The 124,942-nt window shown below is 44.7% G+C and overlaps 1 protein-coding gene across 1 annotated transcript; it reads right to left on the reverse strand.

The window, feature by feature from the left end:
• Positions 1–35,634: 35,634 nt before the first annotated feature.
• On the reverse strand, positions 35,635–120,646 carry GRK6 (G protein-coupled receptor kinase 6). The gene is made up of 16 exons (XM_040405523.1): positions 120,525–120,646; positions 119,078–119,173; positions 108,581–108,693; positions 108,424–108,501; positions 78,967–79,067; positions 78,703–78,795; positions 78,176–78,239; positions 71,239–71,379; positions 67,812–68,002; positions 64,189–64,226; positions 63,742–63,831; positions 63,457–63,665; positions 55,087–55,224; positions 52,373–52,510; positions 52,156–52,290; positions 35,635–37,158 (listed from the first exon to the last, which is right to left on the reverse strand). Exons 1-16 carry the CDS (start codon positions 120,574–120,576, stop codon positions 37,108–37,110), a joined length of 1,728 nt encoding a protein of 575 aa, XP_040261457.1. The 5' UTR covers positions 120,577–120,646; the 3' UTR covers positions 35,635–37,107.
• Positions 120,647–124,942: the final 4,296 nt, after the last annotated feature.

The following is a 124,942-nucleotide window of genomic DNA, read 5'->3' on the forward strand; positions in this document are numbered from 1 at the left end:
AAAACAAGTTAAAAAGTATGCTTTACACAGCGTATAAGGGTGTTGTCACAGCAGAACGGGAATCTAAAAGGGGAAGAGGTGAAAGTAATCCTCCGCCTACCACGACCACGCCGCAAGGACAGGACGCTTTACAGACGTGTTGTTGATGGAGGACATGCAGAGCTTTTTATGTCCTACGCATCGCCACAGCCCTTCGGGGTCCACCCTCATAGAACGACCGACAGGTAGCAGACTACCTCGCCTTAACTGCAGATATCTACACTCTGAGGAGCGATGAACCCCTTGACTACTGGGTGTGCAGGCTTGACCTGTGGCCTGAGCTATCCCAATTTGCGATAGAACTTCTGGCCTGCCCCGCTTCAAGTGTACTGTCAGAAAGGACCTTTAGCGCAGCAGAAGGTATTGTCACTCAGAAGAGAAGTCGCCTAGGTCAAAAAAGTCTAGATTACCTCACCTTTATTAAGATGAATGAGGCATGGATCCTGAAGGGACTGACAGTGGGGGATGCATTTGAGTAAAAAAGGCCTGATGAGATGCCTTGGGCTATAAAATGGTCCACACGCTGCTGTATTTAATCTCTGCATGCCGGATGACTTGCGTGACTTCTCAGCCACCAACTAGGTTTCAAGCCGCAATGTTTTAGTGCACTTTCTGCCTGGAAAACATCAATTTTTTTGGCCGCTGCTGCTGCACTGTGGCTGAGAAAACAAAACAAAAAAAAAGGCACATACATGTGTCAATTCCCCTTCGTGATCGTTACCTTGTGGTGAAGGGGCTTGCGTATCACAATGAAGCGAATACCTCTATGAGTGTGTTGGCAATGGCAATGTTGGAACACCCCAGATGAGATAAGGTCGTTGCTTCATTGTGAACAGACCAAAAGCGATCGGCTGGATAATTTTGCATAGAAAAAACATTCATTTTCTTTGTGATCATCTAAGGTGATCATTAAAGCCTACTAGGCCAACAATGGGCCCACACTGCAGAATCATTGTTTTCTGGGTCACTTAACTGTCACTGAACTACCTCAGCACGACCATAGGCTTTGAAAAACCACCATCGACTGAAATCTCTCAAACGTGCGCACGAGCACAGTCATCACTACACCAAGATTGACGCATAGAGGAATAAAATTTATGTCATGAGTGTGTCAACTATTGACAACTCTTTGCGGTTGTCTAAAATCTATTCCATACACGTCCCCTGATAGGGGACGTAACAGGGATTAAACTGATAGGAATAGTACTACTTAACATACTACTCATATCTGGTAGCACAGTAAATTGCAAGGCGCACGCGCAGTGCCCCAGATTGGAAGCAAGAGGACCAACCAAGCATTTTTTTCCATCTCCCGGTTCCTAAAATCTATTCCATACACCACACCGGCCCCTGATAGGGGACAAAACAGAGATTAAACTGGTAAGAACAGATTTTTTGTTATAAAAAAAAAAAAGAGGACAGCCTCTGCGGAGCTGGGTATTTTTTGGCCGCGTTACTGAACGCTCATGCACAATGGCTGTAGGCTCATGCGTCCTTTTGCGGAGGTGACAAACCTGGTCAGTCAAACCCAATGCAACATCATCGACCTCATCCCATATGCGTTGTGGTCACCATCACCACCAGAAGCAGCCTTGTTGTCGTCGATTGCTAGACCTGTGGCAACGCAGAAAGAGGAGTCTGAAGAAGAGGAATCAGAGGAGGAAGGTGGCTTTGAGGAGGTGGAAGACCAACCACAGCAGGCGTCCCAGGGGGCTTGTTGTCACCTTTCGGGGACCCTTGGTGTTGTATGTGGCTGGGTGGAGGAAGAGACCTTCAATGACGTCAGTGAGGACAAGGAACGGGACATGGCTAGCTTGGTATCCAACCTTGTGCAAATGGGGAGTTTGCGGTTGTGCAAATGGACTGTTTGCGGTGCGTTAAACGGGGAGTTTGGTCTGTCACTGTGAAGCGGGCGTAACCTGATGTTTTAAAGCACGTTTCTCCAAAAATTTAGGAATGTTAGGTGATTTATGCCCTTTATGGATTAAAACCCGACTGCGTCAACTACGTAATTTTCCATGGGAGTTTTGCCATGGATCCCCCTCCGGCATGCCACAGTCCAGGTGTTAGTCCCCTTGAAACAACTTTTCCATCGCTATTGTGGCCAGAAAGAGTCCCTGTGGGTTTTAAAATTCACCTGCCTATTGAAGTCTATGGCGGTTTGCCCGTTCGCTAACATTTGCGAAAATTCGCATTCGCCGTTCACGAACGGAAAATTTTATGTTAGCGACATCTCTACCCATCATTTTCTGGGGTTTGAAAAACACACTTTTTTGACAAAAAACAATAGTTTCAGGCCTTGCAGCATCAGCATGTGTGAAATTACAGGCTTATATACTGCTGTCAAATTCAGTTGTTAAACAAACACTCGTTTAGGCACAAAAAATGTAGTTGGCAGCCTTTGCAGATGTCATTGTGAGACACACCCTTAATACATTTGGGTTACATTCAGAGATTTTAAATACCGCCATTTGGTGCACCAATATTGAATTCAGGCCTACACTGGTTCAGGCCGTGTGAGATACCCCCTCTACATACAGGGGTTTGAATCAGGGATTTGAAATACAGCCATTTTGTGCAAAGATATATTTACTTCAGGCCTACACTGGTTCAGATACCCCCTCTACATACAGGAGTTTGAATCAGGGATTTAAAATATAGCCATTTTGTGCAAAGATATATTTACTTCAGGCCTACACTGGTTCCGACCGTGTGAGATACCCCCTCTACATACAGGGGTTTGAATCAGGGGTTTGAATCAGGCATTTGAAATACAGCCATTTTGGGCAAAGAAATATTTACTTCTGGCCTACACTGGTTTAGGCCCTGTGAGATACCCCCTCTACATACAGGAGTTTGAATCAGGGATCTGAAATACATCCATTTGAAATACAGCCATTTAGGGCAAATAAATATTTACTTCAGGCCTACACTGGTTCAGGCCCTGTGAGATACTCCCTATACATACAGGGGTTTGATTCAGAGATTTGAAATACAGCCATTTGAAATACAGCCATTTAGGGCAAATAAATATTTACTTCCGGCCTACACTGGTTCAGGCCCTGTGAGATACTCCCTATACAAACAGGGGTTTGATTCAGGGATTTGAAATACAGCCATTTGAAATACCGCCATTTTGGGCAAAGAAATATTTACTTCAGGCCTACACTGGTTCAGGCCCTGTGAGATACCCCCTCTACATACAGGGGTTTGAATCAGGCATTTGAAATACAGCCATTTTGTGCAAAGAAATATTTAATTTAGGCCTACACTGGTTCAGACCGTGTGAGATACACCCTTTACATACTGTTCTTCTATTCTACTATTAATTAAACACCCATTTAGGGCAACATCCTAAATTCGAAAAATATGAGGAGAGCGTCAAATAAGGGACGTGGCCCAGGTCGTGGTGCTGCTGGTGGAGCTCTTGTTGCAGGGAGAGGACGTGGTCGATCTGTGCCAGCTACACGCACAAGTGAAACCCCTTCCTCAGGTGCGAGTAGGCGACAAAGCCTGCAGCGGTATTTGGTCGGGCCTAATGCTGCTCTACGAGTGGTGAGGCTTGAACAAGTACAGGCGATAGTAGATTGGGTTGCTGACAGTGGATCCAGTTCCTTCACTTTGTCTCCCACCCAGTCTCCTGCTGAAAGACCACAGTTGGCACCTGCAGCCGATGTCCATCAGTCTTTCACCTCACCCCCTTGCAAATCAGCCAAGCAGTCTGAGCCCCAAGTCATGCAGCAGTCTCTTCTGCTTTTTGATGACTCTGTTAGCAGGGTTTCCCAGGGCCATCCACCTAGCCCTGCCCCAGAAGTGGAAGAGATTGAGTGCACCGATGCCCAACCACTTATCTTTCAAGATGAGTACATGGGAGGACCATCGCAGCACGTCTCGGATGATGACAAAACACAGGTGCCAACTGCTGGGGCTTTTGAAAGTGTGCAGACCGACAAGGAAGGCAGGGGTGAATGCGCTACGCAGGCCTACAGGGTATAGCGATGTGAGGTCATGGTTACTTAGGCAAACGAGGGTTGCTATGGGTTGACCCTGGGCAGCGTACAGCAGTGATGGAGAGGCTGGCACAGTAGTCCTCTGGGGCACTCTCTTTATATAGGGACCAGGCCTGATGGTGGATGAGGTGCCCTTGATGTTGCAGATGTTTAATGTGCCTAGGGCAAGGTCCCTTTAAGGTTCGTGATGCCAGTGCCTGTAACGGTGGCACACCGATATATAGTTGTAATAAGTGACACAGTGTTGTGGTGAACCAAACTTTTCTTTACTGGAAACAGTTCAAATTTTATACAATTTTTAGGTTCAGTTCCACTTTGCAGCAGTAATCAATAGCAGGCTCTTACAACAATGTCAGGTAATGTTCTTTGCAAGATACTCAGAGGGTAAAATCAACACTCACAGACCAGGCTGCACTATTTCCTCAGATATCCTGGCTGTCTGTATCCCAAGGCCCGTATGCCCTAATGCTGGCTTTTATCCTTGGTAGCAATCCTCCTCGGGTATATATCCCTTGCTTTAGGTTAATGATCCTTCTGCCCTTCAGCTTACTTGACTAGCTGGAACACTGGCTCTGCTCTGCTCTGGTTAGGGAACTGCAGGTTTCTCCCAGGAGGCAAACTCTTCTCTTGGGGTGAATCTTCTGAGCTAACAGAGGCTCAGGAACTTCAGGCAGGCTAGACTGCACTTACCAGCCTCCTGGACTGCACTACCCTTCCCTGTCTGGGCCTAACTATATATACTAAGTGCTCACTAGCTCCCTCTAGTGCCTAGGATGCTGAACTACACCCTAACAGGCCTGATACCCAGATAAACAGGAAAATATGCATAAAACATCATATTAACACAAATGTCATGTTAACCCTTGTGTAGTGCCCACATTTACCTAGTGGGACACTACATAACCCGTTGCTATGACGTTGCCCGTCCTCGGCGCAATATAAGGGGCCCGCCCAGCAGGAAACCGCAGCCTGAAAGACAAAACAAAAAACAGGCATATACAACCTTCTCCATTGTTACAGTGCAAATATCAAGCAGTTCCTCTGGCAAGTGCGGTGAAAAGGGGAGTCGTTCTCTTCTCTCAGGATAGTATAAGGGAACAGGGGGCGCTGACCTGGTACAGCGTATCAAGTATAACCAGGATAGTCCATAAAGATAGTCTATAATGATGATGATAGAAAATGAAAACATGAGGTAAGTTCCTGGAGGCTCAAAGGACAAAAATGAGTCCGTACCCAGGTCTTATAAACAGTTAAACAGGGGTTTCCCGGGAGGGGCTACTTGGGCCCACAATGTAGTCCCCGAATCTCACAGGTGGGTGCCCCTTAGTAGACCGTGTGGATCTTCTTACTGGCGGAGATTCTTCCTGGCTTAGTTCAGGAGGGTAGGAGGAGTCCACAGGCTCTGGAACTCTTTCAGGTACACTCTGGGACAGTTCATCCTGAGGTGGAGGAATAGCAGTAGCTGAAGTGTGTTCATCCTGGGATTGAGAACCAGCAGGAACTGGAGCTGGTACTACCAAGTTTAACCAGGGCGTGAGGAACCAATCAAGTGGCTCTTTATCATGTATCAGGTTCTCAACAGCCTGCATAGGATCAGCAGGCTGGGCCGGCAACTTGGGTTCAGGAGACTCCGGCTCAATGTCCTCTGCTGCAATTTCTCCTTCTATGCAGGGTTTTAAACGATTCCTGTGTACAATTTGGGAGCCTTTATCGTCTCTGGAAATTTGATAAATATGGGCCTCAGCATTAGGGATGGCAGAAATGACATAGGGAGTCCTTTCCCACTTACTGTCCAATTTACTGGTTCGGTGGTTATTTTTTAACCACACCATGTCTCCTGTAGCTAGAGGCCCTGCATGAGCAGCCAGGTCATAGTCTCTCTGCTGTCGCTCCCGGGCATTTTCCATGCGCTCCTGGACAATCTCCTTAGCATTGAGGAGACGCCTTTGATGCTCCACTACCCAATCGGTTTTTGGTAGTGGATTGATGACATCAGGCACCTGTACATCCAGGGAGTGGTCAGCAGGTAACCTCCCTTGACGGCCGAACATCAGATAGAAGGGCGTGTACCTGGTGGAGCAGTGAATTGTATTGTTGTAAGTATACATGAGTTGTGGCAGCAGAGTAGGCCAATTACCCCTGGTCTCAGGGGATACTGCTCTCAGCATTTCAATGAGAGTTTGATCCACCTTTTCACAGAGTCCGTTACCTTGTGGATGATAGGCGGTTGTCCGGACTTTCTGGCAATTATGTAGCAGGCACATCTCTTGGAACAGCTGTGATTCAAACGCAGGCCCCTGGTCGGTGAGGATCCTCTCTGGGCAGCCGTAGGGCAGGAGGAAATGCTTCCAGAACGCCTCCGCCGCAGTCTTGGCTGTCAGGTCCTTCACAGGCACTGCTACGACAAACTTAGTGAAGTGATCAATAATAGTCATGGCATAAGTATACCCTGAGCGACTTGGCTCCAGCTTCACATGATCAATGGCAACAAGTTCTAAGGGAGTTTTACTTACGATCGGATGGAGAGGCGCTGTGGCGAAAGCCACTTCGCCACAGTGTTTTGGAGGGGGCTGTTTGCCCGCCTCCTGCTCCAGGATTATGGCCCATACTAACTTTGAAGGAGAAGACAGACCGGAATTTGACTTCCATGAAATTCGGGAACCCCTGCTCGGATCTGGGTGATTTTTGGATATGTTGTTCACCCAGATCAGATTTCCATGGATGTATACATTATGAGGATATGTGGGGTTTTGGGGGGTTTTCTGTGTTTGGGGGAAAAATGTGTGTTTTCTGTCTGTGAGTGATTAAGTTAGCCCATTACGTTTGGTAATTGTATTTTGTGGATTGCGTCTCAGACAATGCCAGTGTGTTAGTTAATTGCGTCACAGACAATGCTCATTGTATTTTGTTGATTGCGTTACAGACAGAGGGAAGGGGATTTTGTGTACAATTGCTGGTAAGGTTTCCATACTGTAAATGCATGTGATTGGCTAAAATATAAACTGTCACAGTCTTTTACAAGGGCCCCAGGGGGAGTGTCCCTTGCTAGGAGACCTGCATAAAAGGTTGAAAAATAACCCATTAAAGAGTTCTTCTTAACCCTCAAGCGAAATGTCGTCTCGTTATTGGGGGAATTGGATTGTATGCTGATTGCCAGGAGTGTAAGCCGATTGTATGCTTTTCCTGTTCAGCTGTTTCCAGTGTTCGTGTAGTTTGCAGTTCGGCAGACTGGTGCTTGCAGTAGCTGCCTGTGCATTGGAAAGGGGAATATCGTCTGAACGGAGTTGTGTGCTGAACGGTCCGTTACCGGCGCTCTCTGGTCATGGCGTTCACTTCTCCCCACGGCACAGGCAGTGCACTCCCGGCACCATTTCTCAATATCTTCTCTCATCCCGATCCAATAGAACCTCCTGCGAATAGTGGCCTCAGTTTTCTGCACGCTGAAGTGTCCGGACTGGTTATGATACATCTCCAGCACCAGACTGGCATCTCGACGTGGTATGAGGATATGGTATATTCTATCGCAGGACACTGGATCCAGGCTCCTTCTAAGCAACAGGCCTTTTTGAAGGAAGAGTTGGTGGCGATGTCTCCACAGTCTCAATAGTTCTGGGTCTGCACTCTTCCTGCGGACTCTCTCAGGAGTTCTCCCACTAGTAAGGAAGTCGAGCAGTTCACCGAGGACTCTACTTTCGGACTGGAGCTTAATCCACCTTTCTTGTTCGCCCCTGGACTCAGGAATATTTGATGAGGAAGAATCGGCAGCTGAGCAATTTTCAGTGCAAACATTATCTTGCTGAGCAAATTTGTTGTAAAACGCCGGCATCTCCACTTCTTCCCAGGCATCTTTTGGTTCCTCTTGGGCTTCTGTAGTAGGAAGCCGGGACAGGGCATCAGCATTATCATTGGAGTGGCCTGCTCGGTATTTCACAGTGAAGTTATAGTTGGCAAGGCGGGAGGCCCATCTTTGCTCCAGATGCGCCAGGGGGTTGTTGTCCGTGAAGGCGACAAACGGAGTGGCAGCAAGATAGTCTTTGAACTTTTCAGTTACAGCCCACACTAAAGCGAGGAACTCCAGCTTGACTTGAAGGAACTATAATTCTGATCGTTTTTCTCAGCTCCCCTCAGGGATCTGCTGGCGTAGGCAATCACCCTCTCTTTGTTGTCCTGCACCTGGGCCAACACAGCTCCCAGGCCTCTTTTACTGGCATCCGTGTAGAGGTGGAACGGCTTCTGATAATCCGGGTAACAAAAAACAGGGGGTTCAGTCAGCTTCTTCTTTAGGAGCTGGAAGGCAATCTCCCGTTCCTCATTCCATTCAACAGGGATAGAAGTCTTTGGACTCTTCTTGGGATGCCCCCTTAGGAGTTCCTGGATCGGATCCGCAATTTGAGCAAAATGCGGGATGAAGCGTCTATAGTATCCTGCAAAGCTGAGGAAACTCCTCACCTCTTTCACGGTGGTTGGAGTAGGCCAATTTCGGACAGCAGCAAGTTTATCAGGATCAGGCTGGACTCCTTCGGCACTAACAACTACTTCACGGCTGGTTTCAGTAGGTGGCACTTGGACGGCTTAATTTTAAGGCCATATTTAACAAGGACTTGAAACACTTCAGTCAGATGTTTTAAATGGTCCTCATACGTCTTTGAGTAGATAATGACGTCATCCAGGTATAGTAGTACAGTCTCAAAATTCCTATGGCCTAAACAACGCACCATCAGCCGCTGGAATGTCCCTGGAGCGTTGCACAATCCAAACGGCATATAATTAAAACATCTGACTGAAGTGTTTCAAGCTGCCCTTCAGCTTACTTGACTAGCTGGAACACTGGCTCTGCTCTGGGTAGGGAACTGCAGGTTTCTCCCAGGAGGCAAACTCTTCTCTTGGGGTGAATCTTCTGAGCTAACAGAGGCTCAGGAACTTCAGGTAGGCTAGACTGCACTTACTAGCCTCCTGGACTGCACTGCCCTTCCCTGTCTGGGCCTAACTATATATACTAAGTGCTCACTAGCTCCCTCTAGTGCCTAGGAGGCTGAACTACACCCTAACAGGCCTGATACCCAGATAAACAGGAAAATATGCATAAAACATCATATTAACACAAATGTCATGTTAACCCTTGTGTAGTGCCCACATTTACCTAGTGGGACACTACATGAAGACTGGGTGGAAGATGATGTGGAGGACGTTGAGGTCCTTGACCCCACATGGAATCAAGGTCATGCGAGTGACCGATGTAGTTCGGAGGAAGAGGCGGTGGTCGCACAGAGCCACCAGCACAGCAGAAGAGGGAGCAGGGTGCAAAAGCGGAGCGGCCGTCCTCTAGACAGTACGCCTCCTACTGCCCACCGCAGCAAGGGACCGAGCACACCAAAGCGAGCTCCAAGGAGTTCCCTGGCGTGGCAGTTCTTCAGACAATGTGCTGACGACAAGACACGAGTGGTTTGCACGCTGTGAAATCAGAGCCTGAAGCGAGGCATAAGCGTTCTCAACCTGAGCACAATCTGCATGACCAGGCATTTAAGTGCAAAGCACGAGCTGCAGTGGAGTAGACACCTCAAAAACCAAGAAAGGTCTCTGGCTCCTCCTGTTTCCTCTTCTGCTGCAGTTGCGGCCTCTTCATCCACCCCTGGAGTGACTGTGCCACCTGGCACCCCGCAAACAGAGGATCTGCCAGCAACACCAACATCTGGGTCACCAAGCATCTCCACAATGTCCCACTGAAGCATTCAGCTCTCCATATCCCAAACGCTGGAGAGGAAGAGGAAGTACCCCCCTACCCACCAGCGATCCCTAGCCCTGAATGCCAGCATTTCTAAATTACTGGCCTTTGAAATGCTGTCATTCCGTCTGTTGGAGACAGATAGTTTTAAAGGCCTTATGGCAGTGGCTGTCCCACAGTACGTCGTGCCCAGCCGCCACTACTTTTCAAGGCGAGCCATCCCTTCCCTGCACAACCAAGTAGGGGACAAAATCATGTGTGCACTGCGCAACGCCATCTGTGGCAAGGTGCACCTGACTACAGATACGTGGACCAGTAATCACGGTCAGGGCCATTATATCTCCATAACAGGACACTGGGTAAATGCAGTGGCGGCTGGGCCTGAGGCGGATGTCACGGATGGTGTTACAGAAAACTAGAAGACACAAATGAAGATCCGACTGACTTGATCCAAAACTAAGGAACAAAAGGGTAAGCCCTGTAACAACCCTATCTCTCTCCCTTACTGCTCAGCCTATGCAAAAATCTCAATGGTAGAAAATTGCATACCCTCGTTCCTCGACTGTATGACACCTGAACACCCTATAATAGTGAGGGGACACGACCACCGGCTCCCTACACTTAATACGGAGGGAGTCAGGGTCACCTAGGATCAAGCCCACAGGAAAACAGGAATAAAGAAACAGACTTATCTTGTGGATGCAGCAGTAACAGCTTCTAGCATCAGTACACTCCAGGAAGTTGGATAAACCGCAAAGTGATGCAGTATGGGAGGGGATTTAAAGGGATGCAATCAGTGCAACTAGATGACAGCTGAGAGAGGGAAACGAGATGACAAAACAAAAAAACCTCAAGCAGGAGGTTCTGAAGAACGTCTGTCAGAGCTTCTCAGATGTCTGGCGGTGACAGTACCCCTCCTTCTACGAGTGGACTCCGGACACTCAGAGCCCACCTTCTCAGGATGGGACCTATGGAAAGCCCTGATGAGACGAGTGGCCTTAATGTCCGTCACTGGGACCCACATCCTCTCCTCAGGACCATAACCCTCCCAATGAACGAGGTACTGGAGAGAACCGTGGACAACACGAGAATCCACAATCCTAGAGACCTGAAATTCAAGATTACCATCAACCACAATCGGAGGGGGAGGCAAAGAGGAGGGTACAATGGGTTGGACATAAGGTTTTAATAGGGACTTATGAAAAACATTATGGATCTTCCAAGTCTGAGGAAGATCAAGACGGTAGGCAACAGGATTGATGACAGACAAGATTTTGTAAGGCCCAATAAACTTAGGACCCAACTTCCAGGAGGGAACCTTCAATTTGATATTCTTAGTAGACAACCACACCAGATCACCAACATTCAGGTCCGGACCAGGCACACGTCTCTTATCCGCCACACGCTTATATCGCTCACTCATGCTCTTCAGATTATCCTGAATCTTTTGCCAAATAGATGACAAAGACGAGGAGAATCTCTCCTCATCAGGTAAACCAGAAGACCCCTCTCCAGAGAATTTCCCAAACTACAGATGAAACCCATATGCACCAAAAAATGGTGACTTATCAGAGGACTCCTGACGACAGTTATTTAAAGCAAACTCAGCAAGGGAGAGAAAACAACACCAATCCTCCTGATTCTCCGCCACAAAACAGCGCAGATATGTCTCCAGATTCTGATTGACGCGCTCCGTCTGGCCATTCGACTGTGAGTGGAAAGCAGAAGAGAATGACAACCGAACCCCCAAGCGAGAAGAGAGAGCCTTCCAGAATCTGGAAACAAACTGCGTGCCCCTATCAGAGACTATGTCTGAAGGAATACCATGCAATTTGACAATGTGATCAATAAATGCCTGCGCCAGCATCTTAGCATTGGGCAACCCAGAAAAAGGAATGAAATGCGCCATTTTGCTAAAACGGTTCACCACCACCAGAATCACAGTCTTTTCCCCGAGGAACGAGGCAGGTCCATAGTGAAGTCCAAGGACAGATGTGTCCAAGGACGGGAAGGAATGGGTAACGGGAGAAGAGGACCTGATGGACGTGAATGAGGGACTTTGGCACGAGCGCAGGTCTCGCAGGCTGTCACAAAAGCCTCAACAGACTTACGAAGCGCCGGCCACCAGAATCTCCGAGCGATGAGATCCACTGTGGCTCTACCTCCCGGGTGCCCAGCAAGAAGAGTATCGTGGTGCTCCTTAAAAACCTTGTGTCTTAAAGCGAGAGGCACAAACAACCTCCCAGGAGGACAAAGATCAGGAGCCGCTGCCTGAACCTCTGCCTCCAATTCAGGATAAAGAGCAGAGACCACCACACCTTCAGCCAAAATGGGACCCGGGTCTTCAAAATTCCTACCTCCCGGAAAACAACGTGACAGGGCATCCGCCTTCACATTCTTAACCCCAGGGCAGAACGTGACAACAAAATTAAACCTTGAAAAGAACAAAGAGCATCTGGCCTGTCTCGGGTTCAGACGCTTGGCTGACTCCAAGTAGGCGAGATTCTTATGGTCGGTAAACACGGTAATAGGGTGTCTGGCTCCCTCTAGCCAATGGCGCCATTCCTCAAAAGCTAACTTGATGGCCAACAACTCCCTATCTCCCACATCGTAATTTCTCTCTGCGGAGGAGAGTTTCTTCGAGAAAAATGCACACGGTCGCCATTTGGCAGGAGAGGGACCCTGAGACAAGACTGCACCCACACCCACCTCAGAAGCGTCCACCTCAACTATGAAGGGCAGAGAGATATTAGATTGTACTAAGATGGGAGCAGAAGCAAAACTCTCCTTGATACTAGAAAAGGCCTTACGCGCTTCTACCGACCAGGAGGAAAAATCAACCCCCTTTCTAGTCATATCAGTGAGTGGTTTAACAACAGAGGAATAATTCAAAATAAACTTCCTGTAATAATTGGCAAAACCCAAAAAACGCATCAGCGCCTTCTAATTCTCAGGAAGCTCCCACTCAAGCACAGTGCAGACCTTCTCGGGGTCCATGCGAAAACCAGAATCGGAGAGAAGAAACCCCAGAAATTGAATTTCTGGAACCGCAAACACACATTTTTCCAGTTTAGCGTACAATTTATTCTCCCGCAGGATGAGCAAGACCTGACATAGGTGGTCCTTATGAGTTTTGAAATCAGGAGAAAAAATCAAAATGTCATCTAGATACACTAGTACAAATTTCACTATTAAATTATAAAAAATGCTGTTCACAAAATGCTGAAAGACGGCTGGAGCATTCATCAAACCAAAAGGCATAACCAAATTCTCAAAATGGCCCTCAGGGGTATTGAAGGCCGTCTTCCATTCGTCTCCTTCTCTGACCCTGACCAGGTTGTATGCCCCTCTTAGATCCAACTTGGAAAAAACTTTAGCCCCAACAATCTGATTAAACAGGTCCAGGATCAGAGGAAGCGGATAAGGGTCACGAATAGTGATACTGTTCAGCTCCCTGAAATCCAGACATGGTCTTAAAGAACCATCTTTTTTCTTAACAAAGAAAAAACCAGCGGCAACAGGTGACTTCGAGGGTCGTATGTGTCCCTTTCTCAGGCTCTCAGAGATATAAGCACGCATAGCGACCCTTTCAGGTTGGGAGAGATTGTATAAACGAGATTTAGGCAGCTTGGCGCCTGGGATGAGATTAATAGGGCAATCGTACTCCCTGTGAGGGGGCAGCTCCTGAACACCACTCTCAGAAAACACATCCGAAAATTCAGAGAGAAAAGATGGTACAGTCTTAGTAGAAACCTCTGAAACAGATGTCGTGAGGCAATTCTCTCTGCAAAAGTCACTCCAACCATTTATTTGCCTCGCTTGCCAATCAATGGTGGGGTTATGTTTAGTGAGCCAGGGTAGCCCCAACACTAGAGGAGTAGGCAACCCGCTTAGGAGGAAACATGACACATCCTAAACATGAGTATCACTCACAATCAAACGGATATTGTGAACTATGCCCTTTAACGATTTCTGAGAAAGTGGAGCGGAATCAATAGAAAAAACAGGTATATCCTTTCCCAAAGTGCAAACCTGGAAACCATGTGTTATAGCAAATTGATTATCAATGAGATTGACAGCTGCTCCACTATCTACAAAAATCTCACAAAAAAATTTCTTGCTCTCTAGCGCCACCCTGGCAGGTAGGACAAAACGGGAACTACAAGCAAACGGAAAACCTTCAATTTCCGCATCAACCTTGCCAATAGTAACAGATGGAACTTTTTTTAGAGGATTTTTTCTTTTTGTTTCTTTATTACTCTCAAAAAACTGCCTGAATCTCCTAGAGGGACAAACATTTGCCAAATGATTTATACCTCCACAACAGAAACAAACCCTCCTCTGAGAGCTGAATCTTCTATTGTCAGAGGGAAGCAAACCCAACTGCATGGGCTTCTGCTCAGAGAGGATTGAGAGAGACTGAGACCCCAGCAAACTGAAAGAGACCGCAGCACTGTCCTTGGAGTGAGTATGACAGGAAGGAGTGATCTCTCCTCTCTCTCTAAGACGCCTGTCAATACAAACGGCCCGAGACATGGCAGAGTCCAAGGAGGTAGGTCTCTCATGAAAGGCAAATGCATCTTTCAATCCCTCTGAAAGACCATGGCAAAATTGACTTCGGAGTGCAGCATCATTCCAACCAGTATCAGCTGCCCATCTCCGAAATTCTGAACAGTATATCTCTGCGGACTGTTTACCCTGGCATAAAAGACGTAGACTCAGCCAGAGCAATACAATCCGGATCATTATATATCCGACCCAGGGCTAAAAAAAATTCATCCACTGAACGGAGGGGCCAAGATGGGAGCGGAAGCAAAACTCTCCTTGATACTAGAAAAGGCCTTACGCTCTTCTACCGACCAGGAGGCCAATCTCCGAAATTCTGAACAGTATATCTCTGCAGACTGTTTACCCTGGCATAAAAGACGTAGTCTAGACTCAGCCAGAGCAATACGATCCAGATCATCATATATCCGACCCAGGGCTAAAAAAAATTCATCCACTGAACGGATGGGCCGTGCCCCCACCGGCAGCGAAAAGGCCTGAAAGACTGAGCGTTATCCCTGAGCAGCGAGATGATGATCCCCATCCTCCGCTCCTCATCACCAGAGGAATGGGGAAGTAGGCGAAAATGGAGTTTGCAAGCCTCTCTGAAACGAACAAAATTCTCACTACCCCCGGAGAACGTATCCGGAAGCGAGATTTTAGGCTCAGAACAAATTCCATGAACGCAAGCAGAAACGGTCACCTCAAACTGAGAGACAGTTTTCCGGAGATCTGCTACCTCCAGTGAAAGACCCTGCATGCGGTCAATCAAGGTTGAAACCGGATTCATGCTTAAGACGGTTTTGGCGGTTTATAATGTCACGGATGGTGTTACAGAAAACTAGAAGATACAAATGAAGATCCAACTGACTTGATCCAAAACTAAGGAACAAAAGGGTAAGCCCTGTAACAACCCTAGCTCTCTCCCTTACTGCTCAGCCTATGCAAAAATCTCAATGGTAGAAAATTGCATACCCTCGTTCCTCGACTGTATGACACCTGAACACCCTATAATAGTGAGGGAACACGACCACCGGCTCCCTACACTTAATACGGAGGGAGTCAGGGTCACCTAGGATCAAGCCCACAGGAAAACAGGAATAAAGAAACAGACTTATCTTGTGGATGCAGCAGTAACAGCTTCTAGCATCAGCACACTCCAGGAAGTTGTATAAACCGCAAAGTGATGCAGTATGGGAGGGGATTTAAAGGGATGCAATCAGTGCAACTAGATGACAGCTGAGAGAGGGAAACGAGATGACAAAACGAAAGCAAAACAAAAATACCTCAAGCAGGAGGTCCCGAAGAACGTCTGTCAGAGCTTCTCAGATGTCTGGCGGTGACAGCGGATAGCAGTTTGGCGCATGTCCTTCTACCACCGAGGATTGCAGTTTGCCTCCTCCTCCTACTCTGCTTCCTCATCCGGTCAGCGTAACACCTTACCCCTGGCTGTGCTGAAGTTGGTGGTGAAACGACAGCAGGCAGTTTTAAAACGTATCTGTTTGGGGGACAAACCCCACACCGCGCAGGAGCTGTGGACAGGCCTTGAACAATAGACTGATGAGTGGTTTGTGCCAGTCAGCCTCAAGCCCGGCCTGGTGGTGTGCGATAATGGGCAAAATCTCGTAGCAGCTCTGGGACTAGCCGGTTTAACCCACATCCCTTGCCTGGCGCATGTGCTGAATTTGGTGGTGCAGAGATTTTTTTTAAATTAGCCCGATATGTCAGAGCTGCTGCATAAAGTGCGGGCCGTCTGTGCGCGCTTTCGGTGTTCTCACCCTGCTGCTGCTCGCCTGTCAGCGCTGCAGAGGTAACTTCGGCCTTCCCGCTCACTGCCTCATATGCAACGTGCCCACAAGGTGGAACTCCATCTTGCACATGCTGGCCAGACTATGCGAGCAGCAGCAGGCGATAGTGGAGTTTCAGCTGCAGCACGCACAGGTGAGTCGCTCGGCGGAACAGCACCACTTCACCACCAATGACTGGGCCTCCATGCGAGACCTGTGGTCCTTGTTTCGAGTACTCCACCAACATGGCTAGTGCCAATAACGCCATTCTCAGCGTTACTATCCCACTTCTATGCCTCCTTGAAAAAACGCTCCTGGTGATGATGGAAGAGGATGTGGCACAGGAGGAGGAGGAAGAGGGATCATTTCGTAGGGTTTCCGGCCAGTCATTACCAAGTGGCTCCGAGGGTGGGTTCCTGCACCCACAAACCCAAGGTACACAATTGTCCAGCCAGGGCACAGTTCAGGAGGATGACGTGGTGGAGGATGAGATGGAGGAGGAGGAACCATGTTCACAGCAGGGTGGCACCCAGACCAGCTCATGGCCATCACTGGTGCGTGGATGGGGGGATACCGACAATACACCTCCCACAGAGGACAGCTTTTCGTTGCCTCTGGGCAGCCTGGCACACATGAGTGATTACATGCTGCACTGTCTCCGCAACGACCGCCGAGTTGCCCACATTCTAACTTGTGCTGATTACTGGGTGGCCACGCTGCTGGATCCCCGTTACAAGGACAACGTACCGTCCTTAATTCCGTCACTGGAGCGTGATCATAAGATGCGCAAGTACAAGTGAACGCTGGTAGACGTGCTGCTGGTGGCATTCCCACCTGACAGCGGGGGCACAGTGGAAGCACAAGGCGAAGGCAGAGGATGTGGAAGAGGTCGCCAACGCAGCTGGGGCACCGCCAGCACCTCAGAAGGCAGGGTTAGCATGGCCGAAATGTGGAAAAGCTTTTTCAGCACGCCACAACAACCAGCACCACCAGCTGATATGGAACGTCTTAGCAGGAGGCAGCATTTCACCAACATGGTGGAGCAGTATGTGTGCACACGCCTACACGTACTGAATGACGGGTCTGCCCCCTTCAACTTCTGGGTTTTCAAATTAGGCACATGGCCTGAGCTTGCCCTTTATGCCTTGGAGGTGCTGGCCTGCCCTGCAGCCAGTGTATTATCTGAACGTGTGTTTAGCATGGCAGGGGGCGTCATCACAGACAAGCGCAGCCGCCTGTCCACAGCCAATGTGGACAAGCTCACGTTCATTAAAATGAACTAGGCATGGATCCCTCAGGACTTGTCCATACCTTGTGCAGAATAGACATGTGTACCGGCACTAAGCAGCCATTGCTATACTGCAGCGCAATTGCTCATGTTTGTATTTTGGATATTTCACACTCTTTTGGAGTGTACCTTAATTTTACAAAATTAAATTAAAACCAAAAACTTGTGTTGGCTATCTCGTCCTCCTCCACCGCCGCTTCCACCTACTCCGCTACGTCCACCGCCTCCTCAAACTCCTACTCCATATGGACCTGGTCCTCCTAGATCAAGATTATTATTTTTTATTTTTACATATTTTATGTTATTTAAAGTAATTTCCCTGGGTGCGTGGCCTGCTACCGCATGGAGTAAGACGCGCCGTTCACTGCTCCTGCTGATATCCTGTTTAAATCTCTGGGTAGCGCAACCTTGGTTCACCATACGAACTTACCTGGTGTAGGAATAGTGCTTGGAAGCTGCTGTGCCGATTTGGGGTGCATGACAATGCCGAAGAAGGCGAGTAAAACTGCGAGGCAAGACAGAGCGGAGGCTGGCCAACATGGCGCTGATGGTGGAGAGGTGATGGCGCAGCAGGAGGTGGTGAGTCAGAGCGCGGCAGCCAGGCTCAGCAAGTTTGCTCGTGTGGACAGCGAAGTGGGCGACTGGTCTAAAGACAAGGGGACTGATATACTTACCTCCTCTGACCAGGAGGATGGTTCCATCGATGGTGACGGCCCGGTAACGGCTAGTCAGCCTGTGTCTGCTCCTGCAAGCCCTGGAAAGGGTACAGAGGGCCTTCGGGCCGCGTCTACAGAGGAGCCCACTCTGAAAGATATCATGGCGGCTGTGGCGAGCTGTAACAGCACCCTCAAGGTACTCACAGTACAGGTTGGCAGTTTGCGATCTGAAGTTTCCATAATCAGGCACGATCTGCATAAAATTTCAGAGCGCACCTCTGAACTTGAGAAAAAGGTGTCATCGCTGGTGGATGGTGTGCTGCCTTTGCAAATGGCGTCTAAGACGACTACGAAAGACATAGCTGCCCTATATGCCAAAACGGATGATCTAGAAAACAGATCACATAGGAATAATTTGCGCATTGTGGGAGTGCCGGAGAAGACGGAGGGAGCAAATGCCACTGAATTTACGGAGAAATGGTTGTACCAGTTATTTCATGATAAAGGCCTGTCTTCCTTATATGCGATGGAGCGGGCGCACAGAGTGCCCATGCGGCCGCTTCCACCAGGCAGACCTCCCCGACCTATACTTGCGAAGATTCTGCACTTCAAAGATCGGGACACTATTCTTCATCAGTCCAGAGATAATAAAGAGTTGGTCCTGAATGGGGTTAAAGTCTCCATCTTCCCGGATTACTCGAACGAGGTGCAACGGAGGAGTCGTTTTATGGATGTTAAGAGGAGGCTCAGAGGGCTACAGGTTCCATATGCCATGCTATTTCCTGCCAAATTGCGAGTGGTGGCATTGGGATCCACAAGATTTTTCGAGGATCCAGATGAAGCGGCGCAGTGGCTGGACGTCCACGAACGGCAACTGAGAAATGGGGCCCTGGACACTTGAAGGCGGCAGATATGCAATTTGGTTTAGCCTATATCTATGTTTGCATTTGAATGCCATTTCATGTTACACCAGTTAAGATGTGTACTTTATAATGGTACCACATGGTAGATTCTGAGGTGGGAGTGGGTGGTTCGGGGGTTACAATGTGTTTCCCTGTAGTGGAGAGGAATCTCTCTTGGAGGGAGTGTGTTTTTATGTTCAGTGATGTTTACTGTTCATTGGCGGGCAAGTTGCTATGGGATTGCCCCGTTTATGGGTTCACTGTATGGGATGTAGGGAATATGGGTTTCCTTTTTGGTAACCTGGTTAGGGGGGGTGGGAAGGGGGGGTAGCAGGGTGTAGGTCGGTAGGCGCGAACTCTGAATGACTGTGGATTGAATGGGGGGTGCGATGCGGTTATGTAACAGCGTTTTACCATGACACACTTGATTGAAGTTCTGAGCTGGAATGTGAGAGGTATGGCTGATGCACGGAAACAACATTGTATTTTTTCACTACTTGAGGCGTTTTCAGCCTGCCATTTGTTGCCTGCAAGAAACGCATTTGACTAGTGATACTGTACAGTGGCTAAGCAAAACTTGGGTGGGCCATGCGGTACATGCTATCTTTTCCTCACATTCCAGGGGAGTATGTGTGTTAGTGCATAAGAGTATTAGGTATGAACATGTCCAGCAGTGTGTGGATGCTGAAGGCAGGTTTGTATGTATTGTGTGTAAGATTGATGGGATTCAGGTGGTGTTGGTGACGGTGTATGTGCCTCCACCGTTTGCTTCTCCTTTGGTGTGGTCAATTATGACCTTTGTGGCGGACTTCCCTGGATTACCATGGCTACTAGTAGGGGACTTTAATTGCACACCAGACGATTCCCTGGATAGATGACGGGTGGTGGGGTCAGGTGGATCACCAGGGAGCGTAGCTCTAAAGTATATTATGACTGAAACTGCTTTGCTGGATGTGTGGAGAGTACGCAACCCTGATAGGCGCGAATATTCGTGTAGATCTGCTACGCATCATTCATTATCACGCATAGATCTGGCTCTTGTCAATGACGTTATGTTGCCATTGGTTCAGGATGTTGCCTACCATCCCCGCTGTCTGATCATTCCTTGTTGCAGGTGGACTTGTATCTGGGGGCACTCAGGCAGGGACCGAGGTTATGGAAATGTAACCCGCATTGGTTAAATATACTGGGAGACCTGTCCGAGGTTTCTCTGGCGGTCAGGGAATACGTTGCTATTAACGAGGGGACGGCTTCAATACACGGAATCTGGGATGCTATGAAAGCGTTCTTAAGGGGTGTATTGATAAAAGAGATTAGTAAGCATAAATCCAAGTCTAGAGAGGCGGATGTGAAAGAGCACGTACAGGTGGTGGAAGCTGAACGGGTTTTTGGTAGATCCCCTTCCCTAGTTAACAGTGAAGCTCTGGCGGTAGCTCAGGAGCAGTTGAGGTGTCATCTAATGCAAGCAGTAGAGCGTAAGTGTAGTTTTTATAAACAACGGTCTTTTGAGGAGGGTGAAAGGGTAGGTCATCTCAGGGGTCGAGTCGAGGGGGAACGCGTGGGAACGGCGTTCCTGCACTTTTTTCATGGCAGGAACACCGTTCCCTTTCAGGGCAAAAGGACCAGGAGGAAGCGGTGACGGCTTTGTACTCACCGCCGCCTTCCTGGTCCTCGGCTGTCGGCTGTGAGGGCTGCGCACAGGAGCCGAGTGAGTCGCTCTGTGACGTCACTCCTTGCGCAGCCTACAGCAGTAGAAGAGGAGCATCTGCGTCCAGGAGCAGGAGAGGTAAGTGTAAGTGTTTTTTTTTTCCATATTTTATTTATACTATAGGCGCTGATGAGAGGCACTGACGGGGGGCTGATCTGATGAGAGGCACTGACGTGGGGGGGGGGGGCTGATGAGAGGCACTGATGGGGGGGGCTGATCTGATGAGAGGCACTGACGTGGGGGGGGCTGATGAGAGGCACTGACGTGGGGGGGGCTGATGAGAGGCACTGACGTGGGGGGGGGGCTGATGAGAGGCACTGACGGGGGGGGGGGCTGATGAGAGGCACTGACGAGGGGGCTGATGAGAGGCACTGACGGGGGGCTGATGAAGAGGCACTGACGGGGGGGCTGATGAAGAGGCACTGACGGGGGGGCTGATGAAGAGGCACTGACGGGGGGGCTGATGAAGAGGCACTGACGGGGGGGCTGATGAAGAGGCACTGACGGGGGGGCTGATGAAGAGGCACTGACGGGGGGGGGGGGGGCTGATGAGAGGCACTGATGGGGGGGGCTGATCTGATGAGAGGCACTGACGTGGGGGGGGCTGATGAGAGGCACTGACGTGGGGGGGGCTGATGAGAGGCACTGACGTGGGGGGGGGGCTGATGAGAGGCACTGACGGGGGGGGGCTGATGAGAGGCACTGACGAGGGGGCTGATGAGAGGCACTGACGGGGGGCTGATGAAGAGGCACTGACGGGGGGCTGATGAAGAGGCACTGACGGGGGGGCTGATGAAGAGGCACTGACGGGGGGGCTGATGAAGAGGCACTGACGGGGGGGCTGATGAAGAGGCACTGACGGGGGGGCTGATGAAGAGGCACTGACGGGGGGCTGATGAAGAGGCACTGACAGGGGGCTGATGAAGAGGCACTGACGTGGGGGGCTGATGAAGAGGCGCTGATGAGAGGCACAGACGGGGGGGGGGGGGTGTGCAGTGGATCTTGGGTGAGTTCCCACACTTTTTTTCCCAGGACTTGACCCCTGGGTCATCTACTGTCAGTTGTTTCTCAGGCTCAACGGGGATCCTCATGTATACAGGAACTGAGAGATGGGATGGGACTGGGGCTATTAGGCAGAATACAAAGGGAATACTAGATATACTCAAAGATTTCTATGTGTCTTTGTACGCATCCACTGTATCCAACTCTGAGGAAGCTTTGACTGCCTTTTTGGCGGAGGCGCAGTTATCGGTGTTGTCCGATGAGGATAGGGAGAGATTGGAAGAGCCGCTTTCACTTGAGGAATTGGAGGCAGCGCTTGGGGACATGGCGAAAGGTAAGGCTCCGGGGACCGACGGTGGAAGTATATAAAAAGTTTCAGGGGGTTTTGTTTCCGGAACTGCTTAAGGTGCTCGAACATTCACTAGAGACGGGTTCGCTACCGCACTCTATGCAGGAGGCTATAATTGTACTCATACCAAAGGCTGGAAAAGATCCTAAATTGCCAGACTCATATAGACCGATCTCGCTTTTAACAGCGGATGTGAAGCTCCTAGCAAAGGAGTTGACGAACAGGTTGTCTAGGTTGATTTTGACCATTGTGCACCCGGATCAGACAGGCTTCATGCCTGGGAAGTCAACTGCTATAAATATCCGTAGATTGTACGCCAGTTTGAATCTTCCAGCAGATAAATGTGGAGACAGGGCTTTACTAACGCTTGACGCCGCTAAGGCGTTTGATAGTGTAGAGTGGAGTTATCTGTGGGGGATTCTGAGGTCCATGGACTTCGGCACATGTTTTATCCAATGGGTACAGGTGTTATACTCGAACTCTAAGGCACGCATTAGAGCTAACGGGGGGCTGTCGGATAGTTTTACTCTGGCAAGAGGCACCAGGCAGGGATGCCCACTGTCGCCTTTGCTATTTGCCTTAGCTATTGAGCCATTAGCGGCTTTAGTTCGCCTGTCGCCTCATATTGTGGGGTTCAGGTTCGGCATGTTGCAGAACAAAGTGGCTATGTACGCAGACGACACCTTGCTGTTCCTGGGCGATACTGGGGCATCCCTGGCTGCGGTCATGTCTCTAATTGATCGGTTCGGGAAATACTCTGGACTTACTATTAATTGGCAAAAGTCTGCTCTGATGCCGGTGGATGGCCAGGCTACGTCGGTCGTGCCGGCAGGCAATATGATACCCTGGGTGGATAAATTTAAATATTTGGGGCTGTATATAACACCTAGATTGTCGGATTTTGAAGAGTTGAATTTGACTCCTTTACTAGCTACCTTTAGACTTGAGGTGAGGACTTGGTGTAGGCTCTTTCTGTCTGTAGTGGGTAGAGTGAATCTCTTGAAGATGGTAATGATGCCTCAGCTACTTTATGTACTCAACAATGCCCCTGTATGGATACCCTTGGATAGGTTTCGGAGGATACATTCTATGTTCAGGGACCTTATTTGGAAATGTGGTCGAGCAAGGATTAAAGGGCTTCTGTCACCCCACTAAACCTTTTTTTTTTTTTTGCTTACTTATAATCCCCACACTGCGATTTATGCCTACATAATCAAATGAATCATTTTGGTCCTGTAGATTTTGTTTAAAACATGCTTTTAAAATATGCAAATTACATTGCTACCAGCAAGTAGGGCGGCTACTTGCTGGTAGCAGCAGCATCCTCCGATCCTAAAGACGCCCCCTCCGCATTGTGATTGACAGGGCCAGGGAACGGAATCGTTCTCTGCTGGCCCTGCCTGTTAGCATTCAAAATGTGGCGCCTGCGCCGCGGCCGTACCTGTCTTCAATCGGCGAAGGCGCACTGAGAGGCGGCCCTCGCTCGGCCGCTCCATCCTCAATGCGCCTGTGCCGATGACGTCACATCTACACCCGGCGCAGGCGCATTGAGGATGGAGCGGCCGCCTCTCAGTGCGCCTGCGCCGATTGAAGACAGGTACGGCCGTGGCGCAGGCGCCAGATTTTGAATGCTTACAGGCAGGGCCAGCAGAGAACGATTCCGTTCCCTGGCCCTGTCAATCACAATGCGGAGGGGGCGTCTTTAGGATCGGAGGATGCGGCTGCTACCAGCAAGTAGCCGCCGTACTTGCTGGTAGCAAGGTAATTTGCATATTTTAAAAGCATGTTTTAAACAAAATCTACAAGACCAAAATGATTAATTTGATTATGTAGGCATAAATCGCAGTGTGGGGATTATAAGTAAGCAAAAAAAAAAAAGGTTTAGTGGGGTGACAGAAGCCCTTTAAGTTGGAAACGTTGCAGTACCCTAAGACAGAAGGAGCCTTGGCTGTTCCCAACGCATGGATTTATTTTTTGGCCTCTCAGTGCCAGCACTTTAAGGGCTGGATGGATTGTCAGCTTCCGGATATGACAGGTAGGATATTGCAGCACTGGTTGGGCAGTCGGGACCTTATGTGTATACTGGAGGGGGCGGGCATGCTTGTGGGAGGGAGAAAGCCCTGCTTATTGAGCTTATGAAGAAAGTATGGGCGAAAGTTAAACAGCTTAGAGGTGTGGGAGGAGTTGGAGAGCTTTCCCCAATATGGAACAACAGTTTATTGCCAGAGTTTGTCTCTAAAAAATGAGTAAAATTAGACTCCAGCACTCACTTTTTTTCGAAGTATCAAGTTCTCCATTTATTCAAGTTACACACGGATAGTACAGGGCTCAAGATCTCTCTTGGTACAGGCTGTTTTTGACGCGTTTCGAAAAGTCTTATTCGTAAAAGTGGAGTGCACTTGGCGCTCTCAGGTTTAAATAAGACTTTTCGAAACGCGTCAAAAACAGCCTGTACCAAGAGAGATCTTGAGCCCTGTACTATCCGTGTGTAACTTGAATAAATGGAGAACTTGATACTTCGAAAAAAAGTGAGTGCTGGAGTCTAATTTTACTCATTTTTTATGTACCTGAACAAGGAGGTTGAAAAACCAGGACACCGAGCACGCGGATACATTCCTACCGCAGATATAGTGAGCTGGTATCCCACAGTATACATTTAACCTTAAAAAAGAGTTTGTCTCTGTCAGGACTTCGGAATCTCATGAGGTGCGGAGGATAGGTCAACTGTTGGATGGCAACGTGTATATCATTTCAGGGACTGCAGCAAGAATTTAATGTTCCCAAGGTTTGGTTCTATCAATATCTGCAACTAAGATATGCCTATGATGTCACGGTGAGGAAAGGATGTGTTATAGCCAAGATGGATGTGGTACATAAGCTCATTCTGCCGAAAGGGGGAAAGAGAGGATTGATATCTCAGGTGTATACTCTTTTGCTGGACAAGTTTTTAGCTGGGTTCCCGCTGACACAGATGATGAAATGGGAGGGCGATTTAGGAGCCATTTCCAAAGATCAGTGGGAGGATATATTAGAGGCAGTTCCTAAAGTGTCCTTAAGTGAGCAGGGCAAATTGTCACAACTCTTTATCATTCACAGTTTACAAAATGCCGGTATTTTTGCGGATGGTTGGTGTTAGGTCTGAAGACAAGTGTCCGAAGTGTTCGGAGGAGGGAGCGGACCTGTTACATATGCTTTGGTCTTGTCCAGTGATAGGTAGATACTGGGATGAGGTGCTGAACCTGATTAATAACAACTTGGCGATTGGGTTGCAAAAGGACCCCAAGGTCTGTGTGTTGGGCTATGTATCAGAGATTGGTGGGAATGAGCTTGTCAAGGTGGCGGTGGGGAGACTGCTATACGTGGCAGGAAGTTGGTTGCTCAGCTTTGGATCCAGGGGAGTCTGCCAACAGTTGGCGAATTTGTGCGGAAAGTGCATGACATGTTGACTATGGAGAGAAGTGTGTTTGTGAAGAGAGACTGTCCTCAGAAATTTGAGAAATTGTGGAATGAATGGTTGTCGTATACTCATATTGTGATATAAGATAGGGTAGAGGTGTTTGCGCTCCTGTTTACAGTGGGGAGAGGGGTGTGGGGGGTTTGGACTTATGATATATTTCTGCACTATATATTATTTGCTCTTGAATGTGTACACTGTATCTTGATGGGTCGCTCTGTCATTGGATGATGTTGTCTTCTGATAGCTTATTTTTCTGTACTCAGTCTGATTATTGAAGAGACAATGTACCTTCTGATAAGTTTATTATAATTGATCAATAAAAACGATTTGATTTTAAAAAAAAAGTAATTTCCCTATCCACATTTGTTTGCAGAGCACGTGCCATGCTCTTAACCATTTTGACGGGTCCCGAACTTTTTTCCGAAGTTCGGCCGAACCCGTCCATCCAGGTGTCTGCTCAACTGTAATGACAACTGATGTCTGACCCCTAAGAGTTGACAGCTGATGGAGTTTGGGCTGAGGGCTGATGGAGGAGGTATTTTTTGACTGACGTCTGAGGGACGAGGGAGTTTTTAGTTAGGGGGAGGGAGTTTTCAATGAGGTGGTTTTGGCTGACGTCTGAGGTTGGAGGGAGTTTGGGCTGACTGAGGAAGGAGTTTAGCCTGACGGAGGAGGGAGTTGTGGATGATGTCCTAATATGTATGCCGTAAACCTGACAACTTGCTGTGTCCGTCCAAAAAAATACAACAAATAATCTCATGCAGCAGAGGACCTTGTTACAGCTGTAAGGTTCCAGAACTTGAATTTGTTTTGTGTTTAATTGCTATGCTTAGCAGAACATGCAAGTGGAAAGATTTCAGCTTCCTTTTTCTGTTTAATTAGGCAATTATTTATGTATTAGGCAAAACATCATCACACATGGTCCTGCCAAAATGCAGAGAGCACAGCAGTTGCAGAGTGATCTGAGCCTCCAGGTGTATGGCAATGCCCCTGTTGCTCCTAGAGCCTAATTTACATATAGTAAAACCAAATTTTTCTCAGCAATGCAGGCACATATGAACATGGGACCAACACAGATGCCTCCAGCTGCCAAATGCACATGTAACAGGTCAGCCAGCTTCATAGGTACAAATCTGCTGACAGATGCCTTTTAAGAGCTGTTGGACAAATATTTAATTCCCAATTTGGTCATACATAAGGATTTTAAATTGGGAGAAGGAATGAGCCAATGCCAACATTTTGGAAGTCATCTCCCATTGGGCATGCTGAACTTCACTGTCGGAGGACCCTCATGTAGGTTAGATAATTAGCAAATCCCATTGAAATCTGTGGGTTCAACTGACATGTTTATGGCCCCTTTAGGCCTGACACAAATAACTATACATCAGATTAAGATACCCCCATTTTTATGAAAGCAGCAGGTCCTTAGAGGTTATCACATAATGGAAACTATTTTTAAATAGAAGTCTACTCATGTACTGTAAAATGAACATAGTTTAAAGTAGCTTGCCAAATTAGGTTAGCAAAATGGCAGAATTCTTTTTCAGAAGATGTATTGATTAAATTCATTCATGATAAATATCCAAATACATTATTTTAATATTCCCAATGTCTTTCTCTAAGCATATTGGGGCTATAATACAATATAGTTTGAGTATTATTCATTATGTACAAGACAAAGGATTTTATGAAGGTTTTAAAGAAAGAACAGATTTGCAGTTGATTGCTTTTAAGATCCAACCAATGCCACCAACTTCCTGCCGAAATTGAAAATGTCTGAGAAATATCCAACATTAACATTTTAGGATGACCGTGTTCTGTATATAATATCTGCCTTCCCTAGATAAGGTGCTTACTGAACTGAGCACTGCTGCATATAAACGCTGAAATTAGAGATGAGCGAATTTCGGATTATGGTCACTGGTAAAAGGTGAATTGCGTTATGGATTCAGTTATCACGGACCATAACGCAATTCTATGACGGCATGCAGGACCCTGCATAACGGAAACGGGACGGATCAGTTTTGTAGCCCATAGACTCCTATTATGACGGAATGAATGACGGAATGCCTCTAAAGGCATTCAGTTATTTATTCCGTCATAGAATTGTGTTATGGTCCGTGGTAACTGAATCCATAAAGCAATTCTCCTTTTACCAGTAAACGAAGCCTGAACGAATATCAAAATATGAAATTCGCTCATCTCTAGCTGCAATGATGTCCAAGTACAAGTCCACTTTTTCGTTCAATGCACATACTGACAGTTTGTGAAACGGCTGCAGTTAGGAAATCCTTCATGTGCAACAGCTTTATGTGCAATAATTCTAACGCTACCTATACAAATGGTAAACATAATAGTAACATTTCATGATGAGTTGCCATTAAAACAAGCTGAGAAGATTGATATATAGTTTTATGGGAAAAGATTTGGTAAAACGGGTCATTTATAAAGTAAAATCTCAGGTTTTTCTGTGCTCAGCTGTACACAGGGGAAGGGTTATCTGTGATTCATAGAATTGTGTGTGTGTGTATACAGAGATAACTGACAGTCACTAATAGCTGTACACAGGGCGGTCTTAAGTTCAGAAAGAGCAGAGATATAAATGTATACATTACAGGTTTTCTTGAATATCTTCCCATAAAACGATATATCAGTCTGCTACTCCTGCTCTATAACATGCTGTCTGCAGATTGCACTGCATTTTGCAGTGACAGGTTCTCTTACATGTGTTTCACTATAGAATATAGTATACATGCAGTGTAATATAGTGTGGGAGCACCCTTAAACAGCTTTTTCTGCCAACCACGCCTACGTGCATGTGCTAATGGGGACAGCCACAACCAGACACCTCTGGCAGTTGTTTATCTCCCCGAGAACAAATGGAACGATTACGGGCAGTGAGTTTGGACCTATTGTGCCAATCAGCAAGTTTAACTTTGGGCTAGTCCTGAAGGTGTTATCCTGGCACTCCCCTGGTTTTCACCCTTTAACCCCTATACAGGGATCTGGACTTCACCACAGGGGAGCCTCCACGCTGCCAACTCTTGGAATAGTTCTATATGGTTGACTGCTGACCCACTAGGGTCAGAGACACTGGTGGCAAGCACCAGGGGTTCAGGCAGTACATTAGGGTCAGTACCAGTTCGGTTAGGATGCAGAAAGTCAGGATCCAGGCAGAAGTTGGAACATAAACTGTGCTTTTGCAGGGCATAGCAAGCCTACTGCTAGGAGGGCTAATGAGCTCAATAGTCAAACAGCTGAACACAGATCAAAAAATCTCCCTTTGAAAAAAAAAAAAGCTGTGTCTGAGACTTACTGCATGCTAGCGAAAAACTAGAAAATTAGGTTACAATTTTTTTTCCCCCTCACAAAATCCATTGGCCATAAGTTCTTAATAATAATTTGCAGCTAAAATATATGAGAGGGTAGCTGGTAAGAATTCTTCCCAGTTTAGTAAATTTGGTGTGACTGGAAATGTTGGAATATCTTTTTGTACCTTTACACCATCCACTAATTTGCAATTTTTTAACCTTGCCTTTGATAACTAAGGGTACTTTCACACTAGCGTTTTTCTTTTCCGGCATAGAGTTCCGTCACAGGGGCTCTATACCGGAAAAGAACTGATCAGTTTTATCCCCATGCATTCTGAATGGAGAGTAATCCGTTCAGGATGCATCAGGATGTCTTCAGTTCAGTCATTTTGACTGATGAGGCAAAAGAGAAAACCGTAGCATGCTACGGTTTTATCTCCAGCAAAAAAAAATGAAGACTTGCCTGAATGCCGGATCCAGCATTTTTTCCCATAGGAATGTATTAGTGCCGGATACGGCATTCAGAATACCGGAATGCCGGATCCGTCCTTCCGGTCTGCGCATGCTCAGACTGAAAAAAAGGTGAAAAAAATAAATGCCGGATCAGTTTTTCCCGGATGACACCGGAAAGACTGATCCGGCATTTCAATGCATTTTTTCGACTGATCAGGCATTTTTAAGACTGATAAGGATCCTGATCAGTCTTACTAATGCCATCAGTTGGCATACGTTTTGCCTGATCCGGCAGGCAGTTCCGGCGACGGAACTGCTTGCCGGATCTCTCTGCCGCAAGTGTGAAAGTACCCTAAGTCTAAGCTTCTAAGATTCAGACGAATCCTGGCACTAATGCCGGAAACAGGCCCGGATCCCCACCGAGTCACATTATATACAATAGGGCCTGGCGGTGCCTTGACCTATATGAAGCCTGCCGACAGGCTGTTCATCTGCTGGAGCAGCCTACTAGAAGAATTTACAGCTTGAGAATGCACATTTTTCTCACCCACGAGAAGACAAATGTAGAAAATTTGGCACAATTTTAAATGCAAATTTCTTAACCTATGCAGAATCAGACAATCTGATTATTTAATTATAAATGTTGGCCAATTTTAATGCAGCTGGGTCATTACCGAATGAGGTTTTAAGGAATTCATGCTAGGCTCTGTGCAGATTGCATTCAAGCCCTACAATATGGCATATAGGCCAGGAAAAGCTCCCAACATATACATAATATTGTATCAGGGGCGGACTGACCGGTCGGGCACTTCGGACATGGTCCGAGGGCCCGGCTGGAATGGGGGCCCGCCGCAGAATAACATAACACCGGGCCCCGCTCACTGTAATTGTGAAATCCCCTGCGATCCTCTCCCTCTCTGTACTCACAACCTCAGTAGCATAGAGGCAGCAGCAGGCAGTGTAATAGGAGCAGACAGTGGAAGCTAGCCCCGCCCCTCCCCGCCCTCCAACCAATCAGAGGCAACCAGCACTGACTCACAGCACAGGGGGAGTCGCAGGGACTCAGAGAATCGTCGGAGTTTATTAGTTAAAAGAATCGAATGAGTCAGAGACGTGTCACCGAGTCCCTGCCAGGCTTCCTGCTCTGCGGCTCCCTGTCTCCTGACAAGTCCGTTCCGGGGGGTGGTATAGTATTGCATGTAGCAGAGCTGTGTGTGTACAGGGTGCTTGCAGCAATGTAGCAGAGCTGTGTGTGTACAGGGTGCTTGCAGCAATGTAGCAGAGCTGTGTGTGTACAGGGTGCTTGCAGCAATGTAGCAGAGCTGTGTGTGTACAGGGTGCTTGCAGCAATGTAGCAGAGCAGGAAGCCTGGCAGGGACTCGGTGACACAGTCTCTGACTCATTTGATTCTTTTAACTAATAAACTCTTAGACCATTATCTAAATCCCTGCAATAACTATACAGTGTAATTACATAACAGTCTTCTCCACTGCATTCACTGCAGCAGAGCTGTGTTTGCCAGGAGCGAGTCCCTCCAGACCTTCGGTTCACTTGAGAGCCGACTCAGCAAGTGAACCGAAGATTCAATGAGCTGAGCATGCGCATTGATCTTCAGTTCACTTGCTTCTGCCGGCTCAGGAAGTGAACCGAAGATCCGATTCATGAAAAAGATCCGAACTTCCCATCTCTAAAACTCAGTAGTAGGCCGGGCGGCAGCGCAACTCACTGACATCACGCGCCTGCTTCATTCATACAGTGGGAGGAGCAGGCGCGTGAAGTCAGTGAGTTGCGCTGCCGCCCGGCCTGCTACTGAATTTGTGAGTACAGAGAGGGAGAGGATCGCAGAGGATTTCAAGTTGTTCACATCGGAATATTAGTATTACAGTGAGCGGGGCCCGGTGTAATAGAATACAGTGACTGCACTGGGCCCCGCTGCCATTACAGCACCAGATGCCTGTGTTCCGTTTACTTGACACTATTATGTCTATATCGTGGGAGATAGTTTTGCATTACGTCTAGCTTGAACTGCTGACTAATATAACATTTTAAATCTTTATTTCATTTCCTTAAAACTATTTTCCACGATATAGACATAATACTGTCAATTAAACGTCACAGAGGTGCTGAAGAGGTCTAGATATTTGCATTTTGTTAACCTTTATTTTTGTTTGCATTTTGTTAACCTCTACTGCGCCTGCGCCAAGTCGTCTTTTTCGCGCATGCGCAGTGTATTGGGGATCATTCACTCACAGGGACACTGTTATGGGGGATCTGTGTCATCCACAGAGCCCCCCACAACAGTGTGTCATCCACAGATCCCCCCCCCCCCACAACAGTGTGTCATCCACAGATCCCCCCCCCCACAACAGTGTGTCATCCACAGAGCCCCCCCCACAACAGTGTGTCATCCACAGAGCCCCCCCACAACAGTGTGTCATCCACAGAGCCCCCATAACAGTGTGTCATCCACAGACCCCCCCCACAACAGTGTGTCATCCACAGAGCCCCCATAACAGTGTGTCATCCACAGACCCCCCCACAACAGTGTGTCATCCACAGAGCCCCCCCAACAGTGTGTCATCCACAGAGCCCCCCCCACAAGTGTGTCATCCACAGAGCCCCCATAACAGTGCCATCCACAGAGCCCCCCCCCCACAACAGTGTGTCATCCACAGAGCCCCCCCCCCCACAACAGTGTGTCATCCACAGAGCCCCCCCCCCACAACAGTGTGTCATCCACAGAGCCCCCATAACAGTGTCATCCACAGAGCCCCCATAACAGTGCCATCCACAAAGGCCCCCCCCCCCCCCCCACAACAGTGCCATCCACAGATCCCCCATAACACCTTTTGGTTCAAAATATTTTTTTATTTGGCTATTCCCCACCCCTCTTGTAATTGTTCCGCTACTTGTGGGCTGTGCGGGAATGAGTTCAGTCACTTCGGTGGCCAATCCCGTCCTGCAGCGCGTGATCCCGCAAGACCTGCCGCTGAAGGTCACGGGTCTCACGGGCCTCAGGATGGGATTGCGCACCGAAGTGACTGAACTCATGCCCATGTAGTCCGCAAGTAGCAGATCAGTGGAACAAGTACAAGGTGGGTGGGGGGATGATCTGTGGGGTTGCCCAGTAGTTATTAACCCCTTTCAGCAGTCCCCCATTCACTGAAGGGGAGACTGCTGAAAGGGATTAATAACTACTGTGAAGGGCCCCCCCCCCCCCTTTCACAGTAATGCCCAGATATGTGCCCCTCACAGTAGTTATGCCCAGATATGTGCCCTCTTCACAGTAGTTATGCCCACACTGCTTCTAACAGAGGCTCACTAATGGACGCTGAGATTAGATCACCCCATATGAGAGCATTGAATCAATGCTTTCCTATGGGGAAAAATCTGACCCTGGAGGTCATCCTGCAGAGTGTGAGGACGTCCAGCCTCAGATACCAGACCAAAGGTCTGTTTTACTCCAGGAAGCCCTCAGGTGGCTGCCAGCGACTAGAGGCCGACTTATTGCTGGAACATTGCAGCTCGATTTGCAAAAGGGACACTGTACCCAGACCACATCAATGAGCTGAAGTGGTCTGGGTGCCTTCTGTGTCACTTTAACTTTGAAATCTTATTAAAGATTGTGTAGGGTGTGGCTGGAGGCGGGGCATGGAGGCGGGACAAGGGTGCGGCTTGCAGCAGAACATGGGTGGGGCCTGTAAGGGGGCCCTTGATTTATTTTGCCCGGGGGCCCTGAGGGTTCTCAGTCCGCCCCTGTATTGTATCCATAGTGCTCCAGTTACCCAACAGAGGCCAGAAGAGTGTCCTTTTAGTCTTCGTCGGGTTGGTATGTCAGTGTACTTTTTTAATTTCAACTCCTGCTGCTTCATTTAATGTACAGGCATCCTGCAAATAAAAAAAACTTTTAATATGGGAGCCTATGATCAATGTATACCACTGTATACTTATAAGTGGCATACGGAGACTTTGGTCGGAGAAATATATTGGGAAATCTTCTTGATGCATACCTCCAAAAAAAAGGCTCAGATGCAGTGTGCAAAGAGCCTTAGAATCATTTTAAAGGGTTATTACCATCTGTACATTTATGGCATAGACAGGTGTGGGTCCCACCTATTTCGGAAATGGGACCCTGTCTTGTAGCAGATGTGAATGGAGCGGTATACTAAGCATGTGTGGTTGTCTCCATTAAGATTTATCGAAATTCTGAAAATAGTAAAGCGCGCTTACTTGGCTATGTTGGGAATTCCCACTGAAGTAATTGGAGAAAGTCCAGGAGACAGGGACCAATTCTCTAGATAGGTGGGGCAGCACCTCTCAGACCTTTGTGGCACAAGGTGTGGCTATACCATGAAAGTCCAGATGGGAAAACACTTTGATATGAATTGTTAGGGATTGAAAATGGATTGAAGCATATTGTACAATCTTTTGTCCACTGACACAATGATTACTTTATTTATTTTTGCTCTTTAAAAAAAAAAAAAAAACACTGAAAAATGTATTTATGGAATTGATGCAGGGTGATGCATTTGCTCTTGAATTTGAGATGAGAACGAGGTTTGCTTGTTTGACAGTGTAGAACCAACCTATGAGGGCCACACTTATTAGGAAAACTATAACAAAAGGAGTGTATATGCAAAAATCATTCATAATCCAAAGCTGCCTTAAATTATATATTCTTTATTTAATCACCGTATTGAAAACATATTAAAAAAAAATCCACACAACATTGGTGAAACAAACGAGTGACGGACCACTGGAAGAAGGCTGACAACTATTATATACCACATGAAGAAAGACAAAGCATGAGCCAAAGCATTCCCCTGACGAAGCCTATTTGCGAAACCTGTTGGGTGAGTGAGGGACACTGGTATGATAGATATACTTTTTTGGCTCATGCTTAAGACTTATCTGTAGTTGTGGCTATTTTTCTGGTAATAAGCAGATCTTACTATAATATTATTTACTGCTGACCAGCAGTGAAGGGCAAACCCGCTCCCCAGTCTGCCAACCTTCATGTAACACGAATAAATAAAAGCATTGAAGTTTTTCACATGACTGTGGTGAGTGCCGCAATCTTTTCTACCTACCTATAATATTATTTGGTGTCAGCCTTTCTTCATGTGGTATATAATTGTTGCTTGCCTTCTTCCAGTGGCCCCTTACTTGTTTGTTTCGCCAATGTTGTGTGGACTCTTTTTTTATGTTTTTTAATACGGTGATTAATTAAAGAATATATTATTTTACGACAACTTTGGATTATGAATGATTTTTGGGTATACACACACCTTTGTTATAGGACTTGTGTAGTTTGACAGTAGAGATGAGTGAATTTCATGTGATGAAATTCGTTCACGCTTCGTTTGGTGGTAAAAGCAGAATTGCGTTATCAATTCCGTTACCACGGACCATAACGCAATTCATTGACGGAATGCATAACGGAAACGGGACGGATCCATTTTGCAGGCCATAGACTTCTGTTATATCGGAATGAATAACGGAAAGCCTCTAAAGGCATTCCGTCATAGAATTGCGTTATGGTCCGTGGTAACTGAATCCATAACTCAATTCTGCTTTTAACACCAAACGAAGCGTGATCGAATTTCTAAATATTAAATTCGCTCATCTCTATTTGACAGTTTAGTTAATAAATCATAGAAGATTGCATTTGTTAAAAAAAAAGTTGTATTCAAGAAATTCACCACTAGATGGCATAATGCTAGCACACATAGAATGTTCTGAAGATCTCCGACAAGGAAAGCATATAGTAAAAATCAAAGATCTCTCATTCTGCATTTACAAAGTAGTACAGCAATATTCATGGTTGAGCATTGTGCTATTGTTCAGTCGCAAATAGACACAGACCACAAGACAATTTTTGTAAGAAAACAAAAATATATAAAATCAACAAAGTTATAAAAGAAACAATAAAATAATTCAGGCATTTGGTGACATTGCAGCAGTGCTGCGGTAATAAGTGCTGTGGTAAAAGATTACACATACAGAAACACAGCCAGACCAGGAACAAGAGACTAAACAGCCCTAGCCACTTACGAGCCTGGTCCTTCTTCCAGCCTGCTGGAAGGACAAGTAACCAAGAAGCGTTAGGCACTCAAGTTCTTCCAGATCATGCAACCCTCCAGTCACTTGGAGAGGTGACTTTTAAAGGGAACCTGTCACCAGGATTTTGGGTATAGAGCTGAGGACATGGGTTGCTAGATGGCCGCTAGCACATCCGCAATACCCAGTCCCCATAGCTGTGTGTGCTTTTGTTGTGTACAAAAAACGATTTGATACATATGCAAATTCCCCTGAGATGAGTCCTGTCCCTGACTCATCTCATGTACAGGATGCATGAAAGGTTAATTTGCATATGTACCAAATAGTTTTTTTTACACAATAAAAGCACACAGAGCTACGTGGACTGGGTATTGCGGATGTGCTAGCGGTGATCTAGCAACCCATGTTCCTCAGCTCTATACCCCAAATCCCGGTGACAGGTTTCCTTTAACGGTGTGTGACTATAGGTAAGACATGACTACAAATGCTTTGTGCTTCACAACTATACATACAATAAGAGGTGTGGTGGGTTTCATTGATTACCGGTATATATCATAGGTATTGTATATAAATGGGATTCTTAATAAATAAATCTCACTTCCTGAACAGAAATGCACAATGCATTGACTACAATTCTCATGTCTTCCCCAATATGTGGAGAAATATCTGGCTCCCATAATTCCCAGTGTGACCCTAAACAGCAATAAATTATTGACATTAAAATGACCCTTTACACTGCTTGAAGAGTGCATATCATATACTGGAGTACAAAGGTCTCAACCTTTCATCTGCAATTTACATAGCACTAAAAAAAACTAAACTGTATTGAAAGGGGTTTTTAGGAAAGCATTTTTTTAAAGGCTCATAATAATAAATCATACTCACCTTTACCAATCCCCTGCTGCTCCTGTTGCAAAGCCTTCCGCTCTCCCATCAGTCTCTGCTTCCAGGTCCCTCTCAACATACAGGAAATGACAGATCAGCCAATCACTGGCTGCGTTGGATCACTGCTGCAGTCACTTTGGTGGTGGAGAGGAAAGCATTGTAACAAGAGCAATGGGGATTGGTTTGGCATGACTTATTATTTTACATTGTTCTGAGCCTTTAAAAAAAATTACTTACACCTTTAAGAAAGACCCTTTATCACATTTAAAAATGCACAGTGTAGAGACCCAACACCTTCATCAAGTCTACAACATCTCCTGTTCTTCTGGTCCACTGTTGTTAATATCGTTTTAAATGGAGACCATAGTCATGGAGATGACATGTGGATTAGTATCTACATATGAAAATGCTGACCCAGGAGTACTGTACTGATGCCGGAGTAGGGGCTCTGCAGGCATCGGGCCAGTATTTTCAACCAGTATATAACTTTTTCACATTTTTCAAATCATATACCGCTTCTGCAAGTGTGTAAAGGAAAAATTTTGCATTCAGTAACCTACATATCCCGCTCTACATAGTTATATATGTAAAAAAAAAAATAATAATACACTTTCTTGTACAAAATAAAAGCAATTGACATTGTGGGATTTCCATTAGCCAGTCCATCCTGAGAGACCTGAACAGTCCTTTGGCCTATGGCAGCAAAGAAAGGAGTTATCGAAGGTGGGGACAGCAAAAAACATTGAAAATATACATTCCTATATTTATAGAGCTTAATTTATACATTACAATAATATATTTAACAGTTTCTTTAGCAGATGATTGAGGAACAATAGAGGGCACCGTGTTGTAATGTCACTCTGCAGGGAAAGTGGGGGCCAATAAATGTGCAAAAAAAGTGTAAACTCGTTCATTTATGCTGTCCCATCAGGGCTATAGGCGAGTTGGCTCCTCATCACTGTCACTGCAATTGCCACAACAGTCCTGAAAAAGAAAAGCAAAGAGAGGTATGATGGTTTGGGAAGGAAAGTCACACATATGATGCTTTATTTATGAAATGTCATAAGAAAACTTACCTTAAAGGGGTATTCTGATTGTTAAAAGTTATCCCCCATCCTGTGGGTTGTAGATTGGTAAGGGTATTGGTGCCCCCTTGGTAACACTGGTACCCACACTGATCACAAGAATGGGTTCCATGTAGCCCCACCGAAATGAATGGAGTGCCAGGTTGAGCATATGCACTGCCAATCCATTTATCTGTATGAGAGGTCTGGAGACATCGGAGTATGGTGCTTTGCTATTTCCGGAACTCCCATAGAGATGAATGAAGCAGCTCTGTTTATTTTGGGGGACTCCAAGGGGTTACAGGGTAACTGTTTTTGTCATCTGTGGGGGTTCCAGAGGTAGGACCCCACCCATGTAATAGTTATCCCCTATCCACAGTATGGGGGCTAACTTTTAACAACCAGAATACTCCTTTAAAGTGAATCTCCACCTTTAATAACATGCTATTGTTAGATCGAACATTTTGTGCTCATTAATTACTTAACCCATGTTTATAGTGCTAAAAGCTCTGATTCCCCTGCACAAACATAAAAGGGTTTTTCAAGATTATAAAAATTACAGAAAAGTACCCAAATCGTAAAGATGACACCCCCATAGCTCATTTTTAATTTTCATTATCTTGCCCAAGTCTATGGGGTAAAGTTGTTTTCATACTTCCAGGGATTGCTGTGGGTGGGATTACCAACATAAAAGACTTTGTTTCCCTTGATTCTTGTCCCTGCTCACAAACAATGGGGGAGATTTATCAAAACCGGTGTAAACTAGAACTGGCTTAGTTGCCCATAGCAACCAATCCGATTCCACCTTTCATTTCCCAAACAAGCTGCGAAAAATGATAGGTGGAATTTTGATCGGTTGCTATGGGCAACTAAGCCCATTCTACTTTGCACCAGTTTGATAAATCTCCCCTAATATCTTTATTCACAGTTGTCTGCATGCTCCTCTATTACAAAGCGTAAGGTAGCGCTATTGTTTCTTCCTGTCCTGAGATACTGCTTTACTACTGAGACACTGTATAATCTACTGCAGAGCTAGGGAGGGAGGAGAGCCAGAGGGTGCAATGGAGATAGCAGACAGAGAAGAGGACAGGATGCGTGATGTCCTGTACTTCAGGGAGTGAATGAGAGGATATAACCGTAGCGCACCACATCGCAGCTAAAACTAAACTAAAATGGAGGGATGGGCCCAAGTTCAGTAGACAGCCCCGGGCCTATCATGCACTTAATCAGCCCATGGATGTCCCACAATCAGGAGAGAAAACAACAGGAGCATGGTTATGTGACTGTACGTGCATGTCTATGTAAGTGATTTGTGGCACTGTATCAGAAAGACAGAGGGTTGAGCACTTGAGAAGAATATTTCAGTGCATTCTGTGGCAGAGTAAACCCATAACATGCTTTTAAGTCCTCCGAACTCCCGAATGCTCATCCATTATCTATGTACCACAGTGCAGCAGTTGCTGTTTCCATTGCAATTAAAGAAAAAACAAGACCATGTCTAATGCTGCTGCATCCTTTTCTGAGCAGATGCTTAATCAGTTGCTGGTCAGCTCCAGCGCAGAAAAACGTGCAGCACCCTTAGGCAACAAAGTAAGAGGTCATGTGAATAAATCAGATGACCACTGCCATTTTGCTTACCAGGGCCTTGGCGCCACAATGTTTACATAGGCAACGAACAGGCAGTCAAAGGACTTCCTAAATGGAGTTCAGGTGACAAAAGCTTACTGCGTGTTTTATTCTGCCACAGTATACACTGTACACTGCAATTTCAGAAATTAATGCCTTTAAAAGGGCATCTGTCAGCAGATTTATATCCATGAAATTAAGGCATCTGTGTTGGTCTCATGTTCATATGTTTTAATATATGTAATTGAGCCTCTAAGAGCAATGGGGGGTTGCCATTACACCTAGGGGCTCTGCTCTCTCGGCAACTGACGATCTTTCTCCATTATGATTGACAGGACCAGGCAGGTGTGATCACGTTTATACTGCCTGGCACATATCAACATGGACCAACACAGATGCCTCCAGCTACTAAGTGCACGTGTAAGCCACTAAGTGCCAGCCAGTTTCATAGGTACAAATCTGCTGACAGCCTTTACGCAATCTGGACTGATATAGAGCTAGAAAGATTGTGGTCACGAGTGGAGATTCACTTTAGGTCCATCATAAAGACTGCAGCAAAACAGCTTTTAAAAAGGATTCTGTCAGCATTTTTGACCATGTTAAACTGTTGACAGCACTACTGTAGGTAGGGGCTATAGAGTACAAAAATACCTTTTGTGGGGCTTTTATTATCAGGACTAAAATGAATCTGGACTTTTATTCTGCTGGGCACTACTCCTTAACCCCTTCAGTATACAGTCATTTTCACCTTCCTGACACAGATTTTGCAAATCTGACGTGTCACTTTATGTGGTAATAACTTTGGAATGCTTTTAATTATCCAAGCCATTCTGAGATTGTTTTCTTGTGACACATCATACCGTACTTCATGTTAGTTGTAAATTTAAGTCGATATGTTTTACCTTTATTTATAAAAAAAAAATCCAACATTTACAGAAAATTCTGATTTTTTTTTATTTTCTAAATTAGAATTTCTTCGATTTTAAGACAGATAGTGATACCTCATAAAATAGTCATTAACATTCACCATGAGTCTACTTTATGTTGACATAATTTTGTAAATGTCTTTTTTTTTTAGCACGTTAGAAGGCTTAGAAATTTAGAAGCAATTTTTTAACATTTTTGAGAACATTTTAACAACACTATTTATTACCCCGAGTCTGCAGTTTACAAAAACACCCCATATGTGGTCATAAACTGTTGTATGGGCACACGGCAAGTCTCAGAAGGAAATAAGTGCCATATGGTTTTCGGAGATCAGATTTTGCTGGATTGTTTTTTTGGCGCCATGTCACATTTGAAGAGACCCTAAGGTACCCCCTACAGTGGAAACTAGGGCTGCAGCTAACTATTATTTTAGCAATCGAGAATTCTACCGATTATTTTTACGATTAATCGAGTACGGATTAATCAAGTACTCTAATAAGATTTTTTTTTTATTAATAGACTGTTTTCCTTTATAAAAACTCATCAGACCCCTGCCATCAGTCCCCAACACCCTTCGTTCCCCCCTGTGCGATCAGCCCAAGTGCATCAGTTCCCCCCAGTGCCATCAGCAACGTTCCACCCAGTGCCATCAGTTCCACTATCCCCCAGTGCCATCAGCTTCCCCCCTGTGCCATCAGCTCCGTTCCCCCAGTGCCTTCAGCTCTCCCCCACCCCAGTGCCATCAGCTCTCTCCCACCCCAGTGCCATCAGCTCTGCCCCACCCCAGTGCCATCAGCTCTCCCCCACCCCAGTGCCATCAGCTCCACTCCCCCTTGTGCCATTGTCTCTCCCCCTTGTGCCATCAGCTCTCTCCCTCTTGTGTCATATCTACCCTAAGGCCGGGCCACACTTCAGTTAATCCACGGATGCACGGTCCGTGAAAGCCCAGCCTGCTCTCCTCCTGACACCCGGAGTGCCCAGCATCATTGGTTATGTTTCCAGCACTCCATCGTTCCGCGCTGCTCTGGGTGCATCAGGTCACGGCGTGCGTACGTCAGGAGGTCAGTGCAGCGCGGGACCATGGACGTGCTGTGGATTGTCCGGAGGGCCCCTGCTGGAAAGGTGAGTATTCTGAGTGCATTGCGGCCCAGCGGGAGACCACGGAGTGGGAGTAATAGCAAGAGCTTCACTCCCGCTCCGTTGTCACGTGACAGAAACGATTCCTCGATGAAAAAAATTTGCATCGAGGAATTTTGTGTCAAATTATGAGTACTCGCTGCAGCCCTAGTGGAAACACCTTATAAGTGACCCCATTTTGGAAATTACACCCCTCAGGGAATTTATTGAAGGGTGTAGTAAGTGTTTTGACCCCACAGACCTTTCATAGAATTTAGAAACACTTGGCTGTAAAAAAATTATATATGACATTGTATGCAAAAAAATATCACTTTCGGCCCACATTTTCTAATTTTTTCATGGGGTTACAGGAGGAAAAAAAAAAACACCCTACAATTTGTTGCTCATTGCTTCCTGAATTTGGCAACCCACCCATATGTGGTTGTAAACTGCCATTTGGGCACACTGCAGGGTTCAGAAGAGAAAGAGCACCACTGGCCGACAACTGCAGAGGCTCCGAGGTAAAATAAGAAAAAGAAACCCCCCCATTTTAGAGACTACACCCATCACATAATTTACCAAGCGGTGTAGTGAGCATTTTGCAAAAATTAATTCACAGCAGATGGTGCAAAGTGAAAATTTCTATTTTTACACACATATGCCATTTCAGTGGCCAATCTGTTGCTCCCAGCGTATACCCGCGTGAAAAGCAAGCCCTCTTATTATTATGCCATACTTCCTGGTTTTAGAAACACCCTACATGTGGCCCTAATGTTTTGCCTGTACATATAAACAGGGCTCAGGACGAAATGAACATGATGTGTATTTCTCCATTTTGGGCCAGAAATGCGCATCTTGTGCTGACTGTAGAGGCTGTAGGTTGAAATAATAAATTAAACCCCTGAGAAGTAACCCTGTTTTGGCAGCTACACCCCTCAAGATATTTATTGAGGAGTGAAGTGAGCATTTTGACTCTACAGATATTTTGCAGAAATGAATGTGCATCGGATCATGCAATGTGAAAAATTTAAATTTTTCCAAGGATATGGAATTTCAGTGCCCAATATGCTATGTCCAGTTTGTGCCATCTGAGACACACCACACCCTTTAATTGGTTAAGTGGGTTCTACTGGGTACTGAAATGCCATAAATGTACATGTAAACTGCTGTTTGGGTACACTGCAGGGTTCAGTAGGGAAACGCAACCTTTTGGCTTTTGCAGCACAAATTTTGATGGATTGGTTTACGGGCGACATGTTGCTTTTGAACAGCCTATGACATACTAGTACAGACATTTTCTGACTTTTTTTAAATTTGCTCTCGACTGAGCAGATTTTTTGCGCGGTGATTAGCTATTATTATTTTTATACTATTTTGGGGTACATACAACTTTTTGATCAATTTTGATTTAGCATTTTGGGAAGCAGGATAAAGAAAAGGCAGCAATTCTGCCATTGAGGTTTGGGTTTTATTGCAGCGTACGCTGTGTGGGAAAAATGACATGTTATCTTTATTCTGCTGGTTAGTGCAATTACAGAAATACCAATCTTATATACTGTATTTTTCAGACTAGAAGACACACTTTTCCCCCCAGTTTTGGGGGGAAAGTGGCAATACATCTTATAGTCTGAATGCTAATGACGGCTTCATCAGATCTGGGTCTGATTTGAAGCTGATGGAGTCTGGGGGGTTTGATGGGGTGCTGATTGAGGTTGGAGGGTCTGATCTGAGACTGATGGAGCTTGGTGATATGATTTTGGAGTCTGATCGGAGGTCTGGAGGAAATTTTATTTTTAGATATTCCTCCTCCATATCCTAGGTGCATCTTATAGTCTGAAAAATACTGTAGTTTTTTTTAAACATTTTACCACTTTAAAAAAAAATGTTTTTGCCTCGCCATTTTCTGAAATCCTATTTTTTTATATCGATGGTCTTGTGTGGGAGTTTGTTTTTTGCGCACTGTGTGCAGTGAAGCTCCGCATCCAGTGCACTTGCAAAAGAAGAACCTGGCACAATACAAGTTCATATTCACATTACTCCTGAACATAAAAGCTTCATGGCCCCTATCTAGTGCCATCAGCTGTATAGAATGGTCAAAAATGCTGACAGACTCCCTTTAATTATTAATAAATGGTATAGCTTTCTCATCTACCATTTTACTTAAGACTAACTTTTCTCCTCGTCTTTTCTGAGTGACAGTTGCTGATAGCTTATAGTTTATGCAAGCATATACAGTATATTAATCCAAATGTGAGTACAAAGATCTCCATAGAGTCTTGATGGATCTTAACCTTGCAGACCTTGCCATCTCCAACTGGGAGGAATACAGTGAACTGACTTTCTTACCTACTATTGCTCTGCAGATCCCTGGAAAGTTTTTAGACCTTCTCTACAAGCCATGTTGCGCAAGAAATCTGGTAATTTGACCCCCAAAAGAATTGACATGGACTATACCTGATTTTCTTAGTATCCCTTCTTTGACATGTGTCTATCACTAACATCTGATCTTCTGGGCGTATCACGCTGAAGATAGACAAATTTGATTTATACATTTGTTGCTAGCATTGCTGCCTACATTGCTACTTACATTGTTTGTTACACTATTCAATATTGTTTGCTGTTCAGTATCAGGTTTCTCTATTTCATAAAGAAATTGGGATGCATTGTCCAGACTGTATCTTGCATACATGTCTCTCCCCTATGCCCTGGGAGAGCCATACATATCCTTTTTGGTCACCATGCGTAGAAATCAAATCCTTGGTCATGATCTGAATACTGACCTGGGGATTCAGTACATGAAGAGAATACTCCAGAAAAAAATCACAGGGCTCCATAGGAACTTAGTGTAATTCTAAAACACTCCAATGCTAATGCATTTGAGTCTATGAGAAAAGCAATCTAATGATTGCTTACTATAGTTCCATAGGGGAACTATTAAAACGTGTAAAAAATAAAATAAAAAATTATATAAGTTTAAATCACCCCCTTTCTTCAATAAATAAATAAATAAATATATATATATATATATATATACACACACACATACATATACACATATATTAATAAAATAAAAAAAAACTGTAATAAAAAAAATTACCATCATGGTTATCACCAGGTGTGAAAATTCCCGTACTATTATAATACTAAAATATTTATCCCATACGGCAAACCGCAAAACAGAAAAAGAAGTAAAAATTGCTAATTTGCCATTTTTTGGCTGCATAACCCCCACAAAAAATTAATAAAAAGTGATCAAAAAGTCAGATACACCGCAAAATGGTATCAATAAAAAGTACAGATCGCCCCGCAAAAAATTAGCCCACAATTAGCTCCGTACACATAAGAATATAAGTTATGGGGGTCAGAATATGGCAATGCAATGGAAATTTTTTTATTTATTTTTCAAAAGTTTTAATTTTTTTTTCACTATTAAAGCGTAAGAAAAACTCTACATATGTGGTATCGTAATTGTAAGTACCCGGACAATAAAAGTAAGTTTTTCCACATAAGAAACATTGTAAAAAAAAAGTCCTCATAAGGCCTCATGCACACGACCGTTGTTTGGGTCCGCATCCGAGCCGCCGTTTCGGCGGCTCGAATGCGGACCCATTCACTTCAATGGGGCCGCAAAAGATGCGGACAGCACTCAGTGTGCTGTCCACATCCGTGGCTCCGTTCCGCGGCCCCGCTAAAAAAATATAACATGCCCTATTCTTGTCCGCGCTTTGCGGACAAGAATAGGCATTTATATGCCCGGCGCCCATTCCGTTCCGCAAATTGCGGAAGGCAACACGGGCGGCTTCCGTTTTTTTGCGAATCCGCGGTTTGTGCATGAGGCCGCGGACCACAAAAAAGGGCACGGTCGTGTGCACGAGGCCTAAAACTGTGGCAGAATGGGGTTATTTTTCTAATTTCCACTTCCCAACACATTGTATGCAACCCTAAATAGTGCCATTAAAAAGTACATCTTGCTCTGCAAAAAACAAGCCCTCATATGGCTATGTGAATGAAAAAATAAAAAAGTTATGGCTTTGGGAGTAAAAAATGAAGAAAACGAAAAAAAAATAAAAAATAATCACTCGGTCTTGAAAGGGTTAAAGAAACCCATTTCCCTTTGAACCACATTCCTACTCTATCTCCCAAAATATTCCCATTTTGGTTCCAAAGCACATTGCATTACATGAATAAGTATAGCTATGCTACGAATAAAACGAATAGAAGTCCAGTATATTCTTTCTAATCAGATAATATGTACACTACATAGTTTATTGTGCAGTGTGGCATAATAGTTTAGTGGATATTGCATGCTACCATTTATTAAAAGGTAACCTGTTGGCAGTTTGAAAGGCAAATAAACATAGAACGGTCAACTAAATTGACTAATCAATTCAAGTTAGTGCCCCAGCATTCTGATAAGGATATCAGTCACAAGTTTATGCTGCCCTCACAGTATAAAACTAGTGACAGGTGCCCATTAGAATGCAGCATATTTTAGAGGTTTTTGCTTTTTCTGCCTCCCACCCTTCCAAGAGCCATAAAACCTTTATTTTTCGGTTGACATATCGAATGATATAGCGGAAACCCCCCACCAAAAAAAAACCATAACATAGTTGACATATGAGGGGCTGTTTTTTGCTGGATGATTTATTTTTTCTACCTGTAACATTTAAAAGGGTTTTACGAGATTAGGACCTATCCAGAGGTCATTAGTATTAAAGTCTCAAAAAAAAACAACATTTAATGTTCCATACAATTTATTGCAAAACTATAAAATTATTATTGGTTGTTTGGAATGGAAAAAAAAAGCAATTCAACCATTGCTTTGTGGGTTTTGTTTTTATGGACTTTATTATATGGCTAAATATTAAAACTTTTTAAAATTGCTGCGTGCCACCATGTTTTTATTTCACTGTTGATGGAGCTGTGTGAACACTTGTTTTTTTGCAGGGCGAGCTGTATATTTATTGGTTCTGTTATGGAGCACATAAGTTTTAATAATTTTTTATACCATTTTATTTTTAGAGGTAAAATGAGCAAAGAAAAAAAAAAGCAATTTAGGAATTTTTGGGGGACTATTTAGACATGGCGATGCCAGTTATTGCTTTATTGTTATTTTTATTTATTTGAAGCTTTTAATATTTTTGGTGTTTTTAAGATTTTATTAACTTTATTAACCTTTTTTTAAACCATTTTTAGTCCTCCTACAATACTTCAACATGCAATATTTCTATATTGCAATGTACTGCAATTTTACCTGCATCCTATTACACCATGCCAGAGGCCTCAGCTGCATGTATGTTCGGTTTGGCAGAAAGTGTATGTGTTTTTGGTGGGGAGAAAGGAGCTGCCAGACACTTTTTCAAATTTTCATTTTGCTTGAGCCTTCTTTTCCCCAACTTTGAGTCTGAGAGTCTTAAAGAGAACCTGTTACCACAAAATGCATTGTAATCTGCAGGCAGCAGGTTATAAATCTGAAAGAGCTGAGCAGATCGATGTATAGTTGTGTGGGAAAACATTCAGTAAAACTTGCAATTTATGCATTTATATATCTCCTCTTTCTGAGTTAAATTGTACATGGGAGGTGTTATCAATGATTGACACCATTAACTATGTAAAGTGCCCTTTACACAGGCTGAGAATCGAGAAGATAATCGCTAACGAGCAGAGGCGGACTGGGAACTTAAAGGGAACCTATCACCAGGATTTTGTGTATAGAGTTGAGGACAGGGGTTGCTAGATCGCCGCTAGCACATCCGCAATACCCAGTCCCCATAGCTCTGTGTGCTTTTATTGTGTAAAAAAAAAGAAACTATCTGATACATATGCAAATTAACCTGAGATGAGTCCTGTACGTGAGATGATGAGTCAGGGAAAGGACTCATCTCAGGTTAATTTACATATGTATCAAATCGGTTTTTATACACAATAAAAGCACACAGAGCTATGGGGACTGGGTATTGCGGATGTGCTACCGGCCATCTAGCAACCCATGTCCTCAGCTCTATACACAAAATCCCGGTGACAGGTTCCCTTTAAAGTGGCCCTGGAAAAAAATACTAAAAGTGGCCCCATTTTGTAGTTGGGTCCAAAATGATGGAAGGCAGGGCTAGCAATACTATATTGTGGCACATTATACCGCCCAACAGTGCCATATACCACAGTCCATTACAAAATAGATCCCCAAAAACTTCCACTGGCTGGCCATGAGGAGGGCTCAGGCGGCACCCTGGGCATCGGTCCACCGGGAATTACCCTGTAAGGTCTATGGCCAATCCACCCCTGCTAACGCTCATTAGCGATTATACGGCTGTGTAAATGCTGACAAACACTGATTCAGTGTGGGGACGAGCGATCACTAATGCCATACTGTAGAGCAGATGCCTGCATGTAAATGCAGCGATCTCCTCCACCAAAGAGCAGGCGATTGTCGGGAAAGAATGCTTACTTCCCGACAATCTGCTGCTGTATTGTCCAGTGTAAAGGGACCTTAAGTGTGTGTGTGTATATATAGAGATGGCTGTCAGTCACTGATGGTACTATCTGTATATACACACTTAGGCTACTTTTACATCTGCGCTTTCCCTTTCCGCTATTGGGATCCGTCATAGGATCCCAATAGCGGGGGAAAATGCTTCCGTTTTGTCCCCATTCATTGTTAATGGGGACAAAACTGAACTGAATGAAACGGAATGCACCAGAATGCATTTCGTTCCGTTTGGTTGCGTCCCCATTGCGGACAGAATAGCGCTGCAAGTGTTTAATTTAAAATGTATACACTACAAGTTAATCTTTTCCCATAAAACTATGTATTAATCTGCTCAAGTCCTCCTGCTCTATAACATGATGCCTGCAGACTGCACTGCATTTTGTGCTGACGGATTCTCTTTAACTATGTGGTGAGAAGTCAGTATGCTGCATGTTACTTTGTTTACTATGACAGCATCTTAGACTAGCAACACTTAACTAGGTTGTCCCACAAAAAATATTCTACAGTTTTCAAACCAGGACCTGGATCTGAATAGTTTTGTAATTGCATGTAATAAAAATTTTTGCATAGCCAGTGAGTTATTCAATAAAATTTATCTGTATAGCACCACCTGCATTTTGGTTTTTTCCTTATTTCTTTGTCCTGCTTACTGAGAAGGCCACACATGCTCAGTTTCATCCATCAACTGCCTCCTGAGCTGTGATAGGGAGAGCTGAGACACGCCCCCTGAGCTGCAGCAGAAAAGACACTCCTCTTGAGCTGTCAGCTTGATATACAGTCAGGTCCATAAATATTGGGACATGGACACAATTCTAACATTTTTGGCTCTATACACCACCACAATGGATTTGAAATGAAACGAACAAGATGTGCTTTAGGCCTCATGCACACGACAGTGTTGTTTTTTTGCGGTCTGCAAACCGCGGATCCACAAAAAACGGAAGCCGCCCATGTTGCCTTCCGCAATTTGCGGAACGGAATGGGCGCCGAAAATATAAATGCCTATTCTTGTCCGCAAATCGCGGACAAGAAAAGGACATGTTATATTTTTTTAGTGGGACCGCAGAACGGAGCCACGGATGCGGACAGCACACAGAGTGCTGTCCGCATCTTTTGCGGCCCCATTGAAGTGAATGGGTCCGCATCTGAGCCGCCAAAACGGCTGCTCGGATGCGGACCCAAACAACGGTCGTGTGCATGAGGCCTTAACTGCAGACTGTCAGCTTTAATTTGAGGGTATTTACATCCAAATCAGGTGAACGGTGTAGGAATTACAACAGTTTGCATATGTGCCTCCCACTTGTTACTGGATCAAAAGTAATGGAACAATTGGCTGCTCAGCTGTTCCATGGCCAGGTGTGTGTTATTGCCTCATTATCCCAATTACAATTAGCAGATAAAAAGTCCAGAGTTCATTTCAAGTGTGCTATTTGCATTTGGAATCTGTTGCGGTCAACTCTCAAGATGAGATCCAAAGAGCTGTCACTATCAGTGAGGCAAGCCATCATTAGGCTGAAAAAACACAACAAACCCATCAGAGAGATAGCAAAAACAATAGGCGTGGCCAAAACAACTGTTTGGAACATTCTTAAAAAGAAGGAATGCACCGGTGAGCTCAGCAACACCAAAATACCCGGAAGACCACGGAAAACAACTGGCGGATGACCAAACAATTGGCTTCTCAGCTGTTCCATGGCCAGTTGTGTGTTATTCCCTCATTATCCCAATTACAATGATAAAAGGTCCAGTATTCATTTCAAGTGTGCTATTTGCATTTGGAATCTGTTGCGGTCAACTCTCAAGATGAGATCCAAAGAGCTGTCACTATCAGTAAATAAATAGATAGAGTCTCTGTTCAGAAATACTAGTCCCCTCAAGCGCTGCAGATCTGAAGACAATGTGGGAAAAGTCTATAACTTGAAGAAAATATGTAAAAAAAGATTGCGCTGCAAGAGAGGAATCTTCTTTGTGTATAAAAGTTCACTTATAAAATCTTCAACTAGTGGGATCACTTGCCAACCTTATAATCCAACGTGTGTATGGAAACCTGTAGGTAATGGAAAAAACGCACTATGGTGTAGCAGGTTCCAAGTATCAGACGCACCATGTGAATAGGTTATACTCACAAGATTCCTGATTTGTCAAAGCGTGTAGAAATATTATTCGTATCACAGTAGAACTCTGCTGGAAAAGTAGAACTAGAGCTTCACTTGTCAGGTGCGTGTATTAGATCTTGTGGAATTTTTCATAGATAGCTCAAAAACCTGGATAGCAGCCAACATCGATGTTAAAAGCTCTCAAGGATGAAGTCGCAAGAGAAGTAGGTGCGCACCAAAGGTCAGGTAAAAACTATTTAATACTAGCAGAAAGTACAACTATAAGACATATAAAATATCTGGAGTAATGCCCGACCCGGGTTTCGCGGTGATGCTTCGTCTGGGGCGTTGATATCAACGCCCCAGACGAAGCATCACCGCGAAACCCGGGTCGGGCATTACTCCAGATATTTTATATGTCTTATAGTTGTACTTTCTGCTAGTATTAAATAGTTTTTACCTGACCTTTGGTGCGCACCTACTTCTCTTGCGACTTCATCCTTGAGAGCTTTTAACATCGATGTTGGCTGCTATCCAGGTTTTTGAGCTATCTATGAAAAATTCCACAAGATCTAATACACGCACCTGACAAGTGAAGCTCTAGTTCTACTTTTCCAGCAGAGTTCTACTGTGATACGAATAATATTTCTACACGCTTTGACAAATCAGGAATCTTGTGAGTATAACCTATTCACATGGTGCGTCTGATACTTGGAACCTGCTACACCATAGTGCGTTTTTTCCATTACCTACAGGTTTCCATACACACGTTGGATTATAAGGTTGGCAAGTGATCCCACTAGTTGAAGATTTTATAAGTGAACTTTTATACACAAAGAAGATTCCTCTCTTGCAGCGCAATCTTTTTTTACATATTTTCTGTCACTATCAGTGAAGCAAGCCATCATTAGTCTGAAAAAATAAAACAAACCCATCAGAGAGGTAGCAAAAACATTAGGCGTGGCCAAAACAACTGTTTTGAACATTCTTAAAAAGAAGGAACGCACCGGTGAGCTCAGCAACACCAAAAGACCCGGAAGACCACGGAAAACAACTGTGGTGGATGACTGAAGAATTCTTTCCCTGGTGAAGAAAACACCCTTCACAACAGTTGGCCAGATCAAGAACACTCTCCAGGAGGTAGGTGTATGTGTGTCAAAGTCAACAATCAAGAGAAGGCTTCACCAGAATGAATACAGAGGGTTCACCACAAGATGTAAACCATTGGTGAGCCTCAAAAACAGGAAGGACAGATTAGAGTTTGCCAAACGACATCTAAAAAAGCCTTTACAGTTCTGGGACAACATCCTATGGATAGATGATACCAAGATCATCTTGTACCAGAGTGATGGGAAGAGAAGAGTATGGAGAAGCAAAGGAACTGTAATCAATCGGGGTACTCCCATGTGTTTTCTACTTCTGGCTGACTTAGAGTCTCACTTTGACATCAAGTGCGACGTTTCGGGGGTCACGCTCCCTTACTCATGCGCATGAGTAAGTGACGTGACCCCCGAAACGTCGCGCTTGACTGTGGTTTACAACTCGGCAAACTCTGAACAAGTGGGCCTGAGAGCCATGCAACACTTTTTAATTATGAAAAATAAAGTAAAGAAAGTACCATAAGGTCTTCTGAAGCGTGAGTAGTATCCTTCTCATCTAACAACAAATATTCAAAATGTTATATGGCTGAATTGTATATGAAGAAGGAAAGGAACTGCTCATGATCCTAAGCATACCACCTCATCAGTGAAGCATGGTGGTGGTAGTATCATGGCGTGGGCATGTATGGCTGCCAATGGAACTGGTTCTCTTGTATTTATTGATGATGTGACTGCTGACAAAATCAGCAGGATGAATTCTGAAGTGTTTCGGGCAATATTATCTGCTCAGATTCAGCCAAATGTTTCAGAACTCATTGGACAGCGCTTCACAGTGCAGATGGACAATTACCCAAAGCATAATGCAAAAGCAACCAAAGAGTTTAAGGAAAAGAAGTGGAATGTTATGCAATGGCCAAGTCAATCACCTGACCTGAATCAGATTGAGCATGCATTTCACTTGCTAAAGACAAAACTGAAGGGAAAATGGCCCAGGAACAAGCAGGAACTGAAGACAGTTGCAGTAGAGGCCTGGCAGAGCATCACCAGGGATAAAACCCAGCGTCTGGTGATGTTTATGCGTTCCAGACTTCAGGCTGTAATTGACTGAAAAGCATTTGCAACCAAGTATTAAAAGGTGAAAGTTTGATTTATGATTATTATTCTGTCCCATTACTTTTGGTCCCTTAACAAGTGGGAGGCACATATGCAAACTGTTGTAATTCCTACACCGTTCACCTTATTTGGGTGTAAATACCCTCAAATTCAAGCTTACAGTCTGCAGTTAAAGCACATATTGTTAGATTCATTTCAAATCCATTGTGGTGGTGTATAGAGCCAAAAATGTTAGAATTGTGTCAATGTCCCAATATTTATGGACCTGACTGTAAATCTAGCAGAGCAATGAATGGCGAGATCTCTGGATCCATGTGAGATGCGGGGTCGGTTCTAGCTTTGTTAGAGATTGTCATGTCTGATTTTAATTTTTTACATTAGTCATGGGGAAAACCCTTTAAGTAACATGGTCACCAACCTAATGCAAATTACAACCCTCCTTTCCAAATTACCTGTCTGCTGAAGAATCGTTGCAGTAGCCCCTTTTTTGGTTGCGGGGACGGAAGGCCCCTCCAGTCCAGATCCGGTGGGACAGATCCATCTATTGGAATGTTACTTAGTTCCCTAAAGCAGTCTGTCTCAATCATCTAAAACATGGGATACATAAACAAGTATTTAGCTTTTTCTTGTAGCTTTGAACTCCTCATATCACACGTGCTAACAACCTACCTCATTCTGCCAGGGTATAGGCACACATCCTGTGGCAAACTTGTGATAAAAGTCACTGTCTGTCTGCTCAAGCTCCACACCTTTTACTGTTGAGAACTGCTCTATATCTAGAACATCTTTGCAGTAGATTGCCTGAGGCTGAAAGACATAAAAGTTATATATTAATGTATAATTTTTTATATATTTATAGAAATTACAAAATATCTAGCTACTAACATGACTACTAGCCGAATCACTGCCTTTAAGACCAGTCAAAAAAGGAAACTGTATGATTGTTCACAGCCACTGCAGTGTAAACATGCCCGGAGATTGAATAATTAGCTTTTCTGTTGTTTCATTGTTGGTTGGCAGCACATTGCCACATGTGAACACACCGAAATATACAGTATGGGGGATTGGGCAACCAAACAATCACACCACTTGTCTATTATTGTCACATAGAAATGCAAGTTAAAGGGGCTGTCTCACTTCAGCAAGTGGCATTTATCATGTAGACAAAGTAAATACAAGACACTGTATAATGTATAGTGATTGTGCATATTGCTTCAAGTGGTGGCCGCGCTTACACACTATAGGAAAAAGCACCAGCCTCTCCTTGCACACTATAGGAAAAAGCACCAGCCTCTCCTTGCACACTATAGGAAAAAGCACCAGCCTCTCCTTGCACACTATAGGAAAAAACACCAGCCTCTCCTTGCACACTATAGGAAAAAGCACCAGCCTCTCCTTGCACACTATAGGAAAAAGCACCAGCCTCTCCTTGCACACTATAGGAAAAAGCACCAGCCTCTCCTTGCACACTATAGGAAAAAACACCAGCCTCTCCTTGCACACTATAGGAAAAAGCACCAGCCTCTCCTTGCACACTATAGGAAAAAGCACCAGCCTCTCCTTGCACACTATAGGAAAAAGCACCAGCCTCTCCTTGCACACTATAGGAAAAAGCGCCAGACTCTCCAGTTGCTGGCACTGTGGTAGCACATGTAAGCTAGTGCTTTTTCCTATCGTGTGCAAGCACGCCCACTGCTGCTGGATTGCAGGGTGATCATAACCATGGAAACGAGCAGTGTATAATGTGATGGAAAAATGAATCCAGCCAGCAAAGGAGGCAATATGGAGAATCACAATACATTAGTAAGTGCCTTGTATTAACTTTCTCTACATGATAAGGGTCCAGTCACACGTCCGCAAAATGGGTCTGCATCCTTTTCGCAATTTTGCAGAACAAATGCATACCCATTAATTTTCAAGGGGGCCACAAAAGATGCGGACAGCACACAGTGTGCTGTCCGCATCCGCACTTCCGTTGCGCGACCCACAGACAAAAAAAGGCATTTCTATTATAGTGCTGGCCATGTGCGGTCCGCATACTGTGGAACGCACATGGCCGGTGTCCGTGTTTTGCAGATCCGCAATTTGCGGACGTGTGAATGGACCCTAAATGCCATTTCCTAAAGTGACAGAACCCCTTTAAGGAGTGTGAATCGACTTGCTATTTCATTAGTTGACGCTCACTATATGTGTAAATGGACCCTTAGAGTCATTGATCTTCCTGCCCTTAGAATACTGGTGTTATTTACAGTGCCTGGATCCACGGGTGTAGGTAGGAGTCTTTGCGAGAGGGATTTATCGTATAGACTTGCCTGATTTAAAGGACCTGTCCGGTTTTCAGATACTGATGACCTATCTTCAGGAAATGTCATCCTGGAACCCTAACTGATCAGCGGTTTGAAGGGGTTATGCATGCGCTGCATCCTCTTCACTTTTTACCTGCATGCTGTCCACATTGTAGCAGTGGTGCTTTGTAATTACAACTTCCATTCAAGCGAAAGGCAGTGGAAGATGTTATTACACTGCACCGCCACTATGACCTAGACAGCATGTAGGTAAACATTAAAGAGAACCCCTGGACAGCAACCCTCCAATCAAGTGTTTGCCAGCGGTGTCAGGAGTCAAACACCTGCCAATCTGATATTGATGAGCCATCTTGAAGAGATGGAAATCCATCAACAACCCCTTTAACAAAGCTGCAGAAAGGCAAGCATTGATGTCACATATAGGCATTGAATGGTAGCATGTACTGTATTGTGTTAAATACAATTGCTGGTTTGTGATGGTGGCGTTGTGCAACTTTATTACATCATGTAGGGTCGCTGTGTTCCTGACTTTTTTCATAGACAACAATGAGGGATGGTTATACGTACCATATGTTACTTTGTACTACAGTGCATTTGTGTGATGATTCTTTTACACAATCTTTCTGCCACCAATGCCAGTCATCATGCCTCCTTTGATAAGCTTTGATTTTACAACTGATGACCTATCGTCAGGATAGGTCATCAGTATCTGATGGGTGGGGGTCCAACACCTGGGAACCCCGTTTAGAAGGCACCGGTGCTCCAGTAAGCGCCATGGCCTTCTCCGTACATTGTATAGCAGCTGTGCTTGCTATCGCAGCTCAGCCGATGAACGTTATGTCACACAGCTAGCGAAAGCAGCGAGAGGGCCATGGTGCTAGTGCCGCTGCTTTCTCAAACAGCGGATCAGCGGGGGTCCTGGGTGTCAGAGCCCCACCGATCAGATACTGATGATGTATCCAGAGGATAGGTCATCAGGATTACTGTAACCTCTCGGTAAAATCCTTTAAAAGGAACTCAACAGCCCACATCCATTAGAGTTTCCATGCTGGTCCCAAAACAGAATGACAATCTTACATCTGGTTTGAAAGGTGGTTCTAGAATTCCTGCTTCAAGTCTTTTGAAATTTATATGCTTGAAGAGCTCATGGTCTTTCACCTCATGTGCACCGCCACCACGACTCCCTAACCGTTGCTCAGGGTCTTTACATAATAACTGTGGAAAGAGAGAAAAATACAAAAGCTTTCAGTACAATACATGCTTGGTTCGCCTATACGAGGCATGCTCAACCTGCGGCCCTCCAGCTGTTGCAAAACTACAACTCCCAGCATGCCCAAACAGCCTACAGCAGGGCATTGTGGGAGTTGTAGTTTTACAACAGCTAGAGGGCCACAGGTTGAGCATGCCTGGCCTATAACTTTAATGTACTGTACCTACAAAAGCCTAACCTTACTAAGGACATCATGCTCTTCTGACCTTGCTCATTTCTGTGTAACATCTAAAGTTAACTATTAAAGGGGTTGTGCAGGGATTTATACTGATGACCTATCCTCAGTGTAGGTCATCAATATGTGATCTGCGGGTGTCCAACATCCTGGACCTGTCAATGAACGGTTTGTCGAGTAAGAAGAGCTCCATGGGAGCGCCACTTCCTGGTCATTGTGTCAACACTACTTGCAGGACTATGTAAGAAAAAGCTGCACATGTAATATATAAAACCAGCAGTCTTTTTTTAACACCATAAAATATTTTAAAAACATTGTATACAACCTTATGTAGGACTGAATATGTCCATACATAAACAAGAGAGTACTGGTCCAACAATACGGACTATCTTGTATGCCCAGATCACTAAAGAAATCAGGGAAAATATAAAATTATTAGATAACAATACCCATGGTATAAGATGGAGTGCCCATATATGCACAACTGCCTAGCCCCACGCGTATGGAATAATCAGATTCCTCAGGGGTCCCACCCTGGTACGCACTTGTTGATGTATGGACATATTCAGTCCTACATAAGGTTTCTATTCTATACAATGTTCTAAAAAAAAAATTGTGGTGTTAAATAAAGGCTAATCTTTTTATACATTGGATGTGCAGTTTTTTTCTTATACAGGTGAAACTCCAAAAATTAGAATATGGTGCAAAGTTCATTTATTTCAGTAATGCAGCTTAAAAGGTGATACTAACATATGAGACAGGCTCATTACATGCAAAGCGAGATATTTCAAGCCTTTATTTGTTATAATTTGGATGATTGGGGTTTCATAAGCTGTAAGCCATAAAGTCACAATTTTGAGGCACCCTTTGCTCAGGGGATATGTATTAATTAGCTGACTAGAGGGTGACACTTTGAGCCTAGAATATTGAACCTTTTCACAAAATTCTAATTTTAAGCTGCATTAATGCAATTCCTTTTAATTTGCATTACTGAAATAAATGGACTTTTGCACAATATTCTAATTTTTCGAGTTTCACCTGTATATCCCTGCTAGTAGTGTTGACATTGTATTGATTTTGGGTACTATTAGCTAGCACTCCAGCATATTATTAGTGTTCCCCTGTCCACTACCGTTGTGCTTCCTGGTCATTACACTATGCAATGTCTCCTCTGCAGCAGCGCCATCATAAAATTACAAGTACTCGCTCCATTCACGTGAATGGAGCGAGTACTCGTCATTACACTCCATTTCCAAGACAAAGTGCAGTGTAATGAAGAGGAAGCGGTGCTTACATGGAGCGCCACTTTCTCATCAAAAAGCTGATCAGGGGGATGTCGGACCCCTGCAGATCAGAAATTGATGACCTATCTTGAGGATAGGTAATTAATATAAAATCGCTGCACAACCCCTTTAAGTGTACAGCAGGAATTATACCAGGAACATCATGTAACATCACAGATTATCCATTTCACCATTGCCTTTCCATTTCCTATCCCATTTATCTCAACCACAGGTATGTTTCTGCTTTGTCCGGCACCACTGACACCAGCAATTCTGTCTCAAAACTGATTAGATCCACGTTCGCAGCTCTTTGTTTTTGGTATGTTTTTTTTTTAAATCCCTGCTGTGTATAGAGGTAAACTGTTATAGATCTGTATTTCATGGCATCAGAGTCTGTCCTTATTATGCTTTACGCTTCTCTCAGCTTTTGTTCACACCTGCTATCATTCATTAGCATTTCTTAGTTGCATTTCTGTGCAACATCTAAGTGCAACGAAAAAATGTACAGCAGGAATTATACCAGGAATTGACCCAGAGGTGTACAGAAATTAACACCAATACTCCTACACATTCTGTCATCTTTTTCCTCTACATCTTAAACAACTAAATGTTTTCTTTTGCCGTCACCACTGTTGCCTGCATATCCCTAAGGGTCCATTCATTTTCTATGGGGACGGAATGGATGCGTGTGCAGTGTGCTGTCCGCAGGCGCATAGCGCGGCCCTGATCTTCGGGTCCGCAGCACCACAAAAGATAGAACATGTCCTATTCTTGTCCACAGCTGCGGACACGAATAGGCATTTCTATAGGGGTGCCGGGCGGGTGTGTTGCGGATCCGCAACACACCACGGACCTGTGAATGGAGCCTAAAACTATTTCATTATCTCACTTTCCTTATACAAAGCAAGGAACTATTTATTTCACAATCCTTTCTCTATCCTCTTGCCTGGCTACCTCCACTGACCTCCTCCTAAACACATTCAGCCACCCCATGCACTATTCTACTCACACCCAGAGGTCGCACTACATTTTTTCCGGAAGGGTAAAAATACTGCTCTTACAATTTTTGAGGAGTATTTTTACCCGAGGAGGAGTATGAAAGTTGCAGGAATTCAAATAAATAATATGTAGGCCTACACTTGTTCACATCTGCATTGGAAGCTACGTTCGGGGCCTCTGTTGCAGATTCTCTCAAGACTCTGTCATTGCCTGCAAGACTTTTTTGTCTGGTTAAAAAAAATGAAAATCAGACAGGATCCCAAACGGAAACTGAACGAACTCAGTCATAGTCAATGGAGAATATTTAGCTCCGTTCGGGTCAGTTATGTGCCCGATACAGCACTTCCATTATTTTCGTTGTTCTGCTCATTGAACAGAGCAGGACAACAGAAATAAATAGCAGTGGTGTGAACATGCTCTCCCGTCAGCTTCTTCATCATCATACAGTCCCATGTAAATAACCAGCCCCTCCCTTTAGTCCTCCAACATACAGTCCCATGTAAATAACAAAATCCCCCCCACACCATGATAGGGTTAATAAGCCCCTAGGAAGGGTCTGGAGTGAATGCACAGCAGGCTATTATAGCCAAGTGATAAAGTACAGTCAAACATAGTTCATCTTCCCTATACGTTATCGCTTGAGTATAAGACTCTGCCTGCATTCCTTCCAGACCACCCCAGGGCTGAGAAACCCCAGACAGGCCTCCTGCCCAATATTAAAAAGTAACTACACTTTATTGAAACTTTTGATATGTCATAGGGACATATAAAAAGTGTTAACCGGCAGGAATCCCAGCGCGGAGATCCCCTCTGGGCGTGATACTGAAGACAGTCTCAATAGAATGTCTGTGGGACCGTCTTCAGTACCGCGCTCAGCAATGAGGAGAAACAGCGCTTCAAACTTCTTACTCTAGGGATCAGCAGGGATCTCAGCACTGGGCCCCCCATCTATCAACACCTTTGATATGTCCCTATGACATATCAAAAGTTTCTAAAACTAAGGCACACTGAAAACAAGGAGGCCGCTTACTCCACCAGGCACCCCCCGAAGCCGATGCACGAGCCTCCCTCCACAGTTTCAGGTCCTTGCTGTAGGGGGGTTTGTTGTTGTTTATTTCAGGCACCAGTCGGACTGCTGTGTTGCCTGTGCCATTCACAGCCCGCCCTGCGTTGATGAAAGGCAGGGAAAAGTCTAAGGCGTATTGGCTTTTTAAAGAGTAAAATTGCCTTAACAGGTACAGTAGGCGTCTATGACGCTTGTACAGGCGTTATTGTGACCTCTGCTCACACCTGCTATCCCTCGCTCTACTTCTTCATACTGCTGGAGACATATCTCAACTTATCAACACTATTCTTTCTATCGCCGAGTCCCTACCACAAACTTCTTTCACCTCAAATGTCATACCCATTTACCTGACCCCTGCTCCCCCAGTTTCTCTATCCAGAACATTATGGAACTCATGTTTCATTTGCAATAAGCTTTTCTACATCCACGACTTCTTCATTTCCCAAAAACACCTTCCTTGATCTCTGAAACATGGTTGACAGCCACCGACACAGCCTCCCCTGATTCACTCTGCTATGAATAACCTCAATTTACCCACATTCCCCATCCATACAGACATGGTGGTGGTGGTGTTGGCCTCCTCCAAACAGGTAACTGCTCCTTCTACCCATCTCCACCTCAATCTGCCTTCTTTCAAAGTTTATTCTGTTCGCATCTACTCTCCCTCCAAATACCGTCCACCAGGCCCTGCTACTGCCCTTTTTGATCACTTCAATACCTGGCTTCTACACTTCCACTCTGTCGACATCCCTATTATCACAGGAAACTTCAACATGCCTACTGACACATGCAACTCAACTGCCTTCAAACTCCGGTGTCTTACTTCCTACTTTGGCCTCACACAATGGTGCTCCACAGCCACCCTGTCTCTGCTCCCTAATCTCTCAAACTCTCCTCTACCCCTATCTGACCACAATCTTCTTGCATTCTCAACCACTCTTTCTTCAACTGCCCCTTCCAGTCCATACACTAGTACACCCTCGTAGGAACCTCACACATCTACTCACACACTCTCTAACGCTCTCACCGCTGTCCACCATATCTTTCCTGTATGACGCTGACACCTCAATTACTTCAGCTCTCCACTCAGTTGTCCCTCGAATACACTCCAGAACCCGTCAGAATAATCAACAACCCTGACACTCTCACCAGACAAAAAAACTGAGACAAGCTTGCAGAGTTGCAGAACAACATTGGAAAAAAAACAACTTCAAGGAAGACTTCATTAAACACAAACAATCTGTTCTTAACTTCAAGTTTGCATTCACGTCTTCTAAACAAGGCTACTTCACTACTTATATCATTATTTTGCTGTAACCCCAAACAATTGATATCTTTAAAGGGGTTATCCAATGTCTCGCCATCATCACACCCATACTCAAGAAGCCTTTCCTGGACCCATTCTCTTTCTCTAGCTATAGTTCCTTCTCACTACTCCCATTCACATCAAAACTCCTAGAACAACATGCCTGCCTTGAACTGTCTTCTTACCTCTCATCCCACTCACTCTTTGAATCTTTACAATTCAGCTTCCGACCCAATCACTCCACTGAAACTTCCCTAACACAAGTCACCATGATCTGCTAGATGCCAGAACTATATGCCATTACTCTGTGCTCCTCCTTCTTGACCTGTCCTAAGCCTTTTACACAGTTGATTCTCTTTCCAGTTGCAAACAAACAAACAAACAAACAAACAAACAATCTCTTCTCTCTGAATCAGAGAACTGATCCTCTCCTGGAGCTCCTCGTACCTCAACACCAAAACTTTCCGCCTTACCCATTCCTATACATCTCCCTACCATGTCAGTGTTCCTCAAGGTTCTGCCCTGGGTCCCCTACTTTTCTCCATTTATACATTTGGCCTGGGACAGCTCAGAGCTGGCCCAGATGTCTTTTCCCTTCTAACAGGTATATCTTCTTTCTTCTCCTCCTGATTCTTCAAACTCAACATGGAAAAAACTTAATTCATTATCTCCCCCCCCTTTCCTCCCCACCCTCCAAGTCACTAAGCCCCCTACCAGATCTATCCATTACAGTTAACAGCACCATGCATTTCTCCAGTCTCACAGGTCAGCTGCCTGAGCAGAGATCACACAACTTTTTTTCTGGAAGAGTAAAAATACTTCTCTTAGCATTTTTGAGGAGTATTTTTAGCTCAGGAGGAGTACGAAAGTTGCAAATACATAATACATAGGCCTACACTTGTTCACAAGTGCATTGGAGGCTCAGTTCGGGCCCTCTGTTCCAGATTCAGTCATAAAGACAGGACAAAAAAGCCTTGCATGCAGGATTTTTTTGTCTGGTAAAAAGACAGGATCCTGAACAGAAACGGAATCATAGTTAATGGAGTCTCATCAGCTCTGTTCCTGTCAGTTAGGCTGGGTCCACATCTCATTTTTGTCCTACATTTAACATACACAAAAAATATATATTTATACGTTAACGGATGCCAGGGGAACCATTACTAGTCTAAATAACATTAGGCAATTATAGCCAAGTGATAAAGTAGAGTCCAATATAGTGGATCTTCCATGAACTTTATCACTTGGCTATAATAGCCTGCTGTGTATTCACTACACACTGCACCACATCCATCACACACTGCACCACATCCATTTCACACATCGCACTACATACATTCCACACATCAATACATTAAACAATGCGCTGTCACCTTATACTGCACGTCAAACTAGATGTCCGGGCTGTAGTGGTCCGTCACTTCGGAAGTCCACTCCTCGTCATCTCCACTGACACCATGTTCACCAGTGTCCTCGGGCACAGTGCACCGCTCCAACTACTCTCCGGAGTACAACAACTCCCGGGAGCTAGACCCTCCTCTTTACAGCTCCCGCCAACTGCCTCCTGCTGCCAGACACAATATCGCTCCGGCAGCCCGCCCAAACCAACCTATAACAAAGCTTCTTGCTGAATGGAGCTTTGTATTGGTTATTTCAGGTACCAGCAGCATCTCTGCGCTGCCTGTGCCAGCACTCATGCATGGTAGGGAAAACTTATCCAAACCCACACCCACCTGCCACTTTCAACTCGTATTCGCTCCTTCCTCACCCCTGAGTGAACTAAAATGCTAGTACACACTATTGTCATCTCCCACCTGGACTACTGCAACAACCTCCTTTGAGGTCTCTCATTTAGCATTCTCTCATCCCTTCAATCAATTCTCAACTCTGCTGAACGGTTAGTCCACCTCTCCCCATTCCTTCACTGGTTCTCCACTGCCCAGCAAATTCAGTTTATAATACTAGCAACTACATATAAGGCCATCCACAACCTGTCCCATCCTTACATCCCTGACCTGCTATCCTGATACATCCCCAAACATAATCTCCGATCCTCACATGTACTCCTATTGTCTGTTTTCCAATTGCCTACAAGTTTTCTCACATGTATCCTCCATATTCTGGAACTCATTACCCCAACACATCAGACTCTCCTCCAACATCCAAACCTTCAAAAGTAACCTGAAAAAAAACTCTCCCGGAAAGTTTAGCACCAGAGGAAACATTTTGCTACCACACAGCCAGATGAGCAGCTTTTACCCCCACGTAATGTTTCTCCTCTCTCCCTCATAGATTGTAACCTTTTGTGGGCAGGGTCCTCTCCCCCTCTGTATTAGTTAGTTACGAAGTTAATTTACATTGTACTTGTGTTGTTTTATATTATGTATGTATCCTCCTCTTAGAACTACAGCGTCGTGGAATTAATGGCACCTTCATATAAATAATAATAATCATAATATAAAATGAACTAAACAGCTGTCAGTGAAATGAGGGCTGTCACCTCTCCTGACTTCGTAAACAATTGTAATCCCCATAAAAAAACAAGCCTGAAGCATCTTTTCTTATAACTATGTTGTGCCATTCCTTTGTTATTCCACCTAGAAATTAAGAAATAGATTAACAGCTAGGTGTTACAAGTTGGGATTGTGTCCCTACACTGTACTGACCTGACTAGACACTGTTAGGCGACCCCAACTAGTAACACCCAGTTGTACATTTAGTCATAAATTTGTAGGAGGAATGACACAGCATAGTCAAAAGAACAGATGCTGCAGAATGACGGGTCCTCTTCAATTAAATGCTGGGCCCTGTTTCATTCCACATAATTCAGAGATACAGTAATATGCATGCAAAAGGAAAAATTGGGTGGCTTTAGAAATAAGTATAAGATCATTCAAAGATTCAGTTTGAGAATGTATAAAAGTATTACTCTTACAATTTCTACTCCCCCCTTCGTTTTACATAGCGGTCTCTGTTTGTAACTTCATTCAAGCCTCCTTTCGCGTGGCAGACAGTATTCAAATAATCTTATACTGGATACTGCTGCCGCCCAACAAATCGCACTTACTATACTGGGGTCAGCTGGGTTTCTGGCACGAGTACTGGCGTTATGCCGGACAAAATATTACAGCATACAGCGAGTTGAATTTTTCCAGCTGAGTGCTAGTACTTATGCCAGAGAGCTAGCACAGTGTGCGGTCAGCATTTTTTTGCGGTCCCATTGAAATCAATGGGTCCAAAAATACGGTCATGTGAATGGGGCCTAACAGTCGTAGAATCATATAGAGGAGTGTACTCAAGAGGCAGAGAAACGATAGGCAACAAGGTAATTTCTGACTAGTATCTACCCACCATAGTACATAGACACCTTGCTTCTGGAGAAAACTTGGTAGAATATTCTTCTTGACCCTCCTTAACAAGTCGCTCCACCTCCTCCCTCTTTATCTTTCTCTTCCTCTGCTGGAATGGAGACTGTCCTTCAATCATCTCATACAGCAGACAACCGAGTGCCCACCAGTCTGGGCTGAACGTGTAGCGCTCGTTCCTCACTACTTCTGGTGCTAATAGAGAAGGAAGCATGATATAGCAATTCTGTATAAATCATCCTGCCCACACTGCTGCAGGATCTTTACTCACCCATATATCCTACAGTGCCTACTCTTCCTTTAATGGTTTGGCCCTCTGGAATGTGCACTGCAAGTCCAAGATCTGAGATCCGTATGTGCCCTCCAGAAGAAGAAGACAAAGCGAGGCTAGTCAGGTAGTTACCTGGTACACCAACGGCCTGTTAATGTACACACTAGAAGGGCAAATCTACTATATCCAGAACTGATCTTTTGACATGTCATAGATATGGGTCAGAATAGAACATTAGTGTAGTCCATTAATCACCACTGATTCCCAGAACATTCAGTACTACAAAGCAATGTTAGATATCTTTGACAAAACTGTAGGCAAGTACCCATTCACATTAATGTCAGTTTGCTCAGATTCTCTGCTTACATATCTGTATGGTATGTAAAGCCAAACATTTTGGGTGGATTTCCCCTTGAAACTATAGTGTTATAGTATAATATTTCTTACCATGATCATCCAACAAAATATTTTCTGGTTTCAAATCCCTGTAAAAAATAAATTTCTGTTATTTGATTGACAAAGCAACAAGCAAGCACCAACAAAGAAAATAATCGTTTACGGGATTATGCAAAGTTTTTCACCATTATAAGCTTTCTGCTCTGTGTTTTAGTCATTACCGGCAATTAATGGGAACCTATCAGCAGACTTTTATCAAAAGGATTTTCTGGGACTAAGATAATGAGAGCCTATCCTCAGGATAGGTCATCAATATCAAAATCGGTAGGGGTCCAGCACCCCCATGATCAGCTGTTACCTGCAGCCGTGGTCCAGGAAGTAAACAGTGCACCACAGCTCTGTACACTGTGTAGTGACCATTCTCATACTGCAGCTCAGCCTATTTTGACTTGAAATCAGGTAACATGGGGCCCATGAGACCCCTAGGGATCACGCACTTTTCCCCTATCCTTTGGTTAAAGGGGGTTGTCCCACGAAAAACATTTTCTACAGTTTTCAAACCAGCACCTTGGATCTGAATACTTTTGTAAATTGCATGTAATTAAAAATTTAGGATAGCTACTGAGTTATTCAATAAAATGTATCTGTATAGCGCCACCTGCTGTTTGTCATTTTATTTCTTTGTCCGGCTCACTGGCATGGCTGCAGATGCTCAGTTTCATCCTTCACCTGCCTCCTGAGCTGTGATAAGGAGTGAGCCAAAGAAGGGACACTTGATATAAATCTAGCAGAGCAATTGGGTCAATGAATGGATCCATGTGAGGTACATGGCTGGTGCGAGCTTTTTAGAAAGAGCTTGTCATGTACTATATGAGGTCCGAATTTCATTTTTTACATGAATCTACATTAATTATGGGCAGCACGGTGGCTCAGTGGTTTGCACTGGTACCTTGCAGCAATGGGGTCCTAGGTTTGAATCCGACCAAGAACAACAAAATGCATGGACTTTGTATGTTCTACATGTTTTTGCGTGGGTTTCCTCTGGGTACTCCGGTTTTCTGCCACACTCCAAAGACATACTGATAGGGACCTTAGATTGTGAGCTTGATGCTAATGTCTCTAAAGCGCTGCGGAACATAGTAGTGCTATATAAATGCATAAAATAAATAAAAATAAATTAATCATGGGCTAACCCTTTTAAAGATAAGTATTCGCAATCAGGCAACGCTTTAACCGCTTGCCGCACACGTAACGCCGATAGGCGTCCAGGCGGCGGCAGTCTCAGGCTCAGCGACGCCTATTGGCGTCATCTCGCGTGAGCAGAGATTTCCTGTGAACGCGCGCTCACAGGAGCGTGCATTCACAGGATCGCAAAGTTAACAAGTTGATCTACAGCCTGCCAGTAGCGATCATTCGCTGGCAGAAGCGATTTTTTTAACCCCAGAAAGGTATATTAGACGCTGTTTTGTTAACAGCGTCTGATATACCTGCTACCTGGTCCTCTGGTGGTCCCTTTTGCTTGGATCGACCACCAGAGGACACAGGCAGCTCTGTAAGTAGCATCAAGCACCACACTACACTACACCCCCCCCCTGTCACTTATTAACCCCTGATCACCCCATATAGACTCCCTGATCACCCCCCTGTCATTGATCACCACCCTGTAAGGCTCCATTCAGACGTCCGTATGTGTTTTGCGGATCGGCAAAACACGGACACCGGCAATGTGCTTTCTGCATTTTGCGGATCCGCACATTGCCAGAACTATATAGAAAATGCCTTTTCTTGTCCGCAATTGCGGACAAGAATAGAATAGGACATGTTCTATATTTTTGCGGAACAGAAGTGCGGACCCGGAAGTGCAGATCCGCATTTCCGGATCCGAGCGGGACAGTCTGTCCCCATAGAAATGAATGGGTCCGCAATTCCGTTTCGCAAAATGCGGAACAGAATTGCGGACGTGTGAATGGGGCCTAAGGGTCCCTTATCACCGCCAGTTAGTTAGCTACTTGTTAGGTAGTTAGCGCCCAGCCCACCGCAGTCACTGATTAGTCGCTGATTAGAGTCATCGCTGTCGCTAATCAGCCCTAGTACTATATAGTATCTGTAAATGATCAAGACTGATCGCAATCAGATCTATAGCAGTACATTAGGGTCACCTTAGGCTCTACAAAAAACGCAGTGTTCGCCCGATCAGGCCTGATCTTGTGCGCACACTTGTGTTAAGTCCGCCCCACTGCAGTGACAGAATTATTTTTTTCTGATCACTGCAAAAACACCGTAAAATCGCTGCGGCGCTATAAAGATCACGTTTGAGCTTTTTGGATCTTTTTTGTTTGTGAGAAATATCTCTGTAAATGACAACTTTTTCAATTTTTTTATACAAAGTTGTCAATTTACAGAGATATTTCTCTCACCCAGCATAGGTATATGTAAAAATACACCCCAAAACACATTGCCCTACTTCTCCTGAGTACGGCGATACCACGTGTGACACTTTTTTGCAGCGTAGGTGCTTAAAGGGGCAGAAAGTCTGAGTACTTTTAGGCTTTACAGGGTTGCTCACAATTTAGCCCCGCCCAAAATGCCAGAACAGTAAACACACCCCACAAATGACCCCATTTCGGAAAGTAGACACCCCAAGGTATTCACTGAGGGGCATAGTGAGTCCATGGGAGATTTTTTTTTGCCAGAAGTTAGCAGAAATGGAAACTTTATTTTTATTTTTTTTCCTCAGAAAGTGTCATTTTCCGCTAACTTGTGAAAAAAAATTAAATCATACATAAAATCACCATGCCCCTCCGCGAATACTTTGGGGTGTCTTCTTAATAAAAAGGGGTCATTTGGGGGGTATTTATACTATACTGGTATTCTAGCACCTCAAGAAACATGACAGGTGCTCAGAAAGTCAGAGCTGCTTCAAAATGCGGAAATTCACATTTTTGTACCATAGTTTGTAAACGCTATAACTTTTGCGCAAACCAATAAATATACACTTATTGGATTTTTTTTTATCAAAGACATGTAGCACAATAAATACTGACACAAACTTGTATAGAAATGTAATTAATTATAGTTGAACAATTTTACCAGAAAAAGTTAAAAATACACTTTTTTTGAGAAAATTGCCGTCTATTTTGATTAATATCAGAAAAACGAAAAATGTCAGCAGCAATCAAATACCACCAAAAGAAAGCTGTATTTGTGAGAAGAAAAGGAGGTAAAATTCATTTGGGTGCCAAGTTGCATGACCGAGCGATAAACCATTAACGTTGTGAAGTGCCGATTTGTAAAAAAGGGCCTGGTCACTAGGGGGGTATAAACCTGTGGTCCTTAAGTGGTTAAAGGGGCTTCCCCAATAACAATACCTATCCAAAGGATAGAGAATACGCGCCTGTTCAACAGGGGTCCCGCAGTTAGGACACCCAGAGGTCTTTGAGTGGTGGTGCACAAGTGTCCACCGCTCTGTTGACTTCAATGGGACTGCTGGACAAAACGTAAGTGCTGTATTTGGCAGTCCCACAGACATCCCATAGGGGATAAGTACTATTAGTAGGAAGATTCCTTTAAGGCTTCTACCAGTTGGATCTCCACAGAAAGAATGAGTACTTCCTAAGGGAATCTACATAGGCAGTTGACAGTGCAGAATTTAGGCGATTCATTCTAATCATTACCTATACACTATTCTCTCTTCATGTAGATCCTGAAGTCCACAGCAAATTTCCGCAGCATAAAATACAGCACGTTCCAGATCAAATCCAGCCTCTCCCATATGATAAATGTGAAACTTTAGATCTCCACCATTCATTAGTGTTAGCACCAGACACAGAGCATCTTTTGTCTCATACGCATAGGCAAGACTGACCTACAGTGTAAATGGGACAAGATCAATATTCAGCTCCATACTGTATACATGTAGAAATATTCCAGCCGGATTTATAACATGGAAGGTCTATGCCTCAGTGACATGGTTATTCAGATGAAGATTAAGGGTACATTATTCTGGCCGATGAATGTTTGTTCGCCCGCTCATTGCAAGATGTAAAGATGCCACCAATCGCCCTGGCTTATCAGGTGACTATCTTTTATGTGTCATGAAAAATGATTGGCTTTGTAAAGAGGGATGTGCTGCCGACAATAATGAAAGTGTATGTCCCACCGCTCACATTAACAATCATTTGGGCATATCCATTGCCGATGACTGCTCTCTATATATGCAGCTATACATAGCTATACTGTCAATTACCACTCATTTTTTTTAAAGGATTCTCTAGTTTTATAATAAAAAAAAATATAATAATCACAGAAAAATATACAAAACATCCTGCACGATATAATAACTGAATATGCGGATGTACATGGCAACATTTATTAGTAGTGTGGAGCGAACTTCTGTTTTCAAATTCGATGTACAATGTTCGGGTTACCTAAGAATTCCGTTATGGATTCCGCAACCATTGTTAATGTGAGCGGTGGGACATACACTTTCATTATTGTCGGCAGCACATCCCTCTTTAAAAAGGGAGATCTGCTTCCAACAGCCAATGATTTTTCATGACACATAAAAGACATAGTCACCTGATAAACCAGGGCGATTGGTGGCATCTTTACATCTTGCGATGAGCGGGCGAACAAATATTCATCGGCCAGAGTAATGTCCCCTTAATCTTCATCTGAATAACCATGTCACTGACTGAGGCATAGACCTTGCATGTAATAAATCGGGCTGGAATATTTCTACATGTTTGCTCATCCCTATTTATAAGGAAAATAAATCACAGAAAATAATGCACTAACACAATAGATGCAAACATAACATATGGACTAAACCCTCACTGAGATGCTAAAATCTGGGACTCTCCGGCAATATATTTTGATCAAAACACATTTGTGCCACCTACCAGCACCAAGGTGGTCTCAGTCAGACAGGTCCTACTCAAAACCTACCTATGCCATTGAGCATCTACATTCAGGAGAGTTCAGGGTTCTCTAGTTTTCTCTTATTGATGACCTATCTTCAGGATAGGTCATCAATATCAGATCAGCGGGGATCCGACGGTCGACACCCCCGCCAATCAGATGTTTGAAGAGCATGCAGCACTTGTGCGAGCACTGCAACCTCTTCACAGTGTACCTGCTCGCCGTTGACATCGCAGAACCCACTCTCGCTATCTTACTGCTCAGATGCAGTTGTAGCTATTGTTCGTGGTATCAATGGTGTTAAATAATGCATGTCGTTGGGTCCAGGTGTTGACTGTATAACACGGCAGTAAACCACCCCATATAGAGTGGGACCAGTTGATTACCCTGCTCCATACAACTCCTGCGCCCTGCTAACACACCATTATGTCAGGGATCACAAAAATGTAAAAATATTGAGAATGTCTGCTTGGCACATCTGCATAATAAACATGTCTAAAATGAGATGCGCCAACATTTTGTTGCAAATTAACAACATGAAAGCGGCACGTTAGCATAGTAAATGTCTTTGCAACAGGCGCAGTGATCCTTTTCTCTATATAGAGCTGAGATGCTCTATTAGCACAATCTGAATTTTCTCTCTTTCATCAGGGGCTCCTTATCTCTAACCTTAACACTCATTAAAGCTCAATCCTTATCTTACTGATAAGAATGTGGCTTATTAAACAAGTGTTTATGACCTCTCAGTAGTTTAGAGATAAGGGTTATTAGATGACTAGAAAAACAGCTAGAAAAGCAGTTAACCCTTTGTGACAAAATGGCTCAATATTTTTTTAAAAGCCCAATCGAAAAAATTATTTTTAGCCCAAAATGAGCAAAATGCAATCATAAAAAATTGCCCCGAAGGTGAACATAGCTTTTAAAGCTCCTGTAGTTGTAATGTGTAGGTCTCCCAATAACTTTGGCCACATAATGTATGTACAGTGTAAACAAGTGTTCACAGGTGAAAGAGGCCTTTAGGGTGGTTTCACACAGTGTTTTTCAGAAAATGCTGCTGTCTTTGTGGCAGTTTTTAATGCAGATTTCTTTTTAACCCAAAGCCAGAAGTGGATCAAAATAGAAATGTGAAATATACAGAATGGACTGACTGTAGCATGACATGAATGTCTGTTCATATAATGCATGGATGGAGCAACTCTCCGGATGTATGTATGCCAGCCTGCATTACATCTGTGACTAACAGAGCACCAGTGGGGAATATCCCCATTCAGTGTGTGAGATATCCATGAGAAATACTTCAATTGAGTTAAAGGGAACCTGTCCTCGGGATTTTGTGTATAGAGCTGAGGACATGGGTTGCTAGATGGCCGCTAGCACATCCGCAATACCCAGTCCCCATAGCTCTGTGTGCTTTTATTGTTGAAAAAAAACAATTTGATACATATGCAAATTAACCTGAGATGAGTCCTTTCCCTGACTCATCTCACGTACAGGACTCATCTCAGGTTAATTTGCATATGTATCAAATAAATATTTTTTACACAATAAAAGCACACAGAGCTATGGGGACTGGGTATTGGGGATGTGCTAGTGGCCATCTAGCAACCCATGTCCTCAGCTCTATACCCAAAATCCCGGTGACAGGTTCCCTTTAAGCGGGCTGGCATTGATGTCCGACATCGCTGAGGAGTTGAAATTTATTACACACCGGATCATTGAAGGAACAAACGAGTTCAGGGGCATGACTGAGATTTTTCACTTATACACACAGTGTGAACAGTAATATAGTGCCTACTCTTGATCTGTGCATTAGAGTAATTGCTAAGGTAATTCAAATTCAAATGGACACTTGGCCTCTGTCGGGTACATGGAGCCCTATGGATATGTTTAGTGTGTATGACAGTAGCTTTTCCCAGCGTATACACTAATCGCAGTCCTTACAGTTCTGGCTCATAGGTGGAAGGTGTCCTGTGTCTACATTGTCCAGATTCTCTAATATGGCATATGGACAGGGGTTGTCCACACCTTCATCTCTTTACCAGCCAAAAACATCCAAATTCATTTTCTGCCAATATAACAATGTATATAACAGGACCAATAGACATGTGACCTTATAACACTTTGTTATGTAATGCTACTACCATTTCCCTCCCCTAGACCTTCAGATGGATCTGTACTTACTACAAACCTGCTGTTGACTCGCTCTAGGATCTGTTTCTCATTCAAGGCCATGGATTCCCCTTTTCTTTTTTTAATACGTTTCTTCTCCAGTTTCTTACAAGCATACATTTTTCCGGTTGCTCGCACTTGGCAGGCACAGACCTGCAGGAAAGAGGAAATTCAATTCAGAAAAAGTATTTTCTCAGCAATTTCTATTCACAGCAATATATATAAAAAACATCAAGTACCATTTCTTTTAATCACAAATACGTCAAACAGTATTATCTTCTCTTTCTTTTATTCTTTCATGCAATATTAAGGTGCCCATACACCTTTAATAGAAGTTCGGCGAGGGCTCTCTCACTAAACCCCCCCCCCCCCCCCCCGTATTCATACAGGCCAGGCTCGGGTCAACATGTATGTGCTTTCATTAGAGAGTGAGAGGTAAAAGACATTGTCGGACACCTCTGGCAGCAGCTTATCTCATAGAAGAACAAAAGAATTGGTTGTTGTAACTCAATTCTTCTCTCCCCTGATATCATGTATTGGATGAGAGTTAAGAGCTTCCCTTATATGTTAGATCGTCATCTGGTTTCACCAAAAATGGTAGGCTCAGCGAACAATACTCAAGTGATTGGGAGCCTAAATATGTAATACAATGATATAATGGGAATAGATAGGAAGGGAGGGTCCTCTTACATAGGCCAACGCTGGGCAATATACTAGTGCTGATCAAAGATATGCAAGTCAATCACCGCGTACTTAAAGTGCCTTTTACATGGCCTGACACAAAAGGAATGAAGCACTCGCTGGTGGAGGAAACCGCTGTATTTACAGGCAGCGATCTCCTCCATAGTATGGGGAGGAGTGATCGCTAATGCCAGCACTCATCCCCATACTAAATCATTGTTTGTCAACAGCAGATCGTGTTTACACAGCACAATCTTCTGCCAGCAAACAATTCGACTACCTGAAAAAGTAGCGCCAGATAATCTCTAACGAGTGTTCCTATGAACGCTTGTTAGAGAATATCTTTAGGATTCTTGGCCAGCGTAATGGGCCCTTTACTGACATCCAAGATAACAATATGTAATTAGCTTGATTTACATGAGTGATGAAAGCCATAATTACACTTACAATGCATTCGGAAAGTCTTCAGTCCCTTTTACTTTTTTCTTTTTTTTTTACATTTTGTTATGGAGTGACCCTGTGCTTAAAAAATAAATAAAAATAAAATAACGGTTTCCCCCCATCATTCTGCATGCAATACCTCATAATGACAAAGTGAAAACTGAATGTAAGAAATCTTTGCTAATTTATTGAAAATGAAAAACTAAAATCTTGCGTTAACATAAATATTCAGACCCTTTACTCAGTACTTAGTTGAAGCACCTTTGGCAGCAATTACAAACTCCAGCCTTCTTGGGTATGATGTCACAAAGTTTACACACCTGAATTTGGGGATTTTCTGCTATTCTTCTCTGCAGATCCACTCAAGCTCTGTCAGGTTGGGTGGAAACTGTCGGTGGACAGCCATTTTCAGATTTCTCCAGAAATGTTCAATTGGCTTTAAGTCAGGACTCTGGCAGGGCCACTCAAGGACATTTACAGTGTTCCAAAGCCACTCCTGTGTTGTCTAGGCTACGTGCTATTGTCTTGTTGGAAGGTGAACCTTTGACCCAATGTGTGGTCCAGAGCACTCTGGATTAGGTTTTCATTAAAGGGCATCTGTCAGCAGACTTGTACCTATGAAGCTGGCTGACCTGTTACATGTGCACTTGGCTGCTGAAGGCACCTGTGTTGGTCCCATGTTCATATGTGCCCGCATTGCTCAGAAAAATGATGTTTCAACATATGCAAATGAGCCTCTAGGAGCAATTGTTGTTACACCTAAAACTTCTGTTCTCTCTACAACTACCACCCTCTGTTCACCTTTCATTGACAGGGCCAGTTATGATGATGTTTTCATTGCTTGGCCCTGTCAAAGTGTCAGTCAGTCTGAGAGTCCCTTAGGTGTTTTTTTGCAAACTCCAAGTGGGCTTTCATGTGTCTTTTACTGAGGAGAGGCTTCTTTCTGTTCACTCTGCCATAAAGCATAAAGATTAAAGTAATGCTGCAGTGATGGATAGCCTTCGGAAAGATTCTCCCAACTGCAAACAGAATCTTTGGAGCTCAGCCAGGGTGACCATTGGGTTCTTGGTCACCTCTTTTACCAAGTCTCTTCTCTCCCAATTATATAGTTTGATGAGCTGGAAGCCCTAGGAAGAGCCCTAGTTGCTCCAAACTTCTTCTATTTAAGAATTATGGAAGCCACTGTGCTCTTGGGAACTTCAGTACAGCAGAATTGCTTTAGTACCCGTCTGCAGATCTGTGCCTCCACACAATCCTGTCTCTGAGCTCTACAGGAAGTTTTTTCCTCCTCATGGATTGGTTTTTACTCTGAAATGCAGTGTCAGCTGTAAGACCTTATATAGACAGGCGTGTGTCTTTCCAAATCATGTCCAGTTAACTGACTGTACCATACAGTAGGTGGACTCCAATCAAGGTGTAGAAACATCTCAAAAGATAATCAAGAGAAATGGTGGGCCCCAGAACTAAATTTCAAGTGTCAAAATAAAGGATCTGAATACTTTTGTCCATACGAAATTTAAAATTGATGGGGGAAAACATGATATTTTTTTTATATTTTAGCACAAGGCCGCAACTTAACAAAATGTGAAAAAGGTGAAAGGGTCTGAAGACTTTCTGAATGCACTTTAGGTTATTATCAGAGTCTGAGCTCTGGAATTCCACGCAGATATATTATGCTAGCATGGGAAGACAGGAGACATTCTGCCATGCTAGCAAAATTAAATTCTACTATACTTAAATCATAATGGCATTTATTTTTCAATTCACTCCTATAGAGAACCAACTTACAACACAACTTATGCACTACTAACACAAGTATGATAAAAAAATAAAAAAAAAGTAAAAGTAAGAAACATGCACTTTTGTGTAAAGTTATCTGAAATTGTCTTATTTCCAGCAAGATCCACAGTCACTGGATTAGTAAATCTGCCCATTTGCATTTCCTTTGCATTACAATAGCCACAATAAACCCGATGATCTTTATATTTTTGTATTTGGTTAGATTCATATTATAAGCATGTATTTTGTTTTCCTCATGACATAATTTAGAAAACTTCACAAGTAGAAATGACAAAAGATTAGGTGATATGGTTTAGGGCCACTTCCTGCAATATTCCTTCCAGCCACACACATGTAGGTGATGAAATTATGCATATTTTCACTTCCCTAGAAAAGTGCTGTTCATAACTATAAAAAGATTTAGTTTGTTAACATTTTGTGTAATGTAAGCCTTGTGATCGATCTTTAAAATCACATTTACTCCACATTATAAAGGGGTTTTCCAGGACAAGTCATCAATATCAGATTGGTAGGGTCTGAAACCCCACATCAATCAGCAGTTCCAGGTAGCTGCCGACGTTGGAAACTATACAGTGTACAGTGCAGAGGCAGAAGGCACCAAAATCAGTGGGGGTGCTGGGTGTCACATGTTGATGACCTATCCTCCGGATAAGTCTCCTGAAAGGCCCCTTAAATTTTTAAGGGAGTTCTTCAGCAATTTTGAAAATGCTAAACGGCTGGCAGCACTAGGTAGGTGCTTAGGACAGCAGTACAAAGATACCGTTACCACGAGTAATGCGAATGTAAACTTTCACACCTCCAGATTCTGCTCCAGAAAGTGCCCTGGAGGCAGAGCATCACTGTGAAATGCACTCTGCTCTCTTTATTGAGCCTCTTTACAGACCCTCTGCTCAGCTGTAGAGGTCTCATGGTTGGATGCTACAGCTGTCACACAAAGCAGAGGGGTGGACCTATGAAGCTCAATGCAGACAGCACCTCACAGTGAAGCACTATCTCTTGGTCTCTTGCAGGAACAGTAATAGGCAGAAAAAAAGTTCATATTCTCACTACTCCTTATAGTAAAAGTTCCACAAAAGATATGTTTGTCCTGGTCTCCAGCCCCTGTTTACAGCTGTCAGCAGTTTGGCATGGTCAAAACTGCTGACAGACTCACTTTAAAGGGAATCGGTCTAATTGAAAAGGGTGTATAAGCTGCAGGCAGCATGTTCTAGAGCAGGAGCTGAGCAGATGGATATATATAGTTTTGTGGGAAATGATTCAATATAATTTGTATTTCAATCATTTAAATCCTGCTTGAAAGTAAGGAGGCGGTACTATCAGTGATTGACAGCCTGCCCTACTCTGCTCTGCTCATCCTGTACCTAGGGGTCCATTGGTCAGATGTAGGCCAAAAGGGTGTGCTTTCAGCCCTGATTGGCTGGCATGCATTAGTATACCACAAAATAAAGGATGTACCATATTTTTTACCCCATAAGACGCACCTAGGTTTTTGAGGAGGAAAATAAGAAAGAAAATATATAAGGTGTGCTTTTGAACTAATGGTGGTCTGTGGGTGGCACTGCTATGGGGGATCTGTGGATGACACTGTTATCGGGGGGGGGGGGGGGATCTGTGGATGACACCGTTATGGGGGGGGGGATCTGTGGATGACACCGTTATGGGGGGGGAATCTGTGGATGACACTGTTATCGGGGGGGGGGGAATCTGTGGATGACACTGTTATCGGGGGGGGGGGGGATCTGTGGATGACACTGTTATCGGGGGGGGATCTGTGGATGACACTGTTATGGGGGGGGGATCTGTGGATGACACTGTTATGGGGGGGGGGATCTGTGGATGACACTGTTATGGGGGGGATCTGTGGATGACACTGTTATGGGGGGGATCTGTGGATGACACTGTTATGGGGGGGATCTGTGGAGGACACTTATGGGGGGGATCTGTGGAGGACACTTATGGGGGGGGGGGGGATCTGTGGAGGACACTTATGGGGGGGGGGGATCTGTGGAGGACACTTATGGGGGGGGGGGATCTGTGGAGGACACTTATGGGGGGGGATCTGTGGAGGACACTTATGGAGGGGGATCTGTGGAGGACACTTATGGGGGGGGATCTGTGGAGGACACTTATGGGGGGGGATCTGTGGAGGACACTTATGGGGGGGGATCTGTGGAGGACACTTATGGGGGGGGATCTGTGGAGGACACTTATGGGGGGGGATCTGTGGAGGACACTTATGGGGGGGGATCTGTGGAGGACACTTATGGGGGGGGGATCTGTGGAGGACACTTATGGGGGGGGATCTGTGGAGGACACTTATGGGGGGGGGATCTGTGGATGACACTGTTATGGGGGGGATCTGTGGATGACACTTATGGGGGGGATCTGTGGATGACACTTATGGGGGGGATCTGTGGATGACACTGTTATGGGGGGGGATCTGTGGACGACACTGTTATGGGGGGATCTGTGGATGACACTGTTATGGGGGGATCTGTGGATGACACTGTTATGGGGGGATCTGTGGATGACACTGTTAGGGGGGGGATCTGTGGATGACAGTTATGGGGGGGATCTGTGGATGACAGTTATGGGGGGGATCTGTGGATGACACTGTTATGGGGGGGATCTGTGGATGACACTGTTATGGGGGGGGGATCTGTGGATGACACTGTTATGGGGGGGGATCTGTGGATGACACTGTTATGGGGGGGGGGATCTGTGGATGACACTGTTATGGGGGGGGGATCTGTGGATGACACTGTTATGGGGGGGGGGATCTGTGGATGACACATATATAGCATCTTATGCTATATATGTGTCATCTACAGATCCCCTCCATAACAGTGTCCCTGTGTAAATAGTGACCCCCCCAATACAGGGGGTGGAGGCTGGCAACTACTGTTGGAATCGCGGCGGTGCCCGGTGCAGTCACTGTACTCTATTACACCGGGGTCCGCTCACAGCCGTATTCATATGTAAAGTGTAGGCATGGGAGCTTTGTTAAAGTATATCCACGTAGTGCTCACTATGAAACTCCCATAGCAGGCAGGCTGGCCGGCAGCGTAACGTCACTCACTTCGTCACGTGCCTGCTCCGCCTGCTTAATTAATAAAGTGGGAGGAGCATGCGCGTGACGAAGTGAGTGACCGGCCAGCCTGCCTGCTACAGGAGTTTCATAGTGAGTACTATGTGGATTGCGCTACTGCTGCAGAGGATTGCTATACCTTAAAGCTTTACCCATGACTTCACTTTACATATGAATACTGCTGTGAGCGGGGCCCGGTGTAATAGAGTACAGTGACTGCACCGGGCACCGCCGCGATTTCAACAGCAGTTGCCAACCTCCAGCCCCTCCTCCCTGCCCGTTGATGCATCGCGGCCGGCGATGTATCAGTGTTAACAGAGTAAAAATTGCAGCATAAGACGCACTGCCATTTCCCATTTTTATAGTACTTCCACACAACGCTATGCAATAAAATATTTTAAGTTAAAGGCTATGTAAACCTTTGGGGCAAATTTGTATTATTATTGCATTGTATTTATTTTGAGGTAAAAATCTTTTTTTCAGTTGGTCTTTATTAAAAAAATGGAATCCTTTTTTGTGTACATAGCCAAGATGCTGTAGTAGCTGCCTGTGATTTTTTTTGTCTTTTCCGTCATCTGGGGATCAGACGGACTCCTTATATCTGCTCTCTGACAATGTGGCATAAATAAGTGTTTAGAACCTCCTGGTAGTGTACCAGTCACACAGCTAGAAAAACAGTTAACCCCATATGCATCGGTTTAATGTATACCTCCTGAAATACAAATTAAATGGAGGACATTAAAAATAAAACGTATTATTCAAATGAAATTAACAGGTTTACTAACAAACAAAAGCAAAAAGAAGACCTTCCTGGGTTACAGAATAGTTGGTTAGGATAGTATAACTAATAACAAAATGAGAATTCTTCAGGATCAATGATCACTCTGAGGAAGTGACACAAGAAGCATAGAATGTGCAGTGCAATGTGAAGTAACATACCTCTCCAAAACCTCCTTTCCCAAGAACTCTGTACTGACGAAATGTGTTCTTTGTGACTGGCTCCCTATGAAGTAAGAATTAAAATTAAGTAATAGCAAATACATAAATATAATACATGCCGTTATTAAAAAAAATAAAAAGAATAAAAAAAAAAGATAGAATACAATTAAAAAACACAGTGTATATAATACATATATACACACAAATTATAAAATATTATTTTATACACACACACACAGCGCTCCACCCACTTTACAAGACAATATAGAAAGATGGCTATAAAACCTAATAGGATCTCACCCAAAAAAAACTGGAGAAATGTAAGAAGGGTTCACTCACGAGAAAGGAAGAAAAAAAAAAAAAAAAAACACTATTCAGATTTAGATGATAGTCTTGTCTTACTGTGTCAAAAGTACAAATGTCTAAACATGCCCAAAAAATTAACTAAAAATTATTTATACGGTATTTAGGTAATTATAACATCTGTAGCAGAAATGTGCAGTGGCTTTCTACTGTTACAGTCTTACCTCTCCAGACATTTCCACTGTAAAAAGCGGTTGTAATACTGGCTGTCCAGGTAATCTGAAAATGGAGCCATACTAAGGAAGTCATGGACAAGTCTGAAAGAAATGAAACATTAGAACCACAGAAAGAAGGCGTCATGCTTCCTCTTCACATGACCATTTTAAAGGTTGTGTCTAACTTGATTTCATGCATTTGTAAATCTTTTTTCTTTCATGCCATGAGGTAAATTACATTATACTGAAATTATGCACAACTTCATAACTTACTTAGAACAATCTTTAAAAAGTTCTTTGCAGGGATTGTTTTCTAAACTTTCCCTGCATTTGCCGACTAGCTGCTCAGGGACCTCTGTGATATAGTCTTCACTCTGAGAGGACAGAGGAACATAGTCAGTCATCAGCAGATATGGTAGGTACAGCAAGTGGATGCAATTCCATAGGCTTTATGTCACTCATTACTGGGTGAACCCGAGAAGATGTACACAAACAAGGGAGAGGATGGACTTCTATGTAGATATGAGTGAGGTTTAGGAGATGCACATGATATAATTGAGATAAAATGACAAACTAATGGCAATTATTACTTGGGCCAAGGCTAGACTATGATATCTTCCACTCTATCAGAGGTGCTAGTTTCTGGTATAGGAATTCATTTGTGCTTGTTCCAGTTGTGCTTCAATTGAATGCAACTAGAAGATATATAAAATGTTGTAATGGGGGGGTCTGAGTGCCAAGAGCCCTACCGATCACTAGAACAAGGAGAGAAAAGCACTCACACTCAGACCCCCGCAAATCAAAAAACTTTTTACAGTATGTCTCCATGTCAAATCAAAAGTGTTCTCAAAACTCAATGACAATTTAAAAAGGAAGAAATCTGGACAAAATGTTTTTTTTTTTGCCAGAAATCTCTTTACAGAATGCAATGTGGATAGTTGTCTAATTCTTCTCAATGACCCATTAATGCTGTCACGTGCTGAAACTGGTATGCGACGGTGGATGGGGGCATCATATCAAGGAAGTGTCATAGTTGAAAGCTGAATGCACTGGCCTGTGACGCATTTCATACACAAAGTTGTTTTTTCTGGAAGATCTTCAGACTGAATTTCAGCTTAGTGTAAAACCATATGAAATATGAATGACATTGACCAGCTAAAACAAATATTTACAAGCAGTATACAAAGAGGTTTTGCTTGGCCACTCCACAAAATAAGCAGAGGCCATTTACACAGTAACCCAGTTCATCCAAATGTAATTGGACACAAACATTATGCAACAGAGAATGGTCAAGTAGAACAGTGCAGTGATAACTACCCAGCCAGGTACACCTACTATTCCAGGCAAAGGACAGTCCAAAACCCCAAACACCTATTGGCTTACTGATTTTTTTATACAGTGTAATTTACTGGTAAATGTCTACATGCTAGTACATTTGTGTGTTTGGTCATACCTAGGTATGCTCTAAAAAAAAGTATATGGTTAGACAACCCTGGGGCCCTCTAAAGGAAACTTATCATCTTAAAGAGGACCTATCATGCAATTTTATTAAGGGAGATATATACCTGTACTTGCGGGGTACCCCCGCTGATGCTGCCACCCTGCTTGATTTTTTTAATTTTGCCTCCTACGCCTCACTGTGCCCCGCTGGATTTCTCCTGCTCAGTATGCTAATACTGAGCATCGGAATAGGGAGGAGGAGACACCAGGGTTTCTCAATGGGCGTCTCCTTCTCCCTGGCTGTAGCGCTGTCCAATCACAGCGCAGAGAGTTACACCCAGAGCGTCACAGCCAGTTCATGCTCCGTTGTTCTCATTTACCCTGCGCGATTGGCATTTATTGGAGTTCCGGTGACGAACCGGGCTCTCCATAGGGCTGCCAGCCGGAGGCTAGGGCAGCGCTCAAGCCCGGCCATCAGAGCCGGTGACATCACCGAACACACTGCTGGGCCCATCACTGGGCATAAAAATACACTGATTGGTTTACCCAGAATATAAATGGTAACCTAAAATAGCGACACGATCTCCCAAATGTGATTATAATTTTTGTTTGTTATAAAAACTATAAGGACTATAAGGACACGGTCACCTGTATTTCACTTACTAAGATATTAACATCACCACATTAGTCTCCACGATTTACATTAAAATATAATAGTATTACTGCCCCGTGTCTTGTAATTTGTCTATAAAATCGCTTTTATTAATATGTAAAGTACCTCAATAAGGAGCCCAAGGGGCTGTCCCTCCGGCCGTTGGAGCCCAGCCGCTCCCATTACTTCGGAGCCCAGCACCGCCCCACTGCAAATTTATTCACTGCTCAGCGCCGATGCAATGTTTGTGGAGCGCCCGTTTGTGCAGCTGGTACAATGAGTTCTGTGAGGCCAATGAAACTCGAAAAATTAGAATATCGTGCAAAGTTCATTTATTTCAGTAATGACAAACTCACTGTGCCACTTTAATTTGTTGGTAACATTCTTTTGCACCTGGTAGCTTCTGTGTCACATGGTCTGTTGTGGGTGCGGCTCACAGCTTTATTTTACCTCACAGTGCATTGGTGATACCACTATGGAGGCATGTGAGAGTCTGGCTGTGAGTTAATTGCATTGTTCAGACCCTGTTCAAACACCACGGGCAGGTGAGTGGTAGGACCCCATGTGTGCTGAGACACCATGACGTGGTCCATGAGGGGCTCCGATATGTTCCTGACTGGAAGATATTGGCAAGGTTCTCAGCTTGTAACATCGGCCTGAGGAATTAGCTAGTATTGCCAGTTGCGTATCATGTTGGTGCATTTTTTGCAGTGATTTGAGTAATGCAACTTAAAAGGTGATACTAACATATGAGATAGACTCATTACATGCAAAGCGAGATATTTCAAGCCTTTATTTGTTATAATTTGGATGATTATGGCTTGAATCCCAAAGTCACAATTTTGAGGTACCCTTTGCTCAGGGGGTATGGATTAATTAGCTGACTAGAGTGTGACACTTTGAGCCTAGAATATTGAACCTCTTCACAAAATTCTAATTTTAAGTTGCATTAATGCAATTCTTTTTAAGTTGCATTACTTTTTTGCACGATATTCAGATTTTTCGAGTTTCACCTGTACAGGAGTTGCTCAGCCTCTATAATAGAAAAATGGTAGGAAAGTTAGGATGAAGACTTTTTTATTTTCTTCATAAAGCTAAAACTTTATTTAATAAGCTACAAAAGAACTCTGGCCGGGAAATAGTCAGCTTGGAGTCCAGGCTGTCTAATTTATCTAGCATCACTTAGCATGCACACTGGAGCCGGACTAGATCTCTACGGGTCTTTGGCCCTTGTAGCTAAATGAGAATGGTCTGAGGAATGTTCCCCGACAGCAAACAGAGATTTTTACAACAATGAAGAATTGAACCACAAGTCAAAATTTCATTATTACTAGACCCCTGTATTGGTAAAATTGCCAAGTTGTGCAGATTCACTGAAACATGACGATTTGCCAGCTTGCATTCTAGGAAAGCTAGACATTAAACTGTGGTCTTCATCCACCGCTCCTAGAGTAATTAACCAGTTGGAAAGTGTTTTAACCACTTGGACCACACACTGTCTTTTGTAGTCGCCACTCTAGGGGAGAGGAAGCAAAGGGCCTCAGTGAGGACCCTTGCTCTACAAATGAACTGTAACCAACATCTCCAGCTCTTAGCACAGCCTTTTACTCTACAGCCAGGATCGGAGGTAGCTCTAGGCTGAACTACAGTCGTGGCCAAAAGTTTTGAGAATTATATAAATATTGGAAATTGGGGGGCGTGTCCTGACTATGGCAGCGTGAAGTCGCACTCGAACTGAGCTCCCGCCACGAAACTAAAAGATAAGGGCTCCTCGCCCACAAGTGGACCATTCGTTGCAGCAAATGGTCCGGACGAGAAAGAGCTCAGCTGCCGGCACCTCACACAGGGGAAGGAGCGGCATCCAGCACTTCTTCGCACCGGAAGGGCAGACGGTAACCGGCCGCAATCCCCACGCAGCAGCCTTCTTCCCCATGGCACACAATCCGAGCGCTGTGGCGCCAACGCTAGATCCCCGTCCTCCCCAGACAGGTAGAGAAGCGGACAGGGACAAGGAGCGGGACCCGATTAGGGTGAAAGAAATTATGCCACCTGGTGAAGGAGGCCATTCGCCGGCGCGAGGCGCCACGTGGCGGCCGCCATCTTGCGCACCAGACATGGAGCCTTTACCCTCCAGACAGCAACCTCCCTATACCCCAGCGATGCAAGCTATACCCTCACCATACGAGGAAACATGGGACTGGAGGGAGCATGTAAAACAACTGCCGACTAGGCAGGAGATGGAGCAATTTATTGTGCGCCTGGAGAATTCTTATAAGCAAGAACTGCACACAATCTCCAACAACATGCAAATCATGAAGGAGAGGGTCGATGCTGTAGTCTCTCATCAAGAGGAAATATCGGCCAGGTTAGAAGATATAGAAGGCAAAAGGTGACATCAGAGATCAGCCTATCAGTCAGCTATATCGGCTCCAAGAAGACACTGAAAATAGGAGCAGAAGAAACAACATAAGGATCAGAGGGCTCCCAGAGTCTATACCTGCAGCGGAGTTGACTCACACTGTGCAGGACTTTTTCAAGAAGATCCGTTACTGATGATCTAGAAATAGATAGGGCGCACAGGGCTCTAGCACCCCCTAACCCTGACCCTTCCAAGCCGAGGGACGTTATTTGCCGTCTACACTACTACATGGTTAAGGAGGAAATTATGCGTAAAACGTGGAATCAGCCAACCATCGAATTTAGAGACGCTCAAATCTCTTTACTACAAGATCTATCCCGCTCGACTTTGCAGCAACGTAGAGCACTGAGACCTTTGTTGGAGTGTCTTAAAGAAAGATTCCGTACATGTGGGGATACCCTTTCCAGTTAGTGGTCCGACGTGGAGGCAAGCGTTTTGAATTAAAGGTCCCTGACGAGCTACCGGACTTTCTAGCTGCTTTGGGCCTACCAGATATTAATCTTCCGGACTGGCACGTCATTCCGCCACTACCGACACGCTTCTCGGTCTGGAAAATGAAGAAGCCTGGATCCAGAATGGTGGCCAATTCTTAGGGTCACCCCACTTGATATCTGTTAATATAGAGTTAATTGTGCAATTTATAACATATCGGGTTTCTTAGGTCTGGGATCTCCTATCTGCTAGGGCTCAGTATTGGGGCTGGAGACCCTATAACAACCCACTACTTTAATAGGTGTCTGTTGGTTCCTACAGAAGGCAACTAATTGTTTGTGATATGTTTCTGTTCTAAGTCAAGGTTCGACATATACTGACAAGCATAGGGGTCTTAATTATGGTCATTTATCAGCTAGTGATCTGCAGCTGAATAGGAAGACCCTGGATGCATATTATGCCAGTATACTTTTGTGTGCTGTTCGAGAGGATAGTTAAGAGTTAAACTACACTGCTCAAAAAAATAAAGGGAACACTTAAACAACACAATGTAACTCCAAGTCAATCACACTTCTGTGAAATCAAACTGTCCACTTAGGAAGCAACACTGAATGACAATCAATTTCACATGCTGTTGTGCAAATGGGATAGACAACAGGTGGAAATTATAGGCAATTAGCAAGACACCCCCAATAAAGGAGTGGTTCTGCAGGTGGTAACCACAGACCACTTCTCAGTTCCTATGCTTCCTGGCTGATGTTTTGGTCACTTTTGAATGCTGGCGGTGCTTTCACTCTAGTGGTAGCATGAGACGGAGTCTACAACCCACACAAGTGGCTCAGGTAGTGCAGCCTATCCAGGATGGCACATCAATGCGAGCTGTGGCAAGAAGGTTTGCTGTGTCTGTCAGCGTAGTGTCCAGAGCATGGAGGCGCTACCAGGAGACAGGCCAGTACTTCAGGAGACGTGGAGGAGGCCGTAGGAGGGCAACAACCCAGCAGCAGGACCGCTACCTCCGCCTTTGTGCAAGGAGGAACAGGAGGAGCACTGCCAGAGCCCTGCAAAATGACCTCCAGCAGGCCACAAATGTGCATGTCTCTGCTCAAAAGGTCAGAAACAGACTCCATGAGGGTGATATGAGGGCCCGATGTCCACAGGTGGGGGTTGTGCTCACAGCCCAACACCGTGCAGGACGTTTGGCATTTGCCAGAGAACACCAAGATTGGCAAATTCGCCACTGGCGCCCTGTGCTCTTCACAGATGAAAGCAGGTTCACACTGAGCACATGTGACAGACGTGACAGAGTCTGGAGACGCCGTGGAGAACGTTCTGCTGCCTGCAACATCCTCCAGCATGACCGGTTTGGCATTGGTCAGTAATGGTGTGGGGTGGCATTTCTTTGGAGGGCCGCACAGCCCTCCATGTGCTCACCAGAGGTAGCCTGACTGCCATTAGGTACCGAGATGAGATCCTCAGACCCCTTGTGAGACCATATGCTGGTGCGGTTGTCCCTGGGTTCCTCCTAATGCAAGACAATGCTAGACCTCATGTGGCTGGAGTGTGTCAGCAGTTCCTGCAAGACGAAGGCATTGATGCTATGGACTGGCCCGCCCGTTCCCCAGACCTGATTCCAATTGAGCACATCTGGGACATCATGTCTCGCTCTATCCACCAACGTGACGTTGCACCACAGACTGTCCAGGAGTTGGCAGATGCTTTAGTCCAGGTCTGGGAGGAGATCCCTCAGGAGACCGTCCGCCACCTCATCAGGAGCATGCACAGGCGTTGTAGGGAGGTCATACAGGCACGTGGAGGCCACACACACTACTGAGCCTCATTTTGACTTGTTTAAAGGAGATTACATCAAAGTTGGATCAGCCTGTAGTGTGATTTTCCACTTTAATTTTGAGTGTGACTCCAAATCCAGACCTCCATGGGTTAAAAAATTTGATTTCCATTTTTTTATTTTTGTGTGATTTTGTTGTCAGCACATTCAACTATGTAAAGAACAAAGTATTTCAGAAGAATATTTAATTAATTCAGATCTAGGATGTGTTATTTTTGTGTTTCTTTATTTTTTTGAGCAGTGTATATGTTAGTTAGCATACTGACTGATGTGATGTATACCCACTTTTTATGACTGTTTCCTAGCTAATTGATAATAGCTTTTAGGCATTATAGCCCGATATGAGCTGGCTTATATGTCTAAAACCTCTTGCTAGATTTGTCTTAGGCCTCATGCACATGACCGTTTTTTTTTTGTGGTCCGCAAAAACGGGGTCCATAGGTCTGTGATCCGTGTCCGTTTTTTCTTCCGTGGGTCTTCCTTGATTTTTGGAGGATCCACGGACATGAAGGAAAAAGTCGTTTTGGTGTCCGCCTGGCCGTGCGGAGCCAAACGGATCCATCCTGATTTACAATGCAAGTCAATGGGGACGGATCCGTTTGACGTTGACACAATATGGTGCAATTGCAAACGGATCCGTCCCCCATTGACTTTCAATGTAAAGTCAGGAGTCCCTATTATACCATCAGATCAGAGTTTTCTCCAATCCGATGGTATATTTTAACTTGAAGCGTCCCCATCACAATGGGAACGCCTCTATGTTAGAATATACCATCGGATTTGAGTTAGATCGTGAAAACTCATATCCGACAGTATATTCTAACACAGAGGCGTTCCCATAGTGATGGGGACGCTTCGAGTTAGAATATACTACGAACTGTGTACATGACTGCCCCCTGCTGTCTGGCAGCACCCGATCTCTTACAGGGGGCTGTGATCCGCACAATTAACCCCTCAGGTGCCGCACCTGAGGGGTTAATTGTGCGTATCATAGCCCCCTGTAAGAGATCAGGTGCTGCCAGGCAAGAGGGGGCACACCCTCCTCCCTCCCCAGTTTTAAATTCATTGGTGGTCAGTGTGCCCCCCCTCCCTTCCCTGTATTACATTCATTGGTGGCCAGTACGGCCCCCCCTCCCCTGTATTACTGTACATTCATTGGTGGCCAGTGCGGACCCCCCTCCTAATTAAAATCCCCCCTTTTCATTGGTGGCAGCGGAGAGTTCCGATCGGAGTCCCAGTTTAAATCACTGGGGCTCCGATCGGTAACCATGGCAACCAGGATGCTACTGCAGTCCTGGTTGCCATGGTTACTTAGCAATTTTTAGAAGCATTATACTTACCTGCGATGTCTGTGACCGTCCGGGCGCTCCTCCTACTGGTAAGTGACAGGTCTGTGCTATAAGCAATGCGCCGCACAGACCTTTCATTTACCATTAGGAGGAGCACCCGGCCGGTCACAGACAGCGAAGGTAAGTATAATGCTTCTAAAATTGCTAAGTAACCATGGCAACCAGGACTGCAGTAGCATCCTTGTTGCCATGGTTACCGATCGGAGTCCCAGCGATTAAACTGGGACTCCAATCGGAACTCTCCGTTGCCACCAATGATGGGGGGGGGGGGGATTTTAATTAGGAGGGGGAGGGAGGGGGGGCCCACTGGCCACCAATGAATGTACAGTAATACAGGGGAGGGAGGGGGGCCCACTGGCCACCAATGAATGTAATACAGGGGAGGGAGGGCGGGAGGGGGGGGCACACTGGCCAGCAATGAATTTAAAACTGGGGAGGGAGGGGGGCTATGATCTCTTACAGGGGGCTATGATACGCACAATTAACCCCTATATTCTAACTTGAAGCGTCCCCATCACTATGGGAATGCGTCTGTGTTAGAATATACTGTCGGATATGGGTTTTCACGATCTAACTCAAATCCGATGGTATATTTTAACATAGAGGCGTTCCCATGGTGATGGGGACGCTTCAAGTTAAAATATACCATCGGATTGGAGAAAACACAGATCCGATGGTATAATGGGGACTCCTGACTTTACATTGAAAGTCAATGGGGGACGGATCCGTTTGCAATTGCACCATATTGTGTCAACGTCAAACGGATCCGTCCCCATTGACTTGCATTGTAAGGCGGACACCAAAATGACTTTCTTCATGTCCGTGGTTCCTCCAAAAATCAAGGAAGACCCACAGAAGAAAAAACGGACACGGATCACGGACCTACGGACCCCGTTTTTGCGGAACTTAAAAAAAAAACGGTCGTGTGCATGAGGCCTTAGAGTGAGGAGTATTTACCAGCTTTGGGAAAGTTTGGTTAGTTTCATGGCGGTCTCTTCACCTGTTTTTGGAAGACCGACCCCACACAATTTAACGCCTTATGTTATCTGCACCTTTCTGAGGTTTACTTAGGTTACACGTGTGTACATCCCCCTTGGGATTTCACATTATCCCCTTATTGTTTGTCTCCCCTGTCCGATATACCCGATTCTCTTCCTGACCACTGTGTTTTTACCTTTGTCTTTTCTTATTTCCCCTTCCTCCCAGGTCTAGAGAGATAATTCTAACAAAACATGATGGCTACTCCTGGCAAGATTAAGATCGTCTCCCTAAATGTCCGAGGGTTCAACATTCCAGAAAAAAGATCAAAGATACTGTCAGGTTTACAGAAAGAAAAATCTCATATTATCCTGTTACAGGAAACTCACTTTAAAACAAATCATATCCCAGGTCTATGATTAAAGTCCTATAACACCTGGTATCATAGCACGTATCCTGAGGCTAAAGCTAGGGGAGTCTCCATTGCTTTTCATAAATCCCTCTCCTGTTCTATTCTAGATTTCAGGTCCTGTGATAAAGGAAGATACGTCTTCGTCAAGCTGGCAATCCATGGGAGAACGTACACAATCGGTAACATTTATCTGCCAAACTCGGGACAGGGTAAGGCCTTTGCCTCTATAATGTCTGGATTGGACTCCTTCATTGAGGGGGTTCTCCTCCTTGGGGGCGACTTCAATCTGACGCTAAATCCAAAAGGTAGACACATCCCTAGGCAGGTCTTTAGTGCCATCCTCAGCAGTAGCCAGGAAACGCACGATTTTGCATAATAGAAGATTGATAGATGTATGGAGAGTCTTACATCCTAATGAAAGAGATTACACATACTTTTCTCCAGCTCACCGTACTTATAGCAGGATTGACTTGTTTGCCATCTCTCATCATGCTTTAATGTTCCAACCTCAGGCTTCCATTGGCACAGCTTTGTGGTCGGATCATGCACCCATATCCCTTACCCTGGAACTGCCCGATTTAGTGGCCAGGGAATGGACATGGAGACTTAATGACACCCTGTTAAGAGATACGGTATGCAACAAGGCAATAGAAGATACAATCCAGGAGTTTCTGGTGAATCATGCTTCTGATACCACAGCACCTCCTTTGCAATGGGAAGCACTTAAGTGTGTAGTACGAGGCACACTCATACAACAAGGGTCTAGACTGAAAAAAGAAGGGGAGGTTCACATCAAAAAGTTAACAGAGCGCTTGCACGACTTAGAATCACTACACAAACGACTTCTTACCCCCTCTCTTCTAGCCGAACTTACAACAATAAGAGATAGTCTTAAAAATGCTATAGATAAAAGGTTCACCCTCTCAAGGGAAAGATTCCAGAGTTTTCTATATGACAAGGCCAATAAATGTGGGAGCGCGCTTGCCAAATTGTTACATCCCAGAATATCACAAACATATATCCCTGTGATTAAAGACCATAGGGGTCAGTCAGTACATCATCCCTCTCACATTGCCAATACCTTCAGGACGTATTATGAATCGTTATATAATATTAGGGGCCAGTTTGCTGATATGTCCCAACAAGACCTTGACAGACGTACTTCTACGTACATGTTAGAAACAGCTCTGCCTGAGATATCGGCCGAGCAGAGTACGGAGTTAGATCAGCTTTTCACAGAGACGGAAGTTAGGACAGTGATATCAGCCCTTAAAAGGGAAGAAAAGTCCTGGTCCAGATGGTTTTACAGCCGTCTTCTTTAAAAGATACCAAGAATTATTGCTCCCCTTTCTCACTAAGATGTATAACAGTATATCCCCCTCATGTCCTTTCCCTAAACAATCCTTAGAGGCCCACATAGTGGTTATACCTAAACCAAACAAGGATGGTACTATATGCAGTAACTATAGGCCAATTTCTTTAATAAACTGTGATATTAAGATCTATTAAAAAATCCTAGCGAATAGGCTCAATGCAATACTGCCTGATATTATCAACAGAGACCAAGTAGGATTCATCTTGGGGAGGGAGGCTAGAGACAATACTATCCGCACTATTACCCTAATTTCGCAAGCTCAGCAACGGAAAATACCCATGTGTTTGATGTCGATGGACGCTGAAAAAGCGTTTGATAGGGTACACTGGCAATTTATGCTGCCTCCCCTAAAACAAGTAGGCTTAGGGGAAAGGTATGTAGAATTGGTAGCTGCTTTGTACTCGCACACATCAGCACGAGTTCGTACTAATAGTATTCTGTCCTCACCATTTGACATACACAATGGAATGAGACAGGGATGCCCACTGTCCCCACTTTTATATGTCCTATCAATGGAACACTTGGCAGTAGCTATTAGGAACAATCCGAACATTAAAAGGGATAGAGACCCCAGTCATGCAACATAAACTAACTCTTTTTGCAGACGACCTTCTACTATATGTAACTTCCCCCCACACCTCCATTCCATCCGTGCTTAAAGAGTTTGATAGATTTAGTCATCTTAGTAACTTTAAGATAAACATGGACAAGACTGAAATATTAAATATTTCCCTCTCTCAAGAGATGACTGAATCTCTCAAACATAATTTCCCATTTAAATGGAAGGCTAATAGCTTATCATATTTAAGTATCCAGATTCCAGTTCATCTGCACCAGTTATTCCCCTTAAATTACATGCCTCTCCAGAAAAGAACTCGAGGACCTTCAGACATATAAACTTAAGCATCTCTCATGGTTCGGCCGTATGAATACAGTCAAAATTGACATCTTACTGAGGTTCTTATACATATTTCAAACTATACCTATTCACGTGCCTAAAAAATACTTCCTAGAGATCCAAAGGGCCCTTAACAGGTTCATTTGGCACACAAGTAAACCTAGATTAAATAAGAAGGTCTTGATCAAACATAAATCCCTAGGGGGGTTTGGTTTACCTGATATCTGCCTATATCATGAAGCAGCGGTACTTACTAGACTCTTGGATTGGAGACATAAAGGCTTAAAGAAGCTTTGGGTCACTATGGAACAATCTTTGTCCTCTATCGCTCTCCAGGCCATACCCTGGTTAAATATAAAGGATAGACCCTCTCAGGAAGAATATGCATTTTTAGTGAGACATGTTCTAGCAATCTGGGAGGAATGTATCAATAAATCCCAAATTTCCTTCAGACCAGGTCCTATGACTCCACTTCATGGAAATCCGGCTTTTATCCCGGGTATGACTCCATCATCCTTTCTCGTCAAAACCACGCATAATGAGCTAATGAGAATTAGAGATGTTCTGTCAGAGGGGACACTATCCTCTTGAGAATCTACGCCAGAGCGTAGCAATTAGTATGACTTCCTGGTTGGGATATGCTCAATTAAGTTGCTTTTTTGGAACCACATTTTCCAGAGGAACGGTGAACCCAATGACAGGATTTGATAGGTTATATATACACACACACACACACACACACACACACAACAGGGCTCAATTGAGGGCACTTTGTCCACACTTTACCAATTGCTTCTTGATCTACAAAGTGGAGAAAGGGCACCATTTTTTGATAGTTGGGAATCCGATTTGCAGACCCGGTTCACAGACGAGGAGGTAGAAAAGATGTGTACGTTCTCCCATGGAATTTCACTGGCGTCACAGGTCAAAGAAAAGAATTATAAGATTCTCTCGAGATGGTACTATTGTCCTACTAAATTGCATCATATGTTCCCTAATGTGTCGGACAGGTGCTGGAGGTGCGAAAATGATAGGGGTTTCTTATTACATATTTGGTGGAACTGTTCGAAAATTCATTCGTTCTGGGAACGAATTTTGCAGATCTTTGCCAGATACTCACACAGAACGATTCCTAACACTCCACAACTTACCCTACTATCTCTGATTCCTGGCTCTCTTGCCCAGGTCAAGAAAGGGGTCCTGAGGCATTTTCTAGCTGCGGCAAGGATGGTTATTCCTAGACATTGGAAAAATAAAATAATAATATGGTTGCATAAGGGTGCACACCCTTAAACTAATACTTTGTTGAAGCACCTTTTGATTTTATTACAGACTCATACCCAAAAAGACTGAGTGCTATCAGCATGGCACATTTTGACTTGGCAAGATTTACCCACTCTTCTTTGCAAAAACACTCCAAATATGTCAGATTGCGAGGGCATCTCCTGTGCACAGCCTTCTTCAGATCACCTCACAGCTTTTCAATCGGATTCAGGTCTGGGCTCTGGCTGGGCCATTCCAAAACTTTAATCTTCTTCTGGTGAAGCCATTCCTCTGCTGATTTGGATGTATGCTTTGGGTCGTTGTCATGCTGAAAGATGAAGTTCCTCTTCATGTTCAGCTTTCTAGCAGAAGCCTGAAGGTTTTGTGCCAATATTGACTGGTATTTGGAACTGTTCATAATTCCCTCTAGCTTAACTAAGGCCCCAGTTCCAGCTGAAGAAAAACAGCCCCAAAGCATGATGCTGCCACCACCATGCTTCACTGTGGGCATGGTGTTCTTTTGGTGATGTGCAGTGTTGTTTTTGTGCCAAACATATCTTTTGGAATTATGGCCAAAAAGTTAAACATTGGTTTCATCAGACCATAACACCTTTTCCCACAAGCTTTTGGGAGACTTCAGATGTATTTTTTAAAACTGTAGCCAGGCTTGGATGTTTTTCTTCGTAAGAAAAGGCTTTCGTCTTGCAACTCTACCCCATAGCCCAGACATATGAAGAATATGGGAGATTGTTGTCACATGTACCACCCAGCCAGTACTTGCCAGATATTCCTGCAGCTCCTTTAATGTTGCTGTAGGCCTCTTGGTAGCCTCCCAGACCAGTTTTCCTCTCGTCTTTTCATCAATTTTGGAGGGACGTCCAGTTCTTGTCCAGGTAATGTCACTGTTGTGTCATATTTTCTCCACTTGATGATGACGGTCCTCACTGTGTTCCATGTTATATCTAATGGCTTGGAAATTCTTTTGTACCCTTCTCCTGACTGATACCTTTTAACAATGAGATCCCTCTGATGCTTTGGAAGCTCTCTGTGTACCATGGCTTTTGCTGTGGGATGAGACTAAGATAATTTCAGGAAAGACCAACTAGAGCAGCTGAACTTTATTTGGGGTTAATCAGAGGTATTTTAAATGATGGCAGGTGTATGCTGACTCCTATTTAACATGATTTTGAATGCGATTGCTCAATTCTGAACACAGCTACATCCCCAGTTATAAAAGAGGGTGTGCACACTTATGCAACCACATTATTTTAGTTTTTTTTGTTTTCTTCCCTCCACCTAAAAGATTTCAGTTAGTTTTTCAATTGGTGGTACAGTTTATAGGTCACATTAAAAAGGTGAAAAAAGTTCTGAAATTATTTATCTTTGTCTCATTTTTTTACATCACAGAAACCTGACATTTAAAACGGGGGTGTGTAGACTTTTTATATCCACTGTATGTGTCACCGAGGTTCCTGGCCTCGGTGATGTAAGAGCCGGTATTTTATGTGTTAGCAGCAGCTATTGCTAATTGGCACCTAAAGATTTAGCATGGCTGTTATAGCTGATCCAGGACGGTTCTTACTGGGAGTAGTCAAAGTGCTGGGTGGGTGACTACCCCCATGTTCCAGGCCGGTTTTTGCCAGGCATAAAAACCAGCCATCACTGCCAGGTGTGTGGATTTACCTTCCTCTGACAGTGGAGCTCAGAAGTCTGTGTGCTGTAAACTGAGGGCTGTGCTGGGAGTTGAGGTTTGAGCCGGGCTGGAGGACTCAGGCCTCTCTAAAGGCGAACAGGCCGCCTATGGACTTGATGAGACTGAATGGCTAACAGGGAGTGAATTAACACCGAGGAGAAAAGGTGACTTTTATTGTTTATGGACTTTCCTTGTGTATGAACAAACACCAAGCCACCTGCATTTTGCGATACACCTTATCTGCATTTTGTTATACACCAATGTGTGAATAAACACCGCTGTTTGATTCAAGAACTGTGTACTTTGCCTCTATACTGCATCCGCTAGTCCTAACTACCAGAGCGAATGCCCACAATTAATGGAGCATGCGGGCAAGCGCAGTGAGGCTGGCGTGAACGCCGATATATTTTTGGGCACAGTTGTATGTCGTACATCAAATAAGTTGTGTTTCAACCCATGCCCAACGACAAAATGGAGGCTGTTGTGAAGGCCCTCATGGAGGATAATTTGCAGCAGCGAGAGACCAACATGCACCAACGGGAGGCTAATAAGCAGCAGCAACAGACCAACCAGTTGCTGCTACAACACATGATGGCTTTGCAGACAGCAGGAGCAACCCCAAGCGTCCACGATGCCCGGAAAGCAGTCCGTGCAGCGATCCATAAGATGACACTCGCAGACGACATCGAAACCTACCTGGCGATGTATGAAAAAGTGGCCACCAGGGAAAAGCTGCCCCAAGACCAGTGGGCTGAGGTCGTCGCTCCGTTTCTGACGTCAGAGTCCCAGCGGGTGTATTTCGACTTGCCGGACGATCAATCGGCCGACTGCCCGAAGGTAAAGGGTGAGATTTTGGCAAGAATGGGGGTAAATGTTTTGGTCCGGGCCCAGCGGGTACTTCAGTGGGGGTTTATGCCAGCTGAGCCCACAAGACCCCAGTAATAAGACTTACTCCACCTTTTGCAAAAGTGGCTACAGCCTGATGTGCCAAGTCCCACGGCTATGCTGGATAGACTATTAGCTGACAGCACTGGATCGGTCAGGTATCTCCTGGAAATGCCCTGGAAATGGTGGACCTGGTGGAGCGCTATGAGGCCACCAAGAATCTCAAGGGTGGTTCTTTTGGGAGCAGGGCAGGCAAACTCCAGAACTCCCCACCCCAGGCCCACCAGTATGAGCTAATGAAACCACCCCCCTATGGGACCCAGTTAATCTGCTGGCGGTGTCAGGAACCTGGCCACACCAGGGCTGAGTGCCCTCATCGGGTTGAGCCCACGGACACTAATTGTGGTTACCGACAATCGCAATATGATAGGAAACTGTGTGCCACAGGTACCCCGGAGGCTCTAGACCACTTGTGCTAGGTGGAAGTGGGAGACACTCAAGCGGAGGTGCTTCTGGACTCCTGTGCTGAAGGAAGGAGCCAGCAGCAGGAGAGCATCCTTCACTCACTGCGCCGAATACTAAATGGGACAGCGCAGGTGCGGGACTTAAGGGACACTGGGGAGAACTAGGACGTCAATCAACTGTACATGGGCGTGCCAAAGGGTGAGAAGAAGGAGCCTCTAGGTGCTGCAGCAATGCCCCATTAGCACCTAGAGACTCATTAGCATATTATAAAAGTCTTTATTTTGAGGGAACAGCGGCAGGCAGGGAGTTATAAATCATACGGGTATGTACTGCTGATATTAGCACATCGCTAATGTCAGTCAGCTACAAAATGATTTTTCTCATGACAGAAACCCTTTAACTCGGGAGATCGGGTTTTGGTTCCGATACCGAGAGTGGACAGTAAGTTACTGGCTAGGTGGCAGGGACCCTACGAGGTACTCGAAAAGGTTGGAGAAGTAAACTACAAGGTACACCAGCCAGGGCGGCAGAAGCCGGAGCAGGTGTAACATGTGAATTTACTTAAACCGTGGAAGGATAGGGAAACCTGTGCTGACGATAGCCCGCGGCCGAGTTTTCTAGGGGGAGAGGTTCCGGCCCCTAAGTCTGATGTAAGGGAAGCGGTTGCCACAGTGAAGATTGCTGACAGCCTCTCTTCTAAACAGACTCAGGAGGCCAGGGACTTTGTCTGCAAGGAACACAGATGTGTTCTCAGACCTCCCTGGACACACTTCCGTAATCCAGTATGACACTGTCACTGAGCCTCTGGCCAAATTCCGGTTGAAACCATACTGGGTACCTGAGGCTCGGCTACAGGCCATCTCTGAGGAAGTACAACTAATGCTGCAACTAGACGTCATCGAGGAGTCTAGAAGTGAGTGGGCCAGCCCTATAGTACTGATACCCAAACCAGACATTGCGGTTTTGTAACGATTTTCAAACATTAAACGAGGTATCTAAGTTTAACGCGTATCCCATGCCCCGGGTAGATTAGCTGATTGAGAGGTTAGGGAAAGCCTGGTATTTTTCTGTTTTGGACCTCACCAAAGGGTACTGGCAGGGTACCCTTAACGGAGGCTGCCAAATAGAAAATGGCCTTCATCACACCGGTGTTACCCTTTGGTCTGCATGGCGCCCCCGCCACTTTCCAAAGGCTAATGGACGTTGTGCTGTGACCACATAGTCGGTACGCATTGGCTTACCTGGACGATATTGTCATCCACAGTACAGAGTGGGAAAGTCACCTGCCCAAAGTGCAGGCTATAGTAGACTCCCTTCAAAAAGCAGGATTAACCGCTAACCCCAAAAATTGCGCGATAGGGTTAGAGGAGACAAAATACCTGGGGTATGTCATTGGGCGCAGAGTGATCAAACCCCAAGTAAACAAAATAGAGGTGATAAGAAATTGGCCCGACCTGTCACCACTAAACAAGTAAAGTCGTTCCTAGGAATGATGGGCTATTACATGAGATTTGTTCCCCACTTTGCCACTATAGCCGCGCCCTTGACAGGGCTCTTGAAGGGACGAAAATCAGTGATGGTTCGCTGGGACGAGCGGGCGGAAGAGGCTTTTTCCACTTTGAAGTCAGCCCTGTGCGGGTCACCGGTTTTGGTAACGCCCAACTTCAATGGGGAGTTTGTGGTAGAGACAGATGCCTCCGAAGTATGCCTGGGTGCTGTACTCTCTCAGGAAGTTAACGGGGAGGAGCATCCCGTTGTCTTTGTAAGCCGCAAGCTCACCCCAGCCGAAACCAGGTATAGCATAGTGGACAGAGTGCCTGGCTATCAAGTGGGCACTCAAGTCTCTCCGCTACTATTTGTTGGGGAGAAAGTTCTACCTGGTGACTGACCACTCCCCTCTCAAGTGGATGAGCCAGGCAAAAGAGAGAAATGCCCGAGTCACCAGGTGGTTCCTGTCCTTACAGAACTTTAAGTTCTCAGTGGAACACAGGGCAGGCCGGTTGCAGGGAAACGTGGATGCCCTGTCCCGGGTATACTGTATGGCATATACCCCCTCAGGGTTGAACAAAGGGAGGAGGGGGGTATGTAAGAAAGTACCTGGAATCAATCATCATAGATGGAAGGTATGTGTCACAAGGTTCCTGGCCTCGGTGAAGTAAGAGCCGTTCCTAACTACCAGAGCGAATCCCCACACTGCTTAAACATGGAGAGGCAAAACTGAAAAACTTGGCTGGTCATTAAGAGTTTAATAACCTGACAAAATTATAACTCAAGGACTTATGCAAGATTTACGGTCCAGTTTTTTATTTTAGGGGGTAAATAATAGCACACAGAAGTGCCATAAAAATCAAGTACATAATTGTAAACTTAGGCAGTCTGCTCTTCATTGAATTCCTTAAGTATTACTCACCTAGAGCACTTGTCATATAAGGGCTCTTTCACACCTGCGTTCTTGTCTTCCGGCATAGAGTTCCGTCGTCGGGGCTCTATGCCGGAAGAATCCTGATCAGGATTATCCTAATGCATTCTGAATGGAGAGTAATCCGTTCAGGATGCATCAGGATGTCTTCAGTTCCGGTACGGAACGTTTGTTGGCCGGAGAAAATACCGCAGCATGCTGCGCTTTTTGCTCCGGCCAAAAATCCGGAACACTTGCCGCAAGGCCGGATCCGGAATTAATGCCCATTGGAAGGCATTGATCCGGATCCGGCCTTAAGCTAAACGTCGTTTCGGCGCATTGCCGGAGCCGACATTTAGCTTTTTCAGAGTGGTTACCATGGCTGCCGGGACGCTAAAGTCCTGACAGCCATGGTAAGTGTAGTGGGGAGCGGGGGAGCAGTGTACTTACCGTCCGTGCGGCTCCCCGGGCGCTCCAGAGTGACGTCAGGGCGCCCCAAGCGCATGGATCACGTGATCACATGGATCACGTCATCCATGCGCATGGGGCGCTCTGACGTCATTCTGGAGCGCCCCGGGAGCCGCACGGACTGTAAGTATACCGCTCCCCCGCTCCCCGCTCCTACTATGGCAGCCAGGACTTTAATAGCGTCCTGGGTGCCATAGTAACACTGAAAGCATTTGGAAGACGGTTCCGTCTTCAAATGCTTTCAGTACACTTGCGTTTTTCCGGATCCGGCAGGCACCTCCGGCAACGGAAGTGCATGCCGGATCCCAACAACGCAAGTGTGAAAGAGGCCTTACCTGTTACTCCTGTTTGCTGTAACGGTTAGATTTGCTTATAGGAAGCTTAAAGGGGTTGTCGCAGATTTAAAAAAAATAAAAATACTAAAACAAAAAGGGAATGTGGTATAATTTTTTAAAAAATAACCTGATTTACCAGGAGAGTATAAATGAATGGAGAAGACGTTGGCTAGACTATTTTCGTTACTTAATAGCAGTGAATGGAGAAGCCGCCACATATTATGGAGGGGCCCCATCCTTGAGATAGGAGTAGGTCCTACCCGCATCTATCAGAAAATTATGGCAGAGCCTATTGGAATGCCATAAATGTCCAGAGCCATTACTAATAACCTGTATATTAGACCATAACTTCATTATTTTGTGCAATTTAGACCTTAACCCCTTCTACCCCGAGCCAGTTTTCGCCCTTCTGCCCATGTCATTTTTTGCAAATCTGACATGTCACTTTATCTGGTAATAGCTTTGGGACACTTATTTATCCAAGCCATTCTGAGATTGTTTTCTTGTGACACATTGTACTTCATGATAGTCATAAATTTGAGTCAATATATTTCACCTTTATTTATGAAAAAAATCACATTACATAGTAATAGTGGAAACCCCCCTTAAATGACCCCATTGTAGAAACTACACCTCTTAAGTTATTCAAAACTGATTTTACAAACTTTGTTAACCATTTAAGTGTTCCACAAGAATTAAAGGAAAATGGAGATGACATTTCTAAATTTCACTTTTTTAGCAGATAATCCATTTTTTTATTTAACACATCAAGGGTTAACAGCCAAACAAAACTCAATATTTATTACCTTGATTCAGCAGTTTACTGAAACACCCCACATGTGGTCGTAAACTGATGTAAGGACACACGGTGCAGAAGAAAAGGAACGCCATATGGTTTTTGGAGGGCAGATTTTGCTGGACTGGTTTTTAGATGCCATGTTCTATTTGAAGCCCCCCTGATAAACCCTTATGGTAGAAACTCCCAAAAAGTGACCCCATTTTAGAAACTAGGGGATAAGGTGCCAGTTTTATTGGTACCATTTTTGGGTACATATGATTTTTTGATCATTCATTATTACACTTTATAGGGCAAGGTGACCAATTTTATTTATTTTTTGGCAGTTTTTATAGCGTTCACCTGAGGGGTTAGGTCTTGTGATATTTTTATAGAACAGATCGTTACGGACGTGGCAATACCCAATATGTATACTTTTTCTTATTTATTTAAGTTTTACACAATAGCATTTTTGAAACCAAAAAATGATGTTTTAGTGTCTCCATAGTCTGACAGCCATAGCTTTTTTATTTTTTGACCGATTGTCTTAGGTAGGGATCTAATTTTTTGCAGGATGAGCGACAGTTTTATTGGTACCATTTTGGGGGACATGCGCCTTTTTAATCACTTGGTGTTGCACTTTTTGTGATGTAAGGTGACAAAAATTGCATTTTTTTTTACACAGTTTTTATTTTTATTTTTTTACGGTGTTCACCTGAAGGGTTAGGTCATGTGTTATTATTATAGAGCTGGTTGTTACAGATGCGGAGATACATAATATGTATACTTTTTATTTATTTATTTTACTTTAACACAATAATAGCATATTTGAAAGGAAAAAAAATAATGTTTTAGTGTCTCCATGTTCTGAGAGCTATAGTTTTTTAAATTTTTTGAGCGGTTTTCTTATATAGGGTCAAATTTTTTGAGGGATGAGGCGATTGTTTTATTGGTACCATTTTGTTCGACATACGCCTTTTTGATTACTTGGTGTTGCACTTTTTTTGACGTAAGGTGCCAAAAATGGCTTTTTTTGACAGTTTTTAAAAAAAAAAAAAATTTATGGTGTTTATTGGGTGGATCATGTGAAATATTTATAGAGCCGGTGTTTTTCCTTTTTTTATTATGAAATCTGGGGAAAGGGGTGATTTTTTTCACTTGAAACTTTCTTTTTTTTAAATTAAAAACACTTTTTTTTAAAACTTTATTTCTGTCCCACTCTGGGACTTCAACTTTTGGGGGTCTGATCCCCTCTGCAATGCATTACAATACATCTGTGTTGTAATGCATTGCCTGTTCGTGTATTATATGTGTAATACACTAACAGGTTGCCTAGGAGACCAGCCTGAAGCTGGAAGTCCTGGGCACCCGTAGAAGGCAAGTCCCGATGCCGTGCAAGGCATTTGGCAGCCTCTGCACGGCATCGGGCTGCCTTTCACCTATCGGGTCCCTGCCACAGCAGCGCGGGAACTCGATGGGTTCCCTTACCCGCAGCAAACCCCTTCTATGTCAGTGCTGACCGCGGCATAGAAGGGGTTAATCCGCCGGCATCGCTGTTAAGAGCGATGCCGGCAGACACAGCAGGGACCCGGCTATCAGGGACTGCCGCACCCCTGCAGTGATCAGGCGCGCACTGCTCCGGTGCCCGCCCGATCACCATGACGTACTATTACGTCAAAATGCGGGAAGTCACTGACTTTCATGACGTAATAGTACGTCACATGTTGGGAAGGGGTTAAAATATCTATAATCCGGTGATTTTTCTGCTAATATTTAATTAGATATTGAAGTGCAAAAAAAAAAATATTATAATAATTGTCTCAGGAGCTCCACATGCTGCAAAAAAAGGACTTTACACTCGCCTTACTGATCCCCAAATGCTGCAGTTGTGACAGAGTCAGTAATTATGCTTTGGGCGGAGTTATAGGAGTGACCTGGTATGAGAAAAAAAAACGCGGTGATGTGTGCCACACATATTGTCCCTCTTTGCGATTTTCAAAAGTTGGGAGGTACAGCTGTACAGACATAGTAATAGAGGGAATGCCCCAGTCCCAGCAGTAAGCTGTACAGACATAGTAAGGGCTCTTTCACACTTGCGTTGTTCTTTTCCGGCATAGGAGTTCCGTCGTCGGGGCTCTATGCCGGAAAAATCCTGATCAGGATTATCCCAATGCATTCTGAATGGAGAGAAATCCGTTCAGGATGCATCAGGATGTCTTCAGTTCAGGACCGAAACGTTTTTTGGATGCTGCACTTTTTGCTCCGGCCAAAAATCCTGAACACTTGCCGCAAGGCCGGATCCGGAATTAATGCCCATTGAAAGGCATTAATCCGGATCCGGCCTTAAGCTAAACGTCGTTTTGGCGCATTACCGGATCCGACGTTTAGCTTTTTCTGAATGGTTACCATGGCTGCCGGGACGCTAAAGTCCTGTTTGCCATGGTAAAGTGTAGTGGGGAGCGGGGGAGCAGTATACTTACCGTCCGTGCGGCTCCCGGGGCGCTTCAGAGTGACGTCAGGGCGCCCCACGCGCATGGATAACGTGATCGCATGGATCATGTCATCCATGCGCATGGGGCGCTCTGACGTCATTCTGGAGCGCCCCGGTAGCCACACGGACTGTAAGTATACTGCTCCCCCGCTCCCCACTACTACTATGGCAGCCAGGACTTTAATAGCGTCCTGGCTGCCATAGTAACACTGAACGCATTTTGAAGACGGATCAGTCTTCAAATGCTTTCAGTTCACTTGCAGTGTTACGAATCCGGCAGGCACTTCCGGCAAATGGAGTACACGACGGATCCAGACAACGCAAGTGTGAAAGAGCCCTAATAGAAAGAACGCACCAGTCCCAGCAGTAAGCTGTACAGACACAGCAATAGCAGGAACGCCCCAGTCCCAGCAGTATGCTGTACAGACACAGCAATAGAAGAAACGCCCCAGTCCCAGCAGTAAGCTGTACAAACATAGCAATAGAAGGAACGCCCCAGTCCCAGCAGTAAAGAGATTTACTACCCGTCCCACACATATGTTTCTGCAGGGGGGGTAAGCCATTGACAGAATGAATAAAGAGGGAAATTTATCATTTTCTTTGTTCCTGAAAAGTGGCGTTAAAAACTTGCAAACTATGGGTTTTCTCTTAAAGGCGCAGTTAAAAAGTTGCAAAGAAAAAAAAAAGGGGCGTGACAATGGCAAGGAGGGGGCGTGACCAGTCGCCCCAACAAATCTATGTTCATTTTCGTCAGTTTTCTGACTCAAATGAAGCCAGAAATCCTTAGCAGCTCTGAGCCGTCCGAGATTTCTGTTTAGGTGCACGGACTGCCGGAGGAGAGGGATCTTTTGAGTGGGGGGACACACCCTTTTTGCACAAGAACTCTGATGAATACATTTTTACAAATTGATCTGCTCACATAGCGAGGAGCCTCCTGTCTATCATCACACAACTTATTCCCAGCTGACAGCCTAGAAATCATCTATGAATATAGGACTACCCTTCACCTGGGAAAAAAAGGGGAACGAGTGTAGTCCGACATCTCTATATACAATGTACAGGGGGTCACACATCACTGTATACAGTGTACAGGAGGTCACGGATCTCTATATACAGTGGTGGGGGTCACACATCAGTATATACAGTCTACAGTGGTGGCGGTTACATATCACTGTATGGAGGGTGTCACATATCACCATATACAGAGTGCAGGAAGGAGAGGGCACAGATTTATACAGATGAGACCAGTGACTGCTGCTGATATCACTGACCTCAGCCATACTGACAGCTCACAAGGGGTTAAATCTCCTGAACTGTTGGTCTGGCTGTAATATCATGTGTGTGATAAGAACACAGAGCAGAGGGGCCATATACCAGACAGACACTTGGATTCCTCACAGTTTGTGGTCCACAGCGCTTCCCTGGCTCTGCTACATCCTCACATGTTGACAGGATCCTCTTAGTACAGGAGAGACAGAGGGGCCAGAGCCTGCAGTGAGATCAGCCATCACAGCTTCTCCTCACAGTCTCCCTTCGTCCTGCAAAAGTTTCTTTATTTCAGCTTTTAATAAGTGTCCCTGCCAGCCCTGCACAGCCAGGAGTGCCAGAAGCCACCTCTGATACAAGCAGGGTGCTTTAGGACCCAGACAGCAGCACAGGCTTCAGGCATGGACGAGGTAGCTCCTCCATGGCACCTGCAGGGATGGAGGAGACAGGACGTGGCTGCCAATAGCAGGAAAACCAGGCAGATCTGCTTAAGTTTTATAGTTATAGTTTTAATCAGTGGTAACAGAGGGGCCAACCCCTTTAGCTTTACACGTTATGTCTCCATAAGGTCATACAAGACTGCAGCGCTGATCTGGCCAAGACCCACCAGCTTGTGCAGACTCCTGGTCTTCGGCAATCACATAATCACTGGGATCGGCGTAGAAAACAGCATTGCCGCTTTCTGATCTCTGTACACAGTGTTCTTTCAGCGCTGTGTATACAGCGGTAAGGGAGGCAGGGTCGGTGAAAAAACGTCCCTGCCTTCGCTATGGGGAGTTCTGCTGGGACTGACAACAGTCTCTCCGCTCTGGTAGCATGCAGCTGCAGTCTCTGCACAGACGTTTTAAAACATCTGTGCAGAGATATGTGCCAAATGGCCAGACGACTATAGACAAGAGGTGGTTGGCAAGTGAATGGGGCCGAGCTGTGATACCAAGCACATCTTCTATACAATGTACAGCGCTGTGCTTGGTAAGAAGAGAAATGGCCGCGAGCACCGCTGCATTCTCTAACACCTGATCGTCGGGGTCCTGAGTGTCGGGCCCCTACTGATCAGATGCCGATGATAGGTCATTATAAAAAAGAAAAAAAAAAAAAAAAAACACACTTGAAAAAAAATTATTATATATATTTAATGGAGGCTATAATAATCTATGGGTGTTAGATGCCACTGTATTCTTCTGTCCATATATGGAGAGTTATGAATGGATCTCCCTTCCCCTGTGACAAACAGCAGAACTGTGGTGCACTGAAAACTTCTATAAAATAGCCACCCTTTCTGCCCAAGTAGTCCTCCCGCCCCTCCGTCTCTTCTGCTCCTGGGCTTAGTTTCCCCATCCCAGGAGGTCCCCCTAAAAGTAGATGCCCTCAGGGAATTGCGCACGGCCACTACACTTTGAATGGAGTGTTGCTTCCAGCTCTGTTCAAAGTGGTAGTTACACCACCGGAGGCTGCCGGACCCCCACCAATCCGATATTGATCCTGAGGATAAGTCATCAATACCTGGATCCTGGTTGTTATGAAACATATTCTACATTTTCAAACCAGCACCTGGATCTGAATACTTTTTGTAATTGCATGTAAATGTAATTGAAATATTCAATCAAATATATCCGCCACCTGCTGTTTGTTCTTTTCCTTATTTCTTGTCCACCTCACGGAGCTGGTTGAACATGCTCAGTTTAAATCTTCAACTGCCACCAGCCATATGTTCTCTTAGAAGCTGTGGCAATTACAAGATGGGAGCGGCAGCAGAAGGGACACATCCCCTGAGCTGCCAGGCTCTAATAATCTAGCAGAGCAATTGAAGCAGTGAATGTGGAGATCTCTGGATCCATGTGAGGTACAAGGCTGGTTCTAGCTTTGTTAGAAAGGTAATGTAGTGTACAATATGATGTCTGATTTTCAGATTTCACATCAATCACGGCATAAACCCTTTAAGTGCATTCTATGAAGAAAAAAAAAAAAAAAGTGTGTGTGCGCGTGGGCGGCGGGTAAACCTGTGAACCTATTATGTTAGGCAAACTATAGCTTCAACGTAATTTTTCTTTAGTTGTATAACAAACTTGGAAGCACATTCTTGCCTGTAAAGTTATTTTTAGTTTAACAGGGAGATTACAGGGATACTGCTTGTCATTGAGTGACAGCATACAGTGAACACACATTCACGGTTACCAGTAGGGGGGCACTGATTGTTTTATTCGGAAAAAGGTTGGTCAAAACCAGAACTCTTGTGATCAAAGCCTTCAAGAGAGAGTTGTGCCTATCACCTAGCATAAATTAGGCTAGTGTGATAGCTACATAACTACCCTACTTCATGTGAATTTGATACTATTATTCCATAGTCAACATATTACACTATAAAGTACCCCTTTCTGTTATTTATGCTTTTTTTTTTAAACTGAATAAACATTAAAAACATGAAACTGGTATTGACAGTGAGCAAGCAGGGGTGGACTGGCCACAGACCCTACAAGGAAGTTTCCAGTTGGGCCGATGACCAGGGGGCCTCTCGAGCTATCTTCAAGGCCACCAGCTGGGTACATCTGATTCTCTCAGAATTAATTAATGCTAGAAGCATCAAGTACTTATGGACATGGCTGGCGGCGCCAGGTGCCCTCCTAAATTCAACTTTAGACATAGTATAGGGGTGGCACAAGGGCAGTAGATGTCTTGGCAAAGTGTCTTACATTTAAGGACAGTTAGACACGGCAGGAGACAGGTATGCCATGAGAGATAGTCCAACGCCTTTGCTAAAACTTCACAGACTTTGGTCAGTGTGGAATCCATGCTTAGTGTGCAACTAACTCCCCTATATTAATGACATCTTTCTTTCTAATTCTCTTAACCTGCTGACTCTCGTTGAAACTTGGATTCAGCAATCTGACACTGCTTCTCCTGCTGCTCTGTCTTGAGGTGGCTTACATTTTCCTCATACCCTCCGACATGGTGGTGGAGTCGGCATACTTCTTTAACCAAAATGCACCTTCCAGGTTCACTCTCATTCCGATCGTTTGAGGTGCAAACACTCAGACTCTTCAACTCACTCTCCCTGAGAGTGGCAGATGTTTACCACCCTCCTGGCTCTCCCACCCAGTTCCTGGATCACTTAGCTTCATGGCTTCCACATTTTTTGTCCTCAGAATTACCAATTCACACTTTGGGCAACCTGATCTCCATGCCTGCCTCCCAGCTTCTATCTCTAACCTCATCTGTTGGTCTTTCACAACTTTCTAATTCACAGACGCTTAAAGACAGCAATACACTTGACCAGGTCTTCCTCCGGCTTTGCTTGGTTTCTGACTTCACTAACTCTTCTCCCGCTCTCTGACCACAACCTTCTCTGTTTCACGATCGCAAAATCTCATCCATCTCAGCACGCTCCTACTTGCCACACATCACAGAAATCCTATTTATAATTGGGACATACCCTGGGTAAGGTTTATCAAATAATTTATTTACAGATGCCTATGCAGGCGTTGAACCTATCTTGCCCCAGGTGAATCTTAATACTTCACTTTTATTATTACTTAAGTAAAAAACGTGTACTTGATACCTTTATTTAAATTTTAATTAATGAACCAAAAATGAACAAGAGTTAAAAATACAGTAACCACTCCACTGTATAGTCAAATATTGATCAGTGAATCAAGAGTGAGAGCACATGCACTCTCTCTCACCCCTGTCACTTTACAGGCAGTATGCTGCCTTCATGCCGCTTGCTGTGCCACTATCAACTAGGCTGAGTTGTGGGAGGCAAGGAGCAGTCATCCCACTAAGAACACAGATGTGCACCTGTGCAATATTCATGCTGTCTAATTAGCACCTTGATATGCCACATCTGTGAGGTGGGATGGATTATGTCAGCAAAGGAGAAGTGCTCACTAACACAGATTTAGACAGATTTTTGAACAATATTTGAGAGTAATGGGTCTTTTGTGTATGTAGAAAATGTTTCAGATCTTTGAGTTCAGCTCATGCAAAATGGGAGCAAAACCAAAAGTGTTGCGTTTATATTTTTGTTCAGTGTATATTCAACCCAGACACAGGAGTCTCCAGGATCCTCTCCTTCTCGCCCTACCACCTGCAATAGTGACCCTATTCCCTCGCATGCCTGCTGTCTCAGTGTTGTTTGACACTGATCTTTCATTCGCCCCCTATATTCAGTCGCTTGCCCTATGATACAGCCGCAACTCAAAAACATCTCTAGAATCCATACCTTTCTTACTGTGGAAACAACAAAAACTGTCATTGTCGCCCTGAGCCATTCTCAACTTCATTACTGTGACTCTTTACTAATTGGACTTCCCCTCTCCAATCTATCTTGAATCTGTCTAGCCACTACTCTGATGCCTCCACCATATGCCAGTCATTGCAGTGGTTGCCTATACAATATAGGATTCAATTTTAAATTCTTACTCTCATCCACTATGCTGCACCCCTTATATCTCCATCTACCACTCTACACTCTGCAAATTTAACACCAACATCCACCATAATCCAAAACTCTCATTGCAGTCTCCAAGACATTTTGGATCTCGGGAATGCCCTACCCCAAGCAATGAAGGATGGCAGCAGGCAAGCGTCCTTCACTCACTGCGCCTAATACTAAAATGGACGGCGCAGGCGCGGGATTTGCAGAGGTACGGAGGAGACCGAGGATGTCAATCACCTTTACAAGGGCGTGCCAAACGATGAGAGGACGGAGCCTCTAGGTGCTGCAGCCAACGCCCCACTAGCACCTAGAGGTATATTTGCATATTATAAAAGTCATTATTTAGCGCGAACGGCAGGTAGGGAGATATAAGTCATACAGTTATGTTCTGCTGACCTTAGCACATTGCTAATGTCAGCCACCTATATAATGATTTTTCTGATGGCAGAAACCCTTTAAGATGTCAGGAGCATTGTACAAAACAAGCTCTTTTTACCTTTTGCGTTTCCTCACAGCTTATTTGTACATGAACCCTCTGATTGTAAAGCTCTGCGGAATATGTTGACACTATATAAATAAAGATTATCATCTTCTACTTTGTTAGATGCTTGATAGCGCCAAGCAGGGGCGGACTAGGAACTTACAGTGGCCCTGGAAAAAATACTAAAATTGGCCCCGTTTTGTAGTTGGGTACAAACTGATGAAAGGCAGGGCCAGCAATACCATATTGTGCACATTATACCGCCCCAACAGAGCCAAATACCACAGTCCATCACAAAATACTGCCAGCAGCACAAAATACATGCCCCCTGTGCATCGACCCACCGGGAAATTTCCCTATAAGGTCTATGGCCAATCCGCCCCTGGTGCCAAGCATGGTCTGTATCTGAAAAATCACTATATGGAAGATTTACTGGTCATGTAGGATGTATGCAGCTACTGAAATCCTATTCTGGTTTGCATTCTCATTGATGCTTGGAAAAAGCCAACTTCTTTCCATTATCTGCATTCAGCTTTTCTTATGCAGAAAAAAAACATTGGATGAAGTAACAATCTATAAGGATCCAAAAGTACAAGAGCAAGAGAAGGAAACTTTCAAGCAGCCATAAAAGTCAGCGCAATTCACACTGATTTTATAGAGTCCAGTTTGAAAAGAAGGAAATAATTTTGAAAGGGAGCCTTTGGTATTAGCCATAATTCAGTTTTTCCCAGAAGAAATTGGCAGCTCCGGGTCCATGCATGGCATCTTGTGAAGAATACTGCAGAGGTTCTTCTCCTGATAATGACCGAGCACGGTCATTAACTGTCCCCCCATCTGCTAGATCCGATGCATCTAGCAGAGGACTCTTTAAACAGATGACAGGCATCTCCAGTCTAATACTGTTAAAAGTGCTGGTGACAAGCAGTTTGATACTTTTCATAGAAAACTACATATTCCTGAATCAAATTCCTTACCGTGATAATGAGATACTTCTCGATAAGCTGCTGTCCACACTCTTTACGTTTCTCATCTGGGGACACCTCATATTCAGCCTGCAAATAAATGGAATGTGATGAAGAAATGTTTACCCCACACATGCTTTAATATATCATGGTCACCCAAAAGTCCTACCACAGCATCCAAAAAGTGGACACAGCGCAGCAGCTCAGGTCGAGTCTCACAAAACTGGCGAAAGAGGAGACGTCCTATTGGTTGTCGGTCACAAAGACTGTGATAGTCATGCTCTATTGGACACATAGAAAGAAGCAATCAGGTAAAACATCTGTGCTAGGAACAAAATGAGAACTTACAGGACAGCTTGTACTCTTCCCACACAGTGAATGGATTTAATAAGGTGCAGAATAAGGGCCCTTTTCCATGGGCTATGAGAGTGGGCACTGATCTGGAAGAGAAATGTTCACTCTCGAACAGCGTTCGCGCGTTTGGTAGCATTCATTGGATTTTTCGCCCTATAAGATGCACCTGCCCATAACATGCATCTAGGTTTTAGAGGAGGAAAATAAGAACAATATTTTTCATCAGACCTCACAGACTCCCAAAGATAGAGGGGTTGTCCGGGTTCAGAGCTAAACCCGGACATAACCCCTTCTTCATCCAGGCAGCCCCTCTGAGTGGAGCATCGGAGCATTTCATGCCCTGCACTGAATCACGCAGGGCAAGGGCTTTTTCAGCAGATCAGATCTAGTGATGTACCCGGTCTCTGTATGGGAATGCTAGGTATATATGAAAGAAAAAACCAGAAAGAGGCAGCGCCTCTTGTGTGGAACCTTACAGACAATAATACAGAATTGCACTGATTATGCTTACCATGTGGTGTTGTGAAAAGTCACAACACCTATGTTTCGCCTTGCTGGAAATAATCCCGTCCAGTCTGCGGGGGATGGATCTGCATCTGCTGCCTTGGTCTATGCCCTTTTTCCGTCGCTCACGGTCAAAGAGATAAAGCAGGTTTAGTTGAAAGAAGAAGATCGGACCAAATTTAAACGGCGCTGATGCAGAAGAATGACTCCGTGTTGAGATGTTACCATATAGGTAATCTTTTATTCAAAAGTCTACGCGTTTCAGGGGCAGACTGCCCCCTTCATCAGGACAATAAAACTTATTAGGATAAAACATGTGTTCTGGTGTGCTTTACTATATAAACTCTGTTTGGGCGCGATGTGCAGTGACATAGGGGGCGTGAGGGGGGCGGGTTTTGTGGGCGTGGAGGAGTCCGGTGTTGCTAAGCTACTGTGACCTCCCTTACGGCCGGTATTGGTGTTCTCAAGGCAGTGGATAGGGGAGATTAGCATAAAGGGCGGGGATAGGGCGGGTTGCAGAGCGGGGGGAGGATGTCTGTGATGTCGGGGCACTGAACATTAGACGCTGATTGCAGGCAGAGATGTTTGTGAGCGAAATCTGCTGATAAGCGGGAGGTGCCGACCAGAGGCATTATGTGCCGATCTGAGGCATTTATGGTCCCTCTTCCGATCCGCTGTTCGATAGTATAGTGGCTACCGGACAGACGGATTGGAAGGCGGGACATGGGAGGAGTTCTGGCTAGTGGCAAGGGAGGAGCCAGGTTGCCTGGTGTGTGGTACGCTAGCTCTCGTTGCTATGTCCTTATGTTACGTATAAGGGGCGTAGAGGCTGGGAGTGACGTACAGGGGGCGGTGTTCATAGCCCCGATCACAGGACAGTGTCATTCTATTGTGTTTATAGCGTTAGTGACCGGTATGCTTGGCTGCGGGGGTAAGGTATGCAGGCAATGTGGAGGATAGAAATGAAGAGAGGTATTTGGACGCTTCTAAAATATAGTAAAATATAGTAAAAGATAGAGGGTAAAAAATGCAAATATAAGATAAAGGGAAATTTGAAAAGACATAAAAGGTTTCCCCTATATACTTGTATACACATAAATATGTATACACGTGTATACACAGGGAATAAAATGAGATACATGAATTAAATGAGTTAAATAAATAAATAAATAAATAAATGTATGTATACGGCGGTATGTTAAATAAATTATATATATATATATATATATATATATATATATATATATATATATATATATATATATATATATATATATATATATATATATATATATATATATATATATATATATATAGTGGCGGTATATGTATGTGCATGTCCTTCCAGGTGATGGCGGTATAGACGTGCATAGGGGTGTAGGGCGGTCGTCATGAGCATGTGTACCCATGGACACACATATGCAGTGGGTAGTCTCCAGTCGCACACGTTCGGGCTATTGATCTTACTTTAGTCACACATATTGGAGTATTAAAATATAGTTTCCTTATTAGAGTATGGTTTCGCTCATTTCGTTTAATCCATATGGCCTCAGAGTATCTAATTGGTAGATCCAATAGACCTCTCTTCTTTGGAGGATACTGAATCTATTATATGGGTTGGGTGGTATATGGTCTATAGGAGTGATTGTTAATTTATGTCTATTTTTTTCTCGTGTGGTGGCGCAGTGTCGAGAGATGCTGTGTTTGATGCATAGTTTTTGGATGTTATGCCTATGCTGGTTGACTCTGCAGTGCAGTTCCTGTGTTGTGCGGCCTATATACTGGAGGCTGCATTCACATTCGATTAAATATATGACGTAACTACTTTTGCAAGTTAGATGGTATTTTATTGGGAAGCTAGTGCCGTTTATTGTGGAACTAAAGGAGGTCTTATTGTGTGTGATCATGTCGCAACACAAGCATCGTTTCGTGGCGCATTTGTAGCTGCCTACGCGTTCCTTTCTAGTTATATTTTTGATTTTTGTATGCTTTTTCTGTTTGCTTGGGGCTAGGACGCTTTTTATTGTAGGTGCTCTTCTGTAGGTGATCGTAGGTATATTGGGGAGATATTTTTCAAGGTAAGGATCCTGCCTCAAGACGTGCCAATGTTTGGACAGTATTGCGCGAATCGTTTTATTAGATGTATTATATTGCATAATTAGGTTTAAATGTTTTAGATTTTCTTCCTTTTGGTCTTTGGCTACACTCAGTAGGCATTCTTTCTGCGTATTTTTTAGGCTCCTTTTGTATGCGTCTTTTAATAGTTGGCTTGGGTAGCCTTTATCGGTGAATCTTTTTTGTATAATCTTTGCTTGTTCCTTGAACGTCTCGTTTTCTGTGCAATTACGTCTAATGCGCTTATACTGACTATATGGTATGTTTTGCAGCCATTTTTTGTGGTGAAAGCTCTTATAGTGTATATAACTGTTAGTATCGACCTGTTTAAAAAATGTCTTTGTTGTGACAATGTTATTAGTAATATTGATGGTAATGTCTAGGAAATCTATTTGTTGTTTCTGGAAGTTTGGAGTGAAGGTGATACCCCAGTTCGTATTATTCAGTTTTTCGTGAAATTTTAGGGCTGAGTGTTCATCCCCGTCCCAGATAATAAAAATATCATCGATGTATCTCTTATAGTAAATGATCTGCTCGTTGGTGACGTGTTCATTCTCAAAGTGGCCCATAAATATGTTAGCGAAAGCTGGCGCTACTTTCGTACCCATAGCGGTACCGCGGCATTGATGATATGTGATGCCGTTGTATATAAAGAAGTTGTTCTCTAAGATGAACCGTAAGCACTCCAATAGAAAGTTGACCTGTGGTGATTTTAGGGTGGTGTCGTTGCGTAGTGTGGCTTCTATGCACTTGATCCCTAGATTGTGTTCGATGTTTGAGTATAATGCTGTAACGTCCATGGTGAATAGTGCATAAGTGCTCCTCCATGTTATGTTTCCAATTTCTTCCATTAGCTGTCTTGAGTCATGTAGGTAACTTGGTAGATTCTGGACATATGGTTGAAGAAAGAGATCAAGGTAATGGGATAGATTACTTGTTGCTGAGTTTGTGTTTGACACGATGGGCCTCCCTGGGGGTTTTTCTGTATTCTTGTGTATTTTTGGTAAATGATAGAAGTACGGGTTAAGAACCTTGGAAGCCTTGTTAAAAGGGCCCATAAAACTCAATACATAAACAAAAAAGAAAAAAACTTCCTTATACCTAAAGCACCGTCAAACCCGCACTTCTATCATTTACCAAAAATACACAAGAATACAGAAAAACCCCCAGGGAGGCCCATCGTGTCAAACACAAACTCAGCAACAAGTAATCTATCCCATTACCTTGATCTCTTTCTTCAACCATATGTCCAGAATCTACCAAGTTACCTACATGACTCAAGACAGCTAATGGAAGAAATTGGAAACATAACATGGAGGAGCACTTATGCACTATTCACCATGGACGTTACAGCATTATACTCAAACATCGAACACAATCTAGGGATCAAGTGCATAGAAGCCACACTACGCAACGACACCACCCTAAAATCACCACAGGTCAACTTTCTATTGGAGTGCTTACGGTTCATCTTAGAGAACAACTTCTTTATATACAACGGCATCACATATCATCAATGCCGCGGTACCGCTATGGGTACGAAAGTAGCGCCAGCTTTCGCTAACATATTTATGGGCCACTTTGAGAATGAACACGTCACCAACGAGCAGATCATTTACTATAAGAGATACATCGATGATATTTTTATTATCTGGGACGGGGATGAACACTCAGCCCTAAAATTTCACGAAAAACTGAATAATACGAACTGGGGTATCACCTTCACTCCAAACTTCCAGAAACAACAAATAGATTTCCTAGACATTACCATCAATATTACTAATAACATTGTCACAACAAAGATATTTTTTAAACAGGTCGATACTAACAGTTATATACACTATAAGAGCTTTCACCACAAAAAATGGCTGCAAAACATACCATATAGTCAGTATAAGCGCATTAGACGTAATTGCACAGAAAACGAGACGTTCAAGGAACAAGCAAAGATTATACAAAAAAGATTCACCGATAAAGGCTACCCAAGCCAACTATTAAAAGACGCATACAAAAGGAGCCTAAAAAATACGCAGAAAGAATGCCTACTGAGTGTAGCCAAAGACCAAAAGGAAGAAAATCTAAAACATTTAAACCTAATTATGCAATATAATACATCTAATAAAACGATTCGCGCAATACTGTCCAAACATTGGCACGTCTTGAGGCAGGATCCTTACCTTGAAAAATATCTCCCCAATATACCTACGATCACCTACAGAAGAGCACCTACAATAAAAAGCGTCCTAGCCCCAAGCAAACAGAAAAAGCATACAAAAATCAAAAATATAACTAGAAAGGAACGCGTAGGCAGCTACAAATGCGCCACGAAACGATGCTTGTGTTGCGACATGATCACACACAATAAGACCTCCTTTAGTTCCACAATAAACGGCACTAGCTTCCCAATAAAATACCATCTAACTTGCAAAAGTAGTTACGTCATATATTTAATCGAATGTGAATGCAGCCTCCAGTATATAGGCCGCACAACACAGGAACTGCACTGCAGAGTCAACCAGCATAGGCATAACATCCAAAAACTATGCATCAAACACAGCATCTCTCGACACTGCGCCACCACACGAGAAAAAAATAGACATAAATTAACAATCACTCCTATAGACCATATACCACCCAACCCATATAATAGATTCAGTATCCTCCAAAGAAGAGAGGTCTATTGGATCTACCAATTAGATACTCTGAGGCCATATGGAATCAACGAAATGAGCGAAACCATACTCTAATAAGGAAACTATATTTTAATACTCCAATATGTGTGACTAAAGTAAGATCAATAGCCCGAACGTGTGCGACTGGAGACTACCCACTGCATATGTGTGTCCATGGGTACACATGCTCATGACGACCGCCCTACACCCCTATGCACGTCTATACCGCCATCACCTGGAAGGACATGCACATACATATACCGCCACCATATATATATATATTTATTTAACATACCGCCGTATACATACATTTATTTATTTATTTAACTCATTTAATTCATGTATCTCATTTTATTCCCTGTGTATACACGTGTATACATATTTATGTGTATACAAGTATATAGGGGAAACCTTTTATGTCTTTTCAAATTTCCCTTTATCTTATATTTGCATTTTTTACCCTCTATCTTTTACTATATTTTACTATATTTTAGAAGCGTCCAAATACCTCTCTTCATTTCTATCCTCCACATTGCCTGCATACCTTACCCCCGCAGCCAAGCATACCGGTCACTAACGCTATAAACACAATAGAATGACACTGTCATGTGATCGGGGCTATGAACACCGCCCCCTGTACGTCACTCCCAGCCTCTACGCCCCTTATACGTAACATAAGGACATAGCAACGAGAGCTAGCGTACCACACACCAGGCAACCTGGCTCCTCCCTTGCCACTAGCCAGAACTCCTCCCATGTCCCGCCTTCCAATCCGTCTGTCCGGTAGCCACTATACTATCGAACAGCGGATCGGAAGAGGGACCATAAATGCCTCAGATCGGCACATAATGCCTCTGGTCGGCACCTCCCGCTTATCAGCAGATTTCGCTCACAAACATCTCTGCCTGCAATCAGCGTCTAATGTTCAGTGCCCTGACATCACAGACATCCTCCCCCCGCTCTGCAACCCGCCCTATCCCCGCCCTTTATGCTAATCTCCCCTATCCACTGCCTTGAGAACACCAATACCGGCCGTAAGGGAGGTCACAGTAGCTTAGCAACACCGGACTCCTCCACGCCCACAAAACCCGCCCCCCTCACGCCCCCTATGTCACTGCACATCGCGCCCAAACAGAGTTTATATAGTAAAGCACACCAGAACACATGTTTTATCGTCCTGATGAAGGGGGCAGTCCGCCCCTGAAACGCGTAGACTTTTGAATAAAAGATTACCTATATGGTAACATCTCAACACGGAGTCATTCTTCTGCATCAGCGCCGTTTAAATTTGGTCCGATCTTCTTCTTTCAACTAAACCTATGGGAATGCTAGGTGGAGACTTCCACCTAGCAGTGAGCCCGGTGACATCACCGGTACTAATAGGCAGGCTGTAAAACAGCCTAGGGCAGTGCTAAATCACGCCCATTAGTGTCGGGGACGTCACCGGGAACACTGCTAGGCGGATGTAAACAAAACAGCCCTTGCCCTGCGTGATGCACGGCAAGGGAGTTCATCGGAGCATGAAATGTTCCGATGCTCCACTCAGAAAGGCTGGAGGGGTGAAGAAGGGGTTATGTCCGGGTTCAGCTCTGAACCCGAACAACCCCTTTAATAAGTCCCCCAAATAGACCTCAGATCAGACCTTAATAAGTCCCTCAATCAGACCTCAGATCAGACTTTCATGTGAATGACCCGCAGTCAGACCTCCACGTTAGAGCCGCTTCACACATACAGCGCTCTTCTTCCTGTCGCCGGCTGTGCTGTGACCCGACACGCACTGCGTGAGGTCATAGTGCGCCGATGTCCTTACGCTGTGTGCAGTCACAGCACAGCAAGCGTCTGAGGACCAGGAAACAGTGAGTACAGAATCCAGGGAGCGCTGCATTCACTGAAAAAGGGCGTCTTATAGGGCGCAAAATATGGTACATGAAGCAATGATCAGTAATATATGGGCATGAATGATCGTTACTACGATTGTCCATCCTTAAAACGTTTGCCTGTTAGATGGCAGCTGTGCTGCTGATGATTGAGTATTTTATGTGCCATATAAAGGATGTGATCACCTCACATATTAGTATTTGCTTATCTATAAGCTTACTGGCAGCACCTTTACATCATAGGGCAATTACTGGGACCAAACCTTCGCACCAACTTTCATCTATAATAATTGTTTGGCCTCTTAAGAGGCAGCTAAAATATAGTGCCAGTAAGCCAAATGCACAAAGTGTGAGCAGAACAAAATGGGCACCTAGAGGGACATTTATCATCCCCCTACTCCAGTTTTCTGCTATCAAAAGTTCTAAATTATGCCACACATCTCGCTTGTGCAAAAATGTGCAACTTTGAGGGCTTTGCACCCACTCATCACTTTTCCAAAAATTGGCAGTGCAGGGAACAACCTGTGTACATCCTGTATAGTCTGATCTTGCATTTGTACTGCCTTTCATTTGCTTTCTATGTCTTACTAATTTACATTTGGTAGGTCTGCAAAAATGAAGGAACCTATGGATTGCAATATTACCACAGCATCAGATTACAGAATATTAGTTTATTTGTAGTTTGTTACCATAAAGACGATTTGGATCTGTAGACACGGCACCTGTATGTTCCTGCCCAAATACATGTACAAGGTCGTACTTTACAGTTTGGATAGGAGTGTGCTGTACTCCGGGGCAGAGTGCTTCCCCCACCTCCCCTGTCCCTCGGAGAAGTGACTGACATGGTGTTGTGTACACACTGATGTACATCACTAGTGACAGTGGCTGGGACGGGCAGAAGGAGCACTCTATTCAAAGATGCAATAGACTATGGGTTCTCTGATTGCTTGGATTAGCTAAATGGTAAAATATTCTTTGAGAGACATTTATCGACCCCTGTACGCCACAATACTGGTGCAAAAATAGTCAAAGTTTGGCGCACGCCTTGTTTGTGAAAAATGTTACAACTTTTTGGGGGTTTGTTCTGCCCCTCACCACTTTTCTAAAAAGTGAGCAGAGCAGGGAGTGGGTGGTGCAAGTGGGGGCTTAGCCGGCCTGGCACATTTACTATAATCTATGCCAGTAAGGTGATACCTGAGAGCTACACCAGCTCCATTGCTGGCAAGGGATAGGTTAAGAATATATTGCAAAATTCCGGTTTTAAAGGGGTTGTTCAGCCTTTTTTAAGTGATGGTCTCTCCTCAGGATAGGCCATCACTAGCTGATCAGCTGGGTCAGAAACCCCACACCCCAGCCAATTAGTTGTCATGTATAGCTCTGTTGCCAGAAGTTGGCGCCCAAGATAGACCAGTCAACATTGTTTTGTACAGTGCTTGTCACTGCGGCGCTGCTTACACGACTTTAATCGGAGTAGTGTTGTAGTGACAAGCGCTGCCATTAGGTGACATTCACATGACCGCAAGTGTTTTTTTGTGGGCTTCTATGTACTTCCGCATCCATGCGGCCACACCGCAAAACATAGCACTGGATCCATACTTTGCCGCAACATGAGAACCACAGACCCAATGAAGTCAATTGGTCAGTGGGTTGCAGGGGGCCGGTATCCGTGTTTTGCGGCATATAAAACACGTATGGTCATGTGAATGCACCTTTACAATGTTGATGGTGCTGTGTAGCTCTAGTGCTGACTACACTGAACAGCTACCTTTGGGTGTGCGGGGTGTCAGACCCCCGCTGATCAGCAGTGATGGCTGAACAACCAGTTTAATAAAGGTCTCTCTGGTTGCCATTTTGGGAAGCAGGGAGCAAACTGCAGCTGTTATATAATGCCTCTACATAAGGCAGCATATTTAGGCTACAACTGCACTATAAGGCCATTTTCACACAAGCGAGTTTTCCATCCAAACTGAATCCTGACCCATTCATTTCAATGGGTCTGTGTATGTACATGAGTGTGGTTTTTCACACATCATCTTTGCATTCAAAAAATAAAATAAAATTCTCAGCATGTTCTATATTGTGCATTTGAATGGGGCTTGTGTGAAAAAACGGAAGGCATCAGGATGCAATGCGTTTTTCACTGATGGTGCTAGGAGATGTAGATAGTTATTCTACAGTTTTTATTTGCAGGTGTGAATATTCGCATCCGCGTGGAAAAAACTGAAAAACTGAATACAATCGCAGACAAACCTGATTGAACTTGCATACAAAACCATCAGTTTTTCCCTGAACAGACCGTGACACAATCCATATCGCTTGTGTGAAATAAGCCCATTTTAGGGTGGGTTCACATCATGTGGGTTCATATTATGCCTCCGTTTGACGTATACGTTAGAAAAAAAAAAAAAAAGGATACAAAAATGCAGCACACCACGTTCTTGTATCCTGCAGAGTCCGGTAAAAAAAAAAAAAACTTATACTTTTTTTTTTTTTACAATGGAACTCTATGGTGACGGATGCCACTGTATGGCATCACTCTGAGGCATCCGTTTAGGCTACATTTACACGTCCGTAGTGTGTTTTGCGGATCCACAAAACACGGACACCAGCAATGTGCGTTCCGCATTTTGGGGACCGCACATCGCCGTCACCAATAGAATATGCCTATACTTGTCCGCAATTGCGGACAAGAATAGGACATGTTGTTTTTTTTCCGGGAACGGAATTGCGGACCCGGAAGTGCGGGTCCGCAATTCCACATCCGGGCAGCACATTCATAGAAATGAATGGGTCCGCAATTCCGTTCCGCAAAATGCGGAACAGAATTGCGGATGTGTGAATGGGGCCTTAGATGTACTGGAGCAATAAAAATTAAAGATAATACGATAGGATCGTATCCTGGTACTACTAGCTGATATCCCGCGGCAGAACATTTTCACTCTCACAGTTACTTGTGAAACACGTAATATGGCCCATTAACACACTTGTACAGGAAGTGGTTAGAACACCATAGAAGAGGAAGCGAAGAAATATTAGTCAACACTAACAGCGTTGGAGGCAGATGAGGAATCGCAGGCAGAGGGTGGGGGATTACATCTTGGTTATGTTAGGAAATACAACTTTGGGGTGACCTGGTGAACTCACCAAGTATACGCCTCAACTCCTCGCACTCACTGATATGAGGGAACTGCAACATTTGCCGCCATTTTTTGCTTTTTCCTTTCCGGTTCCCCCCTCCACCTGAAGATAAATGGGAGACATATCAGATATCTTTCTGCAGAGCAGACGCTCAGAGCAGATGATCACGTGTGTAGGCAAATCCGTGGTCGCCTTTGAATAATAGGCCTTGCACGCTTTTCAGGAAAAACATTGTTAAAATGCAAATAAATGGAAATGACTTTACAGTTTACAAATCTCTTACCTTTCATTTCTGACACATCGTCAGCATCCTGATTTACATAGGCTATGCCCACATTTACATGACCGTGTGCGATTTTCTGCCCCCAAAAAAACTGATCCGTTTTTTCTCACTCCTGTACATTGAATGGTCTATTCTGATCTGTAAAAACAGACCAAAACAGGACACGCAACGAGATGCTCGGATCAGTATATAAAACATGGATGTGAGAACAGCCCCATTGACTTGACTGTCATGTGAAGAAGCCGCCATTTCTGAGAGATCAGCCACCTACGGCACCCCAACTGTTCTGAAACTACAACTCCCCAAATCCCCCATTCACGTCTGTGGGAGTTACAAGAAGAGCCAGAAGAGTGTGCATGCTGGGAGTTGTAGTTTCACAGCAGCTGTGGTGATGAAGGTTGCTGACCGGCACCAAACTGACTAAAAGACAAAACTGGAACAAATGTGAGCTAAATATATCAACCTAAACCGTGAAGTCCACACCCCTCTCCTCAGCACTTTCAAATTTGGTACGTGCCATGAATGGTTACTTTTTATTTCACAGCTTACACCAAACGTGGGCCTAGGGGTGAAGAACTGTGCATTTAAAGGGGCATTACACTTCAGAACCTCTTCTGACATGTCCGATTAACCCTTCTCTAGCCATGCTAGGCTTCTTAGCTCATTACTAACAGCTCAGAGGTCCCTGCCTGGACCAGATGATGGGACTGTACACTTCAGAACCTCTTCTGACATGTCCGGTTAACCCTTCTCTAGCCATGCTAGGCTTCTTAGCTCATTACTAACAGGTCAGAGGTCCCTGCCTGGACCAGATGATGGGAGGTTACTAATATCAGTGATGTTAAGAGCCACAACAATCCCTATGTTTTTTCTAATTCTTCTTAATCATATTACCCCCATGTCTGGAATGGCAGCTTCAAGGCAAGTCCCTTTCATTTTTCTTAAAGACCCTCCAAATGACATTATGTATCACATGATAACTACTACTCCTTGTGGTACACATGCCCCTACTACAGTACACACTGTCTACCCAGCTATGCACAGGCTCGTACACATCTACAGTCACAGCCAGCCTACAACTGCCGTGCACTGCACACATGAAGACATATGTAACTTTTGCCCCCAGCTAGTGCCCGTCTCCGCCACCCCAGTGCATGCATATATACGCACCTTCCCTGGCTTTCAGCAGCACAGTGTTGGCTACTATATTTTCGAGCTCCATAGGTTGGCCTGGCCAGGGGCTCCGAGCCTCGGGCGGCCACTCACTCTCTGCCAGACTCCCACCACCCTGCTGCTAATCACAGACCACACCCACCCCAACCAATCAGCGAGCAGCCGCACCCCCGGACACACCGCTGATTGGCTGAACTTTACAATCAGCATTAACAGGATTCCCGTTCACACGGCTCTGATCGCTTCTAGTAGCTGTCATGGAGCTCTTAACGGTGATTGGTAGAACAGCCCTGACTGGGCGGAGTCTTCAGTCAGGTCTTTAAAGTGATTGGTCACTGGGATTGTCACTAGATGCCGCCCTTATTTGTGAACCCCTCGGGGATGTTCGTGCTCTATATAAATCTGTCATGACGTCACGAGGGAGTGAAGGGGGCTCTATGTTGAAATTGGCGAATAGTTGGCTGCCTTCATCTTTCCTCTCATACGTGCAGTATGTAGTTAGTATGGCTTAGGCTGGCACAGAGCTCTGCCCAGTACTTTCCTAATTAGTTACCAGACAGAGTGCATTACATTACTGAGGGAGGAAATGTACTGTAATAAATATTACATGTGGAGGAATATGTGCAGCACATTAGTAACATTCCAGTCTACCTGCAGTCACAAGCCCTGCCTCTAAATAATACATTGTACATTAGCGCTGTTCAGATATTCACCTTAATGGAAGGAATGAGAAGTTTTCTTCACACAACCTGAAATCATCAATTCCTTTGATTCTTCCTGGAAATCCATGTCCCTGGTATACTCAGCTGGAAAGTCATGGGTGCTGGTGCATGATCACAGGCAGATGCTGACAGAAAGAGACCGGACACAATGGGTGTACCTGGTACCCCCAGCATGCAGTGTTCAAAATGGTACATATGCCATGGATATGTTAACTCCTGGGTCTCTGCCAAGCCAACATTCTGTTGACAGGCATCAAGTGACTGCTGCAGCCAATCTCTGGACTCAGTGGTGACCCGTCAAACGCAGAGGCAACCATGAAGCTATGCAGCTGGAATCCAGCGGATGGGACGGGGTAAGTATGAACCCCACCGCAGGTCCAGCCACTTTGAAGGGGTCTGAAAAAAATAAAAAAAATAAAATTGTGTTGGATTAAACCTTTAAAGGGAGTCTGTCACCAAAATATGACGTTATACACCGCTTACATGGCTCTCTAGCACACCTATCCATGATTCAAATGGTACCTTTGTCATTTTCTTCTGACTTTCACCAGCAGGAAATACGCAGTTTAACCCATATGCAAATGAGGGCTTGCAAGTGCCCAGGAGTGGCGTTTGGTGTGTAGGTGCCCAGGCTGCTCTACATGCACTGTGATGCCCATTGTTGGCATGGCATTGCTACATGTAGTGCGCATGTGCCGGCCTCCAGTCCTTCTGTTTGCTTCTGGTCCGCCCCCTAGTCACTGAATTCGCACCGTTTGCTGGCGCATGCGCACTACATGTAGCGATGCCATGCCCACAATGGGCATCACACTGTGCATGCCCAGGCTGGCGGGGCACTATGCACGTGCGGGATCTCGGCCAGTCTTGTGGATGAGGCAAGGGACTTGCAGGGCAGGCCAAGGAAGAGGCTGAGGAGGAGTAATGTAAAAAGAAGGCATAGTGGCCTACACACCGAAGGCCACTCCTGGGCACTTAGGAGCACTCATTTGCATATGGATTAGGGCTCATGCAGACGAACGAATTTTGTTTCCGTGTCTGTTCCTTTTTTTGCGGACCGTATATGGAACCATTCATTTCAATGGGTCAGCAAAAAAAACCGCAAGTTACTCAGTGTGCATTCCGTTTCTCTATGTCTGTATTTCCGTTCCACAAAAAAATAGAACATGTCCTATTATGGTCCGCATTACGGACAAGGAAAGTACTGTTCTATTAGGGGCCAGCTGTTCCATTCCGCAAAATACGGAATGCACACGGACGTCATCCGTATTGTTTGCAGACCGCAAAATACATATGTAGTGTCCCGCTAGGTAAATGTGGGCACTACACAAGGGTCAATTGGGCTATGTCGTAGTCCACCTCCTGTGGAACAGGGCTATTGTGTTTTATATGCAAAATGTCACTTTATTCATGTTATTTATGTGCATTTTCCTGCTTTAACCACCTCCCGACTGCCTAACGCACGGATGCGTCCGGAAGGTGGTTGATTCATTCCTCCTGGACGCATCCGTGCGTCATCTCGCGAGACGCGAGATTTCGGTCAAAGCCGGCACGCGCATGCGCATCGCGGGCCGGCAAAAGTTAAAGAACAATTTTGTCACCAGCCTGCCAGCAACGATCATTGGCTGGCAGGCTGGCGATTTTCAAAAAATCCAATCACAAGCCATATAACAGATCATATTAGTAAATATGATCTGTTATATGGCTTCTCTGCTCCTCTGCTGGTCCTTTTCGTCGGTTGGATCCAGCAGAGGAGCACACATCACTGTGAGTACCCACCAACACTACACTTAGCCCCAGATCACCCCCCTGCACCCCAATTAACCCTTTGATCACCCCTTTGATCGCCCCTGTCAATCACTAGTGAAAGGAAAAAAAGTGATCAGTGTAAACTGTCACTTTTTTTTTTCACTGGTATTGACTGTTAGGTTTTAGGGATAGTTTAGGCCCCTTGGTTAGGTAGTTTAGCGTGAGTTAGCGCCCAGCCCACCGCACCGCAGTCACTTATTCGCTGTTTAGCGTATCGCTGATCAGCATTTGTACTTTTATAGTATCTGTAAGTGATCAAAACTGATCACGGTCAGATCTATAATTGTATTAGTGTCACCTTAGCTCGCCCTCCGCCCAAAACGCAGTGTTTGCCCGATCAGGCCTGATCGGTCGCCCACACGTGCGTTCACCCACGCCCGCCCCGCCGCAGTGACAAAAAATATATATTTTTTGATCACTGCACATTCACTTTACACGCACTGCGGCGATAAAAAAATCTGTTTTGATATTTTTTATCAACCGCAGCGGCCTCCGGTACTTCGCTAGCTGCCCCTTTGTAAGACAGGCTTGTTTTTTTTCTTGGGTAGTCTCAGGGAATACCCCTAAATTTAGTAGTCCAAAATGTCAAACAGGGGGTATTCTTCTGAAGAGGCCTACAGGATTCTGACCCAGTCGGATGAGGAGTGGGAACCCTCATCTGACGAATCTAGCGGGTCAGAATATGAACCTGTAGAAAGCAGTGGCTCTCTGACCCAAAGTTCGTACGAGGAGGCTGAGGTCCCTGATAGCACCAGGCGTACCCGGCCCCGTGTCGCTAGACCACAGGTTACGCAGGATCCGCTTCAAGAGCAGCAGAGTGGGGCTGGCGCTGCCGGATCACGTGGTGAGGCATACACCAGCAGCGCAGCCCTTCCTGGACCTAGTACCAGCACTGCCGTACAACATGGTGAAGAAGCGAGCACCAGAAGGGCAGTTGAAGCTGGTACGGTGGCACGTGCAGTAGTTACCCCGTCGCAGCCACCGCACAGACAGGCCCGTAGAGCCCCTAGAGTCCCTGAGGTGCTGGCAAACCCTGATTGGCAGTCACCAACTTCAGCCGCACCTGTAGTTCCCCCTTTCACCGCCCAGTCTGGAGTTCGGGTTGAGACGGCTCAAATCGGTTCGGCCCTGGGATTTTTTGAGCTGTTCTTGACTGCGGAGCTCTTAGACTTAGTTGTGGCAGAAACAAACCGGTATGCCACACAATTTATAACCGCAAACCCGGGAAGCTTTTATGCCCAGCCTTTCCGGTGGAAACCAGTCCAAGTTTCCGAAATTAAAATTTTTCTGGGCCTTCTCCTCAACATGGGTCTAACTAAAAAGCATGAATTGCGGTCATATTGGTCCACGAACCCGATTCATCACATGCCCATGTTCTCTGCTGCTATGTCCAGGACACGATTTGAGACCATCCTGCGTTTTCTGCATTTTAGCGACAACACCACCTCCCGTCCCAGAGGCCACCCAGCTTTTGACCGGCTCCACAAAATTCAGCCCCTCATAGACCATTTCAACCATAAATTTGCAGATTTGTATACCCCCGAGCAAAACATCTGCATAGACGAGTCCCTAATACATTTTACCGGGCGCCTTGGCTTCAAACAATACATCCCAAGCAAGCGTGCCCGGTATGGGGTCAAATTGTATAAGCTCTGTGAAAGTGCCACAGGCTATACCCACAAATTTCGTGTCTATGAGGGAAAAGATCAGACCCTGGAGCCGGTCGGTTGCCCTGACTACCTGGGGAGCAGTGGGAAGACAGTCTGGGACTTGGTGTCACCCTTATTCGGCAAGGGGTACCATCTTTATGTGGACAATTTCTACACAAGTGTGGCCCTCTTTAGGCATTTGTTTCTAGAACGGATTTGCGCCTGTGGCACCGTGCGA

Source organism: Bufo bufo, chromosome 1 (assembly GCF_905171765.1).
Source record: "Bufo bufo chromosome 1, aBufBuf1.1, whole genome shotgun sequence".
Classification (NCBI taxonomy): Eukaryota; Metazoa; Chordata; class Amphibia; order Anura; family Bufonidae; genus Bufo; species Bufo bufo.

What these genes read in the sequence shown, in the direction of transcription:
- GRK6 (XM_040405523.1), bottom strand. Translation starts at nt 120,576, where the DNA reads ATGGAGCTCGAAAATATAGTAGCCAACACTGTGCTGCTGAAAGCCAGG. An exon ending in GGAGTTGAGGCGTATACTTG is followed by an intron (nt 108,694 to 119,077) that starts GTGAGTTCACCA and finishes TGTGTCCAATAG; the next exon opens with AGCATGACTATCACAGTCTT. An exon ending in CAGTGGAAATGTCTGGAGAG is followed by an intron (nt 78,240 to 78,702) that starts GTAAGACTGTAA and finishes CTTACTTCATAG; the next exon opens with GGAGCCAGTCACAAAGAACA.